The following is a 142,592-nucleotide window of genomic DNA, read 5'->3' as shown; positions in this document are numbered from 1 at the left end:
GTCTACGAGAGTGTGCACTTTTCGTCAGTGAGCACATTACGAAAGTTGCCCGTTTCCATCTGTGCACGACACGTGCACGAGTGCGTCTGCATGTATAGTAAACGTGCGTGCACTGCTGTAAACGTGCCAGCAATGCCTGTGTTTAGTCACACGCCAAATGGCTGAGGCCCCCAGAGTTAGGGAAATGGGGGTTCGCTCTAATTTGAAGCATGTGAACGTAATCAAACGAGAGCACTTCGGTGACAGCTGATTGGAGTGAGGGGCTCGGCATCGTTCAGCCATTGAAATGTTATTTACATTGACCTCCCCAACATTATTTGTTTAACCATTTTGTACAAGCAGTTCTTTCCAGCTCAGCGCTATAGATGAAGTGTTTGATGTTAAAGAGCGGGGCCCCATTGTCGGGAATGGCATTCTTGTTGTTCAGCCCAAAATAGGAGAAAAGAGTTTAGCTGGTTTCTACAAAACGTGACAATTTAAGGACTTTTTAATACCTCTAAAATGACAAATTAAACATTGGCCAAACTGTCAATTATTAGAGGCAGAAATTGTGAAAATAGCCCATCTATCGGTACATGCTCACAGCGCCTTTCACAATAGAACCGTATTATACAAAGTGTAATGCCTCAACTCTTAGTGCTCGTCAGGGTGGGGGAGGGGGTCCCCAGTTAAAATATGATTATTTTGGGGGTCGCGGTCTGAAAAGGTTGAGAACCACTGATTTAAGTAATAGGATAGCGTTAAAAGCAGGGTTCAAATGCAATGGCCAGCTTGAACAAGTCCTGTCCATGTAGTAAGGCATGCTGGCTCTGCTGTGTTGTTTCAGACAGATTTGGAAAGGCAAAGACAGTAAACCAGACAAACCATGTTTAATGATTACATCATTATACGCCTGTGGCATTCTTGTCATTTTCAAGGTTTGATACACACTTGAAACACTAGCTCCTTTTCAAGGCTCCGTAAGATGATGCTAGCTGTCTCTGTCACTGCGGATACAGCAGGAATGCAGCTAGGTACAGCTGAGTACTGTCTGTATCACCAAAGGCTAAGCCAAGCTTTATACAAATTATAAGCATGGTTTGAATATGTCTTTCAAAGATTAGATGTTACTCACAATATAACAAACAACAGGCAATTCTAGAACAGCAGCTGTGCTGCAAGCTGTATTTAAATATGTAAAAACTATGAATACAATGACTATGGGAAAAAAAACTATTAAACAGTACAGCTGCATATTTTGTTTTTAGATGTCTACATATTGTAGTAAGTTGCACAGACCCACCAAGAAGAATGTTCTAGCTTCAGGCAATCAGCTTAATCAACAAAGCAATTAAGGATGACTGCCTAAGTAATTAGGGTCTCCACATCTTGAGAGCACATGTTTGCAAGATAGGCCCTTACCTATGGATCACCATACGTACTTCAAATTATCTCTTGTGTTAATAATGTACATCTGATCATGATAATGATTGAATTGCATTAGCTACAAGTAAGATGCCTAAGGGCGAAAATCTGTCTTGGCCATCTGTCTTGGCCATATATGGATTCTGTTAGTGTGGTTCTCCTAACAGGGCATCATCTGGGATACAATCCTTTTCATGCCCATATATGGAGATCACTAACAGAATCCCTTTTATGCCCATATATGGAGGACCCTGCTCTGAGTATCTGACATCACTGTGATGTCATCTGTGATGTCACAGTGATGTGTCAGGGGAACCACAGTGTCAGGCGTTACCCGTCCAGGCACGGACAAGCTGTGACGGTTCTGATAGTAAACTGCGACCTACAGTCGCAAAAAAAAAGGGAAAATGGGTTGTCTCTGCAGCAATATGAGCAATTCCTGTAAAATGCAATGTACTTTGGACAAAGCCAAAGAATACCTGCAGTGTTTGCTGTTGATAATACTGCATCTGGAACGGTACTGGTATATAGGCAGCATACTCACACCCTTAGGTCATAGTAAACAGCCAGGTTAAATCATTTTATACAAACTGCATATGTCGCGAAGAGACAGAATAAATCAACTAATCTAGAACCTGTTTCAGTCCCTTGTTTTGTTCTCAACGGGACCCCTTCGGTCTGTCATGCATGGCTGCAAATAATCCATTGCATTTGCAATGCCATCCATTCCTATAAAACACAAGCATATGTGTAGGATTTACAGCACATCTGGCCTTTGAAGAACAAGGGGGACACCTATTGAACTTTTCTCCCCTCCCCCAGCTGTCTGGCGTAACCACCCATGTCAAACACAAGGACACCAGGTCCAGGACCCCCAATTCTGTTGTGTCCCAGCTGCTCTGGAGTCTGGATGTGGCCCCTGACACTTTACTTCACTAAACACAAACCCTACGCATGTTTTTTAACCCCTCACTTGTGATTTACAGTCGGTGATAGCATTGTTTGAAAAGCAGATGTGTGTGTTCTGGCTAATATAAACGAAGGGATTTGTTACCTCAACGTATAGAGGACATGCTGAACCCAATGAACCCTATAGCGTCCCTGGGCTAAACATTTGGCACAAATAGCAGACATACAAGCTCAGTAGCTCAGAATGCGTTGCAATGCTGTTGTCAGTGAAGAGATATGGTAGCAGGAGAAAAGGAATGGGTCTACAGCCCTGGGGTACCTTGGTCAACTTGTTGCTGAGTTATGTGAATTAATGCCCTACAACTTATATTTTCACTACAGTTTTGAAAGTTAAAATGTAGGTGACTAAGGGTGTCTGTGGGTATTATAATCCCACAGAATCTTCAATCTTTTTTAATATGGCAGCTGACCTGATGAAGACAGCTTATTGAAATGTAGTTAATTAAAATCCTATGAGTGTGCGGTACTCTTTCCTATTTGAATTGTGCTGCCAGTACCAGCACCTCGTAAAAACTGTGGTGTGAGTTTACTCTCTCCCACTCCGGTTCACGACATAGCCTGATCTGATATAAACTACAGTCAAATTATGTGGCAATGGCAATCTCTCAAGACTGAATGTGTAAAGGCAACCTGTTATCTGCATGATGTCACACATGTTTTAAAGGCTCCAGGAAAATGTCAGTGCTCCTAATGGAACAAACATTACACTACACAATCTTACTAGCGTATTTTTTTCTGTGACTGCACTATTTTGAGGTTTTTGGCTTGCTGAGGAAAGACATGGCCAAAGTCCTAGTAATTAAAGATTGCTGTTGTTTCCCAGACTTCAAAGCAGGCACCTTGGGGTTTAGTCTGATCTGATACCATTTTCCTGCACTCATAGAAACAGGAAACACTCATAATGATTTATTTTGTCTTGTTAGCGAGAGACCAAACACAAGCCCCTTTTCAGTTAAAAAATCACACTCGTGTGAACTGAGCGGTGGTGTGTGTGTGTGTGTGTGTGTGTGTGTGTGTGTGTGTGTGTGTGTGTGTGTGTGTGTGTGTGTGTGTGTGTGTGTGTGTGTGTGTGTGTGTGCAACAGCGCCCCTCCCTTAACATGTGTGGTCAGAAAAGGTTACTGCAGGAGTGCAGGCTACGGACACGGAGACAAACAGACAAACAGACAGACAAACAGACAGACCCACACACACGGCCACGTATAGGAGTGTTGTGACCACCGCTCAAAAATAAGCTTGGGGCCCGGACCGCAATTGCACCCTAGGCTGCAATGCCAGCTTGATGTTCGAATCCTGATCCCGACGACCTTTGCACCGTGTAACTCCTCATCTCTCTCTCCCCATGTCCTGTCAGTCTACTGTCCTATCAATAAAGGCATAAAATAAATCTAAAAAAAAATATATATATATATATAAGCTGGATCGAGATAGTTTGACAAGATACAGTATCTGCAAATCAGTAACGACGTGATTGCCTGTCCATGCACTCCCAAACAGGCCAGAGGTGTTGCATTTGGTTATGATCTGACACTCCAGCTCTAATCAATCTCTTTTCAATCTCTCCTCAGTATTGTAAACAAGTAATTCAACTCCCTATTGAATTCACTCACTGCTAATGGGTATCTGCTGCCTTTAACCACATGAACCCTAGCGTCCCTAATATCGTCCCTGACATTATGCAAACAAGGGGGAACATTGGACAACCATTTGGGCGAAAATAGCAGATTTACAAGCTTACAATCCGTCATCACGCTGTGAGCTAAAATTCTAAATGACCACTGTGAAGAAGCTAGCTGATTGGTTGATGTGTATCAGCAGGAAATTCCTCATTATGAATTGCCTCAAATGGATACAAAATGCATGCTCTTTAGGACAACTTTTGAGTTGAACGCAAGTTGACTGTATGTAGGAATACAGGTTAAAATGTAATAGTCTTATAAATGTGTAGAGAGCATTTATTTTCAATCCATTACTGATAAAATGTATTCACATATGATGTGGGGGCGGCATAGCTCAGGGGTAGAGAAACTGGTATTAGAGCACGTAGGGTATAAATCCCGAAGGGTTCCCAGTTCGAATCCGGGCTCCCCCTGAGTTAATGTCGAAGGGTCCTTGGGCAAGACTCTGAACCCCTAATTGCCTCCGGTGAGTAGGTTGGTGCCTTGCATGGCTTCCTCCGCCACCGGTGTATGAATGTGTGTGTGAATGGGTGAATGTAATGCACAATCTATGTAAAGCGCTTTGGATTAAAAGCGCTATATAAATGCACCATTTACCATTTATGTATACAGTGCCTTGCTCCGTTAACTGAGGTAAGTGGATATTCAACTCTTAACTCTGACGAGCCTTGCACTATTGATTCAATATTTATATATTTGATATTAATTTGATCAGACACTCCCCCCTAGACGGCTTAATTTTTTAATTAATAAAGATTTGTTTAAAAAAAAAGAAAGAAAAGAGTAACTGAAACATGGCCCCTAATGCATTAAAGGGGAAGACCACCCATTTTCATTATTGAACTATGTCATTAATATACCTTAGAGGAGTTCCCCCTCTTCTGTGTTGCCTAGAACTGGAGGATTTATTTTTGGGTTTGTATTGTAAAGTACAACGGTGTGATGTCATCACGTTGTGATTTGCAATACAAACCCCAAAATAAATCCTCCAGTTCTAGGCAAAACAGATAAAAGAGGGGGAACTTTTTATTTTTATTTACACACAACTCCTCTAAGGTATATTAATACCCCTTTAATTGTATGTTCCACCCATTGGGCTACAGTGAATTAAATCCATAATCCCTGACCCTAAAATAATGAAGCCATTAGGTAACTGGTCATAGTCCATGTACTGTAAGTGTTGCCAGAGCATCCTTTTTGGGACAGATGCAAGAACAACATACGGTATAGTAATCACAATGTCAACCAAGTTTGACTCCTGGCCAGTGATCTGTGATGTAGCACCTTCCCCCTCTCTGTCCTCTCTGTGTTCCTAATACTGTGTCTCTACGATGTGCTGTCTGAAGGGGAAAACTAAAGGTGTTGCCAGAAATGTCGAGCCAGACTTTGGAAACAGGAACAGGAAGGAGATTAGTAAGGAGTCCAGACTAAAAGCTCTGCTATCATCCCTGACCGCACAACAATGAAACCAACATAAATCTTGTAATGAATAATCTGCACTGATGAGTCAAGGTATGTGTGGGTGTACACATCACATCTGCAATGTCCTTGTGTGTGTGGTCCATTGCTTACTTTAGTTCAGTTAACAGACTCAACATTTGATCTCTCCAGTTTACAGCCTCTGTGATAAACACTATCATCCCTTGTCAACTGCATTTGTTTAGCGCTGCTGTCATCTGTTACAGTGTCAGCTGCTTCCTGGTGTCTCATCTTGCTGCAGTGGCTTGAAGCCTATCTTATTTATATTACTTTGCAATACATTTAGATGCAGGCGTGGACCTGATCACGTTCTGAGTATGCAAGTCGAGTTGCTCAAGAACACATTTGGACAGTTTGGATATAGAATACTCAATGGTCAATACACTCTGCCCCCTGTTGCCCACATTACTTTTTGGGGTTCCCCAGATGACTTAGTGACAATTTAAGGACTTTTAAGATCTTTTTAATATTTAAAATAAAGAAGAGAGAAAGAAAAGAAAGAAAAAATACCATTACTGCATTCAAAGTAATAAATAAACTATGCAATAACAAATGATCAAACATTGGCTAAATTGTCAAATTATATAAGAAAGAGGCTACAGTAGCCGATCTACAAGCTCACAACGCCTCACAATTATTTTCACAGAAATGTATCTTTGGAACCGAGTCAAACATAATGTAATGCCTCAAAGTGCTTGTCAGGGTGTGTGTGTGTGTGTGTGGGGGGGTGGTCCCCAGTTCAAATATGAATATTTTGGGGGAGTCGCAGCTTGGAACAATCGCCCTAAACCATCACACAGTCAACGTGATGCTGCCCACACTGACAACACGCCTTTATAAATCACATTTGGAAAATACCGGAGAAGAAGAACTGGCAGACATTTGAAAGATTACGTTGTCAGCATCTTAATTAAGAAGACAACTCATAAAATAAAAACACGTGGCTGTTTTGTCCTGAGGATTGGCCATGCACACACGCACGCGCACGCGCACGCACGCACACACACACACACACACACACACACACACACACACACACACACACACACACACACACACACACACACACACACACACACACACACACACACACACACACACTCTCTCTCTCTCTCTCTCTCTCTCTCTCTCTCTCTCTCTCTCTCTCTCTCTCTCTCTCTCTCTCTCTCTCTCTCTCTCTCTCTCTCTCTCTCTGAACTATGAACGCAGTGAATACTAGTTAACTTAATTTAAACATGTATTTTCATATTTGACTCAGGTGCAGGTCCTACCTGAATAAGAAAGGATTCCAGCATCCACTCGTTCACATCACTGAAAAGAAGAGAGGAGAAGATTTATGACCCTATAAAGCATTACATTTGCCTAAATCTTTTTGCACATCCTTAAATCAGTCACATGCGTTGATAGTGCTATTATGGCCAGCAAACTTACGATGTTGTGACAGTTTTAAAAGTCATGTTCAGTATCATGGATTAATTGAAAACATACCTAAAGGGTACCCAGAGAACCCCCTCAGTTGGAAGTGTTCGGAGATGTAATGACACATACATTAAAAGACCCAACATTAAAAGACTGTTTGTCTTAGATTCTAAGTTCTAAATTCTCTTTTTACACATTTCAAATCACTGTTACTGCAGTCAAAACTGAAAATGAAATCATTTACAAAAATTATAATGACAAATAAGGCTTTCTGATTCTGGAACTGCAAACAAAGTAATTTGCTGCTCTTACCCAGATCCTCATGTTGATCTAAACCAGAGCTTGATAGATCCTCATGTTCACAAAGACAAAGTCAACTCTGACTACCACCACAAGGCAAGCACAAAGCAGCAATATCTTAAAAGTGTTTTATTAAAATGGTATAAAGCTCTATATTCTGATAGTAGCCTAACTATATGTTTTGTTTGAATAACAGGGGTCTCTCTCCATCTCTCCAGCTCAAACAAAAACATACATTTTCAAAAGTTTCACTGATCCAGTCAAGTTATAGATAAACCATTTATCATCCTCAAGTTTATAGTTTTCCAATTCCTGTTTGTTCCTGTTGTCTTCCCATGTTTTTCTTTCGTCACTTCCAATTTCACTTGTTTATCCTGTATTATCTCTCCTGTCCTGATAAGAAGAAATTGGTATCCTGGCTGTGGAAAATGTACTTTCTGCATAAAGGGGGGGGGGACCGCTCAGCAGCATGCACAAAACAAGGTTGGCTTTAGAATAGGTATAAGTAGGCTACTACAGAATGGATAGGGTGGACTGCATAACTTAATATTACAATTAATCTATATCCTACCACATGAAATATCTAATTGCATTTTTCAACTGTTCTCTGCTCTGCACAATACCAAATGCAAATATTAGTTGATTAAGCAGTAAGTCACAGTTTAACTATCACCTGTACCTTTGCATCACAAAAATATAATAAAAAAAAATGCATCACCAATAATTATTATAAACCACTTATTGTAGGCTAACCAGGCAATTTGTTGCAGCACTCATTCGTGCAACATCATCAGCAGCAGCTGCTCTCAACCCATTGTTTTTCAGTTATTACCTAATAGGCTACAAACATCAATGCTACGATCATATACATGCTAATAATTAAATAAACATGTTAATTGTGATAACTTACAGCGTGGCTGGTGGTGCATGCCTGTGAAGCGCGAATGCAGGAATCCCATTGCCTTGTACGGGAGGATAACTTATAGTTGTTCTGTCTCTGCTCTGGGTTCCACAGCCACTCCCACCCATGCTGCCCCATCCCACCTAAGATCACATTATGCTCCGTCACACCACGGTGTCGCATGCCAAAAATAGCCTACAGAGCTCAATTCGAGTTTCAATTCAAATTAGTTTTTTATTGGCATTAGGCTACTTTGTCAAAGCAAAGTGTCAAAAAACTGTTGAAAATTGGGAACATAATCATGCAGTTGTAGAGATATAGGCATAGGCATACAATAGCCTCAGCATTGTGTAAACAAGCTATTTCGTCGAAGCTTTTTGAAACAAATAGCAGCAATCTTTTGCAATCGCATTTTTCCTCAAAACTATTTTACGATTTTACGAGCTCACTGCTATTTTCTATGCGGGACACCGTCGTGCGAGGAAATATTCAATGCAAAACGTGCTGTAATAACTTATACAACAGCTCAGCTCTGCCCTGCTCACACTGTGTTCACAGACACAGATGGACATTAATCATGTCGACACAGACACACACACACACACACACACGCACGCACGCACGCACATGCACACGCACACACATACACACACACACACACACACACACACACACACACACCGACATGTAGAACCCAGAGGAATTTCTGGCAGGAAAAAGTTGTACTTGTGCAGTTATCAAAGCACTTATTAAGAAAGTAAAATACAGATGATGATGATGATGATGATGATGATGAATGATGATGATGATGTTTGTAGCTGTCCCAGAAATGCGTTGCTGGGTAAGCCTATAGGCTAGTATTTTATTTTATTGTTGATTTTGCTGGAAATGTGTTAATGTGTAAATGGTGTATTTTTATTTGAATTTGTAAATGGTGTATTTCTATTTGAATGTGTAAATGGTGTATTTCTATTTGAATATGTAAATAGTGTATTTTTTATTTGAATGCATAAATACTGTATTTGGGTGACTTATTGTGATGTATGTATGCCATGCAGAGTCGTCTAATCAGAGAGTTCTGCCACTGCGGGGTCAGAAACAGTGCTGGTGACGTGGTTCATTGTCACTTTACACCTCATTGACTTCAATGCATTCTGTAAACTTCCAGTTTGCGGTTTGTCACTATACGCCAATAGATGTGTGCGTGGAAGACCTGGCCCCATGAAGTGAACGGGAGTGACGGCACTCTCTCTATACAACACTCTGGTGCCATGGTATGGCATGGGCATGGTCATATGCCAATTGGGGTCAGTGACATGAACCACGTGACCGGTGCTGTTTCTGACCCACATTGGCAGAACTCCCTGATACAAGGCTCTGTATAGGAGTCATTCCACGAAACTGGTACGATTTGAGGTCCCTCTAATCCTTTTAGGTGTATTTTATTGCGACCGTCAGGTCGCACTTACTATCAAAACCTCCACAAACTGTGAGTCAGTCAGTCAGTCCGTCCGTCCGTCAGTCTGTCTGTCACACCTCACACGTCACACTATTGCCCTGCTCATATCTCCGCAACCGTTGGCCCGATCCATGCCAAATTTTGCACACACACTCCTTGCCTGCCAAACTACAACCTCCAAGGACCTAACCCAGGTCCCTGGGGGACCCCCAGATGTAAAAAATGACCAAATGTGCAAAAATGACCAAATGACCACCCCAACGGGGCTGCTCACGGGGAATTCCCGGGGACCACCGAGTCCTGGTGCTCCAGAACGGATGCAAAAGTGGTGGCGCCCCCAGTGGAGGACCACCTCCACTGCAGCTCACATAAAATGCCGTAACTCGGGCTAGGAGCGTCCGGGAGAGCCGGGGCCGGTACCTATTCGTCCGCCAAGGCAACGCGGAGACCCCACCCCTCATTTCTCACATGGCCCTCTTCTAGCGACACCATGAGGCCGATTCTTGCAAAACACATTTTTGGACACTGCTCCTACAGATTTTGCCCTAAAATCACACAAATCGGTACACACTATGTCTACACTCGTGTCATCAACATGGATCTGTCCCATATAGCGCCACCATCAGGCCGATTTTTTCAAACACATTTTTGGACACTGCTCCTACAGATTTTGCCCTAAAATCACGCAAATCGGTACACAGTATGTCTACACTCATCTCATCAATATGGATGTCCCATATAGCGCCACCATCAGGCAGATTTTTTTAACCACATTTTTGGACACTGCTCCTACACATTTTGCCCTAAAATCACGCTGCGACCTGACGGTCGCTTATCTCCCGATTAGGGAGTCTTACTGGTGTAAAACATACATACATTTTATCTTAATGCGAGAAATTATCTTGCCTTTTTTTAGTAGACACCAACTATTTAAAAAAAAATCATGTCCTGGATGGCTGCTATTAAGGAAAGTGAACTTGAGATATGACTACTAAAAATGTAAAATAATCCATAAATTGTGCTATTCACATAAAACCAATTCTATTGCTGGTCATGTTTAGTATTTTAATAGATAAAATCACATTATAAACTGTAGCTCCATCCCCAAATCGCACTCAAACCCGTTACAAAGTAATTCTCCTCTCTGTAAAAAGTATGAACTGCCCCTTGACATCAACAACATGTAGGGTGACCAGATCCCAAGTCACCAGATGTGGGACAAAGAGTATGTTTATGGGGGACAATGTGGGACACCCGCATCACACACACACACGTATGTGTGGGTGTCTCTCTCACCCACACATACTGTAGTAACACATATCCACATGCTATGAACGCAGTGCATACTAGTTAGCCTAATTTAAACATGTATTTTCACATCAGACTCAGGTGCAGGTCCTACCTGAATAAGAAAGGATTCCAGCATCCACTCGTTCACATCACTAAAAAGAAGAGGGGAGAAGATTTATGACCCTATTAAGCACTATATTTGCCTACATTCTTATGCACATCCTTAAATCAGTCACACGCGTTGATAGTGCCATTACGGCTAACAAATTACAACATTGTGACAGTCATGTTCAGTATCATCATGGATTAATTGAAAACATACCTAAAGGGTACCCAGAGAACCCCCTCTGTTGGGAGTGTTCGGAGATTTAATGCCACATTTTTATCTTGGATTCTAATTGTTTTACACATTCCAAATCACTGTTACTGCAGTCCAAACTGCAAACAAAATCAATTAGAAAAATTACAACGACAAATGAAGTGCCTGAGGCCTTAGTGTCAACCCCTGTGTTACATACTGTAGGCCTAAACAAATTCAAGAAATATCAATGTGCTATTTTGGAAATTAGATTATGGGTATTCATCTATTGTATGTCTAAACTAAAACTAAACCTGTTTCAGGTGTAGCCCCTGAAATGCCATTTGATGAATGCTTTAAAATTGACGAGTGCATATTTATTTTCTACATAATGATTTGTCCCTTAATTGTACAGACAACAGTAATGCCACCTTTATAACACCCTTCATAGAGCTATACTGTATGTGCATATTAATGCCTCTACTCACAAGCTCTTTGAAAGGAAAGAAGACAAACATAAACTGACATAAGGAAAGAAGACAAACATAAACTGACATGTTTGGGATAAGGCCCAAAAAATGTTCATTCATTGTAAATACCACTTTTCTTTTTTTACCAAACACGAAATGTACAAAAATCACAAAAGGGAGCAGAAAAGGGAGGGGACAGGCCGGCCAAAATCAACATTAGGGGAAGGGGAGCTCTCTGCTGGTCACACCCACGCAATCGGACATCAGTCCCAGAACGCTCGCCCACAACACAAAGAAACAAAGGAAGCCAATAAAGAAAGCAAAGTTTCAAAGAAGACACAAAGTGACAACTTAAATAACACCTTTAGCAATAGACTGTTAGGAGTGATGACATAAACGCATCAACAGGGGGAGAATGTAAGCGACAGTGGGAGAGAGTGATTCAACATCGAACTTGACATGCAAAGGCAGATTTACAGTAGACAGACTAAACACACACTCACTCACACGCACGCACACACGCACGCATATGAGGGTGGTGCTGGTGTGCAGGGACGTGCAGAGAATGTTTGAGAGGCAGGGGCTGACATTTCTAAAAGGGCCTTTTGGTGGAAATATCAAAAATAGCAGACCTCCAAGCTCACAACTCGTTGCACTGCGACGTGTTGTGAGCTTGGAGGTTGGCTATTTTCGGTGCTTGATACCACACTGAACTAAGCAACATCAAGTAAATACTGGAGATGTGGCATTGTGGCATAACAGCATGGATTTCTACACAGAGAGGGCAATTCTTTCAACATAAGATGCTGCATTCAAGTTCTGGCGAGTTTGGACAAGACAATTCTCTTGAATGCAGCCTTCAGTTATGGTATGGAAAGTGGACATTTGCATTTCTTTTACCATAATAAAAACTGCATTCATGGTCTGGAGAGGGCACTTTTTACAGACGGATAAAAGGGCAGGGCAAAAGCCCCCTTTGATGTCTATGTGTGCACGTGCCTGCTGGTGTGGTCAGACCAGAGGAAAGAGAGGGTGGCAGACATGCGACAGAAGTTACCAGCCCTAATTGAGTTCCTTTTTGTAAAGGAAACAGCGTGGTTATGTGGTCAATGACTTGAAAGGGGATATAGCCTATATCATGAAACATGTTTTCATACTGTAGGTGCCCACTGCCCCGTTGTCTCTGGCTTCCTTTCTCTTGGGAATATTCGTCTAAAATAGCATTAAATGACAAAGATGACATGATGAGAATTTTACTGTGTTTATATCCAAACTGACCTCTATGCTCATAAGCACAAATTGTAAAAAGAAAAAGAAAAAAAAAAGTTGTGGCACTGGAGCTATTTTGTCATCGTCTCTCAGACCAGAGGAATGTATGAAAAGACAAAATGAACAGACTGCTACAGGATTCAATTAAACATTTAAAGCAGTTAACGACTGGCCATTTCTTATATTGACCAGACTTTCTCAGCCCTCTCTGCTATACCCATAGATATCAGAGGTCCTCCTTGGCTCCAATAATTTGAGGAGACTGTGTCTCCATAGGGAACCACTGCTGGTCAGCAAATTATTGGCTTAGGAATGCGACAAAAACTAAAACATATCCACAAATTTAAGTCTCCATGGGGTAAGCGATAGAAAAAAAGTTATTTTTTAGGTGAACTATCCCTTTAGGAATGACAGCTATTTACAGAATCAATATTTCAATTTTATTGTCACATCATACCATGTGTAAAAGTGAGTGAAATTGTTTTTTTAATGTGAGTGCTCAATATTGCAGTTACAGAAAGACGAGAAAGGAACACAATACAGAACAGGTCAATAACAAGAAGGCACAGACAAATAAAATATCACAGACTTAAAACATGACCACCCTGCTGCCGAAATCCACTGAGCGTTTGTTGCTCTTACAATGTTGGCCAATAAAAATAATACGAAAAACAAGTTTGTTGTTCTAGGATTGAGGAAAAGAGTTCATGTTTACACATTGATATCCATCTATTTTTTTAATTATTAAATGCATTTTACCCTTCAAGATTCAAGTGGTCGTGAGAACTTTCTATTCCACTAAAAACAATATCCCCATTGAAAATATGAAAGCATTTGTTCTTGAGCACAAATGCGAAGGAGAAGATGAATTGGCATGGTTCTGAACAGAAGTTTACTATTCACCGCCTGTTAGAGAAAACGGGTGTTCCTTTCTCCTCCTGTGAGCTATTATGACAGTATTATTGCATTTGAATGTTTTCTCTGTTTAGTCTTGTTTGGTCTTCCCTCATTCACTGCAACAATGCACTTTTTTGGCACTGGTTTGAGGTCAATGCCTTGTAAGTGTGGATGATATAAGCTCTTTGAATACATTAGGTACTAATCAGAACAAGCTGTGTTTGTCTGTGAGAATGTTTCTGATGTTGAAAGACTAAAAACACCCACAGACCCAGGGTTATAGCACTGTTGAAATGGATGGCAAAACCACATTTTCTGGCAAGGCAATTATCTTGAAGGGACATTCCACTTTCCAAAAAACATTTTTGCGAACATCCTGGACAGTTTTTAATTAGCTTGATTCAATATTTAGATATTTTATATTTTGATATTCATTTCATCAGACAGTCCATCCAGGGCTCATTGCTATACAAACTTGTAATTTCAAATTCCATTTTAACCATGATAAAGTCATTGAAAACACCCATTCTCTTTTTTTTTCCTGGTGACTCATACTGTCCCCCTAATACATGAGCTGACCATGTTTTTTCAATAAAGTTTGTCATTTATTTCAAAAAAGAAATAATAATAATTATACAATAAAAAATTATTACAAATAAATGAAAAATGTTATTGAAAAAGCACGGCCAGCTCACGTATTAGGAGGATAGTCACCAGAAAAAAGAACAAATGTTTTCAATGACTTTATCGTGGTTAAAATGGAGTTTGAAGTTACAATGGGAAAATGGGTTTGTATAGGAATGGGCCCTGGTTCTCCAGGGCTCTATACTCGTTTTTCACGTCAACACCAAACATTGTCACCAGAAATCTGCAAGCTCACAACAAGTTGCAGCTTGTAAGGCCGATATGTCTTAACTCTACAGTACATCTGCATTTATAGGATAGTTGGCCATTTCCCAAATCCCTAGCCTTTCAAAAAAAATAGATTTTTTTGGGAAAAACCTTAAAATATACTTGAAATATTTTTTTGCCAAGGATATCATGTTACATTAGACGATGACATGTGTTGTAGGAGATTTGATAGACCTGATTGTTTCAATCAAGTAGTCTCGATGTGTATGTGGTAATCGTATTTGTATTGTTGCACCAACTCAACCAAAGATAGGAATAAAATGTATACACACGGCTAAAGATCTTACATTTAGTGTTTTGTCGTCACATCACTTTTTGTTAACACTTTTCTGGCTTTGATAAGTAATCATTACTTTTACATTTCAGTGCACATCATGATAGATTATCTTTGAAATGCATGTAACAGATTTGACAGTTTTTAAGCTCAATATTGTTTGAAATGATATGATTTACTGTGCAATATCAGACACATACCTGTATGGTATCTAGAAGAAAATAATGCTTATTGTCAGTGGAGCTTTAACAAGGGCACAAGTGTTTAAGAGCCTCATCCAATGCAAATACATTTTCAATTTAAGCAAGGAAAACCATCATCTGGTGAAGATTTTTCCATGGAAGAGCCTGATCTGAGTCATCTCTACAGTTTTTTACCATTTTTGGGCTTTTAAGTTCTGTGGAAGTTCATAATGACTTCCACACTACATCAAAACCCTTACTGGAATCATGCACCCCCGGACATCCGTGGTGGCTCCAGGGGGGGACTAGAGTGGGCTTTAGCCCCCCCTGATGAAGGCTTAGCACCCCCTGAGCCCCCCCACCCCATAAAAAAACCAATACTGATGAAAAATATTTAAGGAATACATAAATACAATGTATATGAATATGTGAAAGACAATTGACTGACTTCTATGTAAACCATACTATAAAATCATACTTTTTATGCTGGAAAGCATCTTCAGCCTCACAAAAACACTATCCGATCACCTACAGTCCTCAGATTTGGAGCTGGAAACTGCCAATGATCTGGTCTGTTCAGTTATCCATAACCTAGGTGCGAGTGAATCACGTTTGTCATATTAGTACTATTCATTATTGTTTGTTGCCAAAATGAATTAGCCATCGCTCTAAAAAAGCCAGCTCCCCCATAGCCCCCCCTGTCACAATTCTCTGGAGCTGCCGCTGCCGGACATGCACACTAAAAATAAAATTGACTTCAATTGACTTGCGCCACGGCAACTTACTGTCTCAACGAAGTTAAGATATGGATGAACAATAGCTTCCTGCTCCTAAACTCAGCCAAATCAGAAATGCTGCTGGTCGGTCCAGTCAAACACAGACATCTGTACAATAACATAACTCTAAATCTGGATGGCTGTTCAATAAATCATAAACCAACTATCAGAAACTTAGGAGTAGTATTCCACCCGTCACTATCCTTCACACACCACATCACAAAATCTGCCTTCTTCCACCTACACTACTTAGCTAGAATCCGCCCAATATTATCACTCCCGGACGCTGAAACCCTGGTCCATGCATTCATTCATCACATCTGGATTAGACTACTGTAACACACTTTTCTCTGGACTACCATCAACAGCAACAAATGGCCTTAGGCTAGTTCAAAACGCTGCAGCCAAAGTACTAACCAGGAAAAGGAAATATGATCATATCACACCAACACTCACTGGCTACCAATACAGGCCAGAGCCGACTTCAAGGTCCTGCTCCTGACCTTCAAAGCTCTCCCCATCCTATATGTCGGTCTTAATACAACCATACCGGTACATCCCAGGAAGACCACTGCGGTCCCAGGATGCCGGTCAGCTCACAGTCACAACACCCAATAAAGTAACCATCAGGGGCAGAGCATTTACACACCGTGCCCCCCATCTCTGGAACACTCTCCCTCAAGCTGTCAGGGATGCCGACTCACTAGACATTTTTAAATCCAAGCTAAAAACCCACCTCTTTTGCCTGCACTACTGTTTGCCGTAGTCCATGAACATTGTCATGACCAAATCCTACTGCCCCATGGTCTTTAACATTGAATTTTAACATTTAACATTGTGTTGCTTTATTTCTATATGATCTTTTTGTCTTGTTTTTTTGTTTTTGTTTTTTAATTGTGTTTGTGTTGCCCTGTTGTGAAGTGCACAGAGACCCCTCGGGGTGATGTTGTACTATAAATAAAAAGAAACTGAAACTGATGAAGAACAAGGCAAGTGTCAGAACCAGCGAAGCAGTCCAATACAGACAAAGAAAAATCACAAGAAGCAGGAAAGAATCCAAAATCAAGATCATTAAACAGTTTCATTTACAGGGTGTCTGGAAATCGGACAAACAGAGTCATGAGAGCCAAGACGTAAAACACAAGGGCAAGGCAATAAAACGTATCAATCTGACAGGGAAACAAGGAAGTAATTTGAGAAGTGGGAACAGGTATATGCAGGCCTATGTGTGGGTCAGTCAGGTGATGACGAGGAAGGAAGAAATGTCAAATGACATCTGCTGGCAGCTAGATGATGGAAGGTTTAGAGAGTTGATGGAATTCTATTTTAGGAATTTGTGGGAAAAGTATTCAAGAAGTTAGAATATTCCCAGGCTGTCCAGTTGTATGAGACTAAACATGAATGTGTCTCCATAAAATGAGCTGGTTGTATAAGATTTCTGGTAATGAAAAGTCATCAGACCATGAAGGCATTTGATATCTGTTCAATAATATGTCTAGCAGATGGTTCTCATTAGATTTTTTCATAAATAACTTGTTTTCTAGTTTATCAGAATTCCCATTAACAGCTTTGGGAGTAAAATCAGTAAATACGTGCATGTTGTTAATGTTTGTCATCAAGCAAAACCAAACAAATTAGCCTACAGATTCTCACATTGGACTAGCTCAGTGAAAATGTTTCTAAAACGGTTTGTAATTAAAAAATCAAACCAAGTTTGAAGTGAGGCGTGGTGCGTGTGTTTGTGTGGCCGTGTGTTTAGCAGTTCATTCCAGGGTCGCGTGTGCATGTGTGTGCATGCGTGTGTATGCGGGTGCGCGCACGTGTGTGTGTGAGTGAGTGAGTGTGAATGTGTGCGTGTGTGTGTGTGTGTGTGTGTGTGTGTGTGTGTGTGTGTGTGTGTGTGTGTGTGTGTGCGTGCGTGCGTGCGTGTGGTCACCAGCAGTATTGCAGGCGGGCTACCTCTACTTACAAACATACAGGCACGCACGCATAGTAACCTACACACACACTCACTTAGAGGAGTGGTGTGACCACCGCTCAAATATTTTAATGCTCAACATCAGTTCTCACAGACAAACACAGCTGCCATGCGGGGAAACTCAATTGCATGTTGTCATCTATCCAATTGCCGTAAAGCTTTTTAACAGTACCTGTGAGGCTCGCCACACAATTCTCCATTGTTTCTCCAAATGTGTGCTGCAAGATACTCCTGAAATTGAATTCAACCTGAAGGTTCCAGTAGGCAGTGGGGTCCTTAGTTGTCTCATTATATGGCCCTTTACCTTCCTTTCCATCAACCTGCCAAGAATCCCACAATTGGATCTCTTACTGAAAAAAGACCTATAAATCAAAAGGTGAACATTTACAGTGTCTATAAACTCTGCAGCTGAAATTAAATACTGTATATTGCATGCCAAAATATTAACTTGCCAAAAAATCTTGTCTACTACTAGAGCATCTTAATTTTTGAAGTTGAAGTACAATCTTCGTATTCCTCCTTATTTAAAGCGGAGTGTAAAAAAGGACCTTATACTGTGGGCCCATTTCATTCCACACTGAATGGCTTTTCCATTACATTAAACTTTTTGCAACCATCAGCACACTGAAACAAAGATGTTTGTCTCCAGACTTCAGTCATGGGTTTAATTTCAGTGCAACACTGACCATTATTCTTGCTGAAACATACGCCAAATCCTGGCGAGACAATCTTCACAACTTCCTCACAACTTATACTGTATACCTTACTAGTAAGACGCCTCAGGGCGGTATGCAACCTCGCCCTACCTGGCCAGTGATGTATATCGGATATGGAGATCCATGTACTGTATATAGTACATCCCATTTATGCCCATACGTGGAGATCCCTGTCTGAACCAGCCGCACAGATATGAGCTGTCTTCCTCCATATACTGTATGGGCATTCCCATATGAAGTCCTGTTAGATATGGGCTTAATATTGATGACATCAGGGATCTCCATATATGGGCATAAAAGGGATTCTGTTAGAGTGGTTCCCATGACATCCTTATCTGAACCAGCCACACAGATATGGGCCATGTCTTGGCTATCTGGCCAGTGATATACCATATACCGGTATATATCGATGACATCAGGGATCTTCATATGGGCATAAAACGGATTCTGGGGAATAGAGCATCGCAGTGAGGTGTCGGAAGTAAAAAAGACCATTCATTTTCACCATAGGGTTTTTCATTATCAGCCACAAAGTCGTAGCAATTCAATGAACACTTACCACTAGGCTGGTGGTTATAAAATGGTTCTATATGCTCCTGTAGAACCCCCGAGTATGTATGCAATCACTCTAGTTTTAGTAAAAACACATTTAATCAAGATCGTACAGAGAAGAACTGCATTACCCATACTGCTAAACATGTACATCCCGTGAAATGGACGTCTGTGATTGGTCTAGCTTCTTCTTCTTTCACATATCTTGCGGTTACCGCGGACTTCCCTGCGGAGTATTGCACTTCAGCAGAAATCCGTGAGCGAGTGATTTATTTTACAAATATGATGCACTGTGTTAAAGATGACGATAAGAGTGTCCACAGAGATGAAAATGTCAGGCCATATGCTGGCCTGGATAACTAAACTGAGCGTGATTTAAGGGATATATTTCAGGAAACAAGTGTCATTCGCCATGCATTCTGGGAGTGTAGTTTCCGCAATTTTTAAAATAATTATGTACACAGTCTTGTACCCTGCCCTTTTTTCAGCTTTCCAATTAATCGTTTGATTCCTCACCAGCCGAGGTGGCTTTGTCCGAGGCTTAACATTTTTTAAATAAATACTTTATGAAATGTCTATGGAAGAAATGAATGGGGAAAACGCTTCCGACACCAGAGTGAGGACGGAGTGGGGCTTCAACTGTGATGCTCTATACCCATATATGGACTTTTACATAGGTGATGTCACCTGTGATATCACATGTGATGTCACAGTGATGTGTCAAGGGAACCAACCCATAGACTGTAAACATGTGTACACACACGGCTTCACAGCTTCACGGCTTCACGTCTACACACGGACAGGCTATGACATTTCTCATGGTAAACCTGCGACCTTCGGTCACAATAACTTAACGTGTTGCCGAAAATGGGAATATTTTTTGTTTGCAATTAGGAGGCCAGTGTTGGTAAAGAAGAAAACAAATGAACACTTTGGTATTTTCTTCTTCTTCTTCTTCTGTTGTGTATCATCGTTCTTGATGATTGGGATCAATTAGTATTTTCCATGGGATGAATCTATTTGTTCATCTGAATCATCAACATACTGGATGATACTGATCTGAGTCATCTCTGCTGTTTTCATGCCATTTGGGTTTCTGTGGAAGTGTCATCCTGACTCCCACACTACATCAAAACCCTTACTGGAATCAGGGATACCTGGTTGCACTTTGGTCGACCCTAGAGGTTTTTAAATGTGCTCTAAAAAATAAAATTGACTTGACTTGCGTCACGGCACCTTAACCCTGATTTATTTAACAACATGAAGAACAAGGAAAGTGTCAAAAACAGCATGAAACAGGGGTTTTACTTCTATAACTATAACTTATTTGAACAATACAAGTGTATTAGTTTGCAACCAATTCTCAAATGCAAATTAATTACTTACAGTTCTAACTGTTTACAAAAGTATTGAATCACTTTCACTTTGTTGCGACCGTCAGGTCGCACTTACTATCAAAACCTCCACAAACTGTAAGTCAGTCTGTCTGTCACACCTCACACGTCACCCTGCTCATATCTCCGCAACCGTTGCCCCGATCCATGCCAAATTTTGCACACACGCTCCTTGCCTGCCAAACTACAACCTCCAAGGACCCCCGGAGCTCCAGGGACCCCCAGGTCCCTGGGGGACCCCCAGATGTAAAAAATGACCAAATGTGCAAAAATGACCAAATGACCACCCCAACGGGGCTGCTCACGGGGAATTCCCGGGGACCACCAACTCCTGGTGCTCCAGAACGGATGCAATAGTGGTGGCGCCCCCAGTGGAGGACCCCCTCCACTGCAGCTCACATAAAATGCCGTAACTCGGGCTAGGAGCGTCCGGGAGAGCCGGGGCTGGTACCTATTCGTCCGCCAAGGCAACGCGGAGACCCCACCCCTCATTTCTCACATGCCCCTCTTCTAGCGCCACCATGAGGCCGATTCTTGCAAAACACATGAACCAATGCCACTTACAGCCCTCTTTGTGTATACATGTCACCTGACGGTCGCTTATCTCCCGATTAGGGAGTCTTACTGGTTTTATTTGCTATAGTTTCAACTTACTTGTAATCTGTGCCATGATATCAGAACTGCTGTGGATATTTAAATAAAAGCCTTCTGAACGTGTAGTGTAAATGTTTATCCACTGTCTCTGAAAGACAAGTTGATACAATGGAACATATGGAATGCATTAATGTACAGACTGAAAAGAACACATTGGTAAATAGGTCGGAGAGGCTTGTTGTCGGCAGTGTCTCGAGGGTAGAGTGGTCGCTTGGGAACCGGAAAGTTACCAGTTCGATCCCGGGCTCCCCCAGAGTTAGTGTCGATGTGTCCTTGAGCAAGACTCTGAACCCCTAATTGCTCCCGATGAGCAGGTTGATGCCTTGCATGGTTTCCTCCGCTATCTGTCTAGCAAAGTGACTCACTGCCTCAGCCTGATGGCCTCAAAAGTCTAGTATCTCCCCTGGTCCATGACCTGGATTGGGTTACCCCTGGGAGGAGGTCAAAAGGGGAGTTAGTGTAGCAGAGTAACTCACTGCCTCAGCCTGATGGCCTCAGGAGTATCTACCCATTCCATAGGGATGGACCACGGGACTATTAAGATATTGGACTTAAGATATTGGCCAATAATTTTTTAGGCCCCCCCTCCCTCCCAACACGCACTACCCAGCTCGGCTTTTAAGCCATGATGATCATTTGAGGGCCAAGAAAGCACCTGGAGACAGCAGAGGAGGGGCCCACACATTTCATATTTGATTAATGTATACATTTAATTTTTTGTAAATTGTCAATGACCACGCGGCCCAGTTCCCCCAAGGGTCCCTGAGAGCCAAGGGCTCCTGGCAACGACCCCACTGGTCCAATGGTTAATACAGCCCTACGGGTTTGAATCCCAGGTGTTTGTGTGAATGGAACACACAATCTCTGTAAAGCGCCTTGGATAAAGGCACTACAGTAAATGCACCATTTACCATTTGTCGCCGAGACAGACGGACAGATCCCCACTACACTTTACCATACTCTACCTGGAAAGGGAGCGTGTCGCTGTTACTAGATGTCATCTTTTCGACACCCGACTCTAACCATCACCCTAACCCTAACCTTCGTGGAGTGAGTCGCTAACCCTCCGGTCGAAATGATGGTTGTTCGTCCGAAAGAGCGCGATTTACCCACCTGGAGTGGAATCCAACTATCCCAGTCCCCTTGGATTCTAACATGATACAGCGTGTCTCTGGCTAACAGCTGCTAATGATGTGACCTAGCTAGCTAAAAACATGTCCATTTGTCACGCAGTTACATTCTCAAATCCTTACAAGTGGACCCGCCCCCTCCCACAAAGGCACACACACACACACACACACACACACACACACACACACACACACACACACACACACACACACACACACACACACACACACACACACACACACACACACACACACACACACACACACACACACACACACACACACACACACACACACACAGAGAGAGAGAGAGAGAGAGAGAGAGAGAGAGAGAGAGAGAGAGAGAGAGAGAGAGAGAGAGAGAGAGAGAGAGAGAGAGAGAGAGAACACATTGTACTCGTCTGCATGTCATTCTGCATACTGCATCATCCAAATTTATCCTTGTTTCCAGATCTATTTCCTGTCTGTCAGGAAACACTAAGTACAGTACATGTGTGTTTCTCCGCAGCCATAACAAATATATACCATTACTGTAATTTCAAAGTCATTATAAATCAATGTGCAGATACAGCATGGGAGAGAGGAAACATGATTTCTTCCTTCTGGGGAAGTATAGGTTGCACAACCATACCTGGGTCTAATCAGAGTTTAATGCTTCCCAGGCATGAATGGATACTTAAGTAAGCATATTCACACAGTGGGTGTTTTGCTATTTGCATGAAGTACTGTGCGAGCAAAACTATTGCCATGTGAATACAATGGCATCTGCTTGAGTACCTTCCCAGTCACAGCTCTCTGTCTTTAAACACCAGCCTGCACTGTGTAACCTATTTTACACACATTGCAATAATTAAGTAATTCAGGATAATTTTCGGAGGAATAGGGGAAACAGGAAGGTCAAGGGTCATAACTGCAGACACAGGAATCAACTGGCCATCTAAGTTCTTGGTTCTTGACCTCTTCCTCTTGTTCTTCATAGACATTCTTGACCCTCTTCCACTAATCCTAACCCTACTTATGTTCATCTCAAAAAACAGGAATGAAAAAGAAATTGTGGTAATTATATATAATAATAAAAAAACTAAAACAGAAATAAGTTAATAAACAGGTTCCCTCTGCTGTCAACAAAAGAAAAACATGTTGGTTAAAATAATTGAAAAGGAATGTAATCCTGCTAGAGCTGTGCCCTCGCAGTGATTTTAAAATGCTTTCAAAATATTCTATCGGACAATCTACTGCTGTGCGTGCATTGCAATAACAGATTCCTCTTTTACTGCCTTTTAGTGCTCATGTGCAGGTCTTTGCAGTTGTGATTTGTAAAAAAATATATATATATAAAAGAATTTCACACACTTTCTTCTATTAGTTTGCATTTCATGTGAAGCGATGTGTAGTGGCTATTTGTCCTCCAAAAACACACTATTTCAAAAGGCCACTGGGGCACCAGGTAAAGTGGATCTTACGCAGGGAATGAGTCCAATGTCCAAGCCAGAAACTGCATTTTGTGGTGTTTTATTAATCTCTCTGGAACAATACAGCATGATGGCAATATTTGCAATGCATTGGCCCTGTGTCCCTGGTAAAAACTTGTGCACCTTCCCGGTGTCAAAGTCAAACTGAATCTGAATCCTGAGCCTGCATGATGACCTAAGTAAATGCACCTGTGCCTCCCAATTGCCCAATTACCGTAATAAGAGTAAGTAAATAATAGTATTTAGCTGTAACTCAAAATTAACTCAAATCATACGTAAGTAACTGAATTAATTAAGCAAAACAATATAACAAATAGGAATCAAATAATATAGTAAATAAATAGCAAAATACTGAATAGCTCCCACATTCCGGCCCCTAATTGTGAAAGTCACAATTATCCGTATATAATACATGTAAGGGAGCTATTCTCTATCCAAATAATGTCTTCTGGATGTCTTCTGTTGCCACTGAAAAATAAACAGATGGTAGGAAGACAGGATAGACAGAGAAATAGATAGAGAATGTGTCCATGGTCTTATTCTGTGGCCTCCACCAGCAGGCAGATCTTCGTCACAGGTCTCTCCAGAACGCTGGTTTTGGTTTGGATGCACACAGAGCGGACCAATCCTTTGGAGTCGGACTTGGTGCTCAAAACTCGGCCCATCTTCCAGGATCCTCTTGGGGCTGTAGGGTCGGCAAGGATGACAATATCTCCTGGGGTGAAGTTCCTTCTTGGAGCAGACCATCTTTGTCTTTCCTGCATCACAAGTAAGTATTCAGCCGTCCACCTTTTCCAAAACAGCTCTGCGATATACTGTACTTGCTTCCATTTCCTTCTTATATATAGGTCACTCTTTTCAAAGAGTCCTGGGGGGAAGATGGGTTTTCCTTTCAACAGGAGAATATGGTTTGGGGTGAGGGCCTCGAGGTCATTAGGGTCATCAGACACTTTTGTGAGGGGTCTGTCGTTCAGTATTGCCTCCACTTCACACAACAGTGTCTGCAGGCCTTCATCATCCAAAACCTGTTGTCCAAGAACGGAGGTCAGTATACTCCTTACTGAACGAATGAGACGCTCCCAAACTCCACCTTGGTGTGAGGCTGTTGGTGTATTAAAGCTCCACTTGATTCCATCCTGAATCAAGGCATCCTGGATCTTTGCATTATTCAAAGCAGCAAGACTTTGTTTCAATTCCTTGTTTGCTCCGATAAAATTTGTGCCATTGTCAGACCTCAAATTTGACACAGGGCCTCTTCTGCATATAAATCTCCTCAAGGCATTAATGCAAGAGTCTGTATCAAGTGAATGTGCCACCTCCAGGTGTACTGCACGGCTGGTCAGACAAGTGAAAATCACTCCATACCTTTTTAGAAGGCTTCTTCCTCTTTTCACTTCTATGGGGCCAAAATAATCAACTCCCACTTTAGTAAAAGGAGCCACATCTGGCACCACTCTCTCTTCAGGCAGGTCTGCCATTTTCTGTTCTCCAAGCTTTCCTCTGTGGCGTCTGCACACCATGCATTCTGTTATTGTCTTCCTTGCAGCTGAATTGGCATTAATTATCCAATACTTCTGTCGAAGTCTGTGCAACATGTGGTTCCTCCCAGCATGTCCTATTTGTTGATGGATATGACGTAAAATGAGCTGGGAGACATGCAGGTCTTTGGAAAGAATAACAGGATGCTTAGTTTCTGATGGTAGTGCAGACCTGTGCAAACGACCTCCAACTCTGAGAATGTCCTCCTCCAGTACGGGATCTAGCTTGTACAGTGGACTGTCCTTGGAAACAGTATGAGAGCCATGTTTGAGAGAGGCAATTTCACTTTTGAACTTGTATTTCTGAACAAACTGAATTATTGCCTTCTCTGCTTCCTCATAATCTTCTGGAGTCAAATTCTTTCCAGACAGTGTGGCTTTAAAGCTCTTAAGTTTCTGTTCAACAGTACTTCTGACTCCAGCATCTGCGTCACTTTCAGTCGCTTTGAGTTCCTTTCTTTTTTGACTCAGAAGCAGCAGACGTCTTTTCAGTTCAAGGAACCAGGCAACAGATGTTTTAAGCTTCTTCCAGGATGAGAAGTAGTTGGTGAGATGGTCTGTTGGATTTTCAGAGCCCTGAACAATTGCATTCACTGCTGCTTCTCTTTTGACCTCCGGGTCATCAATAGGAATCACTGAATCCATTTTCAGTGTAGGCCACTCATTCTCAGGCAAATAGAGGAAATCTGGGCCTTTAATCCATTTTCCACGTGTGAGAAATTCTTCTGCTCTCAATCCACGTGATGCTTCGTCAGCAGGATTGTCTTTAGTGCCCACGTACTTCCACTGATCAACATCTGTAGCCTCTCTGATCACAGTGACTCTGTTGGCAACAAATGTGTGAAAACGTCTGGTTTCATTGGAGATGTATTTTATGACAGTCGTGCTATCGGTCCAGAACACTGACTTCTCCAGTTGCAACTGTAGTTCTCTTTGTAGCATTCCATCCATTCGGACAGCAAGGACTGCTGCTGTGAGCTCCAAACGAGGAATGGTGATGTGCTTGAGAGGGGCAACTCTGGCCTTTCCAGCTAGAAATGAAACGTGCACCTTGTTGCCATCTTCCAATCTCAGGTACGACACTGTGCCATAACCAGCTTGACTGGCATCAGAAAAATTATGGATCTGTGCTGTTACAGATGTTTCAAAGCTCAGGGGTTTGATACAGCGCTCCACTGTGAATACACTCATCTTTTGAAGGTCACTCAGCCATTCAGACCACTGCTTGAAGAAGGCAGGGGAAATCTGTTCATCCCACTTCAGGTTTTGACGGCAAAGTTCCTGCAACAATAATTTGGCTGGCATTGTAAATGGAGCCAAAAATCCTATGGGGTCATACAGTGAGCTGACCACCGACAAGATACCCCTCCTGGTCTGTGGGCGTGGCTGTAATGAGGTCTTAAAGCTGAACTGGTCGGACTCAATGCACCATTGCAGTCCAAGTGCTCTTTCCATAGGCAGGTGATCTGTGTCCAAATCCAGCTCTTTCATCTCTGTTGCTCTGATGTCACCTGGGATTGATGTTAAGACAGCACGGCTGGTTGTCACCCATTTTTGGAGGTTGAATCCTCCCTGACTACAGAGCAGAGTCAAATCCTTTACAAGCTTGATTGCATCTCTCTCCGAAGCTGTAGACTTCAGGCAGTCGTCAACATAAAAGTTGTGATTGACAGCTTTGATCACTTCAGGGGGAAAGTGAGCTGCGTTGTCCTCCGCAGTTCGCCTCAAGGCATAATTGGCGCAGCTGGGAGATGAAACAGCGCCAAACAAGTGTACCCTCATTCGATATTCGACTGTGGCTTGATCAGTGTTACCCTGTGGCCACCAAAGGAAGCGAAGAAAGTTCACATGTTTATCAGGAACCCGCACCTGATGAAACATGGCCTGGATGTCAGCCATGACTGCGACAGGCTCTTTTCTGAAGCGGAGTAGGACCCCCATCAGAGTGTTGGTGAGATCGGGGCCCTGCAAGAGCTGACAGTTCAGAGATGTTCCTTTGTATGAGGCTCCACAGTCATATACAACCCTCAGCTTTCCTTTGATGGGGTGATGTACTCCATGGTGGGGAATGTACCACACTTTTCCCTCCTCTTGTTCCAGCTGTTCAATGGGTACAACTTCAGCATAATCTTGAGCCAGCATATCATTAATGAATGAGGTGTACTCTTCCTTAAACTTGGTGTTCTTTTCAAATTTCCTCTTCAGGCCTTGAAGTCGCTGCTCTGCAACACAGCGGTTATTTGGCAAGACCGGATCTTCTTCTCTGAAAGGTAAGTCGAGGTAATAATGTCCATTTTTCTTTTCTGTTGATCTTCTCATTATCTGCATGAATTTAATGTCCTCTCTTGACATTTCCAATTGCCCCTCTGATGTTTTTTCATTAAAGTCATGATTGTATTGATTAATGAGCATCTCCTCCAGATGTTCAACAGATATGCGATTGGTTGTGACAACAGAGCAGCCAGTCTTAACTCTGCCGTCACTTCCACTCCTTAGTGGTCCATTAATGACCCAGCCGACTCTGGTTCTGACTGCGTACGGTCCATCATCTTGGCTGTTGATCAGCTCCCATGGCTCCATCACTTTTGCTGCATCAGTTCCGATGAGCAAGTCCACATCTGCATCCAAGTTGTGCAGCTTTATGTTCCTCAAATAGGACCATTTTTCCACATCCTCCTGTCGTGGAATGTTCACTCGTGACACTGGCATGGCTCTTTGGGTCAAGACATTGGGCATTTCAATAAAATCATCCGTTTCCATGCCAGACACTTCCAAGTGGGATAATACATTGGTACTCACAATTTTCTTTTGCCCCATTGTGCGTAATAGAATACTGGTTGGCTTGCCACTTAGCCCCAGTCTCTTGGCTAGGTTATGAGTGCAAAAGGTACCAGAGCTCCCCGGATCCAAAAAAGCATATGTCTGCACAATTCTGTCACTCATTTTGCTTTTCACTTGCACTGCCACAATAGAAAACACAGCATTGTCCTCATCTCCGGCCCCTATATGGCCACATGTTTGAGACTGAGCAGATGTTTCACTCGGAGGGCTCACAGTAGCTTCTTTGAAAGGTGTACTTATACCCTTCTGCTCGATATGAAGGACTGAAGGATGTTTTTGTTGACACACATTGCAATTCAATCTGCTCCTGCACTCTTTGCTTATGTGTCCCGCCACTTTCAAGCATCCAAAGCATATTCCATGTTCCTTTATGAAATGTATCTTGTCCTTTTGTGTCTTAGACTTAAACTGAAAGCATTGGTCGAGTGAATGGTTGGTTTTCTGGCAGAATAAACAACATTTGATGCGACCTTGGGAGGAGACCTTGACATTATGATCCATGTGATTTGTGTTTCCATCTTTCACTTCAGTGACATTGGTGGCAAAGGTGCCCTGCTTCCTCTGCCTTGGTGGACCAACAGTGGGGGTGTTATTGCTGCTGGAGAATTTTGAATCTTGAATGTTACCAAACAGTGGGTCTGAGGCAATTCTGACTTCTTTTTCAACAAAGTTCACAAGGTCAATGAAAAGCACTCTGCAACCACGTTGCTCCTGTAAGTCACATGCTTTATTCCTCCATTTTTCCCTTAACTTATAAGGAAGCTTCATAAGAATGTTTCTGAGGTTTGATGGCATGTTCAACTCATTCATATGCTTGATTCTTTGTGTCAAGTTTGAGCATTCCCTTAAGAACAGAGAAAAGGCTTGCAGTGCTTTAACATCTTCTGCTTTAACCAGAGGCCAGCTGTCAATCTTGTACATATATGCAGAGGCAATTTTGTATTCATTTCCAAAATGTTCAGCGAGCAGGGCCTTTGCTCTTTCATAGCCTTGAGCAGAAGGTAGGTGCTGACAACTTTTCACCAGGTCCCTTGGCTGCCCCCTGGTGTACTGCTCCAAAAAGTGCAAACAGTCACTTGCATTGTCAGTTTTAACCTCAACACAACTTTCAAAAGATCTGATGAAGGAATGATACATTAAAGGGTCACCATCAAATGTGAGAATATTTCTGACTGGTAGGGAAGATGACAGGTTTTGCTGTACCAGAAGTGTAGTTATGTCGGTTTGACGTTGCATGATATTCAGAATGTCATTTTGGGGGTTATTGCAAGCCATGTTCAATGAAGATGTCTTAGCATCATAAGCAACTTGTGTTGGTGGTTGTTGATTGAATAGTGGTCTGAGGTCTTTCTGTATTGCTGCTGTTTGTTTTGGCCTGACAGTCTGTGCTGTCTCTTTAAACCTGATGGTCGGTGCAGTGTCTTTAGGCCGAACAGGGACAGCTTGATCTCCTAGATGAGGTTCACTTTGCATGTTATTTTTGACATTTCCCTGTGGGACAAAATAGTTAGCATGCGGATTAAGCTGGCTTGTGATCCGAGCCCTGTTCTTTTCCAGATAAGAGTTCATGCCGTTGGATCTTTTAGAACCACATTTTGAACTGATTTCCAGCGTGTTGATTTTAGCATTGGCTGCGGCCAGCTCAGTTTCCAGGGCAAACTGTTCTTTTTCCTTCCTTAGTTTCTCCTGCTGCAGCCTTAGTTCCTCCTCTTGTGCCTCTAATTGGTGTTTCCTTGTTAGGGCATTTAAACGTTCCAAAAGTGCTGCTTTGTCAGCTTCTGCCTTTATCCTAGCAGATGCAGTGGATGATACCTTTGACACATTAGAATGGGTTTTGTGTTGCCTTTCCTGGAGACACAAAATATTTGAGGCACTGTCCTCTGGATTGATGTCATCAATGACAGTACTTTGTTTAGTTTGAATCTCCACATGACTTTCATTTCTTTCATCCACCTCATTGTCATTTGTTTCAACATTTTCATTTTCAACCCCATTGTCATCATTTTCAACCACATTTTCAGCATTATTGTCACCTGTTTCATCCTCCTTGCCATTATTTGAACCATCATCATCCTCATCATCATCATCATCATCAACATCATCAATAAAAGGGTGACCTGTAGCAGACAACCAACCCTTGACATCCTCAGTGAAATTAAGAAACTTTGTCACTGTTGCTTTGAAATATGTATTTTGCCTCAATACCTCCTCCTTAGGCAAATTCATATGTATGAAGGCCTCATGTCTGTCCATAGCCTCCTCATAACATTGGATGAATTCACATAAATGAGCCTGCACAGATTTCACATTGTCAGTGGATTTCATCAACTCACGCATTGGTTCAATGTGTTTCTTGGCCTGTTTGATTTGTGCAGATCTCTTTTCTTGGCATGTTTGAATATGAAACTCCAATCCTTTTGTAGTAAGTTTGCTGCTCCGTTTTGGGGGCTCAGGTGTATCAACATTCTCCATGTTTGATTCAACAGGCACTGTTTTGTTTTTCTCAGATTGATCCATAATTTCTGATTTGTTCCACACAGGCATGTATGACACTTCACTTTGTCTCAACAACTCCCAATACTCATCAGCATGTATTTTGTGAAATAATTCTGTCACTCCAAATAAGTTTGCCTTTTTCAAATAAAGCTGACAGGTTATTCTTCACATAGTTACCAATGCCGTTGTGCAGTTTGGTGCTGCATCCATTTAGCCAGGTGGTCCTCCATTCAAGTGGTTCAAGTGGATCAAACAATTCAGGGCTTCATGAAGTCAATGGGCATTGTCCTTGGATGCGCTGGGCCCTGACATGAAGAATGAATAATGGTCTTCTGTTTGGTGCAAAACACGCAACAGTGCAAAAATCCAAACGATAAAAGTCCACTTCAAAAAGGGCAAGTTTTTACTTTATGTAGTGGCTATTTGTCCTCCAAAAACACACTATTTCAAAAGGCCACTGGGGCACCAGGTAAAGTGGATCTTACGCAGGGAATGAGTCCAATGTCCAAGCCAGAAACTGCATTTTGTGGTGTTTTATTAATCTCTCTGGAACAATACAGCATGATGGCAATATTTGCAATGCATTGGCCCTGTGTCCCTGGTAAAAACTTGTGCACCTTCCCGGTGTCAAAGTCAATCTGAATCCTGAGCCTGCATGATGACCTAAGTAAATGCACCTGTGCCTCCCAATTGCCCAATTACCGTAATAAGAGTAAGTAAATAATAGTATTTAGCTGTAACTCAAAATTAACTCAAATCATACGTAAGTAACTGAATTAATTAAGCAAAACAATATAACAAATAGGAATCAAATAATATAGTAAATAAATAGCAAAATACTGAATAGCTCCCACACGATGTTTAATTTCAGTGTTAAAGGATAAATAATCATTTATGTTGAAGCCCACATGGCTGCCCAGCTTCATGTGCCTAATCAGTGGTGTGAAGTAACTAAGTCTGTACTCAAGTACAATTTTGAGGTACAGTATTTGTACTTTACTGGAGTATTTCCAATTCCCCAATTATTTTACATCTACTCCGCTACATTTCAGAGGCACATATTGTACTTTTACTCCACTACAATTACTTGGAAACTTTAGTTAGTAGTTAGTTTGTAGCCCTATACATTCCGGCTGTTTGAAAATAGCCAATCTATACAAGCTCACAAATGCGATGCAACACATTGTGAGCTTGTAGATTGGCTATTTTCAAAAGATGTTTATACATTTGAAAACCTGAAATGGGATATTCTGCATAATGAGTTTTACTTGTGATACATTAAGTACATTTTGATGCCTATACTTTTACTCAAGTACATTTTGAATTCCCGACTTTTCCTTGTGACTGAGTATTTTCTACATTGCAATATTGCTACATTTACTGAAATAAAGAATGTGAGTAAGAATGTGAGGGCCATCCATGGCCACCGTGCCCCTTCCGTTTGGCCTCATGCCCCTGAAAGAAGGTGATGTGCCCTGAGGCCACAGTGGCCTTGATTCTACACCCAAAACAACCCTGCTTTTAGGTTTTCAACTGACCTTTAACTGCCCTGACCCATGAGTGCCCATCCCCATCTTCAAACCAGTCCAATAAAGTCCTTAAATTGACACTTTTACTGTGACCTGGAGACGTCTGTTCATTATATAACCACTAACTGAAAGCTGCACAGTAAACACAATTTACCCAATCTATCACAAGAGCCAAAATAAATGTCACATAGTCTTTTTTACTTATTCCAAGCTTTCTTTCAAAACAAAATGTATTCTGGTCAACGCAGCATAAGCATATCTTTCACAGACATGGCACATCTTTTGCTAAATGTTGAGTGTTTTGTTTAAAAAAAAAATAATGTCCTCTGACCATTTTGTTTTCCTGATGTACTGTAACCTACTGTAGCTTTAACGTGATTTGTTTATCAAAGGAGATGTCTACAGTAGGCTACTTTTGTTTTTGGAATACATAATACATTGATATATTGTTATTTCAAATATTTTCATCTGGCATATTTGTTAGTCACAGACCAACCAATGAAGCTAGCTTGTCATCTTATACACACAGCCAGTGGTGTAAAGTAACTAAGTACATTTACACTTACTAAGTACAAAAGTAGGCCTCCTTTATTTGAGAATTTCTGATTTAGAATACTTTTACTTCTACTTCACTACATCTCAGACCCAAATACTGGATGTAATTTTACTCCACTACATTTATTTGAAAACTTTAGTTAGTTACTTTGTAGATTTTGATTATTATTACAAAACATATCACTTCAACCCCATATACATTTCGTCCATTTGAAAATAGCCGCTCTACAAGCTCACAATGCGCCGCGACTCGCCATGCATGTGACATTATGAGCTTGTAGATCTTCTACTTCCAAAGGATTTTATACATTTGAAAACTTGAAATGAGTCATTCTGCATAATGAGTTCTTTTACTTTTGGTACTTTAAGTACATTTTGATGCCATATATTTATACTGAAGTACATTTTGAATTACATACTTTTACTTGTAACAGAGCATTTCTACATTGCAGAATTGGTAAGTAAGAAATGTGAGAACTTTTTCGAACACTGCACAAGGCTCCCAGTCCCACTCGATGTCTCTCGCTCTTGCAGGCAGATTTATGAACTCCTATGAAACGCTGTAGCGTCCCCGCGATGAGCCAATGTGATTGATTGTGTTTAATTGTGTGTGAATTAGAGAAAGTGTCTGACATGTTATTTGGGATTAATGTGATTTAATGTTTATTATTCCACTTGCCATTTATGTTGTATGTTGTTACAGCTACTGGATTGCACTGATGATCAGAGCAATGGTCACAGAGTTATGGCCATTTGAAGTGTTAAACACTGCAGGAACACTGCTGTAGCGCCCCACACTATGTGTGCAATTTAGGTGACTATTGTCAAACCAGACACCTGAACAGTGTTTGGTGCGGATCAGAGCAACGGTGCACCTTGACAACGTGTGGCCCTTGGCAGCAGTAAGCTGTGTTTACAATGTGGCCCCTGGCAGCAGAAGCTGGGTGTGGCCCCTGGTGGCCTCTGACACAGTAAGCTGGGTTGTACAAGTGGCCCCTGGTGTGGCTGTTGTCAAGGTAGATCCCTGAAGTGTTTGAAGTGCAGATTTGGGCAACGGTGTGCCTGTGGCCCCTGGGGGCCACATGTGGCATCTGGTAGGTGACTATTCTCATTGCAGACCCGTTAACAATGTTTGGTCGGAGAATCGGAGCGCCTCATGACCCACCGTTGACCGATTACGCAATTTGGGGTAAATGGTGCATGCATTTATGGACTATAGCGCTTGATTCTAAAGCGCTTTTACATTGGGCATTACATTCACCCATTCACACAAACACTGATGGCGGAGGAAACCATGCAAGGCAGTGAAGGCACCAAGCAGCACATCGGGAGCATCTTGCATAATTGCTCAAGGAGTCAGGACACTTCAACAATAACTCTGGGGGAGCCCAGGATCGAACTGTGAACCTTGCGTTTCTCCATCCGGCAGCTCGTCTGGCCACTCCTGAGCCACTGAGCCACCGGGAGGCGGGATGGGTGATGGGGCTACAGTTTCCCTATCATTTCTGTTATGTTGCACATCGTTGGCATTACCAACCTTTGCCTCTCACACGGCACATGATGTTTGCATTAGCCTCTTGGAATGGTTTTAAAGAACACTTTCCTGTCCTGCTGTGTGTAACCGACTGCCAACCCAAGGGGTAATTATCAACACCTCCCAAATTGAGCAAATGCTGGTGCTGAGTGAGTGCCCGCACCACATGGAGCGATGACTGCGCTGTCGATCGACTCAATGCCTTCCAAATTGCATACCGATAGTGGGGAAATTGTAACCTGCCTCTACTAGATGGTGGCGCATTGAGTTCCTCGATAAAGGAACTCACCACCATCTGGCAGAGTCAGGTTAGGGAAATTGTACATAACTGACAATATCAGGCACACTGCACACAACACTTTCAACAGGCATTTCAACACTTAGTATTACTAGTTATTAAGCTGTTGACCTCTACTGGTGAAAAGAAGGCAGTACATGAAAGCCTTTTTGTTTTCACTTAGGCTCTGTGCATAACTGTAGTTTCAAAAATGTGGCATAGCCATTTCTTGTTCATTTGATTGGCTGCTTTTAACCAGAAACGTGTTTTCTGTATTATATATTGTGATGTCAAGTGAAGCATGACCAAAAGCAACACGGATAACATCACTCAAAAGTTTTACAAAACACATATTCAGTTTGCTGGCAGAAATATCTCAGATCGAATACAATAGTGTGTTGCCTATAGCAACCACAATAATAATAATAATAACAATAATACCTCAGATCTTTCATACCCAAATATAACCCATAACTCTATGCTTCATGTATTTATAACCTTTATTTTGTAAGTGGAAGGACAGTAGCGCTGACTGCCCCCTCACCAACACACCACATTAAAAACTACAACGATGATAATATTTGTCATCAATGGAAAATGAACTGTATATTTTATTTAAATGTGCAGCTTTATGGTTGGGGGTTAAAACAAGTTGGAGATACATCCTAGGGAGACGGTTTATACATCATTCTATCCAGGTCACTAATGCACATGTACAACACCGCTGGTTTGATACTAACTCACAAAAACGATGGGTTATCAATCATCACTGACACAACTTTGCACACACAATGCAACCAAATTCCACTGAAGGTTTTAAAAGGCATGGTAAGATAGTTATAATGTGAGGTAAAAGACAGAACCTATAATTAACTTTGAGTCAACTTTAATTCCAATGTCCAGCAACCATCTTCTGAAAAAGGCAATTCATGCCCTTATAGAATTATCGAGGGCACAAAAGAAAAAATCTAAACAAAAAACATAGAACTTTTACATAGGATAGAAAGGTAAACTTTCAACTTTCATCCTTTGCTGACAACACTTTACAATCCAGATCCTTTATATTTTAAAGATATTGAATAATGAACTTCCAAGAAATTATTTTCTTCTCCTATTCTTCTCCAAAAAACATCTATACAGTATATTGCATTTTGGAATACGACTCCTCCGGTAGATCTCCATGGAGAGATCGGCTCCCACACAAACAATATGGCACTATAACAAAATATCTGCCGCGGGAGATTATTTTTCATACAAATGAGTTCATCAATGCAGATCCTTTCCAAGGAAATACTTGTTTCATCCACATCGCCCACGGTAGACTCCTGCTGTTGTCTAGAGCAGTTCATTAAAACTAATGGTTTCATGTAGGTTTAGGTACATTCATCAAGGTGGTAGGTAGGTTGTCCCAGTGGTTAGAGAAACAGGTCTTAATATTAGGTTCAGTGTCCTGTGGCCCAATGTCCTCTGCCCTGCTGAAATGTCCATGATGCGCCCACTGAATGCCTACCACCCCCAAAGGTGCTGTTGAGACACTACTGATACAGGTATTTGAAATAACCGTACTTTAGACTATAAATGGTAAATGGTGCATTTATATAGCGCTTTTATCCAAAGCGCTTTACAGAGATTGTGCATTATATTCACCCATTCACGCACACATTCATACACCGGTGGCGGAGGAAACCATGCAAGGCACCAACCTGCTCACCGGGAGCAATGTGGGGTTCAGAGTCTTGCCCAAGGACCCTTCGACATTCACTCAGGGGGAGCCTGGATTCGAACTGGGAACCCTTCGTGCTCTAATAACGACTATAGTACAGGGTTTCCCAAAGTGGGTGCCGCCACTTCCGTGGCACCCTAGGTTGCCGTGATGCCAATCGACTTCACTATGCTTAGTAAAACAGACCTTGATTTGCACTGCACTTGAGTTATTTCTCCATCTATGGCCAACTAAAAATAGCCCATCTACAAGCTCACAATGTGTCACAACCTTCCCCCAGAATAGAGATGCTAGGGTTCAAGTGGTTAATCGTCAAGTATAAAGTTATTTTCTGTCAGTTCTGAAAATATAATTCTATGTCAGTTTCTGACATAGCCTACCGTATCTCAGGTGGAAAGATGTGCATATTTACGTTGCGTAATATGATGTAAGATTCAAAATATTAGCAGTGTAATTCAGGGGTGCCGTGGATGATAAAGTTACCGGTATTTACAGGGGTGACCTGAGCCAAAAAAAGTTAACCCTGGACTAGTATATTGGTGCTGCTGTAATATTGATTTTCATGAATGCCGAATATCTTTCCAGAAGATACACATTTTTAAGGTGCGGGTACGGTGAGAAACACAATTATTTTGTGTTGCTCTGATTACGGAGGACAGAGACGAGTCCGAGTCGCTATGTGACACAAAGTTTTCATGGCCAGACACATAACTCTCTCTCTTTTCCCTCTCTCTCTCTCTCTCTCTCTCAAACACACAACAGTTGTAGGTTGAAAATCTAGCACATTTAAAAATGAACTAATTAATAAAATGGGTACAATAATTAATTCTTTCACAGTGAAAAAAGAGACTGATATATTGTACACCTGGGGACTCTACAGTAAATGTAATCTGAAGTGACCTTAACCTAGAAGTTGACAACGATGTGGACAGTAAGATTGTCACGGAGGATTTTAAACGAGGTAATGATGATGTCACTGGCTGAGGGGTTGGGCTAAGACAGTGGTGGACACTCATATGGGCGGTGTTGTTGTGAGAACGGAGTTACACAGTTTGATCACTAGATGTCATCATACTACACACAAAGTAGTGCATCTTCTGTCCTTCTGAGGATCATCTGGGGCTGATCCTGACTTTAAGATCAGACCCCCAAAAATACAAGTGGTAACATAAGCAAATGAAGAAAAGAAGAAGGGTAAAAAAGGTCACGCAGATTGTTAGACGTCACGTGATGGCAGGAATAATAGCTCCATTACAACAAATATTCCTTTTGCCTCATTCTTTTCAAGCCCACTGCCGCTTGATCCTGTGAGGTGGAATTCTTCCTTTGCTTTCATTGTCACGATACGTGAGGCATATCCACACTCACGCTGCCATTCTTTAGTCCAGGGGTCTTCAACGTTTTCAGGCCAAGGACCCCTTCGTTGAGAGAGAGATGAAGCAGGGAAGCAGATTCCATATAGTTTCATCGTTTGACAGCACGATCATCAGTGTATTTTGGATTCATGTCAATTCGTGTTTTCAGATATTTAACCACTTGAACCATCAATACTTTAATAAACTTGACCTTTCACTCTGTACTTACGGTGCTCTTTATCCCCTCTACACAGAACCTCTTTGCCGAAAATAGCAGATCTACAAGCTCACAGCGCATACCACTTAGGCATTGCAACATAGGCATGGATGCCTGGCGGCGTCGCCGGTTCGATTCCCAATCCGGACGACCTTTGCCACGTGTCACTCCCCATCTCTCCCCCAATTTCCTGTCAGTCTACTGTCCTATCAATAAAGGCATAAAAGCCCAAAAACAAATCTTAGAAAAAAAGGAAAAAAAAAAAAAGTTTCTATCACACAACGATTTGGAGGACCCCCTGTAGTAAATTTGAGGACCCCCCAGGGGTCCCGGACCCCCTGTTGAAAACCCCTGCTTTAGTCAGTTTTCTCATTTCTCTACCTCTCTTGTGCCTCTCCTTGTTCAGTTCCTTGGGAGTTCACTTCATCCATTTTTTGGTCCATTCATTCTCCTCTTTGCCTTGCGCCCTTGTGTGCCGGCCTTGTCTCCTTCATTCCCATTCTCTACCGTCCTGATACGCGCTGGTGTCACTGGCCGTCGCTGTCCGTCTCTCCCAGTAGCCAATAGGTGGTCATCTTGCCCTTGCCCTTGACGTCGATCTCTCCCCTCAGCTCCAGCTGGAAGCAGTTGAACTCCTGCAACACCTCGCAGGTCGCCGACGACACATGGATCTTCAGGGCTGCGTGGAGAACACACACAAAGGCAGACAGATTCACACAACCACACATACATGCATGTGGATGTATACAGCATACACACACATACAGACAGACAGACAGACGTGTGTCACCTTAATTTTCACAGACGAAAACGAAATAAAAACAAATCAAAAACTAAGCTATGATGACTAAAAGTAAGACCAATATGTTGACAAGTTAGTGCTAGTAACCCTTTCCACTATTTGGAAGTTTCTTTCTTCTCTAAAAATCTCTCTGGTCTACAGTAGGTGCTGGATATAAGTTGCTCTGCAACAGACGTTGTTACCAATCTACAAAAACTGTGTCCTGAAATGGATGTTAGAGACCCACCCTCTCCATTGGACTAAATGGATGTTAGAGACCCACCCTCTCCATTGGACTAAATGGATGTTAGAGACCCACCCTCTCCATTGGACTAAATGGATGTTAGAGACCCACCCTCTCCATTGGACTAAATGGATGTTAGAGACCCACCCTCTCCATTGGACTAAATGGATGTTAGAGACCCACCCTCTCCATTGGACTAAATGGATGTTAGAGACCCACCCTCTCCATTGGACTCCATGCGAGACGAGGTGTTGACGGTGTCACCAAACAGGCAGTAGCGAGGCATCTTCAAACCCACCACACCAGCACACACTGGCCCTACACGCGCACACACATGCAAGGACACACACACACACACACACACACACACACACACACACACACACACACACACACACACACACACACACACACACACACACACAAATTGCACAGACAATGAAAGGATGAAAAAATAGGCTATTTTAAAGGGGTGAGGTCACACAATTTTATTTATTTAGTTTACTATGAGAAACGTCACAGCTTGTCCGCGTGTAGACGTGTACACATTTTCACGGTCTATGGGTTTGCTGCTCTGACATCATGCTCTGGTGTCACTGTGATGTCCAGCACATCTTGTCCACATATCCGTGTATCTCTGAAGGTCACGCCTGACACTGTGGTTCCCTTGACACATCACAGGTGACATCATCTATGTAAAAGTCCATATATGGGTATCCCCAGAATCCCTTTTATGCCCATATATGAAGATCCCTGATGTCATCGATATATATCACTGGCCAGATGGCCAAGACAGGGCCCCTATCTGTGTGGCTGGTTCAGATAGGGATCTCCATGTATGGGCATAAAATATATTGTATGTTGTGATGTCATGGGAACCACTAAAACAGAATCCCTTTTATGCCCATATATGGAGATCCCTGATGTCATCAATATTTAAGCCCATATCTAACAGGACTTCATATGGGAATGCCCATATATGGAGGAAGACAGCCCATATCCGTGTGGCTGGTTCAGACAGGGATCTCCATGTATGGGCATAAAGCTATCTCCTAGATAGCTCTTCAACTCTTAGGTGATAGCTAGAAAACTACACCAGGGTGGGGTGATGAGCTATCACCTTGGACTATGATAAGGCCTTAGTCTCATGTGGTCTATGACGTCAGACATCTATGATGTGAGATGCCCATATACTTTATAATAAAAAAAGTATGGTAACCCCTATCTTACCACTATGGATTCCGATGCGTAGTTTGAGCTGCTGGTCAGGCCGGTGACGGGTCTTGAACGTGCGGACTGCGTCCAGCAGGGCCAGGGCCATGCGGCAGATCTCCCGACCATGGAGCTTACCATTCCTCACTGGCAGCCCTGACACTACCATGTATGCATCACCAATGGTCTCCACCTGGGGGCGCCAGAGGACAAGACAGCAGGTTTCCAAAACTTGCAGGACATGACATGCATTTGACTTAAGTATCAATACTTCAATGAAAGAGACAAAATGCTTTAAAGATGTGAATGATGAGTCCATGTCTTGGCATGCTAGTACCTTGTAAACATCAAAGTTGTCGATAATGGCATCAAAACAGGTGTACAGGTCATTCAGCAGGGTCACCACCTGAAAGGGTTAAGTATCAGATAGAGGACAAGTTCCTACATGGTGCAGAACTCTTCAAAGCTTATCCTATTAACATTCAGCCAACAACCTAATTATTTACAGTATATGAAAAAGGTTTTCACATCCAGTCTCCTTATTATGCGAGTTTGTTGAGAAATTAACACCAATCTTTGTCTTAGCCTTTGCTAATAACTTCACTTCGGCCATTACTCTTTTCAAACAGAGTTTGTTTCTCCAGGTTATAGCTGTAGCTATGGGAGTATGACGGAACTTGCAAGGAATTCTCAGAGTAATGGTCACATAACTCATTGCTACAAACTCTGACCAATTTCTCAAAAAGTGTCATGTGAAAACAGAATGGAAGTACACTGTGCTACCTGTATTTGAGAAGTGCAGTTCAGTCAGACAGACAGACAGACAGACAGACAGACAGACAGACAGACAGACAGACAACTCTTGGATTGAATACATATTTATTGAGCATAAATTTAAATATATTTTGCATAAATATTTATAAGCATAATTTGGTGTCAAGGCTCTGTCTCATTTCACTTTCCCTGGGTCTGTAAGCATGAAATATAATAAATTATTTATCCAATAGGGCCTCGACACCTAGGCTCCAAAGTAGCCTGACAGTGCATCGCGGGTTCGAGTCCCGTTCCCGACGGTCTTTGCTGCATGTCTCTCCCCATCTCTCTCTCCCTGTTTCCTGTCTCTACGGTAAAAAATATATATATAAATAAAGCCAAAAAAGCCCCCCTCCCCAAAAACCATAAGGCAGGGGTCTTCAACGTTTTCAGGCCAAGGACCTCTTAGTTGAGAGAGAGAAGAAGCAAGGACCCCCACAACCTGTTAATAGATTCCATATAGTTTCATCTTTTGACATATGACATCAGTGTATTTTAGATTCTTGAACCGTCGATACTTAATAAATCTGATCTTTTACCCTGTACTTTGTCAGCTCTTTTCCCCCTCTACAACGAAGCTCTTTGCCGCAGATCTACAAGCTCACAACGCCTCGCAGCGCGAGGCGTTGTGAGCATGCAGATCTGCTATTTTTGGCTAAAGTTCTCAGAATATGGACGCTAGGGTTCAAGTGGTTATATAAAAAAGGAGAAAAAAAAGTTTCTATCACACAAAGATTTGGAGGACCCCCTGTAGTAACTCTGAGGACCACCTAGGGGTCCCGGACCCCCTGTTGAAGACCCCTGCCACAGGCGGATGCTGGGGTGTTGGTGGAAGCACAAAAAACACCATAGAGCAGAGCACCAAGCATAGCGATAAGATGGCAGAGAATGAGCAGGGAGGTTTAAATAGCGACGCCCCAGTCAGATGGAGAGAGCATGTGACTGATCAGCTGATCAGGAATTGGCGCTTCTTTGAGTTGTCTGCCTGAACTATCATCACCACAGGCTTCACATCATTCTCTTATCCTGAGGTCAATGACAAATATTACTACTACTAGATTATATTAAGGCACTGGTTCCCAAACAGTGGGTCGGGACACATTTGTGGGTCACAGACACATTTTTATGGCTCCCTAAAGTTTCCTACATTTTGTTTTTAATTATCATTATTTTTCATGAATAAAGTCATTCAAGTCATTTCATTAATAAATAAATGAAGACAAGCTCACAAGGCGGTGCGAAGTGACGCATTGTGAACTTGTAGATCTCTTTTGGGTCTCTAGCTAAAAGGTTTGGGAACCACTTTATTAAGGCATTCAAAATAAGCACATGAAGAGAGAGAAAGTAATCATCCAAATCCATGAGGTTATGGTTCATCATTAACGACTTAAGCTCCATTATATTTTGTTGACCAGGGTCCCCCTGAGGTCTATACTTGGTCCCCTTGTAGCTTGTAGATCGGCTAGTTTCGCTATTTGGGAATTTACCTTGCATTTTGCCTAGTACGACATGTAGAGACACCAGCTTCAAAGTGGTTTAGTCCATATATGTCTACAGTAAGCAATGAGCATAATAGGACTAGGACATCCTACTGTAGAATATGGGTCTATTCCTCAATCCTCAGCATATGTACGTCGACTCTACTGTACCGGGATGTATTGTACAGCATCTTTTGTCACCATGTCTCTGATGTACATAGATGATGACTGACTGCTTTTCCAAATCCTCTGTCACACTCTGCTCAGTTCTACTTTGTTCTACTCTTCTCTACATACCTGCAGGGGTGTGCTCTCAGCTGATATAGCAGTGAAGCCTACTATATCACTGAAATAGATGGTGACCGAGTCGAATGCCTCTGCTTGGACTGTCTCCCCTCGCTTCAGCTGCTCTGCTACAGAACTGGAGGAGGAAGAGAAGGGTAGCAATGCATGGCTGTCCATCTGTCTGTTAGCAAACCCAAGAATGCGTGGTCGAATTCTCATGAACCTTGGTGGTTGATGATCAGTAGGTTGCCCCAAAAGAGATGATAAACGTTTGGGTCAAACGCTCAAGGTCACAATCAAGGTTTGAATCAAAATTACCAGAAGGGTACCGGCGAGAAAAGAAAGTCTGTTGAGGGTTTGCGCCTGTATAACAAATGTATAATTGCAACTCCACAGTAGCATGCACGTCTGTACAGAGTAAAGGATGGCGTTATAAGACAGTACATGAATTGTACATGTTGCTTTTCAACCAAAAATTAATGATGTACAGTACAGTGACGGTGAGTGTGTATTTGACAGTGATAATATTTGGAACTAGAAGGTTGCAATTCTGGGACATAGCAAGTGTGGTTGCACTGAAACGAGTCGCGAGGAAAAAGTCCATTGAACACAATGGACTTTTGGGGTTACAGAAATGTTTACAGAAAAAAGGTTTAGTCTAGGTAAGAAAAAGAAAATGGACAAGAACAGCAGTGGTTCTCAACCTGTGGGTCAGGACATGATTTACTTCATGTGCAACGCTGTTTTCTCACTCAACAGTTAAACAAACCAACATAAAGTGTATAGAGTGGTACAATTTAAGGACTTTTTAATAATAATAATAAATTGGCCAAATTGTCAGATATTAGAGGCAGACATTGTGAAAATAGCCGATCTACATACTCACAAGCATGTAGATCAGCTATTCTACCACTTTTTCGAGTCACGTGTTCAAATACTGGATTCTGATTGGCTAAATTCCGGAGGTTATGAGAGGACCACTGCCGCAAAGTTGTGTGTCCGAGATCAATGCGCCTCAGTGTACATCCGGGGACTTTCCCCCAACCAACAAATGAAGGTCGCAGCGGTCCTATGTTTACTAACGTGCGTACTATCGTCGCCGATTTATTTGGATCCAATGCAATCCGCCAACTTTAAAGCCCCTTTTCTCTGAACCTATGCCTTTCTGGAAGCGAACAGCCTCTATTTACGGCCGGAACGGTCCTTCTAACTGACGTTAGCTTAGCTGTATGCTAGACATCTTTCTCTGCATGGAGTTGGCGTCATCTGGTGGTGAGTAGAAGATGTTGTTTGTGGAACTATTTGCTGTCGTCGCGGAAGTTTTATAGGCAATAATGATTGTAACTTAAGATCCTTGCAAGTTACAACTATGTGTTTTCTTTCATGTATACGGGAAAAAGTGGTAGAAAAGCTATTTACCACTCGGGGTCGGACATTATGCTCTCATAATGTCCTGAGTGCGGGTGTTATCGGACTCGGCTGCGCCTCGTCCGATAACACCCGCACTCAGGACATTATGAGAGCATAATGTCCTCTCACTCGGGGTAAATTGCTTACTTTTCACAATAGAACTGTGTTATACAAAACCTTATGCCTCAACTCTTAGTGCTCGTCAGAGTGTGTGTGTGTGTGTGTGTGTGTGTGTGTGTGTGTGTGTGTGTGTGTGTGTGTGTGTTAAAATATGATTCTTTTGGGGGTCGCGGCCTGAAAAGGTTGAGAATCGCTGGTCTACAGCAACCACACTAATAATGAATAACATTCTGCTTGTCTCTTACTGTGGTAGAATCTGGTAGAGCAGGGCCTCTGCCTTGCGTTTCTCCTCGTGGTAGGCCTGGGTCCTCTCCTCCACCAGCTCCTCTAGGTTGTTGGCATACTGCTCCATACGGGACAGCAGGTTGTCCAAGATGTTGGTTCTGGACTCCCTTCACACGCACAGATTGACAGAAAGAGGTTCAGCTCCAAGCATAATGCAAGTGTATACTGTTACACAGTAGGCAGGAAGGTCATGCTTTCACTACGTGAGGCCGATGTAGAGACAGAGAGATATATATGGTGCAGGAGAGAGGGAGAAACATGTGCTGCTGGCAGTTTACGGGTCTCTTCAACTCTCTCCAAAATAATATTTTGAACTAACTACTCCTCCAACAATCAAGGACACAGAGGTGTTTTTTTCTTTTTCCCCTGAGCACAGTGTACGTTTTGAATTGTTTTCACAACGGGAGCACTACAAATTTGCACTATGCTGAACATGCAAGCAGCGTGACGAGGCTCTGAAGTCTATGATGCTCTGCACATTCAGATCTGCCAATTTCATATGGGCACCCAGTGTTTGGAAGCGTTTTTTAGGAGAACGCCTTGCTTTTTCTGGAAAAAAGGCTTTGGTGGACCCAAGACCTCAGGCTGCCACTGCCACTCTGCCCTTCATCACAGGCCTCTGGCTTACGTACGTGTTTTGTTTTCGTAGCAGCAGTTTGATGTGGTTAAACTCGGGCCTCTCAGTGGGCTCCTCTGCCCAGCAGCGCTGCATCAGCTGGCCTATCTGAGGAGTGTGGCACTGGAGGTCGAGGGAAGGCCTCAGGGAGGGCCACTCTCCCAGGATCACCCGGTCGATAATCTCTGCCAAAGGGAAGGTGAGCGTAGTTAGGTTTAATGTGGGTGTGGTGATGGGTTATACTTTTTTGTTGTTATCTAGTACAGTAAGTTTGTTTTCAAATAAATCACTACTTTCAGTGTGAACAATGAATCATTTTCTATATATGATATTTTATGATAATTACAAATAAAACAATAACACATTTAATGAAGAACGAGAAAGTAACATGAGTTTGACAGACAAAACAAAATATTAATGTTATATGTGAGAGTTTCAGTAGCGAGTGTTAAAGTGTTTAATTGTTTAAGTCCTACACTGCCCTTCATAGCCTGTTAGATTTGCAGACTGCAGGACTGTACAGATTGTACAGTACTTAATCTATAACATAGCTTAGTCCTCTATGTACTGTATATGGCTTTTATCAGAAGTCCAATCGCAACTGTAAACAAATGCAGAGCTGCTCGTCCGAGCTGATGTTCTCTACCATGGATGTATTGCTCTATGCCCCGACACTGTGTGCAATTCTTCGCTAGTTTGGGTTCTGGGGAAACATTACATTTCTATGTTTGGGTCTTGAGCTAAAAGGTTTGGGAACCACTCCCCTAAAGGGGGTACACATTTAGGATTCAGGGAAAACGACAAAAAGCCCCCCCCCCCCCCCCAAATCTCATCTATGGGAAATGAAATTGTTAGAGCTATTTTATTTGCTTGGATCTTTCTCAGTGCTCCCATAAGCATATCCCATGTGTACAATTAGCGACATTGTGCAAATCCCAAATCACACTGCTCTCTACATCTCATTCAAATCACTTTTGGCCTGTACCCTGATGGCAATGTAGAGCACACAAGTCCTTGAGTTCACAGCATCAAAATATCCCATTCGATATCGGTTGATATCCAATCTGAGTGCCCTCTCCAGACCATGAATGCAGTTGCCCCATTTCCATGATATACCTGAAGGCAGCATTCAAGAGAATTGCCTTGTCCAAACTCTCCTGAACTTGAATGCAGCATCTTATGTTGAAAGAATTGCCCTCTCTGTGTAGAATGCCGTACGCCACATCTTCAGAATTGACTTGATAAAGGTTAGTTCAGTATGGTATCAAGCACCAAAAATAGCCCTCGAAAAGGCTGTTTAGACATTTCAGCCCCTGCCTCTCTAACATTCTCTGCACGTCCCTGGCACCAATATATTATCATCTCTAGATATTAAATATCAATTAAGTTCATATTTAGAAAGCTGAGGTGCTATATCAAAAATGTTGCCTTTAGTTTGTTCTTGGGAGCGGGTCAGATTCTAATGAAACAAAGTCTTGGCTTTCATGATTTGCTGATCAATTCGGACAAAACACAAGCATAGTCTTGGGAACATAGACGATATGCGCAGTTGCGCACCCAATAACACCCAAGACAAGAAAATGTATCGATCTTTGTGAAGTGAGAAGATAGAACTGGACACAGAGATAGTTATTAATAGTTGCTGCTAATGAATGGATTGTCCAGTTGGCTAATGACCTCAACTAGCCACAGGATGCAGGAAAATAAATCCCATAATGACTCTCTCTCTCTCTCTCTCTCTCTCTCTCTCTCTCTCTCTCTCTCTCTCTCGGGGGTGGTATTGCAGACAGCTGTGACATGATCCAGCTCTAATTCACCTCATTCAGACTCTGTCACGATGCAGACTCAAATATCTCCCCCAAATCTCTCATTACACAGATATCCATGAGTCACAGTGTGTCTCCCCAGCTTACTGCTTGTCCAATCAATGATATAGTCAGTACATTGGTTTGAGTTACAAAGTATAGATAGCTATAGCCAACTCCTGGTCAAATATTACTCCACTACAAGCGAATGTTGCTTTGTCAAATTTGTACTTACTGTACATTAACGTACTGGAGCACAAGCTTTTATATTCAAGTATTAATTAACAGACACACTATGCATAAACGTAGCACAAAAGCGGTCCATCTGTAACCAGGTGTGGTTATTTCAATAAAACTGTTGTTGTAAAATGGAAATAAGGCATTTAATGTGTACTGTGCAGTGTACATGCATGGATATGCAATTTATTATCTGGCCGGGTTAGGCAGGCAGTGGACCTAAAGCAGACAAACATGAAAAACTATATAATGCAATTATTTTTACTAATATCGTGAGCAATATCGATATCGAGGTATTCAACAACGTTATCGAATATCGAAGGTTTTCCTAATATCGCCCAGCCTAATATGCTACTGTCCATCACTGGTAACTGTGAGACTTTTATAAATCTTTATGCCAGCCAAGCTCAGTTGCGCATAAGTGTTGCTTTCTGACTGTGCTGCAAGGCATAATTTTAACTTGAAAAGGTAATTGAAATAATCATAATCATAAACCAGGTGACTGGGAGTATGACTAAAAAACTTTGACATTGCAACTTGGCCAGAAAGTGAAAATTGCCCAGACAATTGTTTCCTCTGCATACCTTCTTGCACAGTTTGATCAGCAAACTCATGACGTCTGTCTCTCCCATCCCTGCGACACGCTGATAAACCTACCTCTTCAGACTACTCACTTCCTAGCATCTTTATTTTAAGTGCTTGTTACCTTTTTAGATCAGTGGTTCTCAAAAACACCCATACTGCAACTTCCAGAGTAACAGGCCTGTAGGGTCCATTTGGAACCCCCTCAAGGTCCCTGGACCGGACTTTGACATCCACTGTCTAAGATAGATGTTATGTTATGTTTTCCAGATGTATGCAGGTTACTCACATCATGTACTATGTGCATTATTTAGATTGATGTACCTGGATGCTGCTTGCTTGTCCACATACTGTGTGCCAAGTTTTTATTTAGATAGTATGTTATTTAGACAGATGCTAAGTTGCTCATTTCTTGGCACACTAAAGCTGGTTGGACATGGCTGCGTTTTTTTGTTGCATTTTGGAAATCCGCAAAAAACTTTTTTCAGGCCAAGCAGAGAGCAGAGAGCAGAGAGCAGAGAGAGAGAGAGAGAGAGAGAGAGAGAGAGAGAGAGAGAGAGAGAGAGAGAGCAAGGGACCCGTGGCGACAGTTGCGAAAATCTGGCTGCAGTGTGCAGAAGTGATTGACATACAATTAGGTTGATTTTTTATTTATTTACCTGCTCCGAAATGCGTGCCAATATTCGTCCGACAAAACGCAGCAGTGTTCAAGGACCTTTACAGTTCCTTACACTGTTGCTAGCTAAATATAGTTCATACCACCTGAAATCTCAAACTCTGTATAAGAGCATGTGCTAAATGGCAAAATTGAGAATTGTAATCTTATCATATGGTAAAATTCATTGGCAGGGAATTACATTCTATCAGCTGGAATGACAGATGTTCTTATGAGCATGCAAACGCAAGCTATAGCAACGGGCTCTTTTCAATCGCACTTCATACTTATGATGATCTGAAATGAAGACATTTAAAATAACAACAATGTCCAACACACAACAAATGTGCACAGTCCTATGGTTGGATGTGTGAGAACAAGTGTGGAGGTGTGAATGCAGGTCTGTGACAGTACATTACGAACAGCAGTTGAGTTGACCCAGGATGCATTTACAGCAAGCACTTCCATTTCAATCTATACTGTAGTTTCCATAGTGATGCTAATGTCCCATAAGCTGGGGTGAAAGACAAGTCAAGCTATATGAAGGCATTAGCAATTGTTACAATAGTATACCATGATTATAATGTTAATCCTATCAAATCTATTTTAAATTATAACCTACACAGAACTATGTGTGCAGTACTGTATGTATCCAAGTCATGACAATGAAGGTCTACAGTAGATTAGAAGTATAAACAGAGCTGCTACCTTTAAACAGATTTTAAATCAGAGGGTTTTTTTGTATTCTATTTAAAATCCTTTTGAGAAGAAATGCTGCTATTTGTCCCAAAGCGACTGCAAAAGGTTGCTGACATTTTGTTTTCGAAAAGCTTTATAACCTGTAACGTGTATAGAACGAAGAAATGTGACATAGCTCTGTTTAAACAATGCTGTACCCCCTCCAACTGTATACTGTATGTATGTATGTATGTATGTATGTATGTATGTATGTATGTATGTATGTATGTATATAAATGTTCCCCCCTTTCAACTGTTTTTATTATATTATGACACTTGCTTTGGCAATGTAAACGTATGTTTTCTCATTGAATTGAATTAAATTGAATTGAAATCCCAATGCTGCCAATTAACAAATACATTTTCAGGCAACACGTCATAAAGTGGAGCTGATCCCATGACATCAGAGGCACATGGGACTCTTTTTGTTTGTCGTATGTTAGTGCTTTATGTGTACATGATACATACTGTATATCAAGGGTCTTCAACAGGGGGTCCGGGACCCCTAGGGGGTCCTCAGAGTTACTACAGGGGGTCCTCACCGTCCTCCAAATCTTTGTGTGATAGAAACTTTTTTTTCTCCTTTTATATATTAACCACTTGAATCCTAGCGTCCATAGCCTGAGAACTCTAGCCAAAAATAGCAGATCTACAAGCTCACAACGCCTCGCAGCGGTGTTGTGAGCTTTGTGCTTCATCTCTTTCTCAACTAAGGGGTCCTTGGCCTGAAACCGTTGAAGACCCCTGTGTGTATGATGTGAATGTGTTCCTGCGGCAGTACCTTTGGGGCTGAGGGGTTCTCCTTCCAGGTAGAATGATCCATGGCGCAGCGCCACCTCCTGGAGAATAATGCCAAAGCTGTAGACGTCCCCCTTCTGGGTACCGGCCAGCGGGGGGTTCTCCATCCTCAACAGCTCCGGTGCGGTCCACAGCCTCCCTGGTAGTGTTGATTTTGACAGAGAATTTTCATTTAGTTTAGTAGTCATATTCTTTCTGAATAGAATTCCATTTAGTTTCAGTCACATTTTAGTCATCAGAAATGTTTTAGTTTTAGTCTAATAAATCTACAGTTGATTTGGTCGACTATAATGTATTTCAGCAGGTCTTGATGGAGTTATAATGGCTGATATTACACTTGGTTGCATTATGAAAACTAGTCCTTACCCGTTCGAACATAATTATGTGCTCCGAATTATGTGCAGTTTGGGTTATATGGGGTGTGCACAGTATATGAGGGATTGAATGTAGGAGTCTCAGAAGTAATGTCAAATTTGGGCACTGTTTCAGCATGCGGCTGTTACAATGGTTGTGACGCATGCGCAGTACCGGTGGCTGTATCAGTGATGTCAGTTATCTCCAAATTTGGGCACTGTTTAGTATCAATGATGTCAGCATGCGTGTATATCAGACAGACATCGGACAGACATTCGGTTGTTTATTAGTAGGGTAGACAAACATTTTTCGTCTTAGTCGACAAAATCAACATTGCATCCTGGCAGCAGAGGAGGGTAGTGAGCAGGGAGCTACATGAGGTGATAGTAGATCACTGGTTCCCAAACACTGGGTCACTTAACTTTAGTTTTCCTACATTTTGTTTTTAATAATTATTTCAAAACATTAAAAAAGAAAACATTAAAAAAAATGTATTTTCTAAGTCATTTCATTATAAATAATAAAAGAAATCCCATAGATTGGAAAACAAATGTCTAAGAAATAGTGAAAATAGCCGATCTACAAGCTCTCAAAGCGGCGCAAAGCCATGGGTTGTGTGCTTGTAGATCTGCTGTTTTGACTAGTTTGGGTCCCAGGCAATGGTCTAATTTTTCTTTTGGGTCATGGGCAAAAAAAGTTTGGGAACCGCTGCAGTAGATGGTCGGTGGTCACAGGAATGCAAGCAAGGGGGGAGAAAGGAAGGGTGGGAGGGAGGAGAAGGACAAAAAACTCCCATATCTGTTGGGTCGGGTGAAGTACAACAATGTGCGAACACAGCAGCAAGATTTGTGAGCTGTTGTGACAGCAGAAGGATGTCTGATGGAATACAACCACCTTAAGGGCTACAAATCATTGTCTGTATCCCTGCGCTGTTAAGCCAAATGACCTTCGGCACAGAGAAATACAATATGAACAGAGCAATACCTTAAGTACATTTGAGTAATTCGCTTTTATATAACCCTTACATAATTAGATTTGTCACAGCGGTTTTATACCCGAGTGAATGCAAAACATTGAAATACTGCTGTTAACTTTCAAAAGTTTATACCAAACTTTTAATAGAGGGTATGCGCATGCATAAAGTGAATGGCAAATCGAGTGGCAAAGGGAGTTTAAAGTTGTATAACATTGTTTAATGCAATCAGATAGTTGTTTTTTGACACTCAGTAGGCGTTCCTGCATAACCTCCGCGGATATGATGATGTCACACGCCTCTTTATGGATGTATAACTATTTCTGACCCAAAAATATAATACTTTTATAGTTTTAGTCTTTCCTCTAAATTGGAACACTTTAATTTATTCCCATTTATATTTAATATTTAAGTGTACATACATTGTTTTGTTTCCATTGTTTTGTTCCATGTTTTCTCATGCCAATAAAGTTCATTTGAATTTGCGGCAGTGGCTCAGGGGTAGAGTGGCCGCTTGGCAACCGGAAGGTTCCCAGTTCCCCCAGTTCGATCCCGGGCTCCCCAAGACTTAGTGTCGACTGTCGAAGTGTTCTTGAGCAAGACACTGAACCCCTAATTGCTCCCAATGTGCAGGTTGGTGCCTTGCATGGTTTCCTGAATTTGTGTGTGAATGGGTGAATGAAATGCACAATCTATGTAAAGCGCTTTGGATAAAGGCGCTATATAAATGCACCATTTACCATTTATTTACTATTTACTTTAATTGAATTGGGAGAAGAAGGAGGCAGAGAGGAGTAGAGGGAGTATTTGAGAGGATGAGGAAGTGTAGGGTAAAGAGGGAGAGACGCCATGGATCAGTGAGAAAGGAAGGAGCAATGAGGAGTGACGACGGATAAGAATCAAGGGAGTGAAAAACATCTGGGAAAGGTCACACTTTCCTGTTGGGACCGCAAATCAAACTGTGGTACAGTATGTTATATCAGTGGTCGTCAACCCTTTCAGGCCACGACCCCCCAAATAATCATATTTTAACTGGAGACCCCCCCACCCTGACGAGCAGTAAGAGTTGAGGCATTACATTTCGTATAACACGGTTCTATTGTGAAAATAGCCGATCTACATGCTCACGCCGAGGCGTTGCGAGGCGTTGTGAGCATGCAGATCGGCTATTTTCACAATTTCTGCCTCTAATATTTGACAATTTGGCCAATGTTTGAATTGTCAGGTTAATCATCTGGGGACCCCCCAAAATAACTTGGGGGTCCCGACCCACAGGTGGAGAACCACTGTTCTCAACTGTATAATATTATTGTCATCTGGATTACTGATTGATTGCGTACTGCCTTATTAGCTACACAAAGGTAGGCTACCACAGACGTACTCTGTTCCTACTGTACATTATCGTGTGTCATTCTAAACTGGAGTATGATGGGTCTTCAAAAGTGTGAGAACCTAAAGCAGGGTTGTCCAAAGTGCGGCCCGGGGGGCGATTGCAGCCCGAGGACGCATTTTATACGCCCTGTGGCTTCATTCCTAAATAGAATTATAAACGGTCCGCCAGCACCGTCAAACGAGAATATTTCCCCAGAGTATAATTTGTCAAGAGTCCTTGTTCCCTGTTGTCTCATTCTGAAGGGGTCAAAGAAAGGCTAATTTATTGTATTTTTTACCTTGCACGTCTGGTTACATTTGGTAATGTGAAATAAGGCTATTATTTTTCGTGTTTTGTTCAGAGCGAACAGCTGACAAAAGACCATTGATATCAAATATTGATGATAATAGTGAAATAAAATCGTTTCAATGCGATGCATATGTACTGTATACTGTATGACTTTGTAATGGTCCGAAGGTACATTATTTCAGGAGATGTAGTCGGCCCTTGGGTGTTTTAATATTTTGTAATGTGGCCACCCCTGACCTGAAGACTTACGGGCATAGTATGCATGTGCGTCTTCTGCGGCGTCGTTCTCAGAGCGGAAGCTGGACAAGCCGTAGTCAGTGATCTTTAGGACAAAGCGGTTGTCAACAACACAGTTGGTTGACTTGAGCTTGCCGTGTGAGCAGATGACACTGTTGTGAAGAAAGGCCATGCCCTGAGTAGAGAGACAGAGTCACGATTACATTTAATCACTAGTATAATAATAAACATATCTGAAGCATCTTTCACAGTACACACATACTGTACTGAAACACAAGCTGCCATATACACTTACTTATTACTCTCGGTCTCATTATTACTCTCAATATACAATACACATAATCAAGGCAATAGAGAGAGAGAGAGAGAGAGAGAGAGAGAGAGAGAGAGAGAGAGAGAGAGAGAGAGAGAGAGAGAGAGAGAGAGAGAGAGAGAGAGAGAGAGTGTGTGTGTGTGTGTGTGTGTGTGTGTGTGTGTGTGTGTGTGTGTGTGTGTGTGTGTGTGTGTGTGTGTGTATGTGTGTGTGTGTGTGTGTGTGTGTAAATGTAGGTGACAGCTGTAAGTCTATACAGGACATAAATACATTATTTCCACTTGGGACTTGAATTTTAAATACATACACAGTGTCCTTTATTATATAATACATCTGTGACTCACTGCCATCCGATGTTCTAGCTCTGTACTTTTCACTGTTTGCATCCACAGTGGAAATGTTCTCCTCATGCCAAAAGGAAATGTGATGCAAGACTTCTTTTTGGAGTAGGTTTTTCATGTACTGTATAATGACGTAATGAACCATAGGCGTGCGACTGACAGAAGTAGCCAGAGAGTTTAAGTAAAAGGGATACAGCGTGTAAGCTATATAAAAACATGCATGCAGCACAATATGTGTTAGAAAGAAAGGTACCTTGACTATATCATTGATGAGGGAGTATTTGAACATCCAGTCCAGAGTGATGCTTTCATTCTCTAAAATGTCCTAAAGACAAACGTAAGACACAACGTCAGAGAGCAGCCAGGCAGACACTGTCAGAGCTACACATCCATAGATACTGTACATAAACAGTGATGGCAAAGTGAAAGGAAGAGAAAATGCAGTGAAATGGATAGAGAGAAAGAAAGAAAGAAAGAAAGAAAGAAAGAAAGAAAGAAAGAAAGGAAGGAAGGAAGGAAGGAAGGAAGGAAGTGCTGGCAGATGTAGAAACAGGTAAACACAGGAAAGGGGGGAAAGGCAGCTATTACCTGCCGATACCATTTAGGAAAGTATAGAGCACCGAAGTCTGACATCATTTACCCATCCTACCTGGTTCACGTTTTCCCCCCCCATTCTGAATTCCCATAGACCTTTTTCATATCGCGTCATATAAGAACTGTGTTCCAAAAATAAACAAATGATCTTGGTGGCTTGACTCATATGGATATGAAGAATCAACTGACGGTGAGAAAATACCATTGTTACTGCTGCCGAATTAGTTACATTTTCGTCAGAAACAGACTGTATCAAATACGAGTGATTGACTATCGTAAACGATACAGAGCCATCTCCCCGACAATATCGCAGAGACAGTTGGTTTCTTTTTGGACCACGATTCTTACAGTATATGAGACGATTTTAAGATGACCCAATGTTATTCTCAATAGATAAATCGTCCGGACTTCGCTGCTCTATCTATTCAGTGATGATACAATACCTGTAGACTCCCCCTAGGACAGTACTCAGTGATGATACAGATGTTGGGGGTGTCTATGCTGGCTCCAATGAAACGTGTAAGGTGCTCATTCTGAACGTCTCTCATCTATGCCGACAGGGGAGAGGGGGAAGGGGAAAGTCTCATTGGCAAAAATACAGTACATTTGCACAAATTTAATATGGCTGTCAAACAGGTTCTTCTATCATGCTGATTGTTCACCAGAACAACTACCGCTATATTTTTGATTGATTGAATTAATTAATTAATACTTTATTAGTAAGAAATGTAACCAGCACTTGATACAGTAGCCTAACACAGGGGTTTTCAAAGTGGGTGCCGCGAGATAGTTTGATAATATTTGGAATTTATGGACACTTGAGAAAATATTTATTTATCATTATTTTTAAACTTGAAGTACAAAGTTATTTTCAGTCAGTTCTAACCAAAATGGCTATTACAGTATCTCAACGTTTTCCTCGCAAAACATAATCACTAAAATATCGTCACTGTCGGGAAGAAACCTTGTATCTCCAAGTTTCAAATCTTGTATCTCCAAGTTTCAAATGTGTACGTCTTTTGGTAAAGCAAAGCCCTGTTTCATCATACAAGACTGTCGCACAAATCTAGTGAAAACAGCCGATCTACAAGCACACAACGCCTCGCGATGCGAGGCGTTGTGTGCTTGTAGATCAGCTGTTTTCACTAGTTTAGTACATTTTATAGATGATAAATACAAAACGAACGGTTTTGGACATACAAGGTTTCCACCCGACAACGACGATATGCTATAAATATAAGGTGCTGGGAGTGAAAATTATAATGTAGGGGTGCCTCGAATTAAAAAGATATTCATGGAGTGCCCTGAGACAAAAAAGTTTGGGAACCCCTGGCCTAACACATTAAGGCTTGAAGGATAACACACACAAAAAAGTTGTGGGGGCTTGTTTCCATTCAGGTACTTCTTAAAAAAGAAATGTATTTCTTGTTTTTTTGAGCAGCTCATTTGTTATCAGAGTTCAAAGACTCTCAAACACGTACAGTAAATCCATCAGGTACTCACATGTTTGAGCTCAAACAGGATCTTCCTGGTGAGCTCGATGCGTTTCCTGTTGGTATATTTGATGGCCACAATGTTTCCCTGGAGGGTTAAAAGGAGTACAAGGAATTAACCCATTTAGACAGGGAACACATTATTACGCATTATTACTTTAACCATTATTTTATGCTTTAACTATATTAAGAAATAGCAGATATGCAAGCTCACATCTGTGAGCCTGTATATCTGCTATTTTCTTATAGTTAAAGCATAAAATAATGGTTAAAGTGGTTAAAATCTTGAGTGACATGGATGCAGGTCTAAGGCCACATTTACACTGGCAGGCAAATCCAGCCTGAATCAGATCTGTACCACATCCAGATTGGAATCCAATTGGTTTTAAATGGTTACATGGTCACATGGAACAAATCAGTTTCCAATCTGGATGTGACACAGATCTGATTCAGGCTGGATTTGGCTGCCAGTGTAAATGGGACCCAAATGGCTTGATCATCAAGAGAGTCTATCTCTTTCCTTATGTGAAAAGGTTGTAGTCGATATTTGTCATGAATGGTGCCTAGAGCAAGCCTTTCACAAACGTTTTCTGCTGTGAGCATGCATTCTGCTCATAATGTCCGCTCACAATAAATGTTAAAAGTTTAGCACAGACTGACCTTGTAGTATCCAGTCTTGGCAAACACCTGAAAGTTTCCATCCCCCGTCATCAGGGAGCCATAGTTGGAGCCCCTCTGTACACAAGCACGCACACACGCACGCAGGCACGCACGCAGGCACGCACACACACACACTTTAGTTTGTTGTTATTATTTATTTAAATGCCATTCTTGCTATACATATTTGTTGTATCTGCTCATTGCACGCCATTGTCTAATATACTGTAGGCTACACTCTCATATTGCTTAGTTTGCTATTTTACCTCATTTTGACTTTTGAGTCATCTTGTTTTATTATTTCATTATCATTGTTATTGTCATAACTACAAGAATTTCAATGCCTGGAATGTTGGAATTCACAACAGCTGTTGTAAGCTGATAAACACACACATACTGTACACAAACACACGTAACGCCGTCGCCCGGAACTTGAACCCCGGTCTACCATGTGGAAAGCAAACATCTTAAACACTAGCCTAAAGGGGAAATGCCACTTGGCTGGGGGAGATATCAGGCTTTTGGTCACTGAGTACGGTAGTCACACCCACAAAAGGACTATGAGCGAGAGAGCGAGAGAGTGTGTTTGAGTGTGTGTGTGTGCGTGTGTGTGGGTGCGTGTGATTGTGGCTTCTTTCTTCATGCTGTGTACTGACTGACCAGAGACAGGGTCAGCTTGCTCCCACTGCGCAGCACCTTCTCCAGGTTACTCATCTGAAGGTCCTCCCAGTGAATCCTCCACAGCTGAGCCACCAGTTCATTCTCCAACTTCAACTTCCTGTTTGGAGGCGTGTGTGTGTGTGTGTGTGTGTGTGTGTGTGTGTGTGTGTGTGTGTGTGTGTGTGTGTGTGTGTGAGGGTCAGAATTTATCAACAAAGAAACCAAAAGATGTGTGTGTGTGTGTGGGGGGGGGAAGAGAAAGGACAGTTGACAGATTTGACAGCCTCACACAATTTCCAAACGCTTCGGTCATACAGTCTGGGGCAACGGAAGCTCTGATCATGAGTAAATATATCCTTCCTAATATAAAACAAAATCATCTAGGCATATATAGCTTGCTGCTGCTTATCAGAAATAGAAATAGAAAAAAATATTTTCGTGAACGGAAATGCCACCTTCAGTTACTCAGATATCGGAGAAGTGTAGTTCCAGACACTATATAGCAGTGGTTATATAGCAGTGGTTACTGAACTTTTTAGCTCGAGACCCAAAGGAGAAATTAGCCGTTTGCCCGGGACCCAAACATTTGCATTCTAATTTAGGGAATTTTTATGTAGAATTCGGAGATTGTGGAATAGTTGTCTGGCTTTGCGAGACTAAGTGACCTCTGACCTGGGCTCTCTCTCACCTGTAGATGAAGACAGTGATGGTGATCATGATGAGGATGAAGAACACCACAATGGACACCATCTGATGGATAGTGATAGTCTCTGAGAGAGAGAGAGAGGGGGGGGGGGGGGGGGGTGGGGGGGGTGGGAGGGGTCAGACACAGGCAGCATTGATTTTGTCAGGGAGAGTCATTTGGAGCTTCAGGGTTATGGCAATTGCCACCCCCTAGTGTTCACATTTAACATCAAATTCAATTATTTTATGCATATTGTACCATTCATTTATTAAGCACTTTCAACGTGGCTCCCCTATTTTTGGAATGTCATTATAGGTGAACAAGCATTCGTTCTCTTTTCGGTCCCAAACAGATAGATAAGAGAAAATAGTGGACACGTTGAGAGCTTGTAGACAAGTGACAAGTTGAGAGCTTGTAGATCCACTATTTTCCCTATTTTAGAAATAGGCTTAAGTGGTAACTTATTTTTTTGCCACCCCCTATTTTTTCCTGAAATTACACCTCTGGATTTTGTCAACTGAAACTATGACGAAAAATGTTCGTCGACTACCTTTTTCCACTGACTAAACCTAAATCAAACTAAATCAAAACTAAGCCATGATGACTAAAACTAAGGCCACGTTTAGACGACAACGGTCTGTAGAGAGAACGGCGAGGTCCCTGTTGCGTTGTAACTTTTTTCCAGTGTTCATACCATGATGCACCAGAGACTGAAACGATGTAGTGTGCACACCATGTCGCTAGGTGGCAGTGACACACTATCTGGCGGTATGTGACATCATGTCCGCTCTTCTTCCTGTCACAGCATTTGTTTACATAATCACCATGGCAGCGTACAGGCTCCACTGCGCTCCACTGCTGTCACACATTTTGCTGCGGGAACGACCAGTACATTATTCCTCTGAACCTGTGTTGGCGCATGCGCATTGCAATGACAAGACCAAGGGTGATAACAAAGCTTCTGTACCAGCTCCTGGGAGCTGGTAGTCAGACTACTGAGCCTTGGCTAAGGCATGACAACGATAACAGACCCATCCCAAGGGATGACAACGGGGATATCGGCTGCCGAAAATGCCGTTGTTGTCTGAACGGATTCGCCAACAAATACAAACTAGACTAAAGTACTGCGTTCGGCTGCGTATGTACGTATGTATGTCTGTATGTACAGTACGTATGTCAGTGTCTGAGTTTGTTTAAGCCCGTAGCCCAATCAGGGACCAACATTTATGGCAATGTCATCATTAACAGCCAATGGGGAACCAGCATTCCTGGTGATGTCACTGGGATTGCCAGTGGATGCCAGTGGTGAGTAGCCTCGCAAGCCATCCCCAGCTACGTCATCATCAATGTGCTTCCTTTCTCGGTCTGGTGTCCCTCCCATCGAGTCTCTTTATTAGACTTTGGTTCTCAATTTCCAATCAAAAGGCTGCATTTCGAGCGAACCCGCCTCACACCGCTCCTGATTGGTCGAGCGGCTGCTACAGCTCTCTTATTTTGTAAACAAACATGGCGGACCCCATGTCCGACGCGAGTTCACAAATCGCAAATAAAAGCTGCATTAAGCAAAGTTTTATCTGAAATCAACAGCATCTCATAACTTAAAAATCACACTCGTGTGAACTGAGCGGTGGTGTGTGTGTGTGTGTGTGTGTGTGTGTGTGTGTGTGTGTGTGTGTGTGTGTGTGTGTGTGCCCCCTGTGTGTGTTTGTGTGTGAGTGTGCCTGGCCTATGCCTGGCCTATCCTGAACAACAGCGCCCCTCCCTTAACATGTGTGGTCAGAAAAGGTTACTGCAGGCTACATACCCGGAGACAGACAGACAGACAGACAAACAGACAAACAGACAGACAGACCCACACACACGGCCAAGTATAGGAGCGTTGTGACCACCGCTCAAAAACGAACAACAGTTTGCACATTTGGAATTTCTGTCTGGAAAATACGTATTTGATGTTCTCCCGACGATGTTTTGATGCGCTGATGACTACTGACTGGACCTGTCAGTCAAAGTGAGTAACTACGTCATCGCGTAATGCGTTGTCTATGGAGAACTCCCAGACTCTCCCCTGGGAGAGTCTGGCTGTTGCGAGGCTAAGTGGTGAGCGCACCTCATGGCGTGCTCTGCTGGCACCTCAACAGAGTTATCTAGTTATCTACTGCAGTGATTCCTTTTTAGCTTTTAGTGAAAACAGCAGATCAACAATCTCACAACGCGGCGCGAAGTTGTGAACTTGTTGATCGGCTATTTTCACTAGGCTAATTCTTAAACATTTGTTTTATAATGTATTGAATTTCTTAGATTTTTCTTTTGTTTATTCATTAAATCACTTTGAAAAATCATTGAATTTGTTGAAATGTTTAGCTTTTTTGGGAACATCTTTCGAAATTGTTTTGAAATAATAATAATTAAAAACACATGTAGTAAAATGTTGGAAACAAAAAACTAAAGGGTCCCTAAAAATGTGTCCCAACCCAGTGTTTGGGAACCCTTGATCTACTGTACTGACTTGCCAGGCAGACAGGGGCGTCATTCTTGAAGCCACATGGAGGGATGTCAGGAGGAATAGCGCCCCCTGGCCAGTGGAGGAACACTCCTGGCACGGCTGTCAGCTGCTCCTCTGAGCTGTTGTACAACGACACAATCTGGAAAAGATACATTAACCAATTAAATTAATTAAAACAATACAAAGCCAAAATGTGAAAACTGTGAAATCCGAGTCGGTTGTTTATTTGTCACTATCTAAGGCAGTTGTTCTCAAACCTTTTAATTTCAAGGATTGCAATAACTGAGTGTACAAATGGAACCAAATGGACCCTGACAGGTCCATTTGGTTCTATTTGTATAGACATGTAAGTGTCCATTTGGAATGCCTTCAAAGAAACCTGGACCTTTCTAGTTTGGGACTTTTTATCCATCATTTGGGACACACATATATACAGTGACACACATTGGCTCGCTACTGTGAGTATCTACTTTATTTGTCCACATTACTTAAATTGACAGAACTCTCAGAATTAAACATTAATCATTACACCTTTGGTGCATTAAGGCTTGATGTTCTTTTACAAAATCAAGTGGCTCTCTCTGTCTCTCACTTTCTCTCTTTCCTTGCAGAGCTGTATGTTTGGATAGTGAGTGTTTTGAAAGGCTGGCTGAGGGAAGTATTGTTAGCTGCCAGAATGTAATAAAGAATGTAAAAATGTCTCCAAAAACTACAATATTTTGTCAAACAAGCAGGTAACCTAATGCTGCTGTAACGATAATCATTATCTACATCATCATCATGATCATGATCATGAAGTCATTCCAAGTTCATCAAAAAGACTTTCATCTTTGTGTCAGCCAAGGACTTAAATGACCTGCTGCAGTATGTTTCCATAATGGAAACCATAGACATACCATTACTAAAGTTATTATGCTTCTCTCAGTTTGGAGTGTGGAAAGGAGCAGAGCAACGATGAACCAGGAAAGAATAGCTAGATGAAAATGAACACCCAAAGAGACCAATAAAACAAAACAAAATAAAATAAAAAACACAGAAGGACCAATATGTGATCAAATTAAAAAACCCTGCTCCTACATACATGCTATGTTTGACTATGACATTTGCTTTTCAACATATCTGGTAAATTTGAGATTTACATACATTCTGCATGATCTACACTACAGTATGAGGTGGTTTTGTTTAAATCCCTGTTGACTGACTGCCAGTGTACAGAGGATTAGGGTCTCTCGTCTAAAGCACACAGACATGGAGTATACAGCCTGTGGCAAGCTTTACAAAGACTCTGGCACAACCTTTAGTAGAGAGAGGTATTAGGTTAGAGGAGAAAAAGAGAGCCAGGAGAAACTAAAAGAAAAAAAGACTGATGAATATGTAAGTAAGATAGAGTGGTGAGGTTAAAGATTAAGAGGTGAGAGAAAGTGAAAAAGCAAGAGAGAGTGACTGAGAAGTAGATGAGGAAAAAGAGAAAGATCCAGACAAACAGAGGGATAAGAGAGACATGATGTTTTGTGTGGGATGATACGACACCATGAAATAGCATGGGAGAATGTGTGTGCACTATGACGTGGTGGCAAGCAGTTTTGAGGCATTTTTAATTAAATTGATTATTTCCAATTTCTGCACTACATCTCAGGCAAATATTATATTTTTACTCCACTACAATTATATGAAAACTTTTGTCATTAGTTACTTTGTAGATTTTGATTGTTATTACAAAATATACATTACCCATTTCAGCCCCATATATTTTGTCTGTTTGAAAATATCCGATCTTCAAGCTCACAATGCGTTGCGATGTGACGCATTGTGAGCTTGTAGATCTGCTATTTTCAAAATATTTGTATACATTTTATATATGTTGAAAACTTGTGAAACGGGACATTCTGCATAATGAGTACTTTCTACTTTTTGTATTTTAAGTACATTTTGATACCAATACTTTTGTACTTTTACTCAAGTACATTTTGAATTCCAGACTTGTACTTGTAATAGAGTATTTTACATTGCAGTACTGATACTTTAGCTTAAAAAGTACTTTTTCCACCACTGCTGTGCACTAAAACGGAAAAGATAAAATACAGAGAGGGAGACAGAGTGAAAAACAATGGCTCAGAATCACATGCACACACCTGCTTACATTGCACACTTTCTCTCCCTTTCTCGCACCCACATGCATACGAATGCACAGATACACATGCACAGTAAATGCACACTTGCAAAAAAAAAAGAGCTAACTTAGGCATTTGCAGAGTAAGAGCGTTGTATCTTTAGGTGGAGGACAGCTGTATGGTGAGATTAAATGCGTGAATGCAGAAATGTAACGTAACAATAAATGTGGGAATGTAAGTCGGGGCTGAGGGGGCGTGGGTGAGGGCTGCTGGTGAACAGACACCACCACAAAATAAGATCCCATAAAGTTATTGCTCATTTTCGTGGCTTAGCATTAAGTTCATTAGTAGCCCACATAACCTACCCAACACAATCATCAAGTCAAATCGTATAATTTGTCTCTTATAACTGTTGTGGATTGCTACTATGTTATACCTCTATAATACTGTATATTATCTTAACATTCTTATACTCTACCACAGTGGTTCTCAACCTTTTCATATTTTAACTGGGGACCCCCCCCCCCCACCCACCCTGAGCACTAAGAGTTGAGGCATTACATTTTGTATAACAAGGTTCTACCTTGTTATACAGAATGTTCTACATGCTCACAACGCCTCGCGTTGCGAGGCGTTGTGAGCATGTAGATCGGCTATTTTCACATTATTTCTGCATCTAATATTTGACAATTTGGCCAATGTTTAAAAGGTCCTTAAATTGTCACTTGAAATGTGCAGATACCCTAGGCTATACACTTAAAATGCATGTTGGTTTGTTTACTGTTGAGTGAGAAAATAATGTTGAACATTAAGTTAATAATCTGGGGACCCCCCCAAAATAATTTGGGGTCCCGACCCACATGATGAGAACCACTGCTCTACCACTATATACTATTTAACATTTTGTTATTCCATACTACAGTATATTATATACGATCTTACACTTTTATATTTACTGTTACTGTTACTACTTGTATTTGCCTGTATCTCTCTCTCTCTCTCTCTCTCTCTCTCTCTCTTTCCCTCCGACACGGTCGAGGCAGATGGCCATCCACCCTAGAGCCTGGGTCTGCCTGACATTTCTTCCAGTTAAAAGGGGGAGTTCTTTGTTGCTACTGTCGCAAAATTGCTTGCTCAGGATGGGACTGTCGGGTCTCCGCTCTACATGTAAAGTGTCTTGAGACAGCTTGTACACTTTAATACATTTTAATTGAATAGTGCATCTTGTACAGTAGTTGTAACAGGGACCTGGAAGGTACTTGTGTTGGTGTCCATGTCCCACAGGGCGAAGTCAGTCTCTCTGTCACCATTTTCATCGATGTGCACCACTCCTGTCACACCTGAAAGAAAAACAAAATTTGTGCATCATGTTTGACATGTTAAGAGAGGTGGTTTCGTTAAAATGCTCTCTAGGTCAGAGACAAGCCATAACCCTCGGATACTTCCGGTCAGGGACCACAAGGTCAGAGAGAGAGCCCAGAAGATTGCTTCTTCCAGTATCTTCCCCCACCTCCCTGACTATTACTGGACAATAGCTAACTAGCCTAAGCTAATAGCTGACCAACAAGGCTTTTTCTTATTTGGTATCCAGGACACAGAAATGTTGATTGAAATGTTCACTTTTACAGTCACAGATACAGTGACACCAATTTACAAAATACAGACACGCGTGCACGGCACACGCATGCACGCACGGCGAGCGCACGGCACGCACGCACGCACGCACGCACGCACACACACACACACAGACACACACACACACACACACACACACACACACACACACACACACACACAGCCACAGACTGAAGCAAGAGTTACTGCTTGTTAGTCGAGCATTGAAGCATTCCAGAAATATAATGAGGCTGTCTGTTTATTTGTGTTTAACATCTTAGTATCCAGCACAGGGTGCTGAAGCGGCTCAACTATTGCCTTGATGACTGAACCAGATCCACTGAATTAAAAAATGAAGGCCTCATTAACAAGTGAGTAGACAATCTGTAAAAGAGTGATAACATATCAGAGTTTGTGATCCTGGAGGTGGGATGCAGTGTTGTTTTTGACAGCAAATTTTGATTTAGTTTTAGTCATAGTCTTTTGAGTAAAATGTAAAAAAATATATACTAAGTTTTAGTCATAATTTAGTCACCTGAAAAGCTTTAGTTTTAGTCTCTATTTTTGTTGACTAAATATCATAAGGTTTTAGGCGACTAAATCTACAGTTGATTTAGTCAACTAAAATGTATTTTTGCAGGCCTTGATGGCATCGTAATGACACAGCACGACGCGTTGTGAGCTTGTAGATCTGCTATTTTCAGCATGCAACATCTGAGAGCAACCAAAAATAAAATGACTCTCTTCTCCACTAGTCCCTCCCCAACATTTTTAGTCGAAACCAGTGTCGAAATCAACACTGGTGGGATGGGTAAATGAGGATAAAAACACGTGATGTAGTTCATCTGGACTTGGACACAGGACACGGCAATGCATCAGCAGCTGAGCCTTGAAATTGTGACTTTGTGTTGCGCAATAGTGAAAGAAACGGCAAATGCATCCGAATGAGGAAAAGACGGGGGAGCAGGTGGGGTGGAACGAACCGGAAAACAAGCGTGAATACGAGTGTGATAATGAGAGAGACAGCTTGCAGATTTTATTGGATTTTTTTTTGCAAGTGGCCAATATATCAGGTGTGTTTTTTGTTTTTTTCATTTTCTTTGACAGACCTATTGTCCCCGCTCGTGCCTCCATGACCTTTTGAAAAGGCAAAAGCCATGCTTCTTCAGAGAGATGAAAGTAAGGTGATATAAAAAAGAACATACACACAGAGAGAGACAGAGAGAGAGAGAGAGAGAGAGTGAGAGAGAGAGAGAGAGAGAGAGAGAGAGAGAGAGAGAGAGAGAGAGAGAGAGAGAGAGAGAGAGGAGAGAGCAAGAGCGAACAGTGTAAGTGGATATGGAGAGAAGGAGAGAGATTGAGAAGGACATACATAAATAAATAGAGACATAGAAACAAGACAGAGAAACAGAGATTGTAGCCTACTTGAACGAGAAGGTAAAGCGAACAGAGTGAAACAATAGACGGAGAGAGTAATAATATGTGGGATTGAAACGACACCTGAAATAAAACAAAAAAAATGTAATAATAAAAGGAAATAACAAATTCATGAGAACACAGAGCTGTCAGTGGGGAGAGAGAGGGAAGAGAGATAAGAAGGGGCTCATTTCAGGGAGGTCACCCACACTAAAACTGTCAGGCAGAAACCTTGTATCTCCAAGTTTCAAATTTGCATGTTTTTTTTTTTTCCTTTTTGTAAATTAAAACCCTACATCATACAAAAGTGTCGCTCGAAAGTAGTGAAACTAGCCGATCTACAAGCACACAACGCCTCGCGATGCGAGGCGTTGTGTGCTTGTAGATCGGCTAGTTTCACTAATATAAGTCGTTTTTGAAATAATAACAAAAAAGGAAGGTTTCGGACACACAAGGTTTCCATCCGACAACAACTAAGTGTTTTGTGCTCTAATCCTCCACATACGGGGGGGAACGATAGTAACACGTTAGGTAACCAGTAGGAGAGGTTAATTACCACCGATTAGCCACGTTAGAAGACCGGGGGTTCATTTCCATTTGAAAAGACAGGAGTAGCATGGTACCCATTAGCACTTGCCGGAGATTGGTCTCCATGGTGATGGGGGTAATTATGGTTCACCCAAGAGGAGCCTATAGCATTGGTCAGGGGGGGGGGCTGCCATAGACCAGTGGTTCTCAACCAGTGGTCTGGGGACCGCCAGTGGTCCTTGTGGGGGTTCCAGGTGGCCCCAAAACTAAATGACGTAGTCGTCGGTAACCAAATGGACCCTTACAGATCTTTAACTCTTGATGTGTAAAATGAAACCAAATGGTTTCATTGTATGCTCTCAAGAGTTAAATTATTGTTAAACATCTGCATTACTTAATTTACATGAAGTCTACACAATTAGAGAATGTAGAATATTTTTAATTTTTATCAAAGTTTGCCTGTTTTATCTCTCCTATGGGGTACCAACATCAACACAGCATGGAATTGTGGACAAATTCTTATCTAAAGATAACAAAATATTCAAAGTTTTGGGTCTGAGAGGCTCAATGTCATCAAATGGTGGTCCATGGCTCAAATGCTGAATAAATAATGGACCTTGATATGAAAAAGGTTGAAAACCACTGCCTTAGTCCAGTGGTTCTCAACCTGTGGGTCGGGACCACCAGGGGGGTCCCCAGATGATTAATTAGCTTCATGTGTAACACTGTTTTCTCACTCAACAGTAAACAAACCAACATACAGTTTAAGAGTATAGGGGGTATATGCACATTTCTAAAATGACAATTTAAGGACTTCTTAATACCTCTAAAATGACAAATTAAACATTGGCCAAATTGTCAAATATTAGAGGCAGAAATTGTGAAAATAGAACCGTGTTATACAAAATGTCAACTCTGAGAACCACTGGTCTAGATGGCAACACCCTGGGCTATGGCAACACTCTTGCAGCCTTAAGTGATTCAGACAAATTTGGGCTGCGCTGCCATGCACAAACACCGTCACAACTCTACACCACATTATAAGTTCAATAACAACCACTATAGGGGTTTAATGGAAAAGCCAGACATTTCAATTTTTTTATATATATTTCTGGTACTGCCTAAAAGTGTTTTCCTTTTTCCATATATTACTTTATGTTTTGCTTACAAATCTATTCTTCTCCCCTCAGGGCTAGCGTGCGAGCGGGTGGGCATATGTCAGGGTTTGTTTACGTAGTTGTGTTGTATTTTGTTCTGTTTTCTGAAATATATAGTGTATATATAAACAAAAGGAAAAGCCAGACAGAAAGATAATAACAGTATTTTCCTTTTCTGATGGTGTCTCCATACAGGTTATTCTTCTTTCTTACTATTTACTATAGGTCTATACGAAGTTCTTCAGTTCCTCGCTTCATCTACATGTATAAGGCTGGGCTGAGGCGTACAGTATAGCAGCAGATACTTGGCCTGATTTAGGTGTCATGGTATCTATATATGATTTAGAGACGTTTCAATGGTGCTGTGGTGACGGTCGCAACTACTATGAAAAGCTCCACTAGCTGTCCGTCTGTCTGTCCGTCACGTCACACTTTTGGCCCTGCTCTTATATCTGGCACCGTTGCCCCTATCCTTGTCAAACCTTGCACACACACTCCTTGACTGTCAAACCACAACCTCCGCCCCTGATTTCTCACATGCCCCTCTTCTAGCGCCACCATGAGGTTACATGCGACCTGACAGTCGCTTATCTCCCGATCAGGGAGTCTTACTGGTAATGTAATGTCAATTAAAGAATCTGAGCATTCTCAATCCAATATTAAGCATCTGTGATGCTCATGATGCAACACTCTTGCAGCTGTCCCTTTGTGAACATAAGTCTTCAACTGTCTCAGAGTTGAGAAATGCTGGGAGTTTGGAGAGCACCTGCAGAGGTGTCATTCAGGTGGTAGTGGTTTGCTAATTTCTGTAGGTACTGTAGCCAGTTGATTGTCATCACCGTTTTGTTTTTAATAAATTAATGTTCAATTACTTTGTTGGATCTCTTTATGCAGCAAGTGGCAGCTGTACTGCAGTGGGATGAAAAGGAGGACGGAAATAGTCGAGGAAATAGTCTATCACACACCTACACTACGTCGCACCGCCGATCCAACTGGTATGCCAATATACTGTATGGAGATCTCTGTATCTGTCAGTCCTTGTCCCTTTTATGCCCCTTATACTGTATATCACTTAACCTGCCTGTGATAATATTTAAATCATCTTTTCTTTTGTTAAAAGCTAAATAAACTCAGCTCCCTGCTACCAAACTAGAATGAAATGTAGTCATGGTCATTGGGTAGTTACAGAACTTCATATCATTGCAAGCCCTCACTGCTATAAAAATATAGTAAATCTCTCTGGGAACAGCTAAGTGGTGGTGGAGGACAGAAGTTACAAACAACATGACTGTGCACTTGTGACAGGAAAAGAGTTATTAAGCCGGAGTTACTTAGTTGCATGTGGGTGTCACACACAAAAAGAAGCCTGTGATCTGCAAGCCCACAATGCTTTGCATCACTACATGTTGTGAACTTGTAAATCGGCAAATATGAACTATGTATGAACTACTGTATGAATCGTATGTAATTATAAAACGAATATGAACAAATGAATTGGCTCTGTGAACTTGTAGAATCTTGGCATTCAGGCATTCGTGTGCAGTGCAAATTAAATCCCAGCTGAAGTTATATACTGTAGGACAGACACATCCATGCAATCATGTGCGTGATCAGACACGTACTGTAGGCCTACACGGGCACAACAAGCACATACTGTACTGCAGGGTTCCCCAATAGGCGGCCCGTGGGCCATTTGTGGCCCGCGGGAGGCTACTGTCTGTCCCACACCAACTCCAGTAATAATGGTGGTATAAGAGCAGCAACAACACTAGTATATCGTCGTTGTCGGGCGTAAATCTCGTATCTCCAAATTTGTATGTTCTTTCGCAAATCATACAAGGCCGTCGCACAAAAGTAGTGAAAACAGCAGATCTACAAGCACACAACGCCTCGCGGTTGTGTGCTTGTAGATCGGCTGTTTTCACTAGTTTAAATCATTTTTAAAATGATAAATTCAAAACGAACGGTTTTGGACATACAAGATTTTCACCCGACAACGATGAAAACTGTCGCTGGAGTAGTGGGAACGCCACCGTCGCCGCCTGCAATGTTGTGGCCCTCGGCTTGGTACCCGAGACATGGGGAAAACTAATTGGGGAACCCTGCTGTACTGTATATAGGTTTAGCTGTGCACGCACAAGAAAAGCAAAACACATTTTGCACACCCAGCGCAATTTAACTTATGTGTGTTATAACTGGGAGAGGAAATGGGTGAGCCTCAGGACCCTTTGACAACAAATCACAACACCTCCCTTTTACAGTAAATGTTACAGTTTAGTTTACTCCTTTTAGACTTCCCTGGCCTGACACTAATGCATCCATTATCACGTTTTGCAGAACAGTGGGCTATAACAAGACATTATGAACATGATCAATCAACCTTTCAAAGAGTTTAACATCAGATGAAAGGACTCTTTTAAATCAAGCTAATTGATGACAAAGACTGTGATAACCACTCTATACCTACTACTGTAGTTGTTTTCAACATTTGTTTATTTAGAATGTATAAGTCAGCACCCTCCTTCTGTCTTGTATACACAGCCCAAATCATCATCTGATCTTACATACTTACTAAGCCCTATGCCCACACCTTACAAGCGTATATCAGTGACTCTACTGATTTCTCATGTCTTACTACTGTATATTTGTTTTTGCCCAAGTTTACACAAATATATGACATTTGGAGGCTTTTCTTCTTTATACGTTTTGCCTTTTACATGGGTATTTTCAGTTACATACAAAAAAAAGTGCAGTAAGCAATAAATACAAAACAGGCCATAATATAAAAGGCAGTACTAGAAACAGATCAAAAATAAAAGACAGACACAAATAAATAAAACCAGACAATATACTAAAACAAATAGGAGGCTTTACACTTCTATTTCCAGAATTAGGACTATACAATCATTCCATCTAATCTGTTAAATCAGAGATGTACCAATTCATTATGACAAATAACTATTTTAACTAACTACTACCATTTCTACAAGTTTCTGGGAGGAGCATGGGATATATTTATGTGCCCAATTAATGCTTTCTTTTCATGTCCCTGAATCTAACAGTGGGCCAGTTGCTCTGCTTGTAATTTTCATTTCCGTACCAAATTAGCAGACCATTGAGGCCAAGAGATGGACGGCCAGCAGGTGTGTTTATGTGCTCAGAGAAATGACATTTTGTCTAGCCTTGATTGGACTAAACCATTCTACGGCTGTGGAAATGTCAAAGCTGTGTGCGAGGTTATTAGAGTCATAAATAACTCCTACAGGTGTGGCCTGCCACTGTGCGAGGGAGAGCAGACCTTTGAGATGGACGCAGATCATCGCCGTGATGGGAGATATGGCTGCTCACACAGATTACGCTCACACACACACGCACACGCACACACACACACACACACACACACACACACACACACACACACACACACACACACCTACACACACACAATAAATACATGCAAATACACACAAACGTGCACACACACAAACATCAACACGTGCATGAGTAATAATACAACGGGGCTCACATGTGCAGTGAGCAAACTCACAGGCAGCTACACCCAAGGAACCACATGAATGCAAAATGCAGTCCATCATAAGACCACCCGCGTGCGCATGCAACACACACATTTTCCATGAAACACCCTGCTCCCCCCCCTACAGTCATTAACTTCCCTATTCCACATTACAATTGGTGACTGTTTAACTCCGCCTGCGGTCGGTGTGGGAAAATGACATTATCTGTGTGTTTGGCTGTCTGGCTTTAGCCTATAGTGGACGGAAGTGAATTGCTGTGCTTATGATTTAACACCCACCTATAGTGATATGATAGTGAACATTGAACCATGTGAGTCACGCCCTGGGGTAAGTGACGTATTGCTTTCCAGGCATACAGTGTGTGTCTGCGTATGTATGTGCGTGCGCACACTACACTGCACATACATGCAAACGATAAAGCAAAGGTAAACAAAGAGGCTGAAAGAGAAAAGTAGAGGATTTAATTGGGCCTCTGTTGGATTTTTATTTGCTTTTTATCTGTGAAAATTGATTTTACCTTCACACGCTCTACTCAGCGTGGATGAGGGGAAATCCAGTTGTAACTGTAACCAAGTGTACAAATATTGAGGTGGCTGTGAACATCAGTGGGTAGAGAGGCAATCTGTTCAGAATGACGCCAGGTTATAAACTGGGCCAACTGTGCCAGTGCCCAGGGGCCCAATGACAATTTACCAAAAATGTATATCGTTGTTGTCGGGGGGAAAAAAACGTTTGTTTTACATTTATCATTTCAAAAATGATTTAAAATAGTGAAAATAGCCGATATACAAGCACACAACGTGTGAAACAAAAATGTTTCGTACAACTGTACATTGTGCAAGTACAGTAACGGCAGGGGAAGCATCTAAGGACATAGACAAACATCTGAGCTATCCGTGTGCAAAGGTCTGTAGAACCCCAGACATGCTTACTCGGTTACTCGTTATGTGAAAGTCCTATGACCTCTATGAAGTCTGACATCATACACACAATCCCCCCAGTATATGGAGTATATTCCCTGTATGTATAACCAGCCACACTGGTTAGACTGACATGTTATATTGGCATTCACAGATATGGGCTTAATATTGATGACATAAGGGATCTCCATATATGGGCATACAGTAAAAGGGATTCTACTAGTTTGGTTCCCCTGACATTACAGTGATGTCAGAATGTGAGGTCAGAGCGTAACAGTCAACAATAAAAGATCAAACCCTGGTTAAATATTCGGAGAGATAATTGGCTGTGGGGCTGGGGTCAGTACAATACAGTACATTTTCCTTTTGCAGATTTACGTTGTGAGAAGTATTTCACATATTTCACATGTTGTTTTACCTTTCCTTGTTGTATGAACTGGTCTATTGAACTGCACATTTATGTCACATAAAGCTGACTATTATTATTTTTTGGTTATCTTCCAAGACGCCTTTTGGAAGGTGTTGTATGTTGTGGGTGCACAGTGAATCTTGGTACACTGAACGAGTCCACAAGCGTCGTCCCAATCCATCGTCCCTGGTGAGAACTGGCTGTCCATTAGTTAATGGACCAGAAACCAGGGAGAGAGAAGCAGATGTAACCTGATCTGTCCACCAACGCCCAATAGCCCCCCCCCCCACCCTCCCTTCCTCTCTTTCATGATCTGTAGCGACAGACCACCTCCCTTCATCCATGTCATGTATTTGTCATGGATATTGGTTATGATGAAATCTTATTAGATTCTACCTCCATCTCTCTACTCTGTCTCACTTGCTATTTTGGTCTCTCCATTTCTCAATTTCACTTTTTTCCTCACACACAAACACATACAGTACGCCCGCCCGCCCGCCCGCCCGCACGCACGCACACAGACCTCGTTGTCTGTCCTTATTGATCTCTTTTTTGAGGACAGCAGCATTAGCACCTCTATCAAGTATTGATAACTGTTAATGAGCTTTCCTTTGAGTGTAGGAAGCCTGGATGAGAGGAGGGAGGTAGATGCAGGAGAGACGATTACAGATTCAAAGGGCATATGACAAGTAAAGTTTCAGGGGGAGAAAAGAACAAGACAGAGTCTAATAACTGTGTGGCCTCCCCGTGCAGTCTTTATGGATAGCAAATGACCAATAGCGTGCAGTTCACGAAGGGATCATTGCAGAGAGTTCACATTACAAGCCAGCCAGGGATGCAACGAATCATTGACATCAGTGCCGTTTTGGGGTGTGTATCTATCTGGTCTATACCATCGTTGTCGGGTGGAAACATTGTATGTCCAAAACCTTCCTTTTTTTCTTTTATTTAAAATCGATTAAAATGTAATATAATATAAAATAATATATAATATTCCATCTACGTTGAGTGCTTGTAGATCGGCTATTTTCAGCACAATTGGACATAAACACATCTGGCTTCCAAAACCTATCTTGTCATAAGTCAATACACCACACCTCATTACGTAGAAGTAAATGCACAAACATTTGACCATTTAACCTAAATCCAAAATTAGTATGTTGTGTCCTGTGCCTCATGTTTTACATCTGTTTTACAATATTTTTGTGCGACAGTCTTGTATGATGAAGCAGGGCTTCACCTTACAAAACAACGTACAAACGTGAAACTTGGAGATACAAAGTTTCTGCCCGACAGTGACGATATGCTACAGAGATACATCATGCAGGCACTGTCAAGGTCCTGTTTCATGATCTCATGCCTGACATTGATATACCCCACTCTACTCTGTGGGGACATGCATAGAGACATACAGTTAAACCACTCTACTCTGTGGGGGTATGCATTTCTAGCGACATACCGTTAAAGTTTTTAGCTACTGTATAGCTATTAGAAAAAATGTTAAGCAAAAAGAAACATCTTTCCATGCATTTATAGACTCAGGGGGAGCTAGGGGCTTTACGATATTTCTATGTATAGTGGGGACAATGAGTTTGATCCGGGCATTTGGCCTCCATTGTCATACAAGTAGAAAGGTCAAAAACGCAAGAGAAGATTGCTTATTTATCGACTGCTTATTTATCGACTATCGACTGGAACGATACAGTGCACTTTAAATCTATTTATCTATAATAAGTACTGTATAATTATTGCAAGTACAATAAGTGTATTTGCCACAAAAGCAAGGGTTTTGATTCTGGAAGGTATTAACTTCTAGACCATAAGGTTGTAATTTCTTCATCTAGAAATGATTGAGTATAGCCTTTGGCTAAACACAGAGCCTTTAAATCAGCAGTGGGCAGAGCATGCATGGAATGCTGTGAGATAAATCACAATTGGACATAAACACATCTGGCTTCCAAAACCTATCTTGTCATAAGTCAATACACCACACCTCATTACGTAGAAGTAAATGCACAAACATTTGACCATTTAACCTAAATCCAAAATTAGTATGTTGTGTCCTGTGCCTCATGTTTTACATCTGTCTTGAGGCCTTGCAAATCACAGTTTGGCAGCTTTCTCCAACTTTGAAGGAGAAGCTCAATGCAAGGATGTAAAATCCTGAGAGACCTGTAGGTCCATTTGTAAACTCTCACTTGGTAAAGATAATAATGTCCCTCAAAGGGTATCCATGAATTCAAGTCTCCGCGGGATGAGTAATAATCAATAATAGAACAAAATGAATGGGTGAACTATCCCTTTAAGCACACAAGAAATTGTGAGTTTATACCTGATGCTCTGCTTTTCATCAATGTATCCATGATGTCACTATAACTATGCAAATCTCACCTTCACCAAAAGTATTTCTGCCACCTATCAATTGCAACTGTTTTAAATCAAGCATCTTTACTCTATATATTAGACTTTGTATTATTATTATTTTTTTACAGTATGTGCTTTCCTGTAATTGATCTATACTCTGTGGTCCTTATATCTCTATTCTCTCTTCCCTATTCCAACTGTGTACTGTAACTGCAATATTGATACATTAATTCACTCACTATTGATTTACGCCTGAAACCCTATATTGTGTAAATAAAGTTGATTCTGATCAACATCGCCAAAATATTGCCACCGTTCTGCCGATGTGGCAGTTACAGAGAGATACTACTTGAAAGTTACTACTGCAGAGTGTGATTATCAGCTCTATCCAGATCCTAGCATTAACCAGCCCAGCCAGCCAGTACAGTAGCTGGAAAAGCATGTGTGGGAAGCAGCAGTGGCGGTAAAAGTCCAGCTGTAAAGGCCACTGGGTGATGGATGTCCTGGGAAGGAGAAAGGAGATGCAGGCGGCCAGAGAGATATAGAGAAACAGGCGAGGAGTAAGAGGCGAGCACAGGACGACGACTCCTCCTGGACCCAAGGAGGAGGTGGAGGAGAAGGGGTTGAAGCCAGAGGCAGGAAGCTCTGGTTTCACCCGATTAGATTTCCAGCCTATTTTTGGGGGTCCTGCCCCCCCTCCCCCCCTTTTTTTTAAAAGGTCTTTATTCAGCAAGACAAAGAGGAGAAAGAAAACATGAAAGATAGAAAAAGGCAGTAGAAAGGGCCATGCTGAATGACGATGGAGGAGATGAAAGGAAACCATTACAAGTGATGACAAGATGGCAGCGAAGATGGAAAATAAAATGACAGTAATTGAAATGCTGAAGAAGAGTGTCCCGAAGGGCTGTGTCCACAGAAAACATGTTTCTTTTCATGGCAGAGCACTATCGATATAAGAAATATGAACGCCCAGAGCGCTTCCAAAGTGGCACTTACTGTTGCTACATAGGTTTTGTCGTCACAATAGCCTAATAAGATACAGTAACAGAATGGTAAACATGAATGCCAATTTCTGTGCACACAGTCCCCAATAGTGGAGATCCATACAGTACACGCTGCTCTTTTACCTTGTTCCGTAAAGCACTTGTAACCTTGTTTGGAAAAGCGCTATACAAATATATTCATTATATTTCAAATTCATTGCATGCCCACAGCACCACAGTCATTCTTTGGAGGATACATTTTCTTCACAAGGTGAATTTGAGACTCAACATTTACAAATGGACAATTGCCGGGAACTACTGTATACAGTATGGGAACTTTCCATATAGAACAGGACTGTTCTCAATATACACACAGCTGAGAGCAGTGTTGATTTTGACAGGAAATGTTTGATTTAGTTTTAGTCATAGTCTTTTTAATAAATTGTCATTTCGTCAGCTGAAATGTTTTAGTTTTAGTCTAGTTTAGTCGACTAAATATCATATGATTTTAGTAGACTAAATCTACAGTTGATTTTGTCGTTGGCAGACCTTGATTTTACACTTGGTTGCCTGCTGAAAATAGCCTATCTACAAGCTACGCGTCGTGCTGCAACGTGTTGTGAGCTTGTAGATCTGCTATTTTCAGAGTGCAACCAAACATAAAATGACTTGTCTTTTAGTTCTACTGGATCTCTTCTCCTCTAGTCTCTCCCTAACATTTTAGTCTAGTTTTTATGTGTTGACGAAACTGTCAAACATGTAGTCTTAGTTTTAGCACACAGTTCCTAGTAGTGGAGATCCATACACTGCTCTTTTACCTTGTTCTGTAAAGCATTCATAACCTTGTTTGGAAAAGCGCTATACAAATATATTCATTATTTCATTCTTTGGAGGATATATTTTCTTCACAAGGTGAATTCAAGGCTCAACATTTGCACAAGGACAATTGCTGGGAACTACTGTGTATGGGAACTTTCCATGTAGTTATCGAACAGGACCGTTTTCAATATACTGTACACACAGCTGAGGGACATGTCAGTTTTGGGAGACCTGCAAGTCATTTGAAGACTTAAGAATAGAGTTCGGTATACCACATAATCACTGGTAAGGACATTTGTCTCTCTCTCATCAACCCCCACTAAAGTTGAGACAGTGGAAATAATTCGAAAACATTTTGGGGCAAGGCCATGTTGCGTCTGCAGTCTGCATATTATGCCATGCTCCTTGACACTTCTGACTCGAGTATATTCGCGTCTAAGATACCATAGGAAAGGCATTTAGAGGTTACAATTTCGGATGAGGACTGGGTTAAAATCCTCAGGAATGGGAAGAAAATGTCAAGAGAACTACGTACGTGATTAATTTTAAAATTATAAATAGAATATACTGGACGCCATCGAGACTGTTCTGAATGCCCTGAGTGTTGGAGGTGTCAGGACATGGATGGTACAGTGGTGCATATGCCCTGGAGCTATCCAACAGTCCAGGACTATTGGACGGCTATCATAGTCTGTAAAAATTGTCTGAAGTTGACAGACATGGCCCCATATGATGATGAAGAGACTGTGGAGAGTGGAAAACGGTAAATAATTTCTTTGATTAGAAGAATAAGACTATTGTTTTCCAAGTATCTGATGCTGCATGATACTAATTACAATAATGTATTATAAACACATTTATTTCTGTCTCTGCACACTAGGCTACTGTCGTTGCATCAGTTAATAATATCCTCAGTGTTAATTTAACCCAGAGAGAGTTAATATCTGTGTTAATTAAATCAACTAGAAGCTCGGCCGCCCGCGTCTAGTCGGCAACCTGGCCAACTCGGGAACGATGTAAATAGGGAATGCATGCCCCGCCCTTTAATGCAATCCCCATTATACCTGTTGTCATAGGACCCGTTTTGACCATCTGATTGACTGTGTCCATGTATGCCCATATATGGAGATATCTGTCTGACTGCGTCCATGTTATGCCCATATATGGAGATCTCTGTATCTGCCTGACAGTCGGCCGAGCATTTATGCCCATATGGGGATCTCAGACACAGTGCCGGTTCCAGACAACAGCTCTGCATACGGAGAATCCAAACCTTTTGCGCTGGGTTCCGAAAAATCACGTATCGGGTCGGGTCGAGGCCGGGCACTGCACTACCTGCTGCGGCAGGTAGCACGCGTGCTGAATTTGAAGCTGGTGGGACGAACGGTTCTCAAGATACGCGGATTACATACATACATACATACATACATACATACATACATACATACATACACACTCACAGAGATTTTTTGTTGACTCATGTGGCATATGTGATGTCAGAGCCTTTTATGAAGTTATGTCACAATGAGTCATCGCTTGCTCCGGAACGGCCCGATGACAGTCATCTCCGCATACGGAGATTCCGAACCTTTCGTGCCGGATCCAAAAAACTGTGTATCGGGTCGGTCGAGGCCTAGCTAAGAACGTAGGCAAAGGTCTGAGTTATCTGTGTGCGAAATTTGGAGTCTGTAGCACCAACCATGTGCTGTCAGGGCTCTTTCGTACAATTCGGCCTCGGCTTCAATTAGTAGTCACGATATACTGTGCATCCAAAAGCTTCATGGACTAATCTGTTATGCACCTTGAAACACACTAATCCTTTTAAGCACAGTGTAAATACCATACAAAGTATTAGTAACGTACATAATAACAACATAGCATCAACTAGAAAATGTCTCAAAGTGGCCACTATGAAGACTATTTGAAACATTGTTCTTCCTTGGACTAGTGTGTGCGCAAGTTTCATGCCAATTGGACAGAGTGCGATTTGTGGCCTTTTGTGGAAAACGGGCCCCTCCTGCAAACTTTGAAAGCCAATCGTAGCCAATCAGAATGGAATCTGAAAAATAGCACCTGTGCAAAGTGAGCACATGAAAACAAGTATTTCACCACTTTGTTACACCTGTTAATCATATGATGTGACAATAAAGTTCATTCTGATTCTACAAATTATATGTTTTCCAAATCATATTGATTTAAACAAATTTGGGGATTCTATCAACAACAACAACAACAACAACAAAAAGTGTAATAATAATAATAAACTGCTAATATAACTCAATGGCTTCTCTGTGAATGAAAGGGTGCCGTTGCTATAGCTATTGCTGACATTATTTTGTTTCAAGTTTTAAGACATCCTCTGTTATTTTAAATGACATGTGATGGTCTGCGTTTTTTTGGGGGAGGATGTTCCAGTTTCTGTTGATGCCAGCTTTTGGAATCCTCCTCTTGGTTGTGATTTTATTAATGAAACGTTGATTGAGAAGATGCTCTGGGCCATTAGCCACAGGCAAACAGGGCACAGCATTTATTCTGAGACATGGATGTGGGGGAGTTGAGGAGGGGGCTCATTCTGTGAATGAAAGGCAGCCGTCCCCACTGCCAGTGCCAATGTTTGCCTGTGGCTAACTAACCAAGTTACCATGACGGATCCCTCATCTGTCTGGCCAGCTCCTGCCCGCGTTTCCCTCCGTTAGCCTCACATTGCCCTCCTCTAAGTGTTTACCTCCGCTGTTAGCGAGCTCCTAGTGATGGAGAAGGAGAGGGCGGTCGTTTCTCTGACAAAGGGTCACTTAAGGAGATGAAAGGAAAGACAGTGGACGTTAAAGGACGATGGATGGGTGGAAAATGAGAAAATGAGAGAGGAGGGGATGTGAGTGAAAGGAAAGGGAGATGGAGAGAAAAATAAATCATCATATATGCATGTCTCGCCCCCTGGTTACTGCTGTGCTGTCATCTTAAAATGAAGTTTAAATCAAGGGTGCGAGCACGACTCCAACTCCTTTCAACAATACTAAACTTTCTTACCGGCTGCACGGTCTGGAAAGGTAACTTTACAATACATTTCTCAAAGAGAACACCAGCACTTTTAATTTTATATATTAAGTAGGAATGGTATGCTGCAGAGCAGCGAGCAACGTACACATTTCGGCGTTAAGCCTTCATCAGTGTTGACACAATGCCGAAACGCGTAAAAAAGTCCCAGTCAGTGGGACTGAGTTACTAGGGCCCATAGGTGGAGGGGCCTTAATTATTTGATATACTTTAGCTATTGAAAAATAGCAGATCTACAAGCTCACAGCGCAGTAGTGCCGTGCTGCAAGCTTGTAGATCTGAAAAGAATTTTGAAGTTGTGAAAATGTGTGCAAGTCAAATGCCCCCAAACCCCCAAAATGTATAGAAAACTATGCATTTTGGTACAGTTATCAAACATATAATTTTCCGAATGTCTGTCTGAGTGAGTGTCTGTCTGTCTGTCTGTCTGTCTGTCTGTCTGAGTGTCTGTCACAGCGTTTCTCCTCAGTGGCTGGAGCAATTGATCTGAAATCGCATCACCATTAGCATATGAACACACCTGACATAACTGTGAAGCCCGTTTGTCACTTTCAAAAATCATATGCTGTATATTAGCATTTTTATGGTGTATCTATATATATTCTGCATCTAGCTTGAGGCATGTCTATTCTGCATCTAGCATGAGGCAACATGTTTAACCAGCTGTGTGTGTGTGTGTGTGTGTGTGTGTGTGTGTGTGTGTGTGTGTGTGTGTGTGTGTGTGTGTGTGTGTGTGTGTGTGTGTGCGCGCGTGCAGGCGGGTGGCGGGCTGGGGGTCGGTTGTCTGGCCCTGTTACAGATTTTGTCCAAAAATCATGCAGATCGGTACACAGTATCTCTGTAGCCATTAAACGAAACTGGTATTTCTTACATTGATGCTCCTACATATTATCATGCAAGCACCAGTTAAAGTTACTTTCCATCCCTCATATACTGTGTGCACAGTGCACAGTGCACATCCCATAACCCACACACTGCACATCATTTCGGAGCTCATATCTTTGAACGGGTAAGGGCTAGTACCTATAACACGCGATACAAACACAATAGGTCTTTCACCTGCATCAGGCTAACTGTAACATAGTTGTAACACATTCTATTCATACCATAATGCCCAAAACAACAAAACTTGAATTTTATTTATTTTCTTTTTTTGTAACTTTTGATTGGGTGGGCAGGATGCTCATTTGGGTGGGCTCTGCCCACCCCTGCCCCCCTAGAACCGGCCCTGATCTTCTCAGGGAAAGTCATCTCTTTCCCCATGTGCCCATGTGCAGGGGCGTCACAAGGGGGGTTAAAGTGGGACTGAGTTACTATGATCCAAGGTGGAGGGGCCTTAATTATTTTATACTTTAACTATTGAAAAATAGCAGATCTACAAGCTCACAGCGCGGCACTCGAGCTTGTAGATCTGCTATTTTTGAAAAGTCGCGAAAATGTGTGCAAATCTTTCAATATATAATATATGTATTTTTTGTGCTGTGAGCTTATATATCTGCTATTTTTCAATAGTTAAAGCACAAAATAATGAGTAATAATGCGTTCCCAGTCTAAATGGGTTAAACCCCCTCCTCCTATGAAGAGCGTTCATGGGGGGCCCACAGTGAATCCTTGTACCCAGGGCCCAGGATTTGGTGCGACACGTCTGCCCATGTGACCAGAACAGAGCCTTTGACCTCAGTGACCTTCCAAAAATAATCACCCTCTCTGCTGCCCGTCACCCTCACAAACAGCGGAGCCAGAGCCTATAAACCAAACACACAATCTGAACACCCATCAACCAAGCCTGCTGACCTGGTTCTTCTGATTGGACGGGGCGGGCGATGAAAGCTTGTCATTGGCTCAGAGTAGACAAGTGGTTTGTTTAGCCGGTCGAGCTGGAATGATCTCTCATAAACATGTAAGAGAGCATGGTGGCAAAGTAGAGAGGTGTGTTTGTGTGTGCGTGCGTGCGTGTGTGTGTGTGTCAGTGGTAGAAAAATACTGCAATATAGAAATACTCTGTTACAAGTAAAAGTCTGGAATTCAAAATGAGCTTGAGTAAAAGTATGAAAGTGTTGGCATCAAAATTTACTTAAAGTACCAAAAGTAAAAGTACAAAATGTAACCAAGGAATAAAATAGTGCTAAAGTGTTTAATGTATGTTTTATAATATTATAATTTATATCTGCAAAGTAACTAGCAACTAAAGTTTACAAATAAATTGTTGTGGGGTAAAAGTACAGTATTAGGATTAGAAGTAAAAGTATTGGAAATTTGAAATACTCAAGTAAATGTACTAAGTTACTTTACACCACTGGGGTGCGTGCGTGTGCATGTGTGTGTGTGTGTGTGTGTGTGTGTGTGTGTGTGTGTGTGTGTGTGTGTGTGTGTGTGTGTGTGTGTGTGTGTGTGTGTGTGCGTGTGTGTATGTGCGGTCATACACTCATGTTGAGACAAAAGGGAGATTTGGGGTGAAGAGGGATTGATGGGGCTTCTGTCGGCCCTCTCCTCAACAATCTATTTACCAGCTCATCCATCATTTGCAGCAGGCTTGTTGGTCTGTGTGCTTGGGAAAGCCCGTAGAGGAGGTTGGTTAGGTTCACCAACTTAAAGCTGCATACGTTGACCCACACAGCAACTGCATTTTCTCTTTCTCTTTCTCTTATGCTTGCCGTTTCTCCGTGCACATTAGACTTTGTAATAAAACAGAAACGCCTTAAAAGATTAAAAGATACATATAAAATTGATCATGTACACACGGCTGCCATTTTGCTCTCCCATCATACTTGGTGGAGAACTCCCTCTCCCCCCCCCCTTCTATATACCTTCTATCCCTATGTTACACCTTTTCTTTTTCTTTTTTCCTTTGTTTTAATCCCACAATTTTTGTAAACAATTTTTTTTAAAGATGAAAAGCAGTGAAAGTGGATGTACTGTAGCAAACAAATGCCATTGTTCGTGGTCATAGGTGAATGTGTGACTTGTTGCGCGTGTGTGTGTGTGTGTGTGTGTGTGTGTGTGTGTGTGTGTGTGTGTGTGTGTGTGTGTGTGTGTGTGTGTGTGTGTGTGTGTGTGTGCGCGTGTGGGGACAGGTTTTTATTACTTTGTGAGGACCAAATGTCCCCACAAGTATAGTAGAATTGGAGAAATAGACATTGTGGGGACCAAATAGTAGGTCCCCACAACGGTTTGGGTTAGGTTTAGGGTTAGGGTTAGGGTTAGGGTTAGGGTTAGGGTTAGGGTTAGGGATAGAGGTTAGGGTAAGGCCACAGGAAATGAATGGAAGTCTATGTAATGTCCCCACAACCTATGAAAACTAAGCGTGCGTGTGTGTGTGTGTGTGTGTGTGTGTGTGTGTGTGTGTGTGTGTGTGTGTGTGTGTGTGTGTGTGTGTGTGTGTGTGTGTGTGTGTGTGTGAAGGGGGGGTACTCAGTAAAATCCTCTGTTTTAACTCAAATAGACCCATAACAGTCAACATCTCTCAGAGAGTTAACGTTGCATGAGGACTTGCTGTTATAGGGTGGGGTTGTCAAACAGTAAAGGTGCCATAGTCCGAATTTGTTAAGAATACTATGCCTAACTCTAACCCTAACCCTAACCTTAACCTCAGTAACCCTAACTAAATTCGGACTAATGAACCTTCGGACTCATGGGCAGTCCACACAGTAAATGCTGTATCTTGTTAATGTATAGATGGATGGGGTTCATAAATCCTGTCTTTTATGTGTGTGGGTGTAGGGAGTGGAGTTTTATGCCGCACATTTTATAACTTTGTACATAATTAAATGCATAGATATGTATACTAAATCATTGCAGACAACTCTCATCCCGCTCACTACCTCTTCAATCTCCTCCCATCAGGCAGGAGATACAGAAGCATTATAAGCAAAACATCTCGCTTCAGAGACAGCACCTACCCCTTAGCTATTAGACACCTGAACTTGCACTGACTCGTTATGCACTTATGTGGCAATATACTGCTTATGTATATAGCACTTTAAACTTCTGCTGGGGATTGTTTCTGTTTTTGTTTTTTGTTTTATGTTGAGAGTGAACCAAGACAAATTCCTATCAACTTGTTGGCAATATGAATATGGCAATAAAGTTATTGAATCTATACTTTCCCCCGAAGCGAAGACACAGAGACTGTGCCAGGGTTGGATGGGGGGGGGGGGGGGGGGGGGGGGGGGAGTGGGACTGAGTTACTAGGGTCCATAGGTGGAGGGGCCTTAATTATTTGATATACTTTAGCTATTGAAAAATAGCAGATCTACAAGCTCACAGCGCAGCAGTGCCGTGCTGTAAGCTTGTAGATCTGAAAAGACTTATGAAAAGTCTTTGAATATATGTATTTTTTTTAAGCGAACATTTTGTAACTCAAATGTTGCTTCTGGGAGGGGGTCCCTGGAACTAAATATTTTCAGATGGGGGTCCATGGCCAAATACATATCATTTTGGGGGTCCTTCACATGAAAAAAGTTTGAGCACCACTGACATAGAAATTGAAAAACCTTTAAATATTCAAAGACTTGCACAAATGTTATAGATTTTTTCAAAAATAGCAGATCTACAAGCTTGCAGCGCGGCACTCAGTGCCTTGCTGTGAGCTTGTATATCTGCTATTTTCACTAATTACAGCACACAATAATTGAAGTGAATCCTTGTACCCAGGGCCCAGAATTTGATGGGACACCCCTGGATGGGAGGTCATGAGTCAGTTCCTCCACCAAGGAGAACTACATTTTACTAGATAATGTTTTTGATCCTTATTAATTCTATTTCCATTAAGCAGATTTAGTTTTTGTATTTCTTTCTAGTATTAAATTAGATAAAAAGAAAAACACTAGATAACGTAAAATCGACGTATCAATACGTAATGCGTTCAATTCAAACAGATGCATAAAAAAGCAAAAGAAGGAAAATGTATTTTGCTATGAAGTCACAATTATTTGGGAAGATGATGTTAATATCCAGTCGGCTGAAGTAACGTCTCCATTACAAGTCAACGCAAATAGCTTCCACCTCATCTTATTAATAGACACCTAATGAGACACACAATATGGCTAAAGTGGAAGGATTTTGAGTGACATCCACATTTGCAGTGTCCGGAAAATTTACTTCCAGGGAAACAAGAGGAAAAGAGAATTTGACTAAGACATGCAGGAACGAGACAAGATATGATGAGAGGGGCTGTTCAATAACACAATTTGCGACGTTGGCATTTTTGGGGTTTCTCTCTTTCTCTCTCTGCATCTGCTTTCTGTCTCTTTCCATTACCTTGAAGAGAAGCAGAGGGGGAAACATCTGCTTGTCCACCAAAAGCAGCAGTCAAACTGATCTATCTTTTCCATTCCTACACAGTGGAATCCTGGAATTAATTTATATATTTGTAAATCTATGAATGTACAAATGGAACCAAATGGACCCTAACAGTTTGGTTCCTTTTGTAGAGTTAAGAAGGATTTTTAACTGTGTACTGGTTTGAGGTGGTCTGTTCAATTTTACCATCTCATAACATAACTGATTTTACTTGGCATCGAACAAAATCTATACATACAGGCAAAAGGTAAAAAAACCTTCTATTTTTGTTTTTAATAAATCATTGCTTTACAGAATAATGATGTGTGATGGGTCAGTGTTGTTTTTGGGCATCCCAGAGTTTCTGTTGATCTCAGTCCTCTGGATTGTGTTTTTATTAATGAAATGTTGATTGAGAAGGTGGTCTGAGCCAGCTCGGCCTCAATCTATACTCAGTATTTCTTTTGAGTTGATGGATGCTCATATCTCTTTAAGATAAATGACAATTTGAGTGTTTTGTTAAAGCACAGACAACCTCCACAGAAATTCTTACTGTTACAAAATACAGGCCATTATGTGTATCTTGCCAGATCCACATAAGACCAAGACCACAGCTAGAGTAACTGTCAGATGACACATCATTATATTATACTGTACTGTATATTCATGCCGGTGTTCATAACCTCAGCCTTCTGCAGTTGGTCACTGAGGCAGTCCATTGACCATGTTCACACGGCTGCCATTTTGCTCTCCCATCATATTTGGGAGAGAACTCCCCCCCCCCCCCCCCCCCCCCCCCCATTTCTTTTTACCTAGTGTAAATTGTGCTACTCTCCCTCTGCCGACCTGGGGAGAGCAACAGACGCATGCTCAAGCTTCCTTCTATGCATGAGGAGTCCAAGCCGCTTTTTGACAGGGGGGAGTTTCCCAATTTACATTTAGCAGACGCTCTTAATTCAGAGCGTCTTACAATAAGCAATGTAATACATCAGCACATCAACATCAATACATCAAATAGGACGTAGTGAGGAACACGTTTCCCCTCCATCAGGCACTCCGTTTGACCAGGGGGAGGCAGTATAGAGACCAGGATTACAGCATGTTTTATGTTCCCGGTGTACCCTAGGGGACACAGGGTGAAAATGCAAACTCCACACAGAAAGGCCCTTTCGCCAACCCCACCTAGGGGTTGTGAGCACTGATGACGCGAAGGAGAGGATACGCCACCAGCGGCCACAGCTTCCCCAGCGGGAATCGAACCCAGGACCTTCTAGCTATAAGGCATTAACAAGAGCTTGTGACTGAATAATAAGTCTTTTTAGTCATCTGAGAAGTTTAAATGTTAGTCTAGTTTAAGTCGACTAAACATCAAAAGATTTTAGTCGACTGTGAGTAGATCTGCTATTTTCAGAGCGCAACTCCCAAGCGCAACCAAACATAAAATGACTTGTCTTTTAGTTCTACTGATTCTCTTCTCCACCAGTCCCTCCCTAACATTTTAGTCTAGTTTTTATTTGTTGACGAAATTGTCAATATGTTTATTTAGTCTTAGTTTTATTCATCATGGTTTAGTTTTTATTTCGTTTTTGTTAGTGAAAAAACTTAGTCGACCAACATTTTTCGTCATTGTTTTTAGTCAATGAAATGAACACAGACTCACCATGGTAGGTTCTGTTCCACATCTTGGTGGTGACGGTCTTCCCCACAGGCCTCTCCCCTGCTGGGTTCATGGTCTCCTGCAAAGCATGGGCGTAGAGCATCAGGCCGTCGTAGAAACCCGCAGAGATGATGTTCTTCTGGAAGACAGGAAACAGTTGAAGATGGCATTAAAATCTCTCTTCATATAGCAGACTGCTATCACTGCAAAATCTCAAGGACAAAGTTAAAAACCCAGGGTAATTACAGTCAAATTGTTACTATTGGAGCTTGTAAGAAAGATATATATATCAACATAATTTCACCCGCTTTACACCTACAGTATAAAACTGTGATGTAATGATGAATGTGATACCGATTCTGTTTTTCAACACTACAGTATGGATGGGTAACAGTGGAGGAAAGTACATTTACTTACTGTACATGTATGTACTGTACTTAAGTAAGATTTTTAGGTATTTGTACTTTACTTTGTATTTCTAATTTTCAATAAACTCCACTACATCTCAGAGGCAAATATTGTACTTTTTCTCCACTACAATTATTTGATAACTTTCAAATTACTAGTTACTTTTGTCGATTTTTATTATTATAACAAAACATACATTAACCACTTCAGCCCTATACTTTCGGCCATTTGAAGATAGACGACATACAAGCTCACAATGCGTCGTAGATCTTCTATTTTCTAAAGATTTTGTACTTTTGAAACTTGTGAGGCATTCTGCGTATTAAGTACTTTCTACTTTTGGTACTTTAACTACATTTTGATACCAATAATTTAGTACTTTTACTCAAGTCAATTTTGAATTCCAGACTTTTACTTGTAACAGAGTATTTCTACAATGCAGTAATGATGATACTTTTACTTAAGTAAAACATTTGATACATTTTTCCACCACTGATGAGTAATACCAGATGTAAGCTCTGTCTCTCTCGTACAGCGGAATAACTGTAATTTCCTGCTGGATTTATAAAGCCTTGACAAAGATAAAAATGTGCATACTAAATAACAGATCTCTGAAGCAGCCTGTCATCCAGGCTGAATGGCTGGCTGATTATATTTTAATTACACGTTAAGAAGAGGCCGCAGTCGAAACAGATAATGATGTCACAAGGCCTTATTAGAAGTGTTGATTTAATGGGCCCTCCTGCTATCAGCAATATCTAATCATTAAAAATTCATTAGAGTGGTTCCTAACCTTCTTTCCTAGGAGCCCCCCTTCCTTACATCCGACAAAGCTGAGACCTCCCCTTGTGCAGCAAGCGCACACACGTGCACTTCAGACATTTCTCACATTTTAACCACTATAACCCTATATCGCATGATGAATAGCAAAAATAACAGATCAACAAGCTCACAACATGTCAACTCAAATTGCAAAGCATTGTGAATGTGTGCTATATATCTGCTATTTTTAAACCTAGTGAAACCTTTCTTTTTAACAATGTTACATGTGGGTTTTAGCTATAATGATTTTACGCAACATTTCTGACTACCTCCAAACAGACACTTCCTCAAGCCCACCAGGCAAACATTCGGTGAACATTCGCGCTGCGATACATTGTAAAGCTTGCGGATTGGCTATTTTCGCTATTTCACTTGTAAACAAAGTATATAAAGGTTTAGCAGCTTATCTGTTAAAGTATCCTTTCAGTGGAATGGAAACGGGCAGTTACCAGTTCTGGATACTGAAAATGTAGTGGAGACAGCTTGTGGGGGAGGATGTTGGGTGTTGCTGGCAGGTGGATCTTCCTGTTTCTTAATCAAATTGGTTTTATTTAGCTGTCTGTTGTTGTTGTTCAACTATAGCTTCATAAGCCTGACAAAGGGAAAGCCAAAAAGCCCAGCTAAACCCAGCATGTTCTCCTTCTGGCTGCACCTGAATTTAAAGTGTATACAGATAAAGGTACTGTAGGATTTGTGAGATGACAGTGACACTACCTCCTCTCTCTCTGTCTCTCTCTGTCTGTCTCTGCCTTTCTCTGTCCATCTCTCTCCGTGTATCTTTTTCATCTAATTGTGTGACAGTGCTTCTTTATGCTGTCATCCTGTACCTGTGTGCAGGACAAAATGAGGAGATACGATCAGCCAAACTGAATTAGCTTGCTTCTCTAAAATTGAATTGGATCAATCAGCCAGGCGTTGTACAGGAGACAATTAGCCGATAGACCCAACACTAAACGTGCTCTCTCTGATCTGGACGCAACAGAAACAGACCTTTAAGGAGGAACAGAAACTATGGAAATGAATGCGCATATATAACAATAATACTAATAATAATAATAATAATACATTCTATTTGTAACACACTTTATATTTGAAACAAATCTCAAAGTGCTACATTCAAATGAAGATTTTCTTTTAAAGACCTGTATATGTGTCCCTTACCAGTGAGTCCTCTACTGTATAATTGAATGTCTTCTTAGCATCTGTCTTCAAGTGGTTGACAAAGTCTCTGTACCCTTGGTTCTGCGGCTCTCCATACGTCAGAATCTTCACACTCTGAAAATAGAGTAAACAATACTTTGTATTTTCATGTCAGTTTACTGATGGAAGACAAAATGAATGCAAATATGAGGTACAGTACAGATGTGTTTCATGTGCAGATTCCATTGTAATCTCTGACATCTATCAAGAGATTCAGGTCAGTCACAGCGATAATGCGGGGTAGTTTTGGGGAATGACTGTCAAGAGCAGGAGAGAGACACCATAGTAATGCAACAAGGATGGAAGTCTATCCCACAACATCTCAAGCTATGGTAACAGGTCCATTTGGTTCCATTTGTACACTGTCAAAGTTAAGGGGAGACCTTCAAATTTCAAAGTTTGAGAACCACTGGAGTACACAAAGGAAACAGTGCCAAAATCTGTACGGTATCATTGTACCTCGAAGGCCTGTTTGGCGTCAGCGTCATCCTCATCTCCTCTGGCCCAGGGCTGGCCATTCTTGGTGTTCAGGCTGTCTCCAAACACGTCGATGAAGAAGAAGACATACTCCTCCTGAGGAAGGCCTTTCCGGAGAAAGTGAATCATCAGCTGCCTGAAGATGTCTGGAGAGCAGCACAGGAACACCACTGGAGGGACAGAGAGAGTGGCGGGAGACAACATTGACAAGATGCATTTGTTACAGAGAGTGTTGGACAAAGTACTCAACAACTACTCCTGGTCAAATATTACTCAACACTTCTACATGAGAATGCTGCTTAGTCAAAAAAGTATAGAACATCACACAACCCCATTTATTTTTTGAAATGGTGGATCAAGATCGATGGATCCAGTCCAGTGCTGGGTTTTATGATGTTCTATACTGTCAGAATCAGATTTGTTTGCATTTGTTTGCGGGCTAAGAAAGTGATTTTGAGAGCTTTAAGTACTCAAAGGAACATGCTCTTAAAAATTATTTGACATTCAAATTTGTAAATTACAAAGTAATTTTTTGTTTTACTATCAATGCATTGTTGTATTGAAATGTACCCATTGGCCAAAAAAATCCAAGATTTTCCATAAATGTTTCCACAAAATATCAATAATTGTAAAGATAGCTGCAGATCTTCAATCACAGAGCGTGTAGATCTGCTATCTTTCTATACTATATTTGAAGTGGTTCATTCATAATTCATAAACTTGATTTGACTACTTCTCTGCCTAAAGCCCATGACTCACCTAATTCCAACACAATTTGCTAGTCTGAGATGGCTCAGTCAGGGTAGAACACAGGGTAAAGCAATTAAAAATGGGATTGGTTTTTCAGATAGTCAAAGGAGCATTGCCCTCAATGCCCTCATACTTGAATAACTACTTGTCCAAAGTGAGTGACACCCACAGCCACAATACTAGAGGGAGCGACAACGATCTGGTAACACCCATCTATAGAACAAATAATAATATGGGAATATTCGTAAACTTGTTTTTTCCATAGAAAGGACATGATATTCACTGCCAATTTCCCCCCCTTTTCCTTTGTACATGTGGTGTTTTATATTTATTGATGATATGTATCTCTTTATTGTAATATAATCCTTTAGGAATTCACTCTACGCTTAATTACAGTAAGTAGTGAATCCCAAATACTTGCCTGGCAAAATAAACCTTTTCTCCTATCCTTTCTTTTCTCTTTGTGCAGTTCAAATCAATGTGCAAGAGTCAATGATGAACTGTGACCCATTTTCAGCTTATCTATAAATAATCTGCCTTGTGTGTTGTGTTTGGGCTGACACACAAATGTACACAGATGACACTGTAATATGAAGTACATGCAAAAGACAGAGAACAGACTGCTCTTGAACTCACACAGATAATGGTCAATGTTACTCAGTGGCATACAAATTAAGGATTACATTTCAAATGGGGAAACATTTTTTGTAGTTCACAATAAGGACAAGTGCTGTTCCACAAGCCACAACATTATATTTACAGTATCTTTTAGATCCAAGTGATCTCCGATTTAAAATCTTTTGGTCAGTAGTGGAAAATAATACTTGAGTACTTAAAGGGGAAGACCACCCATTTTCAATATTGAACTATGTTATTAATATAGCTTAGAGGAGTTGTGTGGAAATAAATAAAAAAAGTTCCCCCCCTTCTGTGTTGCCTAGAAATGGAGGATTGATTTTGGGGTTTGTTTGTATTGTAAAGTACAACTTGATGACATCATACCGTTGTACTTTACAATACAAACCCCAAAATCAATCTTCCAGTTCTAGGCAACACAGAACTTTTTTTCTATTTCCACACAACTCCTCTAAGTTATATTAGACATAGTTCATTCAATACTGAAAATGGGTGGTCTTCCCCTTTAAGTAAAAGCAATGTAAACTAAAAGTCTAGAATTACACAAGAACAAAGGTATTGGTATCAAAAAGTACCAAAAGTAAAAGTACTCATTATGTGGAACGTCTTTCAATTTCTCAAAGGCATACAAATCTTTTGAAAATAGCAGATCTAGAAGCTCAAAATGTGTCATATCGTGACGCATTGTGAGCTTGTAGATCAGCTATTTTCAAATGGTCGAAATGTATAAAAGTGGTTAATGTATGTTTTGTGATAATAATCAAAATCTACAAAGTAACTACTGTAGTAACTAAAATGTTCAAATAAATGTAGTGGAGTAAAGGTGGTTGCACACTGCACTGCGTGTTTTCGTTGTGTTTTGGAAATCCGAAAGCCGTAGGCCAGGGAGAGAGAGAGGAAAGAGAGAGAGAGCAAGGGACTCAGTGCGACAGCTGCGAAAATCTGGAAAAATCAACCCTGGTCCGAAAATAAATACGAAACGGGCAGCAGTGTGCAAACGTGATTGACATAACGTGAGGTTGATTTTTTTATTCACGCACTCTGAAATTCACTCCGATATTCGGCCCGAAAAACGCAGCAGTGTGCAAAGACCTACAACATTTGGATCTGAGATGTAATGGAGTAGAAGTAAAAGTATTGGAAATCGGAAATACTCAAATAAAGTACAAATACCTCAAAATTGTCTTAAGTAAATGTACTTAGTTACATTACACCACTGATCTTGGTGTTATTCAAGACTCATATCTGTCATGTTGCGTCAAAAACATTATAATAAAAAATAACATGCTGTGCTGAAGCTGCTATAATGTAATCATCATTCTCATACGTTTTACATGCAATTGCACAGAACTTGTACAGGCCGTCTAAAAACAGCCTCATCAAGTCCTGGATATTAAAACCAAAAGTTACCATAATTAATTTGTAACATAAGTGCTTAAGTATGGTCCCCTACTGAGCTGGGAACCTCTAATTACATTCCATTATTGTCGTTGTTTGGTGGAAACCTTGTATGTCAATTTTTTTTAATCAATTATTTTTTATTTTATTCACATAATACAGAATGCATTAAGTATTATGTCCAAAATGGATTTATTTTCAGGAAATAGAAAGAAGAACCTGTTTCCCAAACACTGGGTTGGGACCCATTTGTGGGTCGTGGACACATTTTTATGGGTCCAGGGTCCCTCTCGTTTTTTGTTTCCTACATTTTGTTTTTAAATTATAATGATTTAAAAAAAAAGAAAAAAAAAGAAAAAACATTTTCCATTAATTAAATGCAAAAATGCAATGATTTATTCAGTACTTTCATGAGGAAAATCTGTGAATTAGAAAACAAATGTTTCAGAAGTAGTGAAGATAGCTGCTATTTTCCCTAATTTGGGTCCCAGGCAAATGTCTAATTTTTCTTTGGGGTCACAGGGTAGAAAGATTGGGAGCCACTGCTCCTATTTAGCTAATATTTGGTCAGCCCTTGTTAATACCTTTCATTGGTTCAATACTTATAAAAACCCACAGACATACCACTGTAAATTTTCTCTCAAAAAGTAGCAAAAAAAAAAAATAGAAAGAAAAAAATAGCAGATCTGCAAGCTCACGTGTTGCATCATGATGCGTTGTGAGCTTGTAGATCTGCAAATGTTGTTACTTTTGCATGACACTGTAGTTATGAAGAAGTAGGGCATTAATTTGAACAAAAAAGTTTAAATATGGAGGTACAAGGATTCTTGTACAACAATGATATAAAATCTGTCATGGCCTAGCAGCCCCGGCCCACCCTCCATCCCCACAGAGTACTTTCATAAGACATAAAAACCTTAATGGCAGGTTAACCAGATCAACACCCTGAGGGAACATTGTTGTCCCGAGGAGGAAAAGCACCGCTGGCAGTGAAGTTAGCATTCTCAGGGGGGGCTTTCCTGACCTGGGACGCCCTTCCTCTAGTCTACATAATACCGTACACCGCAGCTCGAAAGCAACCTCATTTGTCATCAGGTCTATAGCCTCTACACGAGTGGTTTTCAGGACTGGTGGTCCGGGGACCACCAGTGCTTGAGTGGGTTCCAGGTGGACCCCAGCTACATGATGGAGAACCAAATAGACCCTTATAGATCTTTAACTTTTGAGAGTGTAAAACGATCTGCATTACTAATTGTACAAAAAGTGAAAGAAATTAGAGAATGTCTAAGTATTGTTATTTTGATCAACATTTACCTGTTATCTCTCTATGGTACCAACATCAATGCGGCATCGAATTGTGGACAAAATCTTTATCTAACGATAACAAAACATTCTAAGTCTTGGGCTATGAGAGGCTACATCTTATAAAATGGTGGTCTGTGGCTCAAATAAATAATGGACCTGGTATGAAATAGGTTGAAAACTACTGCTCTACATGCTTGCTTTGTCTGTCCACATTTACCTGGCCTGCATATCTGTACATCCCATTGTCTTGATGGATGTATTCCACGTGTCTCATTATCGCATTACTTGCCAAACAGTGTCCTGTCTACCAATACCTATGACTTATTGTGACTGTTTAATGCCCTCTTATAAGACTCTTATTGAGCCAACCACTTGGCTTACGCTCTATTCTTGCTATTTTCTAAAAAGGAAAAAGGTGAAAAAAAGAAGAAAGAAAATATCAAAATGTATCAATGTGCACTAAAGTAAATCTGAATAAAAACAAACACGAGAAGCAACTCTGACTCTCTTTGTTTTTGCTACTTATCTTGTGCTGATTGGCACTTCCACTCACTAAAAACCAGGTGCCGGGCCGAGGTCAGAATTCACAAAAAAAAGTAAGGTCCGCACAGTGGATCATGCTCCAAACGCTTAAAGTTTATTTAGGTTTCTTTTACACCATGGAAATTACATTTCGAGCCTCACGGCTCTTCATCATATGTGAGGCTCGAAAGGTCTGGTGTAAAGGAACCTAATTAATCTTTAAGCGTTTGGAGCATGATCCAGTGTTCAGACCTTAGTTTTCTTTGTGGCTCTATGAAACAGACACCAGTATAACCTTCATATATCATTTGAATTAAGACCTGGCATAACTGCAAGCTGCAACCAATCATAGAAACTCAACTGTCAATGTGCATGTACTGTAATAAAGATAGCGTCAGAGAGAGAGAGAGAGAGAGAGAGAGAGAGAGAGAGAGAGAGAGAGAGAGAGAGAGAGAGAGAGAGAGAGAGAGAGAATAGTAGCCATCATTTTTATCTTCGTTATATAGAAGATCTTGCATTTGCCCCCATCTGTTTGCCTGCCTGCCTGGGTCTGTCCGCAGGTAATCTCACAAACGATTAGGCCAATTAGCATCATATTTATTCAAATTGACAATGACAACCATGTCATTTTTCTGAATTTATAATCGCGGCAAAATCATTTCTCCATATAGGCTATGGGATAAATACATGCAGCCAGGTTAAGGACCGGAAGTAGCCATTTGGGCACCATCTGTCCATCCGATTTATGGGATCTACACTTGCCAATTACAATGCTCCTGTCCCTCCAGCTCAAGTGATGAACTGTACAGGCACACTAGTCAAGCGCAGGCATTCAATTTTCCGGCACAAGATGAGGCTCCAGACTGAAATGAAAACATGTCAAAGTTTAATTATAGTCATGAATCTATGCATGTAAAAAAGAAGAAGAAAATCTCTTAGTCACACCAACATTTTTCTTGTGCAGAAGGTTTGTTCTTACTCTAACCCTGCAGTAGCTCAGGGGTAGAGTTGCCGTCTTAGAACACAGAGGGTTCCTGAAGGGTTCCCAGTTCAATCCCGGGCTCCCCCAGAGTCATTGTCAAATAGTCCTTGAGCAAGACTCTGAACCCCTAGTTGCTCCTGGTGAGCAGGTTGGTGCCTTGCATGGTTTCCTCCGCCATCAGTGTATGAATGGGTGAATGTAATGCACAATCTCTGTAAAGTTATAAAATAATTATGTATATACAAGAGTGACTGTCACAACTCATCATGAGGAGGTTATACAGTATATAACTACATTATATATCTTTTTTTATTATTTAAATGTTGTTAACACAAATTATGTTGTTTGTGTTTGACCCTCTTTAACCCTTGTGCTTAGGGAGCAGTGTCTTGTTCAAGGACACTTTGACATGAAGCCATGAGGAGTAGGGTATCCTCCTTTCCTACTGCCAGTTTGCAAATGCTTTTGCTTGTTTAAAGGTAACTGTTTTTGGTTAAAACAAAATGTTTTTCTTTAAAGGTTAAGCTCTATATTCTGATAGTAATCGTTGCTAAAGTGTTCAGTAACAGGGGTCTCCCTGCTTCACATCTTTAGTGAGCATATATTTTAGGCGGGTCACCAATCAGGAAAGATAACCCATATATCAATTGAAATTGTATAATTTGTTACAATTTAAATGTTGTCCGTTTGTTTCTTTGTTTCATCACTAATTTGTTTGACCCGTGTCCTGTATGAGTTCTCCCTCCTGAATAGCTGAAATTGGTATCCTGACCTGATGTATGTAATGTAATGTATTTTCTGTTTACTAAAGAAACAGGGGAGACGTCTGTTACTGAACAAACACTCAGTACAGTAGCAAAGAATTATAACTAGGGGAATATACGTACAGTAGAGCTAGTTAAAGGGATATTTCACTTTCAAAAAATAATTTGGTCATTTTATTGTTTAATCAGGCTTTTATGAACACCCTGGACAGATTTTAATTTGCTTCAATCAGTTTTTAGATATTTGATGTAAATGTTATCTGGTCCTCCCTGTCCAGGGTCCCTCCCCGGCCCATACACCCATTGTAACTTCAAACTCCATTTTAACCATGATAGATTATTTTTTCTGGTGACTCATAATACTAATATGTGAGATGGCCGTGTTTTTCATTTATTTTTAATAATTTATTATTGTATTTTTTTCTTCGTTTTCCCAAAGAATTATTACAAATAAATAAAAAAGGTTATCGAAAAGATTAGACAATAAAATGACCAAAAGTCTTTTTGAAAGTGAATTATATATGGAGTGGAGGTATATATACAGTACTACTGTAGGCAGTCAACCGAGATAAGGCACTTCATTAGTAAGAAGCAATATGTCAGAGAGCCAAAGGGCACGCACCCAGACACAGTCTTCATTAGCCTGGGATAATTAATGGAGACAGTTAATACCAAGTTCATGGGCAGTGTGAAAGCCGCTACCACACGGGCAGGGCCCTAATATAATGTGTATGTGTCCAAAATGAAGGCAAGAGCCATTAAGTCATTCGAATGTTTGAAGAAAGAGACAGTAACCTTTTGAAACTATGAAGAATCAGTGAACCCGACACTGGTTAGACCTTATCTTGTGGCTTGTGGTGCTGAGGCCGTTACGTGCTCATCGCACATTAAGCCGCATGAGGTAAGCATCTGCCAAATGGCAGTGATTGCATTGCAGTATGTTAACATTTTTGGGGTCTGTCTAAATTAGTCTCTGCTCACTTATCTACAGCCCAATGATACATTCTTACAGAATGTGCCAGTTAAGAAGTTATCTATTTTGTTCCTGTTATATCCGTAAGGCATTGTATGCGAAGTAATAGTAGTAGTAGTAATAGTAGTAGTAGTAGTAGTAGTTCGACCGATATGGGATTTTCATGTTCGATTTCGATATCAATAAGTCGTGATCAAAGAGGCCAATAACCGATATTATGAACCGATATGCATTTTAAGTAAAAAAAGAAAAAAATATATCCCCCAATTTGAAATAGTGGTTAATTAATTTATATATTTTTCCCATCCTAAATGTCTAGAGGCTCACATCTAGTCGCCACATACTAGAATAGCGTTAAAAACGTATTCCGTAGCAGGAAATCGGTTAAAATCAGTAACCAATATGCAAAAAATAAATAAATAATAAAAAATATATATCGACATTTTTGTCAACTTTTTTTTACGATATCGATATTTTCCGATATTAATAAATGTTATGAATATCGACTTCGATTATCGCCCGTTTAGATAATCGGTCGATCCCTAGTAGTAGTAGTACAGCAGTAATAGTAGTGGTAGTAGTACAGTAGGTGTAGCAGTAGTTGTAGTGAGAGGTATTGGCGCTGTGGCAATGATTTTGTCCTGGAAGCTGCAGATGGGGCAGTAACATTTTATTGGCTTCTCCCCAGAGCTGAGGTTCGGTGTCTGTGCCACAGGAAGTCTCCAAGGGCGTGATGACATTCCTCCGGCCTGCCGTTCCTGTCTCGCTTGCTCTATTGTTTCAGGGTTTAATAACCTTGGGTCAGGAAGTGAGCGGTGAAACCGCGGAAACCAGTCACCGAAGGCTAAAAGCGATCTTCCGATACCGAGCTCTACCCAACCAACCCCCCGTCCCCCACCATACCCCACTGGCCAGGGCAGCGGGATAGGAGCCAGGGAGTTATCTGAGTTCAGTCCAGTGTCAGGTTTAAGCTTATTGGCCAGACTGAAGACTCATCATCCGATCAAGAAACACATAGGTATAACCCCCTGAAATCACACCTCCTGACCCTTTTCTACCTTGCTCTTAATGTGGTACTTGTGCTGCTCTGTAGAGAAGCATTCTCTCTAGGGACACACAATGTATTTGTTTCATCTCTTTTCAGGGCATTGTGGCTTCGACTGTCGCATTACATATTACATAAGAGGTGACTCTTAGGTGGCTCAGAAATATAAGATATTCTATCATGATGACTTTTGGTGCAACCTTATTAGTGGAAGGTTTGCAGAGAATTCCTGCTCCTTTTAATCGCAAGGCTATACAGATACAGTTACACCCATTGAAACCTACATCAGGCTGTAGAACCTGTGTACAGGTCATCAGCACAGCGCGGTTGTTGTTCTTTCCAAGCCAAGGTGAAAAATCAAAACAGCGCTCTTCCTGTCACGAGAGCACTTCTGCATCCTTTAGCCACCGCCTCCCCACTAGCTGTCAGAGTGGCATATAGGATTTGTACACAGTACAAAAGGCCAAAGTGCAGACATGACCCCTGCACACCAGGAAAGGTAGGCAGGGTCACAGAGCAACAGAGAGACCAAAAGATTGCCTTAGTGCCCACTGACCATTGATCCCTGATCTCCACACACTTCCTAAGCTGGACAGTTGTAATAGGATGAAAGGGTTCCAGTTCACTGACCAATGCACTTTTCACATGAGAGATTTATGGGTGATGAATGGGTTCCCTTTCCTCTGAACACCAGGATGTACCAATACCACCAAATCCACAAAATCCCACTACAGAAATAAAAGTCTAGAATATTCTAGGATTTTTCTAATTGACTTTTGACAAGGTTATTATTACTATAGTAGGGTCATGATTGTTACCTAGGACAATTCAATTAATATGAGCAGGAAAGAGGAAAAAAAAGCCTGTCCACAAATAACCTGCAGTACATCAGATATAGGCAATAGTGCAAGAAACACAGTGGCAGATGATGGTCAAACATTGGTCTGCTGCAAAAGTACAAAAGGACCCCACCCCAACGTAAACAAGCCATTGTGCTTTCTTTGGTTTAAATCATATAATCATATTAATAGACCATGTATCTGTCCTGTGCTTTTCCTATGCCAACTGCTAATAAAGTATTCAATCAATCAATCAATCAATCAATCAATCAATCAATCAATCAATCAAGCGAGAATAGCACAAGGTAATAGATCAAATGCATAGAAATAGTAATCTAGGATCCTAGGTAAACCAAGAACCAAGAGCAGTAGACAGAAGGACCAACAATTATTGTAGAGAGACCACTCTCTGTACAGTTGAATAAGTCTAGAGGGCTTAACTGATGAAGAAACATCATCTTAATTAATACTAGTTGAGTGGTCTGATTTATTTCAAGATGTCTTCAACAAATATAATTATATTGCTTATATTTTTATAAAATCGGTGACTGACTCATTGCAAGATCAAAAAATTACTTTTTTTTTTTTTTTGGTGTGCTAATATTGTACTGTATCTCACTCTGCCGCATGCTGAATGTCCTTGGCAGAAGATGGTGGATTTCTTATCGCTTTACCAAACAAGCACATGTCATTTTAAATGACTTTATAGATCCTCTCACTGGGCCTAATTCTGCTCATTCAACAGACATCCACAAACTGAAAAAGCATAACAGAAAAGAATACAGTAAAGGTCAGAGAGGAAGCTGGATAAGAGGAAAGGTAATTATCTGCCTCTGAGCTCATTTCCACCTTGTCACGGCTTCAGCTTTCATCTCAACTGTCCATAGATATTCACACAGCAGCCATTTTGTTCTTATTCCATACTCGGGGTGGGGGAGACCCCATGCCTAACCCCCGACCTAGAGTATGATGTAATGAATAAAAGGTTCACTGTATGAACATGTCCAAAGACTTATCTTTTGAGGGATACTGCTGTAGAACAAGAAGTTCCATTTAATTCCACACAGGTGGAGTTAATCTCACCACAGTACAGAGAATACGTTTCCATTGACGTACTAAGTATGACACATAATTTATTGCCGGTGGGGGTGGGGCTACAGGTTCAAAGGCCAGGAGTAGCACAGCTTTGGGAAGAAGATATGATTACGTAAATGTTACAAAAGGGTTCATCTCCCACAGAGAGGGAGAGAGAGTGTGAGTGAGTGAGTGAGTGAGTGTGTGCGTGCATGCGTGTTTTCATTTTATAGGCCAGCAGCACATACTGTAGCTAAAGATCATGATATAGGATGAGGGGATAAAAAGAACTTTCTCTCTTACATCTACATTTACATTTAAGGGTGTACACTACTTCTCGTTTCACAGGCTTAATGTCGGGTCTCGAGGTCAGGCCTGAGCCCAGGATCAACCTTCCATCAAAAGAAAAGCTTTGAGAGCTGGTGAGATCATGTGTAGGAGGGTGATGGCAAACCAGATACTGGATCATATACGTATTTTCAATGAGAAGTGAAGGTAAGATCTGATGGTGCTAATGTTGGCGTCAAAGGCATTTTTCCATTGCAAATGCCCCATCTCTCAGAACTACAGATCTTTGTTCTCCAACCCTTAAAGGAGTAGTTCACCACTTTTCAACCTGTCTTCATATAATAGGTCCTCACTAATGTTCATAATAAAATAGCACAATTTCTTTCTATTCAGTCTGGGTGTCAAATCCTTCTACCGGTGACATCATCGATTGACAAAAAAGAAATTAAATAATATTTTTGAAAATAAATATTTCGATTTTTATTATCACGAGAACAATGGCTTCCACTTTAACATTGCAACTTTTTCAGGAATAGAAAGCCTGCAGTTTCTATTAGCTTGCATTTCCCATTGATGATGTCACCGGTAGAAGGATTTGACCCACCCACAGCTCTCCTATGAGACCCAAAATGAGTAGAAAACAAGAATTGACACACAGTCAATATAAAATCTGTGGATTGGTGTGTTGACGTTAGTGTAAAAAAAGTTTGAAAAAAAATTTTTTTTGGAAAAAAAAAAAAAGTTTGAAAAAAAAAATTTAGAAAAAAAAAAGTTCAGGTCCAAAAATGTGTTAAAAAATCGACCTGATGGTGGCGCTATATGGGACAGATCCATGTCGATGAGATAAGTGTAGACATACTGTGTAGCGATTTGTGTGATTTTAGGGCAAAAACTGTAGGAGCAGTATTCAAAAATGTGTTTTAAAAAATTTGGCGGGGGTCCCTGGAGCTGCGGGGGTCCCTGGAAGGGTGGAGGTTGTGGATTGGCAGACAAGGATTGTGTGTGGAAAATTTCACATGGATAGGGGCAAAAAAGTGTGATGTGACGTGACAGACAGACTGACGGACAGACAGGCGGTGGAGGTTTTCATAGTAACTGCGACCTGACGGTCGCAATTATAATCATTAGTATTGTTTATTTTAATTATTATTATTAAGGAACTCTAGAAATCTCAGTTGGAACTGTTACCCCAGTGACCCGATGCTGGATAAGCGGTTGAAGATGGATGGATGGATGGATGGATTATTTTAGAGTAAGCTACTTTATTTACCATTATTGTGTACTCCGCCACATGGGGAGCAATCTTCAATTCAATCTTCAATTCAAAGAAGCTTTATTGGCATGAGAACACAAACGTTTACACAGTGGTGGAAAAAGTACCTACATTTTTATAATTAAGTAAAAGTATCAATTCTGCAATGTAGAATCACTCTGTTACAAGTAAAAGTCCAGAATTAAAAATGTACTTGAGTAAAAGTACAAAAGTATTGGTATCCAAATGTACTTAAAGTACCAAAAGTAAAAGTACAAAATGTTTGAAAATAGCAGATCTACAAGCTCACAACGCGTCGCACCGCAATGCGTTGAGCTTGTAGATCGGCTATTTTCAAAAAGCCTTGGTATAACATAGGGCTAAAGTGGTTTATGTATGTTTTAAACTTTAGTTAAAGTTAGATAAAGTACTATGTTCTATCCGTCTGTCTTTCTTTTCAAATCTTTTTTATTATTAAGGTACAATGTCACAATGAGGCAGGTACACACATAGTGATGGCACCCCAAATCACATTCCAATCACAATAATCATTGGTACAAAATAACACAAGATCTGAGGCGATCACGGTACGTACACATTCAGTTGTAAGGAAGAGAAACCCTGCCCTTAAGAGATAATAAAAGAAAACATTTTTTCCCTCCATATACCCAATTTAGTGTCAAGCCAATTCCCCCATCCCCATACTCTACGTTAAGACCTATCCCTGCTAATCCCCACAGTAGTCATTGGGAGGGTAAAGACAACAACGGGTCTCCTCCGATACCCGATCCGTCATGCCACCATCTTCTTTTCACCTGACATTAAGGAGCTTCACCAGGGGGGCGTAACGCATGTGGAGGTACACGCTATCCTCCCCGGTTCCACCCCTCTCTGAACAGGCGCCCTGACCACTGTGGGAACCGTTAATGCAGAGATAAAATCTGTTCCTCCTCCCCAATCGACTTCCCTCCCACGAACACAGCCAATTGTGCTCGTTGGAGCGCCCGGCCAAGCCGAATGCACCATGAAGGTAGTGCTCCATGGTGGTGGACAGGAAGTTTAACCTGCCCACCCAGACGCCCCAATACTGGACTGCCACCGGGTCCCAAAAGGCAGCCCCCAGACATCAGAAATTTAAAAAAACAAAACAAAAACATAATAGGTTATATAATCCCAGAGGGAAGGTGCTATGTGGCGACATATTTATCTAAAAGGTAAAAAAAGAAAAAAAAAACTAATGTCCATGAGTCAGTTGTAAAATAAAGTAAGGCCTGCCAGTCGAGAGAGGCTGCTGTTACAACCAAAAAAGAAAAAGTAACAAAAATAGTAGTGATACCACCTCCCAGCCGGCAGAGGCAGCGTAGAACCATTAATTGTCGAGCGCATAGGTCGAGCGTGGTTCAGAGTTCAGAGTTCACAGTTTGGTCCATCCTGTCAGAGGCACACAATGGCGGCCACCGACCAAAAACAAACAACCAACTCAGGCTATCAGCATATTAGAGCCACATCGTAAGAAGATGAAGTATAAAAACAACGAAAACATGTCGAGAAGTCTCGACTACAATCATGTCATCATAAAGTGCAAAGCATTCGATCGCTCTCTAACACTTAACTAAACCGCCGTAACGTAATCGTCATGTACGGAGAGAAAGAAACAGCGCATATTAGCATACCACAGGCGCAATAGAATTCGCCGTAAACAAAATACCCAATGGACCAATCCCCAATCACATACACACCCATTGTAACAGTTACAATGGGTGTGTATGTGATTGGGGATTGGTCCATTGAGTAAACAAGTGGTTCGCATTAACCGTTGGAACGGACATGTCTACATACGCCGTTTGATCATATAATATCAGTCAAAAAAGGGTTGCGTATTTTTGTCAGAAAAGGAAATAGGAAAATTAAAGAAAGAAAAAAACCCTGTTAGCATGTACTAGCTAGTTAGCCAACCCCACACACTATCGACCATTCCCGTCTGTCTTTCAATGTTATATGAGATACTTAAAGTGTGGTTCCTGTGGAAATAAGCCTCGGCTTTCTAGGATCTCTAGTTGACCTTGTACCAGTGATTTGTACTGTCATGAAACTGTACTTTTTTCTATTGCAAACTTCTAATAAATTCTTCAATCAATCAATCAGTTATTGCTTTGTAGATTAGCATTATTGGGCTAAATGTAAAGACGCTACGCTGCGCCAACCGTGAATTCAACACAATCTGCTGTTGAGCAGTTTAACAAATTTGCTACGTACGTCTACACAAACGGTCAGATTACAAAGATAAATTGCTTAGTGAAGGCTCACGGATGTCACCATAGGGTACGCTCCAGCAGAATGTCCCGTAATGATCGTATTATTTAAAGAGGAGCATTTTAATCCGATCGGTCGTCGTTTCCTTCAAAAGGTATTAATGTATCTAAGTGCAGTACACCTCGCAACCGATGGGGTCGCATGGCTGAAAAACAACAGAAAATGACGTCTGATCGGATTAAAATGCTGTTTATTAAACAATACGAAAGATACAGGTAATTCTGCTTGAGCGTACCATACTGTGACATCTGTGAGACTTCAGTAAGCACTTTATCTTTGAAATAAGAACGTTTTTGTAGACGTACGTAGCAAATAGGTTTAACTGCTCAACACGAGGTTGAAGTGAATTTATTACACACCGTGACTCGTGCGTTAGCCTGCAGCTAGCGCTAGCTAGCGTTAGCCTGCAGCTAGCGCTAGCTAGCGTTAGCCTGCAGCTAGCGCTAGCTAACGTTAGCGTTAGCCGTTAGCCACACATCCAGAATAGTCTAAGTCAATTTTCCAACGGCGAGTGAACGATTGCATTCCGAGTTGGGTCGCCGTTTTATTCCATGAGTAATTGTGTATAACATGCCTGCGTTAGCCTGCAGCTAGCGCTAGCTAGCGTTAGCCTGCAGCTAGCGCTAGCTAACGTTAGCATTAGCCGTTAGCCACACATCCAGAATAGTCTAATATATGTCAATTTTCCAACGGCGAGTGAACGATTGCATTCCGTGTCCTTCATGGATTTTTTTCCCCCTGGCTGTCAATGTTTTTATTGTTCAAAAAGAAAACGTTCTGAACGTTAAAACTAGATAGTTTTACGATCATAACAATGTGACAAACGGAACGGATCCTTTTTTTCCAAACTCGAGAAGAAGAACAGCGCCAGAACAGCGCAAGGCCGCTCCCAATCATGAAACTAGCTCGGTTACCATGTGACATGGGGACAGCCAATAGGCAAATAGGTCGCCTAGGCAGCCTAGGTAGCCTGAATGTCTCAGCACAATCGCACGTCTTTAATGAAATCTGTTTCACAGATTTAAAAATTGTGATATTTTATCATGAACATTAGTGAGGACCTATTATATGAAGATAGGTTGAAAAGTGGTGGAGTGCCCCTTTAAGGTTGATTTATATACTCCATTTTACACTAACACAGTTAGAGTAAATTAGGCTTTAAACTCAACCTAGGTATGAAGACTTTAGTTTCACATATTTTTTTTAAATAATATGGTTAGTTGCAAATTGCTGGTTAGTTTCACACTGCCAGATGAAAAGAGTCAGTAGCACTGTCGCCTCACAACTAGAAGGTCCCGGGTTCGATTCCGGCCCGGGGACCCTGTGGGCACTGGGCGTGTTCTCTCCTACGCATCATTAGTGCCCATACCGTAGGTGGGGTTGGCGAAAGGGTCTTTCTGTGAGGAGTTAGCATGTTCTCCCCGTGTCCCATAGGGTAAGGAACTGGTTGGAATAACATGTTCCTTCCACACGCTACGTCCTACCGGGGAAACTCCCCCCTGTCAGATGATAAAAAGTGGCCTGCTCACTCCTCATACATTGAAGGAAGCATGCGCTCAGTTCAGGGTTCTCCCCAGGTTGGCAGAGGGAGAGTAGCATCCAGGATTACAGCTTAATGTCATTCAACAAAGCAGAATGTCTCAACACAACAAGGAATTGATTACAGGAGTTGTTTTTATAAAAAAGGGGGCAACTACTGCATCTGTTATACTATACTAGACTCTTCTTCTGGCCGATGGGTCATGGGTTAGTGATCAGTTTAAGCAGTCAGTCAACATTATGCCAGCATAGCCACTCCAAAACACAGAAACACAGTCTAATTGAATCGTGGGGCTTAATGAAGAACTTGTCAGCCTCCTTGCTTTCCCTGACACAAATACCTAATGAGAGAGAGAGAGAGAGAGAGAGAGAGAGAGAGAGAGAGAGAGAGAGAGAGAGAGAGAGAGAGAGCACAGGATTCAATTTCACATTATGATTATGTAGAAGAAAGTGTATTGGTACTGTATATGTACTGACAGCAGAGGGGAGTCTCAATTAGATACACTACTTTGAGATGAAGATGTCTTTGTAAATTTGAGTTGGACAGGTTAATGACAAACCTTTTCAGAAGCAGCCCGGGAAAGTTAATTTGCCAAGCATATTTTGAAACTGGTTAATCAATAGCAAAGTAAGCCTTCACACCAAACCGGTGAGTAGAGGGCAGAAGCCAGCATCTTGAGCATGTGGAGGGAAGTCCTTCCCTGAAAGCTGGACCCTGCATTCTGGTTTGGCTGCAAATGGCTCATTGCAATTTTTGCCTGGCAGGGTAGCTTACGGAAGGATCACCGCCGATGGCGAGCAGGTCCAAGACCCAGGAGTGTCGCAACAAATTCTGGGCCCTGGGTACAAGGATTCACAGCGCGCCCCCCATGAATGTTCTTCATAGGGGAGGGGGTTTAACACATTTAGACTGGGAATGCATTATTATGCATTATTTGGTGCTTTAACTATTGGAAAATAGCAGATATAAAAGCTCACAGCACGGCACCAAGACTCAGTGCCGCGCTGTGAGCTTGTATATCTGCTATTTTTCAATAGTTAAAATATAGAATAATTAAGGCCCCTCCACCTTGGGCCCACTCAGTCCCACGGTGCGGTCAAACAATGACACTATATGGAATCTATGAAAAGGTTGTGGGGGTCCCTGCTTCATCTCTCTCTCAACTAAGGGGTCCTTGGCCTGAAAACGTTGAAGACATGGCCTATGAGTCATGGGTGAGTGATCAGTTTAAGCAGTCAGTCAACACTATGCCAGCATAGCCTCTCCAAAACACAGAAACAAACAGTCTAATTGAATCGTGGGGCTTAATGAAGAACTTGTCAGCCTTCTTGCTTTCCCTGACACAAATACCTGGATGTTTTTCAGACCATCGTGCAGACATCGTTTCAGACCATGGTGCACCATCGTGCACGATGGATACGCTGCAAGCACATTAAAAAAAGATAAGAATAACTAAAAATAAACGGGATATGAAGAGTAGTTTGGTTAAATATTCCAGTAGTAAATTAGTTAATTATTTAGCAGCACCAATATTCCTACACACAGTACACCCGCAGCTTTCTAATGTTGGTTCACTGAGCTCTGTCACTGGAGCAACTGGGAACTGAGTTGCTTGATTAAACATACCATGACAGTCCAGTCTCACACAGGGGAGGTCATCACTCATTTATTATCCTTGTCAAAAAATATAAAGATTCTGTGTGGGGAATACACATCAAAATACAAAGATGCTATGTGGGGAATACACATCAAAATATAAAGATGCTGTGTGGGGAATACACATCAAAATATAAAGATGCTGTGTGGGGAATACACATCAAAATACAAAGATGCTGTGTGGGGAATACACATCGGTGGCCTTAACATTAACAAGGTTCTTTTCTCTGATCTTAGGCTACCGCTGTGGTGTTGGAAGGGAGCTCTGTGGTGGTACTGGTAGTGTGTCTGTGTTCAAGTGACAGATTGGTAGGACAGATCCAGTCAACACAAATCCCTCACGTGTTAAGGGTGACGCAATAATGACGCACGTGAGCGCCTGGCCTAAGTCTTTGGCTGACTGTTTCTGTTCTGTTAGTTTGTCGACATTGATTTGTTAGTGTTATTTATTCTGACATTTTACAAAGCCTGACTTGCATTGCGTTTCAAACACTCACAGTTTCACAGTCTAATTGCTGTATCGTATAATCCAGTGGTTCTCAACCTGTGGGTCGGGAGTCGGGACCCCCAGGGGGGTCCCCAAATTATTTTGGGGGGTCCCCAGATGATTAACTTAATAGGCAACATTGTTTTGTCACTCAACAGTAAACAAGCCAACATAAAGGTTGAGTGTATAGAGGAATTGTCACATTTCTAAAGTGACAATTTAAGGACTTTTTATTAATACCTCTAAAATATCAAATTAAACATTGACCTTAAAGGGATATTCCACTTTCAACAGGGAGCAGTGGTAGGGTCTCTCTCCACATACAAACCCATTGTAACTTCAAACTCCATTTTAACCATGATAGATTAATTAAAAACACCCATTATTTTTTCTGGTGACTCATTTTACCTTCCGAATACGTGAGCAGGCCGTGTTTTTTTCGATAACTTTTTTCATTTATTTTTAATAATTATTTGGGAAAATGGAAAAAATTAAATACAAAAAAATAATTATTAAAAATAAATGAAAAAAGTTATCGAAAAAACACGGCCTGCTCACATATTAGGAGGGTATTTTGAGTGACCAAAAAAAAAATGGGTGTTTTTAATGAATCTATCATGGTTAAAATGAAGTTTGAAGTTACAATGGGTGTGTGTGGGGAGAGGCCCTGGGCCTGGAGGGCCTGGTAACATTTACATCAAATATCTAAATATTCAATCAAGCTAATTAAAAACTGTTCAGGGTGTTCACAAAAGCCTGATTAGATGATAAAATTACCAAAAGTTGTTTTGAAAGTGAAATATCCCTTTAATTGTCAAATATCAGAGGCAGAAATTGTGAAAATAGCCAATCTACATGCTCACAACGCCTCGCAACGCGAGGCGTTTTGAGCATGTAGATCTGCTAGTTTCACAATAGAACCGTGTTATACAAAATGTAATGCCTCAACTCTTAGTGCTCGTCAGGGTGGGGGGTCCCCAGTTAAAATATGATTATTTTGAGGTTCGCAGCCTGAAAAGGTTGAGAACCATTGGTATAATCCATTGGTTTGCCAAATAACTATAAATTCTTTTGACCTTTCCACACTTTTGTTTGCTTCCATCCAGGACTGCATGTGGGTCCACTTTTCTGGATCCGTATCAGTACTATGGTAATAACATCAAGTCATTTTAACTGATAGTTTTGTTAATTCTAATATAACACTATGACTGTGACTTCAGATGAATATATTTGAGTTAAGAGTTGAAGATCGAATTCAAGCCTGCAGGATATCCTCACGTCACATTTACACTGACTAGAAGAATTGGCTGTACCCAGTGGAGTTATGGACAGAAGTAGTATTTGTTTGAAAGAGTAATTGTGTGTAGGCTACATATAGGGCATAGTTGTTTACTGTTGCCACAAAACAATCGGCCATTAGTTTTTTGTGAATTAATGTTCTACATTTTACTTTTCCTAAATATGATGATGACTGACATCATAGCCCCCTTTCCACTGCAAGGTGGAACCAGAACTTTCAGGAACCTTTTTGGTTCTGGTTTTGTTTCCATTACACACAGCCCGGTTTCAGAGTTCAGACAAGGTTCCTGGAACCTTTTTTCGGTCCTGCTCCTGAGGTAGAACTAAACTTGAGTTCTGGGAACCTATGGGTGGGTCCAGCAGCGCTGCTGCTCTTTTTTGGGACCTTCCCAGTTAGTTCTAGTTATATGGAAACGTAAGCGGAACTTAGTCTCGGAACTTAGTCTCGGCACTTCACAGGTTCTTGAAAGTTCTTGGTTCTGGAAAGTTCTGGTTCTTGTTCTGGGTGGGCGCTACTGTGGAAATGGGGCTTAATAGTTGTCTGACGTCATAGACCACATGAGTCTGACACAGTATGTCAATATATGGGCATTCCAAGATATGGGCTTAATATTGATGACATCATGGATCTCCATATATGGGCATGAAAGGGACAAGGACGGAATGGTTAGCAGCGCTCAAATAGGGACAAGGACTGACAGATACAGAGATATCCATATATGGGCAAGAAAGGGACAAATTAGAGTTCTCAACAGGCCTGAAAATTAATGCCTGGCCCTAACTGGGCCCTAACTGGGCAGGCCCGAGGCCCTACCCGGCCCTACTAATTAGCATACATTTTAGGCCCTACCCTACCCTAAATGTCGGTCGGGTTCGGGTATGGTCGGGTTCGGGCAGAATTTGAGAACTCTAGGACAAATATAGAGACATACAGTAAGACGCAATACATTTCTCAGCTGATTCCTTGTGACTCGTGTGAGGGCAACCACACTTTTACAGTTAATATAAATCAAAATCATTTAAGCATATATAGCTTGCTACTTGGCAGAAATAATATTTTAAAATCGCATTCAGAGTTGTGGAACTGAAGGGTATTAGGTGATATTTGGGCCAATGTAAAAGTGGTCCCTGGCACGCACGGATGCGCGCGTACACACACATACACGCACACACGCACACACAAATGGTAATTCACCCATTCACACACACATTCATACACCGATGGCAGAGGAAACCATGGGCACCAAACCTGTTCCCCGGGAGCAGCTAGGGGTTCAGAGTCTTGCTCAAGGACTCTTCGACACACACGCACGCGCGCGCGCGCACACACACATAGAGTCGCACACAGTAGAAGGTGTGAGTATCGCCTCGTGGATAAATGAAAACCTGTGTGAGCATGTGTGCCGCATACAGGACTAAATATGGAAGAAATTGGCAAACATTATATTATTGATTATTAGAAGTGGAGACACATGTGAAGGTGGAAAGCTAAATGGTTGCCTAGAGCCATGAGTGATTTTTTTAGCACTTTTTTAGACAATTGGACAACTGCTTTGCTCTGAGATCGTAATCCGCATACATACACATGTACTGGCTGGCTGGGCCGGGCTTCAATTAGGTATAAGATTTGAATACAGTTGCTTCCTTCATTTTCAGCATTGACCACCACCTTGTACAGTACATTACCTCCACCTTGTACACAGCTATCGCAGTGGCAGATGATGTGCACATAGCAACATGAAGGAGTGCTTCGCCATCAAGTAATTAGCCGGCTCCTTGCCCTAATTCAACCTCTGCCATGCACCGCTCCTATGGCTCCAATGCATGACAAATGCTAATGCGTGGTTCAATTGGTAGTAATTTACTGCATCTAGCACTGCAACCTTTTAAGTCAAAAGTGACAACAAACCAAGAACTTTATACACTGAAACACAGGCTATGCATTTTCTGTCCAAAAACCCTGGCAGCTCTCCCTTGCCTGTGGTCCCTAGCTTACCCTAAGGCCAACTGAACCAAACACCCTCCAGCTCCTCTGTCTTATTACCAGGTGAGCCATACCTAAAAAAAAAGCTGTATGGTGATTCTCGCTTTCGCATGTCCGAGGAAAGCAACGAGGCACTGTTTCCTGTGCATGCGTGAATCCGACAGGGAAAGAGGAGCCTCCACTCCTGACAGACGAGTTTGTAGTGTTGCATTGTGGTGTCCAGTCTGTATTACCTTTCATTTCCACATAAGTCCGGTAAAAATAAGACAGCCAACAATGAAAAATCAAACCTCGGTTCGAAGTGAAGCGGTGAATCTTAGTATAGAATTGTCTGGAGAGCCGGTATGACAGCCGGTATAATAGGTTTTAAAAAAATATATAAAAAGTCCTGCTTGCTGGTCTCTTAGTTGTTTGTCAACTGCGTCCCTCTATAATTATTTCAGTTTCTGTTATCTTTGTGGCCTACTAAATTTTTCAACTTCTGCTAGATTTTCAATGTATTTACTCTTGTCTGCCTTAATGCTCCTTTTACCATTCTGTTAGCATCTGTATATTCTTATTGTGCCTTTTCTTTTGCTCTTATGCGGCTATTTGTCATTGCTGCAATAGGTGAGACCTATTGCATGTACAAGACAGATAAAACCTGAAGGCCAAATTATCATGTGAAGCTTGACCAATCCTCAAAGTATCTTTTCATCTGACCGGGAGGGACACCGCACACATATTCTGGACGTACAGGACAGATAAAGCCTATTCATTCTGAACTGAAATGACCATATATGGACATGGGACACACATTTTGCTTTTTGAAAAAGTCTATTCATTCTGGACTGATATTTTGCACGTACGGGACAGGAAAAACCTGTTCATTCTGGCCTGGAGTGACCATATATGGACATGAGGTGACATACATTGTGTTTTTGAAAAAGCCTGTTCATTCTGGACTAAAATGACCATATATGGGCGTGATACACACAAAGCCACTCATTGGAAGCGGTTTTCACCGCTTCAAAAACTCACACATCATTTGCCTGGCAGGCCGACATAACATGCAACCCTTTTCAGTGGTGGTAGAGAATACTTGATTATAACAGTTAATTAGCATTCCAGAATCATTTCATAAAGTGCCAAGCAGAATTTGAGCTCAAATGTGTTGCCTGCGATGTATGAGAACGTGAAGGCAAGGATTAACTGAAGGCCTGAGCCCTGTAGAATTGATTTGCCTTCACTAGAAAAGTCTGCTCCTCAGTGCGCAGATCTCCGCCAGGACCCACAGCTTTGGTGGGCAGTAATAGCCACTTAAAGGGGATGACCACCCATTTTCAACAATCAACTATATAATTTATATATGTTACTGTAATGTTGATGAGTGAATATTAGCCCAAGTGCCCCCCACGTGAGACGTGACCAGTGACGTCGGCTCTCTGGTGTAGCCTGAAAGCTAGATATGGACACGTTAAAGTTATGAATTGTATTCATAACTCATATTCAACCAAATGGACCCTTTGTGTTAGGACCGGTTGAATGTACCCTTCTTCCCCCAAAAGAGATATTGACTCTCTACTCCATGGTGTCACCCAACACCACATTCCAAAGTGCCAGTATAGTGTTTTATTACCCTGCCGATCTTGATAAAAAACTGCCCCACAGACCCACACGCATCCTCATGCACCACAGTATGGGCCACACAGACAAAATGAGGAACAATGGAAAACATGGAATGTGACCATAACCGCTTAACAAAATGACATTTATAACATTAAACACCATGGTTGTATTGCCAAATGATGTACGCCAACTATATACCAATTTGGCATGATGCAATTGGGTATTTCTCTGGCTAATTGATGTTTTAACTCAAGCACTCTCTGCACGATACAGGATAATGATGTTTGATACCTCCACATGTCTAAAATAATGATGATTACAAATATCTGGTCAAATGTACGAAAATCACGTTCTTTAGAGGTTAACAGGGAAAAGTTAATTTCACTTCATTTTAGGAAGGAGGTGACAAAAAGACTATGTTTCGACTCCTACTCATGCGGGCCTAACAGAGAGGCCACACCTCCGGACTTTAAAAGGCCATTTCCTGGTTCTCTCTCTCTCTTCCAAAAATGCTCCTGAACAAATAACAACAGAACAGTAGGGCTAAAGACCACTCACCCACCGGGGGCTGTCATGCCCTGGTGATCACAGCTCTCGCTCTTGCAAAAACATCACTGAACAGAAAACAACAGGACAGTAGGGCTAAAGACTACTCAGCCACCAGGGGCTGCCACGCCCTGGTGACCACGACTCTCTCTCAACAACAGAGGGGACAAGACTGTCCTCTGCAGCTCTACCAACACAGGGTTCCCAGGATCCCCTGGGCTCATCAACAAGCAGGCAAATACACTGCTATCCAGACCAGGTGATTGGAGCATGCAGCGCTCTCGCCTGTGACAACATCTCTCAACAACCACAGGGTGGAATTCCAGGATCCCCTGTCACCTCACCAGCATCTCCTCCAGCGGTGAAGACAACAGACGTGGGTGACTCCCACTCAACAGCAGCAGGATCTCCTGCTCCTGAGCAAGCGCCTCCTCCAGCCAGCGGGGGGTGCCTCTCCATCCTGCTCTGCACACGCTACTTCCTGTGGCTCTCAAAGATGGCTGCCTCCATCCAAGCCGCATGGTCAGACCTCATGGCGATGACACAGCCAACGCCCTGCTGCAATGGCCGACCTTCCAGCACATGCTAGGCTGCTACGCTAGCAACCAACCCTCGCTCTTTCTCCTCCTACTCCCAAACACGTGACGCAGACGGACCCTCTAAAGTAAGGCAGTGTGTGTTTACATGTGTCATTGGCAACGCAGAGTAGGATTAGATATCGAATGTTTAATGATCTTCTATTATTTCATTTCTTTTATTTCTTTTCTTTTGGTAATTGTTTGATTTATATGTTTTGGGGAACGCTATGCAAAACTGAATAATACTGTACAGTAGTCTGCCATCTATTTTGTACAACAATTTGACAGTTTTTTAAATACTATGCCTACTACTTCCCTAGGAACCTATTATCTATCTTTTGCTTGAAGAATCAGACATAGTTATGCTAGTCTGAATGTACATTTTATGATTTTTATAATAAATCACTTTTTCATATTTTAACCTTAAGCGAAACAGTGTGGACAGTGACGTTCTTTCTGTGTGTTTTGAATCAATGTGATTGGTACTGGAATCTTAAATGCCTAGGCTAATATAAAGAATCTACGTTTCGAACAGTGAACGAGAAGAAAAAAATATATTTTTCATCATTTTGTGAAAAAAATATTTTTTATTATTAATATTAATATTTGTATTAATATTGATATTAATATTACTGTCATAACGCTTACACTGGTAAAATGTAGCCCGGCTCCCCATACATCTGAATGGGACATTTTCACCTCGGCAGAAACTTGGGCTAATATTCAATCACCAACATTAACATATATAAATGATATAGTTGATTGTTGAAAATGGGTGGTCATCCCCTTTAACTCTTTTACCGCTTTGGACGTTCCTTTCGCCCCAATTTTGAACCCAGCTCGTTGCCAATACGAACGCTCGTTCTTTTACCTTGTCTGATGACTGTAAGCTGATAAGGGGTCGCGCGGGTGTGTACAGTAAAAACATTTCCAGTAATGCTGCTTTCAAATCTCCACCACACATAAACATCAATGATGTTCAATTCACTTCCTGGCTGTTCTCTGGACCTGATCTAGATTAAGCATTTCTATGCTCTGAACGACGGCAAGCGGAACGGCCCAATTCACACGCATTCTTTGCATAAGGCTGCCCTCTGCCGCCAGCTTGGCTAAAGTACACATATAATAAATTAAAATTAAAAAAAGAAATGTTTTGGAAATAATGAATAGATCTTTTTCTATAACATCACAAAGGTAAGCTGCTTTTTACTGGCACCAGCCCCAATAAATAAATAATAAATCTGGCAGTAGAACTGTGTTAAAGATCTAAAAATGGCAAAATGTTCTCATCTTCCTAAAGAAGAATCTTAAAATGTCAATGACATCATGTCAGGTGATCTTCCCGTTAACCCGGTTATAACTGGTGTCCCATAAGCTAGCAAACAGCGCCATCCAGTGTCAAAATAAGGAACTCATCAAACTTGTCACATGGCGGACTGGACCATTCAAAATAACTCGTCAGACGGCAGTACTGTAACTGAGTTAAATAAAGAAAATCTAATTATTAACTACAATTTATGCTATCCTTAACAACAAATGTACAAAAGCCTACAGTATATATAGAAGACTATAACATGCTCATGCAAGTCATGCAGCTCATGCGCAAGTATGCTTTTTGATCATAAGAATAGAGAATATATGCTTTTTGATCATAAGAATAGAGAATATTGACACTGTCCTCCAGCTGTGAGCACAGTAAGTGGGCAAAATACATTCATATAAACCAAAGTATAATGATGTAGGACTCTGTTTCAGATGCAACCTTGAGAATGAAAACAGTTCTGTACAGGCATGCTGACACAGTTAATACTACCTGGACAACTACTGAGAAGGTATACAAATTGATGGAGATAAGAACAGATACCGCAAATGACACATTTTACTCTATCACTAAAGTGTTAATCCGGATGAAACTGAATGGCAAGCTGCCCCCCATTTCTCATCCCCAGCCACAACTGTGTGACTCCATGCCACGCCTTTTACAAGGTCGCCCAAAGTTGCACTTAGCTACAGTACATCAAAATTGAAATGATTTAGCAGGCCGTGAATCACTGTCTTGCTTAAGGACTCGCTCTTGGCTGGAATCAAACCTGTGACCTTGCACTTAACAGAGCCACCAGCCATATACTACTGCATGCGCTCACTGCCTCCGCCGCTTTCTTGGCTTTGGGATTCCAGCATATTAATCTTTAACTATTGCCAGATGGACAGGAACAGGCAAGGAGAACGAAAAGAAGGCTACAGCACGGTGTTGTGGATAGATTTGTTCAGCATGGTCGCTTGCCCGTCCGGCAACCATGGCGACATGAGATGAGGTAGTTTGGAGGATGGCGGCTCTACGGGATCTGACATCACCCTCTTTTGGGAAGTCGTGGCTGCGGGGCGAAGAGGTCACGGCGAGGAGAAGACTGACGTCAGTGAATGTTTGAGTTACCGCTCTGTTGACACTGTGCTTATGAACTAAATTTTTGTAAATCTAATTAGTTTCCATTCACAGCCTACAGTTATCTCCACGGTCACTGAATCTGTTGGAGCTCGAAGCTCCTCTTCTCCTCTTTCGTCCCTTCGTTCCTGCGTTAACTTTTTTAACAACTGCCAGGGCATTGTAATTGAGGCATGTTAATTGCATTAAAAGCTCATGTTGTTTTACGATTTGACTGCTGAACTGTGAAGGCAAAAGAGCACACAGTAATTGCTTGATAAACATCCGATCAAATAAACCGATGATTAATTAATGGGCCTTTTGCGTCATTTGTACCCTTTGTTCCATCCACGATTCAATCACTTAAGATCTATTTTATACTTTGTCTTACAGCCATAGGTGATCTACAAGCCCACAACCTGTGGCCACGTTGAAATGTCTAACATTAAAAACAACATATTTTCAAAAAAGTTAACCTACAGTATAATAATACCCTGAAGAAGACCTACCGTATATTGTGTCGAAATGTTGGTAAAATAAAAAAGGTTATTGCATCGCTGTGTGACCACTTTTTTTCTTTGCAACATTTATATATTTCCCGTGAACAGCATCACCTCGCTACTAGTGTTCTACTGTTCACCTAAAGTGTCATTACCTATGCCTAATAAAAGGAGATAATTTCTTGATTGTGCTAACAACCTTTTTATACACACATTACAAAACTGGATGACAAGAAAGATAGTGGATAAAGACAAAATCCATTCTGCATCTTTGTTTTAAATTGGCCTATTATAGGCAAGAGACAATGGGCTTTGTAGATGAATGATGAAGCGTTTTCAGGCAGAACATGCGGCTGATGCTACAGTATATACCCCATGTGGAGACGTATGCTACTTTGCTCCTTGATTAGGAAATCCTGTCCAAAAATACACATGATTAACACAGCACTGAGGAGTCAGGTTGGAGCGAGAGAACGGAAAAGACAGCACAGCAGGGCTGAAAAAATGAAGACTTATTTTGGGCAGCTGAGGCTGCTGTGAGGGACCTTCTCATTGTAATTTATCGTTGAGCTCATAAGACTGTCAGGTCTCTTTCCTTTAGGCAAACAGAGCCATCTCTTCAACAAAAATGTCAGACTCAATGCCTGACTTGCTCTCGTTTATCATTTATTTTATGGTACCAACAAAAGCAGAATGTTAAAACGGATCAGACACACTTAGGTATTGTGAGTTGTATCAGGCCATTTTTAAAATTTGAATCCTTTTTCCGTTCTGACTGAGGGGGCGTAACGGTCCGAGTGTAGTCGATGCCCCCTTTCGGTGGTGCCGGGCCTATTGTCACGATTATCTGGAAATAAATATCAGTCAATCGTGAATGTTCCTTTTAACAGTGGAGTTAGGAAATAAATTGAATTACATTAATGAATATGAATTGATTGTGGAAGACTGGGTGTAGTTGGATCTGAACCAAAAGGTTATTTTAGGAGAGTAGAAATGGAGGCAGTGAGGAATATCGCTTGTTGTGCTGAGGCTAACCAATTTATGCTACTTTTCAGCACAAGATAAAGCTACCTAGAGATGCTGCCAAAGGCCTTTGGCTGTTAGCCTATGATAGCCTGTTCTGTCACACTGGTTGCTTTTCACATGGAAGAAAGGTAGACGTGGTCTTAAAGGTAAAGCAGACAGACATTAACCACTTTCAGTCTTGCTTCCCTCCCTGTACGGTGTGACATTATGGTGAGAATATATACTTTAGACCTGCTATTTTAGCTTTTCATCGTACAATGAAGTACAGTATGTTGATTTATAACACAATTGATTTGGAATGCCACTTTGGAATGCATTGAAGTTCTCTGTTGTATAATCATGATAACCCAACATGGCTTACAACATAAGGTTTTTGGTTACAATTGTTGCTGCCAATTATAGAGACTGCAATATAGATTGTGCAGGCATTCGTCATTGGGAGAATTGATCCAACCGACGGCCGACATATTTGCCAAAATAATTATGTCGATTATGTCAAATAATTGCGATTATGTCAAATAATTGCGATTAGACGATTATGTAAAAATTGTGAAAGGCCATGGGGCATGGTGGTGCAGTGAGTGCTGTCGCCTCAAAGCTAGAAGGTCCTAGGTTCGATTCACCTTCAGTGACGCTCTCCAAGTCCGTTTCTCTCTAGGTCATCAGTGCCCATACCCTAGGTGCGAGTTGACAAAAGGGCAAACATGCAGTAATCCTGGTCTCTATACTGCGGCATAACTCAAGGGTAGAGAAACCGTTATTAGAGCACGAAGGGTTCCCGAAGGGTTCCCAGTTCGAATCCGGGCTCCCCCTGAGTTAATGTTGAAGAGTCCTTGAGCAAGACTCTGAACCCCTAATTGCTCCCGGTGAGTAGGTTGGTGCCTTGCATGGTTTCCTCCGCCACCGGTGTATGAATGTGTGCGTGAATGGGGGGTGAATGTAATGCACAATATATGTAAAGCTTTAACCTAGTGGGAATGCGCGTGCAGAATTTCTATGTAATCACAAGCTGTGTTCATGATTTAAATATTTTTTTTTTCAAAATGGACCAATCCTGCAAACGTTGGAAGCCATTTAGGATGGAATATGAAATATCGGACAGATCCGTCTTGATCACATGACTATCCACCTGTTTCTGCGGGAGTTTACTGGAGATTATTTGGACCTGTTTGGACCACACTTCCGGTTTAACAGCAGACATACAAGCTCACGTCGCGTCGCAGATGCAGCCTGTTGTGAGCTTGTAAATCACACTCGGCTGCGGCACCAGAAGCTCGGTACAGCGTCTATGCAATGCACTATGGGGCGTTGGAAACTCGTGGATAGAGATACTGTGTACTGATTTGCACGATTTTTGGATAAAATCTCAAGGAATAATAGGAAAATGTTTTAAAAAAATGTATTTAAAAAAAAAGTAAACATAAGTCGGCCCTGGTGGCGCTTTAAAAGTCAGATATGAAAACTGCAGGGCAAAGGTTTTTCCTTCGCCTCTAGGGAGTGCACATACAAAGTGGTACACTGGTCAGTGGAATTATAGGTAACAACACGAAATCGCCTGTTATAGCGCCACCATGAGGCTGAGTTGAAATTTTTAAAGTGACATTTATTCCTCTGCCTATTGGGAATGTGCATGCACAATTTCAACAAAATCGCACACTGCGTTCGTGATTTCAGGCATTTTATTCAAAACGGACCAATCCTGCAAATTTTGGAAGCCAGTTTTAGACAATCAGGATGAAATATGGAAATCGGACAGATCCATGTCGATCACATGACTGTAGAGATGCTGTCTACCGATTTGCGTGATTTTTGGACAAAATCTGTAGTATTACTGGCCAAAAGTTAGTTTTGCTGAATTGGCATCCAGGGAGCGTGTTTGGCAGCAACCGGGCCAACTGCCCAGGAGATTAGCAGGTAACAAACTGGATGGACAGACACACGCACGCAAGGACGGACGGACGGAGGTGAAAACATTGTCTCTCCCCATGCCTTTCGGCTGGTGGAGACAATAATAATTGTGACAGGCCTACTACCCTCAGTTATAATATGCTGCTGAAAATTAGCTCTTTAAGAGTCTACTGTTCCATACTAATGGACACTAATTGTGTGTGTGTGTGTGTGTGTGTGTGTGTGTGTGTGTGTGTGTGTGTGTGTGTGTGTGTGTGTGTGTGTGTGTGTGAGAGAGAGAGTGAGAGAGAGAGAGAGAGAGAGAGAGAGAGAGAGAGAGAGAGAGAGAGCACAAATGGACCCCAGAGAGCATCTGGACACTCATTCAACAATCTTGTTGCAATTTGCCACAGTTAGCTGTCTAATAGCTAATCAAACTGCAACTAAGGGGTAATGACGAAACTAAGAATGATCCAGGGGGAAACAACAAGATCTGCAAAAAGATTAACCACTTTTGTATTGCGTTTTGGGAGGAACACATTTGAGGAGATTATTAGCTTCTTCTTTTTTGGACTCAATTCGGTTAACGCTGCTGTTGACAGAGGATCCTGAAAATGACATTTTCATACACCTGGGGGCATTGCTCTGTATTTCTCTGTATAGATGTTTTTCATCACATGAAATGTGCCGGGGAAATCAGGGTGGAATTGTGCAACGCACTCATATCCACTCTGAAAACTCCCACAATTCACAATTAACCCATTTAACACAATAAATGTCCAAGTCAATGCTAAAAGGCGGATCAGCAGCACCCACAAGGCAAGTGTCAACAGGGGTGTCGCACCAAATTCTGGGCCCTGGGTACAAGGATTCACTGCAGGCCCCCATGAATGTAGGGGAAGGGTAACCCATTTAGACTGGAGTCATAACATTTCTTAAGAGTTTGGGAACCACTGACACAGACCATTCCACTGAGGGTAAGAACAGGAAAAATCTTTACATCACATTTATAATTGTTTCCGCATTAACCTCCCCTCGCCATGCTGTCAACACTCTCCATTAAGTTCTGCATAAAGCATCGGCAGAGTGCACAAGCCCTCTTGAAACACCTCTTCCATCCCCTTGACCTGCATTATAGGAAGGCAGCGTCGCTCCACCACAGATTAGCAAGCCTGTGCTTGTGGGTTTGTATTGCAAAGTACAATGTGATGACATCACACCGTTGTACTTTACAATACAAACCCCAAAATTAATCCTCCAGTTCTAGGCAACACAGAAGAGGGGGAACTTTTTTTCTATTTCCACACAACTCCTCTAAGGTGTATTAATGACTACATTCCCCTTTAATGAAATGTAGACTACCACCACAAATAATATGCACACTGCATGGGTAGTGGTGCATACAATTCACCCTTTGTAAGCCTTCTGGTTGGTCCCTGACTGACCAACCAGCAGGCTCTATCTGCCTTGTCCCCCCCTGGTTCCGCCTTTTTATGTTGAATTTGCTAAAACATAATTTTTGGAGAAATACAAACATTTAAAAACATGCTGAGTCACTATACTGCCACTGAACAGCTCCATTTTACTGAAACCAAGTTTGAAATTAGAATTGAATACACAGAATAACAATACGAAGCAACTGAATTACAATGGTAGTGGATGGAGTGTCCCACCGAATGTCCCACCAAGACACAGCAACCAATGGGTGTGAAGAGGGGCGGGACAACGGGCGGGACTTGACAAAGGGTGAATTGGGGTGGTGGAGACAATTAGGTTTTTAGGTGGCCACACCCACCAGTTCATTTAGTAAGCCTGTTGTCAGGTGTTTGGTGACCCAGCTGAAGTTAGCCACCCCCACATTGTTGGGTGAATGGTAAAAGGGGAGGGGATGATTATATGATGTCATCTAATCACTGCAGTACTACTGTCAAACTCATAGACACATGAAAACCAGAAAAAGTACAAAACTATGCCTTTAGGGGTCTTGCTCAGGGGCACTTCAACACATCAACTAGCCGGTTGGCTAACTGGTAGATATAGATGTGACTTATAAGATATTAAAATGGCATAAGATATAATGAATATTACTGTTGTTTCGGTGTCACATACTGTACTATAGTCAGAGACTCAGAGTATAAATCCATACAGGTGACCAAATATAGAAACTAACTACTAGCAATGAGGTCTCTGTTTTCTAATACCAGAAAATAAAGGCTATTGCTCTAAAATGGGTTAATTTAAAGTTAATCTGTCTGATTTCATTTTAAAGAAGTAACTGTGTGTGTGTGTGTGTGTGTGTGTGTGTGTGTGTGTGTGTGTGTGTGTGTGTGTGTGTGTGTGTGTGTGTGTGTGTGTGTGTGTGTGTGTGTGCTCGCATGCTGTTTGATGCATTTCTCTGCTTCAAATTCTGGTTTGATCAAGCAAAGCCAGTCTTCTGCTATGAGCCACAGAGCACCTCAACTGCCAACATTTAGGCTCCCAACGCCCAACACTTGATGTTTGTCCAGCGCACATTGCAAACCTTATAAACATTCCAGATGTCATATTGGCTCACTACAGTAAATGTCATATTTCAGCAACTGGCCCACTCCATTAGGGTTGTGAAAATCAAGGATTGCAAAAGCACTGGCTAGCTCCAAAATAGGAAATGTTCTTCAAGTCAGTGAAATGTTCCGTTGCACATTGTTGGGAAATAATGTTTAAATGTAATGCAATAATGTAATAAAATAACTCATTTCATACAGTACTAGAATTATGTCACAGAATGAAGGACCTTCCAGAGCGCGCACGCACACATGCATGCTCACACCCAGCTCTGATGCATCACTTCTTGTAAAAGCAAGAAGTCTGTTGTACAATAATTATCAAAACAATGGCTACAAATTAGATCAAATTATATGACTGCATGCATGTGATAGGAACAAAGGCATAAGGCATTTGTCAACAGAGCACTGTGGCAGGACTCATTATTGGTTATTCAGACAAGTTGGCAACCTAGGATTTTAAGCTTACTGACACTTGTACATGTATTGTATGTAAGCGCACCAGTTAAAAATGCAGAATGTGGGCGCCTGGTGGCCTAGTGGACCAGGCGCATACCATATAGGCATTGCCATTTCGGCATCAATGCCTGTCGGCGTCGCCGGTTCGATTCCCGATCCGAGCGACCTTTGCCGCATGTCACTCCCTGTCTCTCCCCCATTTCCTGTCAGTCTACTGTCCTATCCAATAAAGGCAAAAAGACCAAAAACAAATCTTTAAAAAAAAAAAAAAATGCAGAATGTGAATCACAATAGACTAAAATACATTAGCCCTAATGTAGTCTGTTTATCAGGAAATACCTACAGATCTGATAGGCTGGCTGTGGTTTCCATATACGGCAACAGGGCTCTTGACCTCTGTTAATAAATGTCCTGTCAGGAGAGGTTTTTCTACCGTGTGGGAACAAGAGAAAGCCAGCTCATTGAGAACCTGTTGAAAGCTTGTCTATTTGTTTGTGCTTTCAACTGGCAAAGAGACCCTTTTACGGCAAAAGGAAGCAGCAGACCAAACATGGGTTGATTTGTGCTCACTCAAATCCATGTAAAAGAATGGTTTCAATATGTTAAAGATGTTCTGGACTGTAGCAGTAGATTTAAGCGGAACAGGTTGAGTTAGTAACAAATCATTTTTTTTAAGCCATTAAGAAAACCATTATTCTTTATACTTTGGCTATACAAGAATAGCAGATATACAAGCTCATGTAGATCTGCTATTTTTGAAAAGAAACTTGAAAATTTTGCAAATCTTTGAATATACTCTATATTATTTTAAAGCAAATATTTTTAACTGAAGTCTATCAAAATATTTTGATATGGGGGTCTGCGGTCAAATACATTAAAAACTTTGGGCAACAGACAAAGAAACATACGATTTTCAGAAAGTAATTAGAAGACATTTTGGGGTATTTTTCATTCAGTTTTAACCTTTCCTTTTGTTTTCCAATTGCATTGCCCTATAGAAAGTGATTTTCCCAATCACGTCTTGCATGCATTGTAGAAATCTGCTGCATCATTCACTGATGCTGACTTTCCATCTTGTCCTCAGGGCACACCACCATTTACAGCTCTGAGCCGTCTGGCCTGTGGAGCTCATCGATTGGGGCTCATATTTCTGGCTCAGGCTGGTCTCTGTGATGGTGCCCTGCAGCAAGGATCAAAAGCTAATGCCCTGGCTAACAAGCCACACTGCCGATCCAGCTCAGGGGGATGGGTGGTGGGGGGGTCACAAATTGTACGGTGAGATGGCCACGCGATAGGGAAACCAGAAACAGCGGGTGACGCACAAACACACTCTCACAAGAGCACAAAATGTCTCGTTAAAACTGTGCCACTGAACGGACAATCGACTAAATGGTTTAACATAAATGTACTTGTACATCTTGCTTGTGTCCTTTTAATATGATTTCTAGAGTGCATAATGTGCAATGCACGTGTTAATGGTTGCACAGAACTGTGCATGTGTGTATGTTTGTGCATGCAGGCGTGGTTCTGTTGTGACAGGCAACTCATAATGTGCAAGGACAATCTTGATTAATTTGTTACATTGTGGTCCAGTAAGATAACAGAAAGGCTGTGTTTTGTCTCCTGGTAGGAGCAGTATAGAGTAATTTAACTGTAAGGTTTAAAGGTCAAGGTGGGAAGACGGTAAATGTCTGCATTGAGCAGTCAGTGTGCATATTTACTCATTGCATGGTGTTCATGTATGCATACATTAACTGGTTAATGTGGACATGAAACAATAGGACCATAAGACAAGTAACCTATTCATACTAACTGTATGTCAAGTCTGTATCAAAGATCACTATACTGTGGCCAATTTTCTAATCTCGTTCAGTTATTCATCAAAAGACCTTCAGGTGAAAACTGAAGGGGATATACAGACGGTAATGATATACTCAAATGTATTTGCACCACATACACACTGTACTGTATGGCTGATCATCTGGACGAACTTCATATGATATATTTAGCATGGCTTACCCATTTTCCTTCTCCATTTCACCACTTCTTTGAAATATTGTAAATATATGTTCAGAACTAAGCTAATTGCTTTCACTTACCTTTTCAAATAAAGTCACCCAGTCAATTAACCTACCAATCAATCATTTGACACAGAACAGCTTGTAATCACTGTGACCTAAAGACCTGAGGGATATTGCTTCAGGTAGGAATGTACAGCCAGGTAGTTGCCCATTACAACCAGAAGTGCATAATGTAGTCTTGAATATAAGCTGCACTTTGGACCAAACAAAGCTATTTCAAGCCCTGGGAATCACTTAACTGCATTTCATAAAGTCTGTTGACTCACCTCGCCCTGCATGCTGGATATCGTTCAGCATTTCCGAGTAGTTCACCGGAGCTTTGGTCTCCTCAAACACGCTCTCCTCAATGGTGATATTGGCCTTCTTCAACTCCAGGTAGAGGCCCTCCACTGCAAAGTAACACGGCCGGTCGTCCACCTTATTGTCGCTGAACATGAGCATCACGTGTTCCTTCCAGCCAAAGTGGCTGCAGATGTTGCGGGCGAACTTGCCGAGTTTCTTGTGCGTCGGGCCTATGTTGGTGATGGACGGATAGACTCCGCCGTCAAAAGCCACAGCCGGGGCACCGGCCGTTACCATGGGGACGTCCCAGTGGGTGGTGAAGAGGCCCACGGGGGAGGCGGTGTAGGAGCAGCCAGGCCCGATGAAGGCCCACGGGTCATAGGCCAACTTGAGATCCACTGCCATGAGCGGGGCGATGGACTCCGAGCAGATGCCGTCTTTGTCCTCGCTGTTCTTAAAGGCGTAGGTCAGGCGGTGGTCGGGGAGCAAGGTGGCGTCGGCGTTGACCATTCGGATGGCCCGCTGCAGGGCGGGCCCGACGCGGGGCCAGGCCCAGGGGTAGTCGGTGTTCTTCTGTGGCAGTATGATGGCCAACGTGACATTCTGTCGCTCTCGATGCACGTGGTGCGATCGTGCGTGGCGCCGTGAGCCGCGGTGTCGCAAAGGCTTGCCGTGGACCTGCTGGAACTCCAGGCCGAGGAGAGACAGCAGAAGCAGCGTCACCAACAGGCATCCAACTCCTTCCCTGCAGCAGGGCATCCTCTGCTCAGTACGTTCCCCAGTTCCAGTACGCTTTTGATGATGTATGCCGGTGAGCTGAAGGTGCACACAAAGAGATATTTGCAAGCATTAAAGAGATATACAGAACTATTGTTGAGTTTGAAGAAACATGACTGCCTATCTCAATTACAGTAACATTTGACAAATAATGTAGGTGGTAGGACACTGAGACTGTCTTTGCTTTGTCATGGTCGAATTCACTTCAACAATTTTGCCCACGTCAGTCTTGGCCTTTGCGAGTCTAGGCCATCATGCGTCATGGGAGAATGACCCCCTCAGAGTACAATTTGTTACCACAAAAGAGGGATCTTACACATACATAAGTAACTGGTGGGGTGTATTATAATTAGGGCTATTACCACTACCTATTACCACATTTTTGGCGTGTACAATTATAGTAAGGGGTAGTTTTAGTAAACATTTGGAATTGGAGGGAATGGGAGTCAACATTGTTAAAACACGGGTCGTCTTGCACATTATATTGCAACATTAGGCACATTTTGGCTAAACAGTTCAAATCAATATTTTAACATTCATCGTTTCATGCAAAAAATGTTTTCCTTACAGAACATATTCGACAAATCTGGACAAATAAATGAGTTTCACTGTTGTATATTTTACTAGAAAATATGGGTTGTAGCTAACTTAAATGCCAATTTGTGTGTTGTAATGACTGTAATGACTACTACCAAATGACCGTATTGTCGTTGTCGGGTGAAAACTTTATGTCCAATACAATTTGTTTTGTATTTATCATTTTAAAAATGATTTCAGACAAGTGAAAATAGTGTGTCTTGTGTGACAGCCTTGTATGACTCTACAAACAAATCTATAACTTTGAGATCCAAAGTTTCTGCCTGACAGACGATATTCAGCAGCCATTTTGCTCTTACATCATACTGTGTGGGTGGGAAACTCAAACCTAAAGGTAACATACGGTATATAGGTGATGGAAATTCCGCCCTGCTGGAGGGGCAAATATTTTAACACCAACAAAATACAAATGTGGCTATTTATGTAGTGAAATAAATAAAATACTCATTGTAATTATTTTTGTATCAGTAAGATCTGAAGTAAGTACAAGATTGAAAGTCTGCTTGGGGACTGCAGGATCTGAGAGTTGCACGAAAATGCCCCTGAAAAATAGCAAAAATATTTTTAAGAGTTATTGAGAAGAGTTGTTTGTTGAGACCTGTCACTGTCATAATAATAAAAACTATCAAGTAGTCTACAGTATGTCTATATTCATTCTCCCTTAAACTGAACTGATAAACATAACAATAGGCTATTATTAAAATCACAAAGCTGTGTGCCTTTGCTTTTTTGGAGCTGTGTGAAGCACAGGCTCCCTATACGTGGCCGTGTGGGTCTGTCTGTGTGTCTGTGTGTGTGTCTGTATGTAGCCTGAACTTCCTAAACTTCGGCACGCTACTAGTCCCACAGTTTTGCCACCACACACTCGCGCCATATGTCAAATCGACCGGCTTACTCGGGAATAGTGGGCTAGTAACTTGCTAAGAGAAAGGTTCAATAGTTTAATTGATATTAATGTATTAGTGAATTAATTTTCCCCATTGACTTATAATGGCAATCGCAAAAACTCACATTCAATTATTTGTCTCTCGCAAACCATAGGGGCTAGAGTTTCAAGACTTGGAGAGGAGGTTCATAATGGTTTCAAGGATTAAATAAAAAAGAATTGTGTCATTTGGCCGCATGGTGGCGCCATAACACCCCACTTTACGTTTTGGCCTGTAACTCTTGAACCGTAGGTCGGAAAATTAAAAATATTTTTTCCCTGGATTCCTTGGGTCATGACGCATCTCCCCATATAGGCCACGCCCATTTGCGCCATGATAGATTTTCCGCCATCTTGAATTTTCTCCAAAACACACTTTTTGCTCCTTTTCCTACATATTTTCTTCAAATGTCACAAAAATCGGTACACATGATCCACACACACACACACACACACACACACACACACACACACACACACAGCTCCACTTCACACGGGTGTGATTTTTTTAATATATAATCACAAACTTTTGATAAGCAAGGCTGCACAAAATGAAAAGTAGCCTATAACTCCTGGTAGGCTAATTAAAACAAAATGATATCTGCATAGTCAAAAATTAAGAAGAAAAACAGAAGGGAAGAAAAAAAAAACTCTAAACTAGTGGTTCTCAAAGTGGGGTCCGGGGACCCCTAGGGATCCTTGTTGGAATTCCAGGAGGTCCCCAGCTAAATCATAGGAACCACATGGACCATTATGGGGTAGCTGTAACTTATGCCTCATTCACACTACAGATATATAGTTGAACGTTTTGCTTGCTTGGTCAATGTAATCTCAATGGAAACCAGCTTTAAAGATACAGGACATACAGAACGAAGGTTTGGAAGCTTTAAAGCTGGTTTCCATTGAGATTACATTGACCAAGCAAGCTAAACGTTCAACTATATATCTGCAGTGTGAATGCAGCATTAGAGTGTACACTCTCAGAGTTAAACTTTTTTTTTGACAGAAATACCATTAAATGGGGGCCCGTAGCCTAATGCAAAGTGGTTGAGAATCACTGCTAGAGCTGTAGGCTAATCTTCTCTTGCTATATGAGGCTCTTTAAAATGGGGGTCCGCGGGCTAAGGGTCAATTTGGGGGTCCTTGACATGAAAAGGTTTGATAACCACTGCTCTAAACCTATGCAAAAGATTAGGCCAGCAATGCTCTTAATAACAAAGATGGAAAAAAAGCTTACCTTTAATAAGCATCGGACTTCCACATTGCTCTTTGAGTCTTTTCTGATGTTTGTTTGCAGAGGAGACAGTCAGTCTATCTCTGGGCTGGCTGAGCGCTTGGTGTGCGCCCGTATAGTCAGCAGAGTGAGTCCAGCATGGATTTAATGGATCAGACAGCACTCTGAAAATAAAAGCGCAAATGTCACGCGTTTTATTAAATGCAATAGGCTACTCTCTCCGAGGAAACGAGTCAAACTCAAACCTGGTAGCTGCGAGGTGTCTGGTCGCGTTGTGGAGGAGAACAGATCATCAGGCTGAAATCCATGATTCCAAAATATAGGCGCAAGAACAAGAAGAGTCATTTGTCATCATACTGTTATAAGTGTCCAGGTAGGCCAATAAGTCTGCGTTTCATTTTGAAAACTCAAAGCGGCGAAAGATCTTTCTTGAGCGGTGAGAATGGTCCTGAAATGTGATCATCAATATCTCCTGGCATGAAGATAAACCTGCCAGAGCTGGACTACAGCTAATTAACGACTGAGCCCAAGTTGTTCGGATCAATTAAGCTATCCATGGTTGGAAAAGGGCTTTGGAGGACAGCGGATAGCCAGTGGTCAAACAGGCCTAATAACCCCCGTGAAAATAAGCCTACAGTATCAAGTAAAAAAAAAAAAAAAAAAAAAAAAACAGTCAAAAAGTCAAAGTTATTAATCCAAAAGCCTAAATTCTCTCCAGGTGTGGCGCCCGGTGCACAAGACTTCACATATCCAGTGGAGTGTGTTGTCCAAGAATGTGCTTGTTCCTGCTGCCAGTGAACTGAACTCCTTGACAGTGACGCGCGGCGCGGGGCGGGGAGCTTTGGAAAGCAGCCTGTACATTGAGTATATGCACTGGGGTGCGTGTGCGCGCGCACACGTGCCAATGTACGCTTGCGTACAGAAATTGAGAGTAGCCTAGTGTGCGTGGCGTGCATGCGTGTTTGCGACATGTTTGTGTGCACAGTGGTGGAAATTGAAAAAGTAGTCTACTCAAATGTTTGACAAGTAAAAGTATCAAGACTGCAATGTAGAATTAATAATACATTCATTCATTCATTCATTCATTCATTCATTAAATAAAAGTACAAATGTATTGCCATCAAAATTAAAGTCGGCTACAAAAAGTAAAAGTAGGCTATTCATTATGTCCGATTCAAATGTATAATGAAAATAGCAGATCTACAAGCTCATCACTACCTTTGTGAGCTTGTAGATCTATTTTCAAATGCATGGCCGGAATGTATGAGTTGAAGTAAAGTACAAATACCTCACAATAATACTTAAGTACAGTATACTTAAGTAAAGACATGTTTGTGTGCATTCACCTGATTGCTGATTTCTCAGGGCAGGATGCTTTTCACATGGATGCTTTTCACTCTAAGGGGGGGGGGGGGGGGCATGGGAGATGGCAGGGTCTCTACTGGCCTATGGCTTTTCTTACAGTGTTTTGCATTATAAATATTTATTTCAAATTAAAAATGTATTAAACACTCCTATATCATCATATCAGGGTGCTCGGATTGGGAAAGTACAGTAAGCGTGGCCTTTTGCCACTACGTAGAGCGGGCAGTCGGGTGGTGCATGGCATTGTTGTAAGGTGTGGGTGACCCAGGGGCGTCACAAGGGGTAGGAAAGTGGGACTGAGTTACTGGGGCCCAAGGTGGAGGGGCCCTAATAACTTTATCTATTGAAAAATAGCAGATATACAAGCTCACAGCGCGGCACCGAGTGCCGCGCTGCGAGCTTGTAGATCTGCTATTTTTGAAAAGTCGTGAAAATGTGTGCAAATCTTTGAATATGTATTTTTTAAGCGAACATTTGTAACTCATACATTTTGCTTCCGGGGGGGGGTCCCTGGAACTAAATATTTTGAGATGGGGGTCTGTGGCCAAATTCATATAATCTTGGGGGTCCTTCACATGAAAAAGTTTGAGCATCACTGACATGGAAACATGGGTTTCTTGCACACATTTTCACAATTTTTCAAAAATAGCAGATCTACAAGCTCGCAGCGCGGCACTCGGTGCCGCGCTGTGAGCTTGTATATCTGCTATTTTTCAATAGTTAACATTCATGGGGGGCCCGCAGCGAATCCTTGTACCCGGGGCCCAGAATTTGGTGTGACGCCCCTGTGTGGGTCAATTCAACCCACAGGAAAGACCTGTAGATATTTTATCAGGATTTACAGTCTATGAACTACAATTTCATTTATTCGCATGTCACTATTTTTTTATCCCTAAAAATAGGCTACTTGTCTGCTCTTAGTTGGATGTTAGTTTTGTTTCCCACAAATTTCAGTAGTAAAATTGTTTCCCAACAATTTATACAGTAGTAAATTGTTGATCAGTCTTGTGGCCCCCTGGTAGTCAAGGCCCCTAGGACAATTGTTCCATTGGCCACGTCCATGCTTCGGTTTCAGGGGTCATCGATATGTCCGTACACGGATAAATGTGTCCGTGGCAAAGACTTGGTCTAAGTCTCTCTCTGTGTGTGTGTGTGTGTGTGTGTGTGTGTGTGTGTGTGTGTGTGTGTGTGTGTGTGTGTGTGTGTGTGTGTGTGTGTGCGCGCGTGTGCGTGTGTGTGTGTGTGTGTGTGTGTGTGTTTTTACTTCTACAGGTTTGGAGGTGCCGCAAAAATCTGTTTCACATCAAGCTTGCCACAAATTGAGCAGTAGAAATATTGTTGTTACCCAAGTATTCTTAGGTAACAACAACTGATAAATGTGTGTGTGTGTGTGTGTGTGTGTGTGTGTGTGTGTGTGTGTGTGTGTGTGTGTGTGTGTGTGCGTGCGCGTGCGCGTGCGCGTGTGCGTGTGCGTGTGTGCGCGTGTGCGTGCGTGCGTGCGCGTGCATGCGTCAGTGTGTGTGTGTGTGTGTGTGTGTGTGTGTGTGTGTGTGTGTGTGTGTGTGTGCTGATTTTAATCATGGCTTAAACTGAATGTGATCACTGCTGAAGGAAGTATTGTGTTGTATTGAGTGAGAAATTCTGTAGAAATGTGCCTTGTCACTTTGACTTAGTTACTCTTTCCTGTCTCTACATTTTATAGCCGCGTTATCTCCCATTCCTTCAGACTGGCGGTTATCTTGTTCCCATCATGACTGTTTTTTACAGACAGTTTACAGATCAATAAAAAACAAATGTGCACCAAAAGAAAATAGGTCCTTTTGCCCTTCCCTCTCTGGGGAAGGACAAAAGAGAGTTTTCCCACTTGCCCTACTGTATATATTATAACCACCAAGTTTGACTAGGGCAGTGGTTCTCAACTTGTGGGTCAGGACCCCAGATGATTTGCTTAATGTGCAACATTGTTTTCTCACCAAACCAACATACCGGTATAAATTTATACAGGGTTTTGTCAAATTGTCAAATGGTATAAGAAAGAGGCAAACATGGTGAATAATTATTGTCATAATAGCAGACCAGATGAGCTATTTTCACAATAATTATCTGAGGATCAGATCAAGTTCAAAAATGATTATTTTGGGGTGTCGTGGTCTGAAAAGGTTGAGAACCACTGCAATACGTGATATGTTTTTGTTAAATCGGTCTATTTTCGGATTATCTACTGTACAGTATATAGAGAAATTAAACAGAAAATACATTGTCAGGTTGGGATAGCTATTATATCTAATCATGAGCGAGAACTCATGGATACTGTACATAAACAAGTGAAATTGGAAATTATTATACAAGCTGATAAATGGGAACGCTCTCCTGATTGGCTTAAAGAGGCGGTGCCATAGTTTTGTACTTGTTCTGGTTTTCATTTACCTGACTGCCGCCAGATAGGTGGCAGCAGTGCGTACCGCCCTAGGGCGCACTGCTGCCACCTATCTGGCGGCAGTCAGGTAAGGTTTTCATGTGTCTAGGAGGTTGACAGTACTTCATTATTCATCATTTGGGTTTTAGCTGTAGGCTGCCACCTTGTGGGGTCAAACGTGCCGGTCCAAAAACACACATACTTATTACATCACAGAATCAACCCCTCCCCTAATTACCATTCACCCAACATACGTGGGTGTGGCTAACTTCAGCTGGGTCACCACCCACCATGACAACCACGCATACCAATGAATTGGTGGGTGTGGCCACATAAAAACATAATTTTAACTCTTTCTGTACACTTTTTTGGAAAAATCTTCCTCCTATTATAATCATAATATCTGATAATCATGTTTTAGAGGGGGGAAAAATCATGGCACCACCTCTTTAAATTGGCAACCCACCTGAAACGATATTTTCTGAGAGAGATAGAGAGACCCTAGCCTGCATGGGTGTCAGCCTGTTCGCTTCGTTCCGCGATCTGTTTTGTCTCTCGAAGCAAACAGGCTGGCACCCAGGCTACAAAACAGATCGCGGAACGAAGCGAACAGGCTAGGCACCCAGGCTAGAGAAACCCCTGTTATTGAACAAACAATCTATAGTAATTATTATCAGAATATAGAGCTTTAAAGTGTTAAAAATAACAATCATCTTTCAAAAAATGCATGAAACCTCTGTCCGCGTGTTTGTCTCTTCATCTGCAGTTCATCTGTTTTGAGAACAATCCGACCAACAGTCTTCAACAGTCTTGCGCAGGGGTCACTGAGGACCTGAGGGAGTGCCATGCCAAGAACCACCATTCCCACCCATACTCCCTTACAGAATAGGCCTATATGGAAATATGGTTGTCCATATATGAGAATAGTACCACTAGTAAGACACCTCAGGGCAACATCTGACCAGTGACCAGTGATGTATATATATGGAGATCCATGTACTGTATATGGTACATCCCTTTTATGCCCATACATGGAGATCCCTGTCTGAACCAGCCACACAGATATGGGCTGTCTTCCTCCATATATGGGCATTCCCATATGAAGTCCTGTTAGATATAGGCTTAAAATTGATGACATCAGAGATCTCCATATGGGCATAAAAGGGATTCTGTTAGAGTGGTTCCTATGACATCACAACATACAATCCCTTTTATGCCCATCCATGGAGATCCCTATCTGAACCAGCCACACAGATATGGGCCATGTCTTGGCCATCTGGCCAGTGATGTATATTAATGACATCAGGGATCTTCATTATGGGCAAAAAAGGGATTCTGGGGAATACCCATACAGTATATGGACTTTTATATACAGTATGTGATGTCACAGTCAGGGGAACCACAGTGTAAGGTGTTATAGACAGACAGACAGACAGACAGACAGACAGACAGACAGACAGACAGACAGACAGAGATACATACATATATGCCGGTTTTCATAGTTAATAGTAGATAGAGTACTAACACATTAAACAGAGTCTTGCACACAGTTTGATGTATGTTTTTTGCCTTGCAATTCCTACTTCATACCTCAGAATGTATTTTTAAGGATGTGGCCATGTCGGTTTATCTCTCCATTCGCCACTATTGGTTGGATTGCCATGGCACTTGCCAATGGCAATGCCAATGGCCTTTCCTCTAGCAACAACTGAGGTCAATATTTTGACAACATGCACTTAAGTTTATCTCAAAATGTAATTGGCAGATTGCCATCAAACCCAGTTGGTTGTAAAGAGCAGAATGGACTATAGGGCTGCTAGTGGAGCATTTAGATCCATCTTGTTATTCGACAATATTAATCTTGACCTAACCTCGCCTACCAGGCTTTCTCCCGAGAGAGAGCCTGGTGTTCGTTCACAACAGGCCGTTTGGTTTCCGCCTAAAGCGCGGAAACCACTAGAAGAAGCGACGTCGCTTTGATTTGGTTCCCACCGTTTGTTTCCCCAATCCCTATTAAAATGCTCCAGTAGCCTAGTGTAGTCTTGCCGGTCGCTAAAAGTTGGACTAAAACATGCATATACCAAACTAATTTTTCAAAAGCAAAACTACTCCGCATCGAGGAGTTTATTAGGTAGGCCCTAAAAGTATGTCCTTGAGCGCAGGGGAATTATTTTGGGTTAAAACTGTTTCCGGTGGATAGTTCCGGCGAAATTGTAGTCCTTGAGTACTACAACATGACGTTTTGTGGTTTCCGCTCCAGACCGGTTACAAACCCGAAAAGTGAAGTGATCCCAGACTAATCTTGACCTGGTTGAGGGCTCCAAATGTCCCCTGCACGCATAATGCAACTACAGAAGGCATGCAAAGATTGAATAAATGGATGCTGCCAAAGTATATCTTTTTTATTTCACCTTTATGTTACCAGGAACATTCCCATCTATTCCAATCTATTTTACTAGGGAGTTCTGGCCGAGACGGCAGCATAAAAAGTGTCATATAAAACAGGGCCTTGTGGTTAGAGTGTCCCTAAGACTGGGAGGTCAGGGTTCGATCCCTGGCCGGGTCATACCAAAGACTGAAAAATGGGACCCAGTGCCTGCTGGCACTCAGCATCAAAGGTTGGATTGGTGGTAAGTCTCTGTGACATACTAGTGTCATGTCCAGGGGGTGTACTTGTACATCAAGCAGCCTCACGCTACAGAAACAGGAGATAGGCTCCTGCCCTATGGGCAAGGCTTACTTATAAAAGAGACTTGCAGTCAAACAATCATCAAATGTCATCAAAGAATGATTTATCAATGTTCAGAAACAGGACATGAGCATTTGGTCAAGAAGTCTACAAACCTATAACCTGGCTCCAGACCATATAGACCCACCCACTCACTGAGTAGAGACTGAAGCTTCACGCTTCAGACTGATAATCAGGCTACCATAACCCTGTTTCTCTGATGGTTATACAATTATATAGTTTATGGTGACTGTAGCTCACACAAAGATGAGGGTGCAAAAACATTAAAAGCACTTTCACCATAGACAAGCCTGCATGGTCTTGAGGAATGATGACATATACTGTACATAATGTGTCCTTGTGACCGAAGGTTGAAGCACCTGATAGCTTTAGGAATCAGTACAAACATAAATGGGCAGTTTGTGCAATTTGACTTACAAGGAGGCCAACAAACGTTCTCATATAAATGATGTGTGGAGAAACTATAAATACACACATACTGTACAAACACAACTCAACTCATACTGTTAAGTGAGTACAGAAAGAAAAACACAGCTCATGCTGCAATGTGCACCGAGTGAACCACACAGCTCAGATCAAGAGGGTATGCAGAAGGGGGTATATTCATACGACCAACAAAGCCAAGCTCCACAGCCCAAAACTAGACTGCCAACTTGCGCTTTGTGCACTCGTGGCTAGCATGTATCATATGGCCTACTTGTGCGCCAGCAGAGTGTGCCTTGTTATTTATATCAGGTCGCACTTGTTGATGGTGATGTCACCAAGAATGCTGGTCCCTGAATGGCTACGGGCGTAAACACACACACACACACACACAGATATAAAGAGCTAGATGCCTCGTTCGCCTCTGCAGTTAATTGGAGCGATGTGCAAAAGTTCTAGCCCGGACTTCCTGGAAAAACCAAGGGAACGCTGTCAGTCAAAGTGACTACTGGCCAATCACAGTGTGTCTTTTCCGTGACTTATCCAAGGACCACAATTCATTTCAACAGAGCCATTTCCGATGTTGCGCTGCTCAGCTGTTCTTACAGGCTGCATACGTAAAGACCAGCCCCCACCTGCCTCTGATTGGCTTACCGACTTCCGTATGTGTGACGCACACGGAAGCAATGAACACGGAAGTGACGAAGATTCCCTTGGTTGCTAGATGCATACGCCCCCTAGCCGAAGGAGGCGTCTAGCTTTATATGTCTGTGCACACACACACAGACAGACAGACAGACAGACAGACAGACAGACAGACAGACAGACAGACAGACAGACAGACAGACAGACAGACAGACAGATACGCCACATACAAAGTCACTGAATGCAGTACTTGCTCACTTGGGTGGCGCAAGTAATGATCAACATTTAGCACACAAAGCTCCCATTATGACATTAAGCACATCATTGGTGATATGTAGACAGATTATAGACCTGGCTTGTGGACTGTACAGTGCAGGATGTCTTCAGAGGATGTCTTCATGACTTTTGTTACGTCTCAGGCTTCTTCGATTGGGCCTTGTCAAATTGAGAGGTCTGGTTTATCAGCCATGTTTGCAGGCAGTTAGGAGTAGAGTAGGTGGTCAGCGGAGTGTGCTATTATTTTATATGTTTAACCTGAATGGACAAAGTGGATATCTATGGCCATAGCATGTGTTTCTCACTGCCCATTTGTTGCATTTTCACAATAATGCAGCCGAGGTTGACGGTGTTGTGTTGTGTTGGGGAAATGCATCGGGTGGGAGGGATGATGTACAGTAGAGAGAGAGCCATTAGTAGGTCAACAAAGTGTGGGAGTCAGTCAGCAAGCTTCCTCTCTAAGGGCCCTCTAGCTGCCCCCCACCCCACCATCATCACTCCCCAGTCCTGACACACACACACACACACACACACACACACACACACACACACACACACACACACACACACACACACACACACACAGTTATCAGTTGTTACCCAAGAACACTGATTTGTGTGCTCAATTTGTGGCAAGCTTGATGCAAAACAGAGTCTGTAACTTATGTCAGCTTGTAGACATGATTCAAAAAACACGCACGCGCGCACACGCACGCGCACGCACACGCACACACACACACACACACACACACACACACACACACACACACACACACACACACACACACACACACCAATTAACACAGCATGCTATACAAACAGTCAGCAAGAAAGCTTTCTCTAGGGAAGAACAGAGCAGGAGTCAATAAGTGCAACCTTCACGGACAAGAAAAAACTAAAATAATACCTGCTTTTTGGGTAAAAATACCATTGAGATCAAATATCTCTCTGCCCAAGGAGACCAAGACCAGAGGAGCTCATTTAGTTTAGAGTTCACAGACTTTTCATGATATTCTGAAAGATTATGCGAGAGAGAGAGAGAGAGAGAGAGAGAGAGAGAGAGAGAGAGAGAGAGAGAGAGAGAGAGAGAGAGAGAGAATTGTTGGCCAGCAGCGGGACCCGTTCCACCCGAGCTAGAATTACTTTTCCCTGTAATGTTTATGTACAAGTACAACAGAGTGTAAAGAAATCTGAATTTGAGACTGCAGCAAAATGAGTGTAAACAGAAGAAGCTGTGGGACAGAGGGATATGATTAATGGGTAAGAGGTGAGGCAGGTGCATGCTGTGAAATTATGCGCTTCTAAAAGTGGGGTCCAGGGACCTCCTGGGGGTCCTTTGGGGGGGGGGGGGGGGGGGGGGAAGTACCTCAGTAACTACTTTGAACCAAAATAAAAGCCTGGGTTCCCGAGGCTACTTTGAACCTAATGTATATACATTAACATTTGCCTGTTATCTCTCCTATGGTACCATAGTACTATGGTACATCAAAACAGCATGGAATTGTGAACAAAATCTTCTCAAAAAGGTTTTGGGTCTGAAAGGCATTTCATTAATGATGGTCCGTGGCTCAAATGCTGAATAAACAATGGACCTTGATATGAAAAGGGTTGAAAACCACTGCATCATGGGATAGCAGCTTTGAGGGTACACCTTGGCCTGGCTGACATGCCTGAAGTGGTCCTGTGTGAGCTTTCAGCTGCATGGCAGATTATCTTGCCATCTAGAGCTATATTACATAAGAGGCCTTCCTTTGAGATGGACACAAGATAGGGAGTGATATACTTCCTGACCTAAAGGACTCAGTTTACTCCAGCTGACTCTGCAGATTGTAAGGATGCTGTACATTCTATACTGAAGAATCATATGGATCAGGAGAGACTGTTCCCTCTGTCAGACTTATTTAGATTAACTGCAAAGATAGAGAGACACGTGCCAATATCATCATGAAGATGAACATTGAGTCTTTTTTATGGACAGTGTATGAGGCTTTGGGCAGCTGAACGCTGTGGTGGTCCGTGGTGTACGTGGGCCAAGACGGCGGAGGAGCCGCTGTACCGAGGCTCGGAACGGACGATTGCAACGCGCGCACAATATTAAAATATTGTTCCATCCCGTGCCATCCAAATGACTTTCCCCCATGCTTCTTGGCGGAGAGGGGCATCCATCTGCGTTTTTCTTTTTCTTTGTTGTGACTCGAGTCTCGACACTGGTCACTTCTTTTTTTTTTGCACAGACTTTTGGACACTTTTTTTTGGTTCTGCACTTTTATTTTTATTTAGGCTAAGCATTATCATTATTGTCTTGGTGCAGACACCTATGTATCCCCAATTTTCCCCGGGGGTTTACTGGAGACTATCAGGACCAAACTTCCGGGTTTAACAGCAGACATACAAGCTCACGTCGCGTCGCAGATGCAACCCGTTGTGAGCTTGTAAATCGGCGGCGGAAGATTGATGCAGACGTCTGCGCAATGCACTATGGGGCGTAGGAAAATCGTGGATAGACCTACTGTATATTTGTGTATATATATTTTTGGCACTGTGTAGTTCCTAATGTTTGGATGAATGGACCATTGTAAGTTCTTTGAGTTTGCAATATGCTTAGAAAAGTCACTTAAAATTGCAATCCATTATAGAAACGCCGTTATACTATTCTTTGTTGTGTTGTGTTTTCTTCTTTTTCAAACTGTTCTCGACACTTTATATATATATATATATATATATATATATATATATATTTTTTATTTTTTTATTTTTTTTTTAAACTTAACTAATTGCTCTGTATGGTTGATTCTCCTGTATTGTTGTTTCTTCTTTCTTGTTTGTTTTTGTCGCTCGGCTGTACACAACAGTCCTTTTTCTTTTTCTTACTGTCCTGTAACCTTAACTGGGTGACTTAATTTCCCCTGCCCCTTCTTTGTATATACTTACTGTTTGTTTAGACTTACTGTTTTCTCTTTTATTTTTATTTTTTTCTCGCTCTCATTTTCTTTTCTTTACATATCTACTGCATAGTACTGTGTTCTATTCGTCTGTCATTCAATGTTATATGAGATACTTTAATGGTTTCCTGTTGAAATAAGCTTAGTCTTTTCAGGATCTCCTTTTAGTAGACCTTGTACCAGTGAACTGTACCGTCATGAAACTGTACATTTTCCTATGCAAACTTCTAATAAAGCCTTCAATCAATCAATCAAAGAACTGGTGCCGGAATTTCTTGTGAAATACAGTATTTGTCTTGGAAGAAGCGCGCTCAATTCTCAGAGTGGAAAATTATCTGCAAGATTAAAAAAGAAAAAAAGAAAGGTTTGCCAGCTAAATGACAGCCTTCCTAATGATCGATCACTCAAAGTCAATACTAAATTTCCATCTGGATCAACACATATTTCTCTTTCTATTAATGTAGATAGATGTATAAACATAAATAGTAAAGATGAGGTAAGAAAGAGAGACTGTAGGAGGTGAGAGACAAATAGGCATGCTGGACACATCAATAATAGATGACTTTCAGAACAGTAGAGACTCATTTCTGCCTGCCATTTTCTGTCAGAAGTCTTTGCTTGGATGAGAATTAACGCTAACTAAACTTTAATTTTGACTTTCAACTGCTATTTGAAATAGCAAGCTCAGGACACGGTGCGTTGTCTCGGCGTTGCAACAGTATCTTCTGTCAATAGCCAGATTTGACAAGATTTGGGGAAGATTCCCCAAATCTTGTCAAAATGTGAAACATTTTAACTACAAAAATCTTCTATGGGTGTCCCTGGCACCATTTTGTGATGGGGATCCGTGGCCAAAAACATTAATTTTGAGGACCTTGGCATTAACACGTTTGAGAACATTGGATTAGGTGACCTTATAAGCAAAGAAATAATCAAAACTTTTCCCTGAGCTTCCTCCTTAAAAGAATCCCACCAGATGTTAGAGGAGGATGTGATGAATATTGACTTGGTGCTCCCTGCATCACGTATGCAAATGCATTCTTGATTCTGCTCCTGATAAACTGTCTACAGACAGTGGCGTCATGGCAACTGAACAGTAACCCAAGTTACAAGCAGCGGTGGAAAGTAACATTTACTCAAGTATAATGTACTTAAGTATACTGTACTTGAGTGCAATTGTGAGGTCCTTTTACTTTGGTGGAGTTTCCCCTCATCAGTCATCAATACTTTACTTTTCTACTCCATTGCATATCTCAGAGGCAAACATTTTTTTACTCCACTACAATTATTAGACATTTTTGTTTTATTTTGTAGTAAACTGCAGAATATCCCATTTCACAGGATATTCTATTTATTCAAAGTACTTTTATTTATGCAAATACGTATGGGCTTTTATTCAAGTAAAATGTTTAATACAGGACTTTTACTTGAAACAGAGTATTCATCGTGGTAGTATTTATTACCTTGCTTAATACTGAATACCTCCACCCTTGGTTACGCATCTCTGCATCTCTGCATCTCTGCATCAGGTTGTCTGAGTGTGTAGCTTATTGAAATACCTCACATAAGACATACGTCGGGCATTGGGCAATGTGTTTCATATTACCAACGGGATGAACTTTACCCTCTCATTCCACAAGGGAGGAAAGTTCCTGTGTGAAAACATAGTTCTTATGACAGATATCAGAAAAAAAAAAAACACATATGGATGTCTGTCTGTCCATCTATCCGTCTGCCTGCCGGTCCCATCCATCCATCCATCCATCCATCCATCCATCTGATAGGTAAATAGATCTTTACTGATCCCACAGGGTTGTTGTAATTTGTTCCCTACCGGTATGTCGTAATTTGGAAAGGATGTGGCCAGTCGGATGAAAAATACTCCTGGCATGTTTACTCAGCTAAATTATTCAGTAGAAAAAAGCTAAGTAGCCTATACTGAATAAGCTACATGCGAGTCTGAACACTACGTGTACTGTATAGCCAGGACCAAAGGGTTCTTATCCCTCTGCCACGAGGAACTCGATCATATACAATTACCATGATTTGTTCTAATTTCATGCCATCCCACATTTAGTAACAGCAGGGGTCTGTCTGATTCATCGGTGAGGGCATCAGTAAGGTGACATAACTGAAGCACATTAAAAAGAAACAGCTTGACTCTTGCTGTGCTGACGTCAAATGTGACATTTCTGAAACACGGTCAGTGCTTGTGCTGAATGAATCCATCACAAATCAGGACCTGCAAGCATAAGAAGACACATTTCAATTTTCCAAGGTGAAACAAAATAGATGATTCCAAAGATAAGTAGATTGACTGGTGACAAATGGAGCATGTGAAGCGCACGCACACACACACACGGGTGGGTGACGTGACGTAACGTTTTCGCTGTCCTCGGTGTCAAACATGTATAAATAAAAAATATATTTGTCAAAAACCTTCTGAATATTGTGCAGGACATTAAGCTTTATGTGAACTTACTCAAGATTAAAACATTTCATTCCTCATTTCTTCAGAATCTTCAACCAAACATGGCAAAACTCATATGGTGTGACTGTCCTGACCTTGTTTCTCAAAGTGGGAACTTGAATAAAACTAAGAAAAAGAATTGCTAAAAATCATTTGAAAATGAATTTAGGCTAAAAAAAATGTCTATTTTGAGCCTATATCTTTTCAAAGTCAAAGCATAATGTTTTCAGTCATTTCTGATCAAAAACATTTTGTCCCCCAACCCAAAATCATTTGGTGTGACACTAGTTTGGAAAAATTAAACAGGCAATTATTTGGACACCTATTGGCTAGAGAGGTCCTTCTTCTGTAAGGCTATTCAGCACTCCCAGCACAACTGCAAGACAGGTGTCTGAGGTGAGTTATGATTTTAACATTTTCATGAAATGCCATCTTGTTGAAACGTTCACAAACTCACCATTCTGGATGTCTTTTGGTGTGACACCTTTTCTTTAAAAAAAGCTTAAGTTATTTGAAGTTTTGGTCATATTTCCATGTAGATCTAGGCTGCTTTGTTATAGCTAGCATGCTGTTAGCATGCTAATGTGTACATAGTAGCCTCAAGGTAAACCTAAATGCAGAAAACAGTAATATGGTGTGACACTTAATCATATGGTGTGACAGGTCTGCTTGTCACGCCATATGACTTGATTGTCACACCATATGATTTATACTGTATTTAACTACAGATATAACAATAAATAACAAAGTTCCATGTTTCTTTTGTACATTTAAACATTTGTTTTAAACATTTTACATAAAATGTAATTTAGCTTCATTCAGTGATACTTCAAATTCATCAGACAGAGCAGAAACCCCTTCACAGAAACCTTAACATATTGTTTCAATCTAAACAATATTTTCTCTTTGTCTTAAACTATACATTCCATTTTCTTTTGTCAGCTGGAAAATGACAAGTGCTGAGAGAACGAGAAAGTACAGGGAGAAACTAAACAATGACCCAGCAAGGAGAGAGGAGCCAAAGGGGCGAGACTGCATTTTCTAAGAAGAGCAGGAGGTTGTCTGTGGCATAGCAGAACCACAACAAGGCAGCCGGTTTGCTACCCTCACCAAATACGACTGGCTGATGTACAATACAGTCTAAATGTATAATCTAATCTGATCTAATACTTTTGTACTTTCACTCACTGGACTGGACAGTGGACAGTGTTAAGGTAGGACCCGAGACAAAACTAGCGAAAATAGCTGATCTACAAGCGCTCAACACGTTGTGCTTGTAGATCAGCTATTTTTGGAGTTGCGCAACCCAGCACTCTTTAGCTAGTGGAGATGTGGTGTAATGTCATGATTCCTAATTACATTTGTTCAACACAAAATGCTGTGTTCAAGTTCAGGAGACTTCGGAAAAAAGCAATTTACCTGAATGCTGAGTTCTGTTTCCACTAATTGGTGTTAATAAAATGTTGCCTTGGCTCCAAGTGTGGCTATGCG

At 41.5% G+C, this 142,592-nt stretch overlaps 1 protein-coding gene across 1 annotated transcript; it reads right to left on the bottom strand.

The window, feature by feature from the left end:
• Positions 1–38,391: 38,391 nt before the first annotated feature.
• On the bottom strand, positions 38,392–127,948 carry LOC308301474 (atrial natriuretic peptide receptor 1-like). Its single transcript, XM_080745472.1, has 22 exons — positions 127,819–127,948; positions 124,267–125,098; positions 89,226–89,413; positions 88,728–88,841; positions 86,340–86,475; positions 63,848–63,939; positions 60,492–60,627; positions 57,989–58,070; positions 57,301–57,418; positions 56,644–56,718; positions 55,994–56,071; positions 54,934–55,038; positions 54,150–54,221; positions 53,255–53,417; positions 49,981–50,136; positions 45,199–45,367; positions 44,527–44,673; positions 42,764–42,887; positions 40,513–40,581; positions 40,194–40,368; positions 39,183–39,281; positions 38,392–38,617 (listed from the first exon to the last, which is right to left on the bottom strand). Exons 2-22 carry the CDS (start codon positions 125,039–125,041, stop codon positions 38,466–38,468), a joined length of 3,225 nt encoding a protein of 1,074 aa, XP_080601598.1. The 5' UTR covers positions 125,042–125,098; positions 127,819–127,948; the 3' UTR covers positions 38,392–38,465.
• Between the last annotated feature and the right edge of the window lie 14,644 nt (positions 127,949–142,592).

This window comes from Nannobrachium achirus, assembly GCF_963921795.1.
Source record: "Nannobrachium achirus genome assembly, chromosome: 2".
Taxonomy (NCBI): domain Eukaryota; kingdom Metazoa; phylum Chordata; class Actinopteri; order Myctophiformes; family Myctophidae; genus Nannobrachium; species Nannobrachium achirus.
This window is presented reverse-complemented; position numbering and strand designations above follow the sequence as displayed.

What these genes read in the sequence shown, in the direction of transcription:
- LOC308301474 (XM_080745472.1), bottom strand. Translation starts at nt 125,041, where the DNA reads ATGCCCTGCTGCAGGGAAGGAGTTGGATGCCTGTTGGTGACGCTGCTT. An exon ending in AGAACCCCTCAGCCCCAAAG is followed by an intron (nt 45,368 to 49,980) that starts GTACTGCCGCAG and finishes TCCCTTTGGCAG; the next exon opens with AGATTATCGACCGGGTGATC. An exon ending in ACAACTTTGATGTTTACAAG is followed by an intron (nt 40,369 to 40,512) that starts GTACTAGCATGC and finishes TGGCGCCCCCAG; the next exon opens with GTGGAGACCATTGGTGATGC.